The sequence below is a fragment of the Condylostylus longicornis genome, unplaced genomic scaffold (assembly GCF_029603195.1).
Source record: "Condylostylus longicornis isolate FDR11 unplaced genomic scaffold, ASM2960319v2 ptg000030l, whole genome shotgun sequence".
In the NCBI taxonomy this organism is placed as follows: Eukaryota; Metazoa; Arthropoda; class Insecta; order Diptera; family Dolichopodidae; genus Condylostylus; species Condylostylus longicornis.
This window is the reverse complement of record NW_026577999.1, coordinates 7,593,457-7,737,635: the sequence shown is the minus strand read 5'-3', so window position 1 is coordinate 7,737,635 and position 144,179 is coordinate 7,593,457. Positions and strand designations below refer to the sequence as shown.

General features: G+C 25.7%; 1 protein-coding gene across 1 annotated transcript; it reads left to right on the top strand.

Annotated features, from left to right (window-relative positions):
* Positions 1–26,605: 26,605 nt before the first annotated feature.
* On the top strand, positions 26,606–143,908 carry LOC129607955 (dipeptidase 1). The gene is made up of 11 exons (XM_055519231.1): positions 26,606–26,796; positions 71,983–72,139; positions 85,198–85,330; positions 85,413–85,563; positions 100,178–100,247; positions 100,360–100,416; positions 100,554–100,673; positions 132,001–132,085; positions 132,311–132,386; positions 132,694–132,832; positions 143,572–143,908. Exons 1-11 carry the CDS (start codon positions 26,636–26,638, stop codon positions 143,677–143,679), a joined length of 1,257 nt encoding a protein of 418 aa, XP_055375206.1. The 5' UTR covers positions 26,606–26,635; the 3' UTR covers positions 143,680–143,908.
* The last annotated feature ends 271 nt before the right edge of the window (positions 143,909–144,179 follow it).

The window sequence follows — 144,179 nt, the reverse complement described above, 5'->3', positions numbered from 1 at the left end:
TTCTTACAATTTAAAACTTGAAAATTGTTTATGTTTCAGATCTGCGATATTAAGATGCATATAAGCGCTCCTGGAGCTACGTTAATGCTAAAATGCCATAAATAGTGAATTTTCATTTCGGGAAAATTTCTTGAGAGTTCTTATAGGGTTTCGTCAACATGCAATAAACACCATTCACAATATGACTACAACACTTAAATGTTTAAAATTTTAAAAGTAGTTGTGAGTTGACTGTCATTGTTAGCACTATTGCTTTATTTATGGTACTTTAAGCACATATTGTCAAACTACTGATCAATTAAAGTAACAGTAGTTTCTATTATAATATTGGAGTTTATTCCGACAGTCACTCAAAATATCACAAAAAAACTCACTTGAATGCCACTTAATGCTTATGTCGAGTTAGCTGACTGCCATTTTATTAAATTTGGTACTAATTTGTATATACTCAGCTCAATAATTGGCTATTCTTTAAAATGTAATGAGTGACTTTAATTCGTAATATATGACATTTTTTGTCACAATGTTTTACAAGCGGTGTTAAGAGCATTAGGTTTATATTAAGATAGTTCCCAAATACTGTTTGAGTTTTGGCTAGAATAGGTACAAGTTTAGTTCTAATAACATATAGCATTATTTGTGCTATTTATGGTGTAACTACTAGAATAAGACGACTAATATGTCACTCAGTGGCACAACTCTTGGAATAAGAACTATTATCTATGTCTTACAATCAGTGATTTTGTACCAAAACTATTCACTTTCATTTTAATTTTTAATTTCATAATCAAATTTTCATTTTAATTTTTAATTTCATTTTAATTTTTAATTTCATATTTCCGTAATCAGTACAATGACAATTTACTATGATTTCATTTACTATGATTTCATTTTGTGGAACAAAAAAAAAGAACAAACAAAAATTTACGTCATCATCCACGTCACCATCATGTAATATTTCGATCGGTCATGATCTTACTCAATTTACGATTAATGAAGTAAGAATATGGTAAAAGAAAACTTTGAGCCACATGAATAACAAAATCTTTTCAAATCGTTTCAGTTAAAATATTTTTTTATATAAATTTGTAGTAGATTTAAAGAGAATCGCAGTTACAAGGATAATATAATATAGAAAACTATAGAAATGAAAAAGATAGAAAAATTCAATTCTCAAAAGTAAAGTAAATGGAAATTAGATTTTTTTTTTAAAGAAAAAAAAAATAAATTAAGACAGAAACATGCAATAGAGCTATCAACAAAACATTGCTTAGTTGCCATATCAAGTGAATACAATGTGTATATACTTGTTTGTATACATTTACTGCTCATCAACAACAACAATAACGCTGAAACACAGAATGAACTTTAAAAATACTTTTTACCACTCTTTTTTTTGTTACCATCTATACTACTTGTAAAAACCAGGCAATAAAGAATATAACACGAACTATTTATTTAGGTATGCAAGAATATAAAGTGTTCCAGTGACTTAAAAAGACATGGTCTATCAATTTCTAGCACTACTCCCGATTTTCACTAACTCCACTACCGTATATTAGAATAAATTTTTACAGAGCATCGCAATATTATCAGCTTGGTTGCTCTGGATATCTGACTCTCATATCGGTTGTAATCTACAAAATTCCGCTTTTACAGTTTTGGTCTTGTGGCTTTCAGGTGTTATTATACTGCCCAAATACTAGAAATTTAGAAATATTAGGCATTACTTTATAATCATATTATTGAGAATTCCTCCAAAGTACTTTTCTAATATTGGGATACCCCCTATATATTTCATGGTTTTTCTTTATAAAATACAAATAAAAAATAATATAGAAAAGGATTCATAAAATGAAAAAAAAGAATAAACACGCAAAAAAGATTTTAATACTTTAAGGTTGTTACACTTGAATGAAGAATATTTATGTACGAATTAATACACAGAGTTAGTTTATACCTATATTTACATTCAGATACATATAGAGCTAACTCTATATGCATACATATTGTACAAGTTTATCTTACTTACGTTGTGATGTATGGGGTTAAATTTCATATTATTATCTTATACATTTGTTTAGAGGTTATTATGGGAACATTAGACTTATTTTACTAAATTTAACATTATTATGGTCTCATTAGAAAAATTTTTTTTCCCTTTATTATTTTTTCTTATTTATTTTCTCCCATTGTATTCAAGATATTCTGCAAGTTTCTACATATAAATATCAAAATAGAACGTGTGTTTATATGTGTACCCTAAGATGGTCCTTCAAATGGAGTACAAAATTAGAGACTTTTTAGTACAATAATACCCTAAAGTATGAATAAAATTTATGTATGTGTATATGTGCATTTGGTAGATTAAGCACAATATTCAAATTGTTTAATTCAAAAAAAAAAAGGGAATCCTAAAAGGAAAAGAATAAAAGGATTTTTTAAGTTTTTATTTTATTTTTATTTTTTGATTTTCGTTGGAAATTAATTTCTGTTTTTTCAATTTGGTTTTCCATATTTGTTATTATACGACTGTCAGGAATGGTCAAGAACGAATAAAAGTTTTCAAGTATAATTTATTGACACTTAATAAAGTTATAAATGGAAAAGAAAGAAAACAAGAAAATATTTTTATACACGTACGAACGTATGTTCGAGGAATCTCATAAGTCAACAATTCCGTTTATAACGCTGAGCAATAACAGTCACATGAAGACATCTACATATACTATTGCTAAATTTTGAATTCTGAGTTAATATAGCCATGTCTGCCTTCGGGGTTCGGTCAAGCTATACCTACAGAAATAATTAAGTTAAATAGACAAAAATTTTTACAAGTGACTAATAATGAAAATACCACCCTACTGAATTTGGCTGTAATCTGACCAATAATTTAGGTAAAGCGACCAAGATTTTTATTAAAAGAAATTGGGATTGCACAAACCGTATCATCATCAGTCGTACAGTTTCAATGGGAAGAGTTATGTCATTAAAAAATATTTTTGCGAATTTCTGGCATATACTCAGAATTATTTTATTCGTACGGATGGCACAGGGTTGACAAGCTCAACTATAACTTTTCATGTTTTTATTGGAAATTGTTAGAAAAAGTTTTTTTTTTTTTTTTAAATTTAAAATTCTTCCCTTTTGTTTTTTTTTTTTGGGATGCGGACGGGATTTGTGAAAACTTTGTGATTTATGATTTAATTATTAACAGAAAAGTCATTGTAATCTCTTTGTTGTTAAATAGGAATTTTGCTTATTTCACGTTTAGTGATAGTATATACATAGGTTCATTGGATTTTAAGATATAAGTTCGGATTTTAAGATCGAAGTTGCTATTAAACTACACTTTGATTAAATTTGTTGATTTTCTATTCCTATGTCCTATTAACGTGTATAAGCTAAAATTTGTTAAATATATGAGTGGAAATTCCTGGAGTTACTTTTTTTATTAATAAATTTCGCCGACCATTCATACTTGAATTGCGAACATTCAGTCATACTACACAATTATTATGAAAATAATTTAATTTAATTCTATTTGAAATCACTGAATTTAAAATAAATGGCGGTCGGGTCTCATAAAACGCTAACAAATATGAAACTTAATTAATTTAAAAAAAAAGCTTTTCTACTAATGATTTCATTGGAAATAACAATCAGTCACAACAGCGTATATATACTCGTAGTTCCAATAAAATTTTATAAATTAAATTATTAAATTTTTTCATTCTTTTTTTAAATTAAAGCAAAATTTTCTATTCATAACATCAACAAATTTCATTTCATATACAATCAACATACATGTGTCCTTTACCAAATTATATGAGCACGATATTAGGAACTGTGTGTACATACATACGTATTTAATATTATATAACTTATATTGTACTGTGAGCAATTAAAAAATCGTAAGGACAATGCGAAATTGTGATGTGATGCTTTTTATATGTATACTTATATTTTTGCCGCATTTAAACTGTTCTATATAAATATATTAGATTGGACTATGTCGTATAAACATAGCTATACGAGTATTGTATACACTACTTCCAAGAATTTCCAGAAAAACAAATTTTAATGATTTTATAGCCTTTTCACTTTACGTATAAATATTGTTTAAGGACTAAGTAATTATTGCGTATGCCCTACAACTGAGAATAAAAATTAAATTGAATTAAAGTGTAAAATCGATTAAAATTTTAATTTTTCATTAAGGAATAAACTTCGTCTAAAAATTTTTTTTTCCTGTTTTTTTTTTTTTAATTAACTGTGGAATAATTGAAAAGATTTTCTGACTGGTTTTTTACAAGTTTTTATTATGTCACATAAATTCAATTAATATAGCGAAGTTCAATTAGTTTGAATAGGATTGTTTTTTCAAATTTTATTGATTTATTAACTTTTTCAACGAAATTATCAAGAATTTCTGGGTTTTTCTGGTTCGAACGAAATTTTATTATAAAATCCCTCTGGAGTTGCGAAAATTTTACAAAAAAAAAAATAGGAAGATAATTAAAATCCTTATTCTCTTTTCTCTCTAAATCGATCAACTTTTAATGAGTTTTCTTTCTGATTTAATTTTTTGTTTTATTTTTACAGCATAAGGAATTCAAAACCTCCACTTTTTAAAGTTTTTAATTAAAACTCGAAATAGTTTTGTAATTTACTTGAATTTATTTTGTTTATTGCAAACAATTTTCATGATGAAATTTCAGTTTTTCACCAAGTTTTGTGAAGTGTACTTTCACCCAAAAGTTTCGTAAAAAGTGCCTATGCCAAATTTTAAAAATTTATATTTTTTTTGTTTTTTTGAGGAAGATTGCCATTTGAACAATTAAGAGGAAATCCATGACAAATTTTTCTTTGAGCTTTTTTATTAAAAATTGCGCCAGTCTAGTGATATTCTAAAAATAATTAGATAAAATATGATGTGGTCAGCAAATAACCGACCACGAAGTGTTTCGATTTTCTGGTTGAGTGACAGTATTGTGCAAGCGAGCTGTTTCAAATTTCAAGTAAGACACTAGAAAGATACTAGTTAACATGCCTAGAAAAATGGCAACTAGATTCTTAGCAGAGGTTTACTTTATGCCATCTGGATTTCCTGAAAAAAATTGCTAGTTTGTTGCTGGCTAAATAAAATTCATATATTGAGTTTCAAGAAAATCCGTCAATTATAGTTCCTTAGATATTCGAAATAAAAGTAAATTCGACCCACAAAAAGGTCCAGTCTGCGAGGCCTGATATATTCCAAAAGTTGAATAATCAAGGCAAAATAAACTCAGATGTTAATTTTCATCAAAATCAGTTCAGACGGAATTGAGAATCATTAGTCCACACAAAGGTCGACTAACAGACACTTCGCCAAAAATGATTTTATTTAAACTTCCTTACCATGGAGAATAACATCAATGTCCAGTTCCTTAACATAGAGAATAACATCAACGCTAATATAAAAACTCAACATATGAAAATTATTACATAACGTCCATAAATTATTCATAACGTCCCTTATTGTACGCAGTGCAGTGATCGGTAAAAATATTTTCCTATTCAATGACTAAACTATTAAACTTTACATGAAAATATTATTTGTTTGTATTATTATAATTTGGTGGAATCATTCAGTTCCAAAATTTTAATAATTTGTTGTTTTTTAAAATCACAACTGTACTCTAAGTATTCGGAGGGAAATAAATTTTCTCCAAAATTTAAAATATTTTTAAAACTGCTCAAAGTCGCTCAAAATCGCTCAAAATATCATTAAAAATTGTTGCTTTTCAAATATTCTATGTTATATATAGAATATGATTTAGTAACAACGTTTTGTATTACATAATCACGTCATTGCATCTAGAATGAATTCAAAAACTTACAATGCATTCATGCTTAAAGAACCGAAAATCGGAAAAGAAAAATTCATTTGATTTTTTTCTCATATTAATGCCTTAGGTATTTTTTGTTATATTTTATTTTCCAGTAAATTTATTTTCTAGCCAAATTAATATTTTCAACTCATAGTTGTACACATTACTGTAATAATATGTACATACACACGTACATCTAAACATAAGAAATAAAATAAATTGAATTGCAAACCGTAAAATTATTTTTAAGGCAAAAAATCAAACTATACTCGAAAACTGTGCAACAAGGAAAAAATAGCATAGAATTTACATAGAAATGAGAAAAAGATAATAAGTGGAAAATTTTTTTTTTTTCAAATTGATGACAAAGGAGTAGAAACTAGAAATAAGAAAATGCTATCGAGAACAAAAAAAAAGGAGAAAAACATTTTTTTCTGACCTGTTTTCAATAAACGTTCATAATATCAACAGTGAAGCCAACAGCAACAATAATAATAACCAACTTGCGAAAATAATCTTTAAGTGAACACTGCAATAAAAGTTCCGTAAATATCGTACATGTTGTTTTCTTTTCAGATATTTTCTCTTTTTCTCTAAAAAAAAGGACTAAAAATTCTTTTGAAAAGGAAAATATTTTTTTTTCCAATAAAATAAGATGACGTTGCATTGAGTACTTTTAAAAGGTTGCGCTGATGTCGATTTAATAATATCAATATATGAAAAATAGAAAATAGAAATTTTATGGAAACAAAATATTACGTAAAAGTATTGAGTTCCTACATAGCAATGTCGCAAAAGTAGTTAAAAAACGAAAAAAAAAATCTTTCTAGCTTTCATTTGAAATCTAGAAAAGTGGAAATCTTTAACAATAATGGATGCAATACACAAAAATATGCAGAAAAATAAATACACTTTCAAGATGAAGAGCAATATTTTAAAATTTAAATGATTCATTATTAGAAAGTTGAAGAAATTTCAAAATGTAAGAAGGAGAAATGCAATTTACACTTAACGAGCGCGAAGATTTTCTGAACTTATCATCACTGCAGTGAATAATTTTATTTAACATTTGCAATATTGAATCCAAAAATCTTTGTAATGTCAAAGAATCTAATTGAACATAACGACTCAGCTTAAAATTATGCAATTTTTAATAATGCTGTAGTAATTATTCATGTTTATCTAGAGGTTACTACAAGTACTGACGTTGTTACAACTTTATTTGAAATGGGATCTTGCACGATATAGGAAGAGAATATTTTTTTAAGGTAATAATCTTTGTTGTGTTGAAAAAAAAAATTTCTGGAAAATCACATTATTCGCTCTATTCGGGAGGCAAGGTCCAAAGGATGGCATTGATGTGCATTGGAGGAGCGTTGCGCTCAACTCTTCTCAACAGGCCCTTGAGGTACTTTTTCATCTTCTTACATTTGACATTCTGGGGAAGCAAATTGTAGCAGGATCGGCTGTGCGCCTAAGAGCTGCATCACATTTGTTCGCCAACCCTGTGGGGCACACTGTCATACTGGAGACTGGTGGGGTTGTGACGCAGAAGGTTGACTATGTTTCTCCTGTGCTTGTTTTCACGAGGAATTTCAGCACTTTTCTCCCATCAAGGAAAACCTGGGGGAGCGAAAGCAACATTTGGGGCGGTTTTATTCACTTCTATATGGGTTGATCCAAGCTAAGCGAAAGAGTTTGTGGGGGGAGTGAGTCTAATCCAAAGAACTTAGGGTGAAGATCTTTTTTCGTCTTCCGGACCACTGCAGGGTGTTTTATTTCATGGTGGTTATTATAAGCGAGGCTATCAGGTGGCTGGCGTGCAATGTTATATCATCCAGGTGCATCAGCATTTTCCCGGACAGTCAGGGTGCCATAAGGGCGTTGGAAGTGGAAACGTCCACTTCAAGAACGGTCCGGATTGTAGGTCACTTCTTAACGAGATGGCGCAATCGTTTAAACTGGTCAGGTTCCGGGCCATAGCGGAATCCAGATTAACTGCAGGGTGGATGAACTCGCAAGACATGGCTCATGAGGCTCTACCTGAAAAGGAGAACTTGAGGATGCCTCTGAGTACGTCCAAGCTGTTGGTAGTGGGAGGATTGAGCGGATCTGTTGTCCCTCCCTCGGCTCGCCATTGTCGCTGTGATAGAAGTTATAACTGGGCGCTGTCTGATTGACGAACACGCCAGAGAATGAGATGCCTCCCTAACGACCTTTGCAGGGGCTGCTGTGACGAGGAGGAGGAGAAAACTGTGGCTAATTTTCTGTGCTCGTGGCCGGTTCTGGCACAGGGAAGGCGGAGGTTCCTTGGGTTTCATTATTTTCTGCGAGTTACGGACCTGGCACATGTAAATTCCAGGGACCTAACCTAACCTAACCTAAACTACAATTTTCCCTCAGTTTCAGTGACTAATGAGAGTTAGAACTATTTAAAACTAATGAGAATGTACTCTTTCATTATTAGAATTAAATTTTTATAATAATAGAGGACGAAGTCTTAAGTAACACTTTTAGACTCAATTTCCTCTTCATAATATTATAATACGTATAAATGAAGTCTCTTCAATGTTGACTCATTTTAAATTAAAATTCTGAATTAATTGCAATTTATTTTTTATAATTTAATTTTCACAATATAAAAAAAAAAAATGAATCTTAAACTTTTAAATAGGATTTGCTTCGAAAAGCATTGCATTATATTGATTATTAGCAAACAATATTATTATTATCCTTTTCTTAACATTTTATTGCTGGCTATCCTTTTTGTTTTTTGTAAGTCATTTTTTTACGGTTGTTGCGTTTATCTTTATAATTTTGAATTAATTAAAAATCTATAATTGCTTTTAATCTTAAATTTGTTTTTTTTTTTTTTGTTTGTATTGCAATACTGCATATTTTATATGTTTAAGCACTGCACAATATTATAAAGTTGATATGGTCCATTAAGATTGAAACACAAAAAACTCTATAAATTGTAAATTATTAAAATAAATGACTAAAATCTTGAGTTGGACAGTTACTACCCTTTATTATAATGGGCCACCGTTTAGTTGGACAAGTTTTACCTATATTCTTTTTCCAATAATTTTGATGGTTCCTTGATTCCAAAGTGTCAATTTTTATTAAACATTATAATTACATACAAGTAAAATTTCGGGATTTACTACGATTAATAAATTAATACGATTACATTAATTTAGGATTAATGTCGGAACTTAAAACATTTTGGTAATAACTTTGTAAAATTGCAAATATCCGCCCTATTGCTACAAATTTATCTCTTGTTGTTGTTAATTTTCAATCCCATGACTTTCATCCTATAGTTTAATAATCAAAAGTTGAAATAATGCAAAAGTATAACTTACATTATTCCTTTCTTTTTTCGCTACATTCCAACTTCTTGGGAATTTTAAGTAGGATTCTTGATTTTCATTAGTTTACTCTCTATTTTGATTGTTGCAATTAAGAAAAATTGAAAGTAAATTTTTCTAATTATATTTTTTACCTTCTACGTTCTATTTCTTCTTGTATACTTTTTAGCACTTTTCCAAAAAATTTTTTGAAAAAAGTGCTTATTAGTTTCACTCTGTCCGTCCGTCCGTCCGTCCGTCCGTCCGTCCGTCCGTCCGTCCGTCCGTCCGTCCGTGGACACTTTTTTTGTTTACAAAACTTCTACACCCTTGAAGATAGAAAGCTGAAATTTTATATGTACATAGATCTTTACTAGAAACTTACTTCCGTAGAACAAAATTTTTACCTATCTCCCCTCCTCTAGAAGTTATACCCCCCCAAAACCTTAAAAATGGCCTTTTTTAACTTTTTGTTGCAATGAAACCATAAGCATTTTTGAAATTTTGCAAACGCAGAAAGGCAGCGGCTTGCTTTCCCTAGCGCGGTATACTACAGCTAAACTTCAGAAAAACAAAATGGCCGTTCAAATTTAACGTTATCTAAAGTCTTTTTTTTCCAAATTTTTGATGTCGTTTTTCTTCTAGACCCCAGCTTGTAGAAGCTTGAAATTTTAGAGACTTTTAGACATTAACAAATAGTTCATTTCGTTAGAAGAAAATTTTTTTCCATCTCCACCCCCTTTCAAGTTATCGCCCCTTGAAATTTGTAAAATTTGAATTTTTGACACCTTATATTTCCGAAATCGTACGTTTTTTCAAATTTCTATAAACGCAAAAAGCTAACGGTAAATTCCATGACATTAAAAAATATAATTATTTTCCTTAACTCACACAATTAACCCTTAAAATCGAGCATTATGTTAACCCCTTTTTATATTAATTTTTGCTTTATTTCAGACTGCATAAATCGTTCATCCTAAATATATGCAATCCTAGAAAGAGTTTTGTATATGAATGAAAATAATTTTAATAGTGTGATAGGTATACATAGACTGTATTTAAAAGCAGAATTTTCACTTGTTGAAGGGAAAAGTGCTACAATACAAACCATTGGTTTGACCCAACTTTATCATTTTAATCCTTAGAATGCAAATTAATGTAAAGCAAAAAAAAAAAAATACTAGAAATGAGAAAAGATTAAAAATTAAATCAAAAAATCATGAATCGACAATAAATTAATGAAGTTTACTACAATCCGATATTGTAATATTATATAAGGTTTATTTTAAAAAACAAATTGAACGCATCAACAAATTGAGTTGAAATAAATCAGCAGAATGAAAGAAGTTAAGAAGTAATAAGTAGATTTGAATAGAAAATGAAGGAGAATGCAAATTTTTTAATATTGGTAATTAAAATATTGCTTTATTTATTGAAGAAATTTTTTTTATTTCTTGCTCCATTAACGATTTATCATCGTATATATTGGATTATAAAAGAAAGAAAATTGGAAAATCTTGTAATAACACTCAACTTGAAATTAAAATTATTATCTAGGAAATTTTAATACTATTATGGGACTTAATTTATTATGGAATTTTATGAAAAAAATTTAGTTTTAAAATAATCGCTAAGTATATGAAAAATTTATTTGAGTAATTGATTTCAGTATAGAGATTATGTTTAATTAGATTAGGTATATAAAATGTTAACAGGATAATAATCAATTAATTATCTTATAACGTCGTACTAGCAGAGTATTTATTTTAATTGTATATAAGATTATGTCGAAAAATTCAGATTTAAAACAATAGAATTGCTTTGAGTTGTATTTAATTTTTAATTTAGTTTTCTGTATTAGAAGACGGAATTATAGTCTTGCAGATTCTTTGAACCTCGTAACACCCAAAATTCTATTATTAGGAAATCAATCACAAGAAGATACATTTATAAATGTACTGGTCAAAATTATAAATTGCAGTTATATTTGAATGAAATAAGCTAAAGCATAGTAGCATCCTTAATAATTAATTCGTCATTTAATGCATGTGTTCCGACAGTAGCAGGCAACGGCCAAATTCTCTTTCTCACTTTGCCTCCCACAATAGTTCAAATTTAATCATCATCAGTATGACTCTGCCGTCGTCAATACATAGATTGTAGATTTGTAGATTTGTGCAAAGGGGGCAACAATGCACCGCGACCACGTATAAGGATCTATTTTGCGCCCCCACCCGAGTGCGGGGCATGCCCTACAACACATGCACGAGACCCACCCTTCTGATGAACTCAAACAATTTGTGAGGACCAGAACACCGTAACTCCGCCACCGTTAGAGCAAAGCCTCCCAGCACCTCCCCCCTCCTACGAGCAAGAGCATCACACTCCCACAGGAGGTGCACTGAGGTCTTTCCATACTCCCAACAGAATCTGCAAGCATCCTCACCTACCAGGCCCAGCCGACCGAGGTGTCCCCTAAGCCTGCAGTGACCCGTCAAAATGCCGGTGAGGACTCTCGCCTGACTCTTACAAATAATATGTGGTCCGATCCCGCAGAAGGGCTCCGGCCCAAGAAGAGGTGTGTTTGCCCCCTTCCTCGCAAGCGCATCAGCGGCCTCATTTCCTTCCACGCCCACATGGCCCGGCACCCAACTCAGTGTGACCCGGTTGCATCTGCCTAACTCATTGAGCTTCTCAAGACAGCCCCATACTGCCGCGGAGGATACTGAAAACGAGTTCAGCGTTCCGATCGCAGTCCGGCTATCCGACATAATCATTATTTCCTTTCCCCGGTACCCCCTTTCTAGGCTGAACCGCACGCACATTTCAATGGCGTGCAACTCAGCCCGAAACACACTCGGAAAAGTTCCCATAGGTTCGCAGAATTTGGTCCTTGGCCCAAATACCCCCGCACCCGGTCTTTGACGCATCTGCGTACCATCTAATAACGTGTGTTCCAACTGGGAGGCCCGGAAAGTCATGCTACCAGTCTCTTCTGTTACTCAGCAACGAGGCAAAATTTTTCTCGAAGCTGTATTTCCTTACCATGTCGTCCCTAGGCATCGATAGGAGCGGAACCTCCCCGACAAAACGACCCCGATCTCTCACACCGATTATTCCGGCTCCATTTCTCCCCAACCTGAAAATGGCAGCCTTCGCTGCCATCTCCACAACAAGGTGCAAGGGGGTTAGTCCCAAAATCACCTCCATTGCCGCCGTTGGACAAGTTCTCATAACCCCTGTGATGCAGACGCATTCGAGTCTCTGCAATCGTTCCAGGTTCCTTCTAGCTGTACTAAGAGCCACCCTTCTTGCCCATGCCACTGCTCCATAAGTTAGGAGCGGCACGACCATCATGGTATACATCCACCACATGACAGACGGGGAGCAGCCCTGTTTAATACTTCAGCCCCTTCACCACGGCAAGGTGGAATCCCATCGAAGGCTGTCAATACATAAACGCACATATTTAATTTTCCAAAGTTTTTTGCAATTTCCGGTCATTTTTCACTCGCATTCAATAAGTTTTTTATCCATTTTCCATCTTAAATTTATAGACAACTAATTTTATTGCAAACTTTTACAACAAAACTTGTGTTACCTAAAAATTTTATTGATTACCGAAAATTGAATATAAATTTTGTTTTGGTTATTTCAAAAATATTGAAATTGTTTCCAGAAATTGTAAGTCGAAATCAAAATATTTATTTTCTAAATTTAGAATTATTTTACAATTTTATTTATTTTTGCGGTAAAATAAGTAAATAAAAGATGAAAACAATTTTTTTTCTACCTTTTAATTTATTTTCGTTACCGTATGTCGAATTTTTAACTTACGTTTATTTCTAGTTCTTTATTTCTCTATATAAAAACTGGGTGTAGTAACCTGACTGATTCACCAACACTTTCATTTCAATTTCTTTGAATCTCATATTTTCTTCATCCTTTTCTAGGTAGAAATGTAAAATTTAGATACATTGAAGAATATCTTATGGCTATAGATGAACATTTTTTGGTTAGTTAGTTAGTTATTTCCCTGTTATCCATATTGTTGTGTTAAAAAGACAAACTTATGGAATATTGAATTTCTTCCGAGAATTTTGTTTTTTATCTTTTTTTGTTACGAAAATTTCAAAATTGAGTAAAAGAAATATGTGTTTCTTTTTTTATTGTTATTATTTCATGAAATTCTGACACTATCAAACATACCTACTTCTCTCTCAGGAAAGAGTGTTAGTAATTTTGTAAGCTAAAAATTTTTTTTCAAAAAATCATGGCTATAGTCAGTTTACTGTTAGAACGACCACTAAAATAGATAATATTTTGATGCAAGATTTTGCGTATTATTATTCCTAGTATGATGTAGGGCCGATTGCTTGATATTATAGAGATTCATACCCAATTTTGGGTTAGTAAGTTATGGCCCAAAAGTTCTGATTAAATTAGCATATTTAAAATTTTCAAGCATATTTAAAATTTTAAATATTAAAGTAGCCTTGGTTATTCAACATGATTACAATTAGAGACCTCAAATACTCGTATTTCATATGCATTCGAAAATGATAAATGTGTGGAAAAAATTCATTTTAATGTTTTTGAAAAATTAAATTCTTTCAATCAACAAGAGTTGATGACAGACGAAATAATTTTAGTCCGAAATAATTGAAGGTCATTAATATTAAGTGTAATCCAGGATATATGTTTCTATATTCTATTTTATGCGTTCTTTAAAATTGCTAAGAATCGTGTGCGTAATATCAAATTTCAAAATAAAAATAAAGTTCTTTAAATTTTTCTTTATTTCTTTTCTTTTCTTTTGCATATATACACACACACATTTTATATTTATTTATCACTTTAGTTAAGGTGTGTTAAATTATTTCGAAGGTGTGGATATATTATAGTAGCCATCATTCATTTATGAATATTACAGAAGATCATGTAACAATATAAAAATAATGTTAAAGTTTATCGTACATGTTAAGCCTACAAAAGTAGAACATAATAAAAAAATAATTTTTTTTTTTTGCTTTCTGTGTATGTGAAGGTGATATAGGATTGGATAAGTCAGGAAAGGAAACAAAAAGAAAATAAAAGTTAGATTTTTATCTTTAATTTGTTTTTCTTATATTTAATTTTTAGGTAAATATTTATTAATTTGGAACATAAACGAAATAAAAGTCAAAACTGGTGTGTTCTTAATTGTTTTTTATGTAACTTTCTTATTTAACTTTTATAAGTTTCTTTTTTTTTTGATGATGATGTAGGGTATTAAGTGGATATTATGAAAAGTTTTATGAACGGAGAGATTATTATAGCTAATACGAGTAATGGTGTAGGGCTTAATTATTAATTTTTAAAGATCAAAATTATTACAAGAAATATCACAACATTTTTTTATTGTAATTTAAATAACTAAAATGTGTGTATCATATGTGGATATACATACATAACATACAGCAATCACTTACATAAAATCACCACGATTTTTCTCTTCAAATTCAATAAATTCATCCAAATCGACTGAATTGTACACTACATCACAGCAATCTGATCATAAAACTATACCTTTTGGAATATGTTGATTTGACTATTAGGTTTACATCGCAAACTTCACACTAAACTGAAAGCAAAATATGTCACATTCACGAACACAAATTAACCGCCTATTACAACTTCGATCGCACTAAAGGGAACTGACATTCAACAGGTTAATAGCTAACAGCATTTGGGGGTTATCATCGATATGTTGATATTGCCCCTGAAATTGTTCCACTTATTGAGGTTCCCAGGCGTGAAACATAATACAGTGAAAATACTTTTACATGTCCACGTAATCAGCTATATCAAATACAATATCATTAACTGGTCTAACTACCCCAACGCTGTATTATGATAGATATACAACACTATGAATATACTATGATAGATTATACAACACCATGAATATATTTAAAGAGCAATAATAATTATTCCACACTTATTGTAATCGATGAAATACTGTTGTATACAATATCATCGCAATGACAATTGCAAAAACAACTTTCTACTAGCGACAAGAACTTACTTTTCACTACCAACCGATCTACTAGATTTGCTGCTCAACTTACCATTCTAAGAAACAGAATGCATAAACATATACATATCAATAATCTTATATCGTCGACAATTAAACTATACAATTTATTACTTAGTAGTATACATCAAATAAATAGTCCTACTTTGTTCAAGACTTAAATAATAGAATATATATTAGGAATATTACTGCTATACTAATAAACGACAACACTTATGATAACCGAATACGTCAATTAGATTGATTATTGAATACCAAGAAGTTGACATATCGCAATAAATTAGTATTTTTTCATGTAGGTACCAGCATTGCAGAAAGGGGTAACATCGGCTTTTGTCAAAATTTTTGATTATAAAACATGAATAATAATATAGTACAGTGAACTCTAGAAATAAATAAATAAATAAAAGTGTAGGTATGCGAGATGAGAATAAGAAGCAGATTTGTCTCATGGATTCGGTGCTATTGCGGTTTGGCTACTGTATTTGAGGAGAATTAACTGAAGTATATATTGGGGACGATAGATCTTTCTTTTTGTATTCAGTTGATTGTGTTCTTAAAATCAAATAATGAACGTAATCCACAAGAAGAGAAAAACTTAGGTAAATATTTTTCAAATTTATAAATTTTTTTTTCATCGCTGTAAACTCTATTTAAAAAACACATTAAAACATACATTTTATATTTTTCCTAATGCGGTCTTAACATTTTACTTAATTTTTTTTTTAAATTTAAAATTTTTAAATCCATTTACATATAACAAACAATCAAAGTATACAAAGGACCAACGTATAATGGAAATGCAATCTTCAAATATTATTCGTAATGTACGTACTTTGTATGTATTTATTTAGTGGTTTAAATTTTACATGTAAATATGTATATACCAAAAAAGGAAAAGGAAAAAAATCTTTATTTTTTTAAAAACGTCCTTTTGAAAAAGTATAAAATTTAATAATGTATACAACGTCGCTCAACCGCACATCGTAGTTTTGTATGTGACTATACTCTTGAATGTGTGTGCTTTAATTCTCGTATATCATAAAATTTTTTCAACAAAACAAAGAGAAAAAAAAACATATTTTTCTTTTTGTCCATAGCTTAAAGAACTTACAAAGTAAACTTTATATTTGTAATGAAAATTCTTAAAATTCAATGTACACTCCTACACACGTGTTTATAATAGGGTTTATATTCTGCGAAAAGAATAGTATTGTAGAGCTTAAAAAACTTGTCAAATTTTTTTTTTTGTTTTTTCTAGAAAAAAAAAAGTTTTATCAAAATACAAAAGTTTAAAATATGTGGGTTTGTTTACGTTTCCATATTTTACTTTTTTTTTATACATTTGAAATTAAATAAAATTATTTCCGCTTCTCAGAAAGAATAACTTTGGTACAACAAGTTTACCAATAATAATAATAAAAAAAAAACTATTTTTCTTGAATATGAAAAACAAAGACAAAAAGAAAAGTTGGTAAGTTTTCGGATGAACAATAATAATATGAGGTTGTTTAGGTTGGCATCGCCGAATCTAAAAATTTTTATAGAATTTTTTTGTTAAGACTATACCAACTACTGTTATACAACTATTACTAACCTGGACGAAGTTAAGGAGTGATTGAGGCGAGGCGGTGAACTGTTTTTAATGTTATCAAATAAATTTGGTTAAAATTGTCCGATTTTAAAAAATAGACAAGTAATGCAGAACAATGCGTAACACAAGGAAAGTGCACATTATTGGATAAGTACTTTGAATTTCAAATAAAAATTTATAAATTTTAATAATTTTACAAAAAAAAAAAATTTCATATGCCAAAAATGATATGCTGTCCAGTTCTGATGGAAAGAAAAAAAAATGAAATTACAAAATAAATACAGAGAAAACTTGTTGCTCCTAGGTCGTGGGTCTGGATTGTCAACATATAATAAGGTGTTGATATATAACCAAATAATGAAGTCTATATACACTTATGGCTTTCAGCTATGGGGTTGTGTCAAGCAAACGCACATCAAACAAATATAAACTTTCCAAAACAAGATCCTTCGTAATATGATGGGTGCTCACTGGTATGTGCTAAATAGTAATATTCGTAGGGATCTTGGTGACGCTCAAGTAAGTGAGAAGATAAGGAACAGTGCCATGAAACATAAGGCGTGTTTGGAACAGCAAGTAAATGTCGAGTTTTCCCAACTTACAGGAAAGAGGAAAGAGTGTTTGGACAAAAAGACTAAAGCGAATGAGACTTCGTGAAATAGCCTAAAGTGCTATGACAGCACTTCCATGCCTTCCTTCACGGAATATAGACACAAAAACACGATGAAGCAAAACTAATGGTTAGTCAGTATGACTAGTTTTATTAGTTTATGAACATCCAGGTGCGTTTTAGATTGGCTTAAGGTGCCCTAAAATTGATAGATCTGATGACATATTGGGTCCGCCTATTTTTGTATTAAAAAAAAAAATGCCAAAATTTTTTTGTAATTTTTTGTCATCTAGTTAGAAAAAGTCTTTATTTTTGTTTTCCTGGAGGAAAATTTTTTTTCGAATAGATAACACTATATTTATGAAACTGTTTGTAATAAACTTTAACTGCTCAACTTCTGTATATTATGTTTCAAGTTTTTACTAAAATTTTTTGTCATATGAAGGGTGCCACTGCCGCACTAAATTAAATAAAATTGTGAATTTTATTAATATTAATTATTTGTGAAAAATTTTCGGTACACTTGTGGAAATTAACTGGACCACACAGTTTTCAATTAGTCAATTCACAAATTCAACCTTGTTGAGTATGAGTAATATAATATTATATTGGCCAATATTCTTGGAATTTATATAACTAAGTTCACATGGGAAAAACTATATTATTAATAAGGCGCAATTTTTTCACTTAAATAATTTAATAAAAACAATGAACTTTAATTACTTGCCACATGTTCAAAATGAATTTTGATTTCACATGATAAATTTTTCTTTTCCCCAACATCTCCTAGATTAAACAAAGTCATAAAATTTTCTTTAAAATCCTTAACATTATAAAATTATCCTTAAAATACTTTTTCTTCTAATTATCCTTAAAATACTTTTATTTAAAAAAATTTTGAGAAAAATCTATTTAAATTTCTTAAAAATCATAAATATTGAACATTTTAAGACAATCATTAATTTTCTTTTTGTCTATTTCTAATAATAGCATAAAATTCTCTTGAAAATAAAAGGATTCCGCAGACTAAATTTTTCAAAGAAAGAAGTCACAAAAATGTATACACGACTACTTATATCTACTTATAACTGAATATAGTAAAATGTCCTTTTAATTTCATAAATATTTAAAAGTAATTCAATGGAATAACTATATCAGACGACAAAGATTTTTTTTTATATTTTATGATTGTAGCCAAAAATTTTTTCAAGAAAATATTAAAACCCATTCAATATAAAATACAAAATTTTTATAAGAATTGTTTTCTCTTTTTTTGGGATTCCTTTTGGTTTTTTCATAAAATATATTGTGTCGTCGAACAATATTATTTTACTATATCCATAGATGTACATATATGTCCTATACTTAATTTTCAATAAAATAAAATCCTTTCAAAATGAATCCTTAAATTATTATACTATAATAAACTCTGGTATAAAGGAGACACAACAGCTCATAAAATGTTATAAAGAGTAGACTCATTGTTCAATATTTTTGAGAAAAATTTAATTTTTTTTTCTCCATTTTGTCTCTTCAATTCTTAAATATATACATAATATATAATTAGATGAATGTATTCACATTGTACAATATTAATTTAATCATATATATTCATTGTAAAAATTAATTAAATTAAAAATAATCATCGAATTTAATCAACATACATGACTTTACGAAAAAAACAAAAAAAGAAAGAGAAAAAGGACAAGGAACTCATTATAGAATATCACATAATATGAAAATGAAAAGGAAATGGTAAAACAATTAAAAATTGAAGAGGGTTTTTCAATTAATAAATTTTTTAGCCTTAACAATTTGAGGCTAATGAATGGACATGTTCTTACAACACAATAATCTTGAATAATAATAATAAAAATTATATTTGTGGTACAATTTATAAGGTAAAAAGGCTGTTATTGTGCAGCTTATATAATGGCACTTTTAATGAAAATATTGATTTTAATGAAAATATTGAAATTGAGAGCAGTTCAAAATATTTTTTAAAATAAATATTAAATAAAAAATTCCTTAAATACGCAAATTTTTTAAATAGACGCTTGCACTATGCAATTTACTATTAACAGGACGAATTTAATTCTAACATTTCCTATAAACAAGATTATGCAATACAGTTTTTTTCAACTTTTTAATACCATCAACTTTAGTGACATCAAACATTAATATTTTGTGAAGATATTTGATCAATGTTGTATATTTAATGAGCTAAATCTACTTTTCAATATAAATTATTTCTGAAAAATTAACTAATCCGATATAATAATAACAATTTGAATTGATTTTTAATTAAATTGAAAATTTTGCGAAAAATAATTAATGCTCAAAACCGAATGAGTACGTAACAATAACATCCTACCTTATTTTACACAAATTGTTTTCTACATATGTAAAATAAAGTAATATTTGTTTTTATGTTTGTTTCTATAGATTTAGGATGGGCATATCATCCTAACTAATTGATGATTATGCAAAAATATAAAAGGATTCATATAATGTTAAAGAGGATATTTTGTATGTAAGCCATTCATAATGAACTAGCATATAAATATATGTTTGTGTGTAAGTATGTATCATGTGAGTATTCTTGAAACCATTAATGGATTATTGTTAAATATTGTTGTTGAATTTAAAATTTAGGCAAAACACAATAGACTTGAAAATTTTGGTAAATAACATTTGAATATGGAAGATTGATGAAAATTATTTGGAATTTTTTATGTTTATGTTTCAAGAAATTATTGGTCTAAGGTTTTTATATGAAACTTATTTATTTTATTATTTTCACTCAATTCATCTGTCCCTCTGTCAGCCCAATCGTCTGTTCACCTATCTTTCCATATATTTGTTTACAAGACTTCTACACCCTTTAAAGTAGAAAGTTGGAATTGTAATAGATTTTCTACCAGAAATTTACATCTCTACAAGATTACTATTTATTGTATCGAGACGACTAAAGTTTTTTAAATTCTGCAAATGAAAAACAGTAGTGATTGGCTTCTCCTACCCTAATCAAACATTAAAACAATAAACTTAGAAGTCCGTAAACTGAAGTTTAGTAGCTTGTTGAAACTAATAAAAAGTTTATTAAGTTAGAAGAAAATTTAGTTCCATCTCCTTCCCCAGTTATCGCCTCAGGAAATTCATAAAATTTTCTTGAGTATTTCCCAATTTAGGTGTTGGTAAACGACATCCGATCAAAAAATATAATTATTTATTTTAAATCACCCGAATAACCCTTCATTTCGGTCGTTATATATTAAGGCCTCTTTAAATTTTTTTGCCTATTCTAAATGTATGCAATGAATTGAAATAATTTTGTATTTTAATAAATGAAAATAATTTAAAGAATGCAATAGAAATTTCAAAAAATTCTGATGCATTGCGGCTACTTTTTCGAATCTTTCATCTTCAAATAATTTTAAGATTGTATTAATTGTTATTTGTGCATCTTTTACCTTTAAATCTTCTAGAAATAATCGAATTTAATGTATAAAAATGTTTAGCTCAGTTGGCAGTATAGGTTACTGGTCCGAGTCCAGTTCGAGGTAAAATTTTCTAATTTTTCTCTTAATAATGTTACTGAGTTAATGCTGTTTATTCAAATTTTTTCGAGAAAATATTTTTAGTTTAACTTTTTAGTGCATTCACTAATCTACTACACTATAAATAAATTTATATTTCAAGTATAGCTGCAATACATTTAATGAAAATTAACAATAAAACGTACTATAATAATTATTGTGTTTTCAAATAATTAATTCAAAAATTTCATATTTTTTTTTTTTTGAGGAAAACATTGTAATACAAGTTTTACCCTTCTTTAATAATTAAATTTTATATTGAAACATTCAAATAAATTATTAAAATTATTTGAATAAATGTGAACTATTTTTTAATTCATATTACAAAAAAAAAATACAAAGTACAAAAGAACAGAATTACCATATTTGAACAATTATTTCATTCAAATTGTAAATAATAAATCACCACTTCTATATATATATATATATATATATCTGGTAACGAGTATTTGACGTGATATTTAACTATTTTTATATCGTTAGATATTGTAATCTCTATAATTATATTTTTATACCCGTACGAACGTATGTTCGAAGGGTATACTAAATTTGCCTTACCGTTTGTAATGCTAAGAAATAACGGTGTTAGATACAGACTCAAGTGTATGTTTTTGATCAGCGTCAAATTCTGAGTTGATTTAGCTTTGTCTGTCCGTCCGTCCGTCCGTCCGTCCGAACGAAAACTCAAAAACTAATTGAGCTAAGTTCACTAAATTTTCACAAATGATTTACTGTAGTAAGTGCCAGAACCCTATTTAAATTGGACGTGATCAGGGTACCGGTTCGGGTAGCTGCCATACAACTTCAAAATTTATTTGGCTATATCTCAGAAACTATAAAAGTTGTGGTATTGAAATTTCACACAAACGAATATATTAGTAAGGCCAATGTGTCTCATAAAAATCGTTGAAATTACTTGGCTCCTTCTGGTAGCTGCCATACAACTTCAAAAGTTATTTGGCTATATCTCAGAAACTATAAAAGCTGTGATATTGAGATTTCACACAAGTGAATATATTAGTAGGGCCGATGTTCTTGATTCAATTTGCTAAAAATTTCTTGGCTCTTTCTGGTAGCTGCCATACAACTTCAATAGTATTTTGGCACAACCAATAGTAGTTTGGCACATTTTGAAAAACACATAGTACTGAAATTTTGCATAAATTAATATGGTAATACGGCAACTTAAAGTTATAGTCTGCCCCATAGTTAGTTATGGCACATTAGTTATTCGCACATAGGATAAAGAATTCGTACGGGTATCACAGAGTTGACAAGGTCAACTCTATTTTTTTTCTCGTTTTAATGCTATTATACAAAATAATTATGTAAATCTCTAGTACATTATGTACAATTTTACTTGTAAAAAAAATTTTTTTAGTTTTATGCAATCAGAATAGATAATTTCCTTTATATACAAACATTAAATGCAAAAAAAAAAAAAAATCATAGTTACTGCCATCATTAAAATAATAAAAAAAAAATAAAAAAAAAAAAAATGAAAATGGTCGATGTAAAGTTTTTTAATTAGATTTTTTTTTTTCGTTTTTTTTTGGCTTATCATTTTCCCTCTTAACTTTTCTATTTTTTCAAGAATTTTAAATACGATAAAGTAAAAAAAAAACCAGAATTAATGTTAAAAATTAGTAACCTACATTTAAAGTTTTCGTATGGTACATAACATTAATTTTATCCTCTCATATTTTAAATATACAATGTAATTATAGAAAAAGAAAAAAAAAACTAAAATAACACTGTAAAACTAGAGTGTTAAATTCTTTTTTAATCAGCTATTCGTGTCGACAATAATCCTTTTTTTTTCCATGTTTCTGTTCATTATTTTTTAACTCTATATAGATAAAAACAAGAGAATTAAAATAAAAATGAGAGTAAAAGAAAATCTAATGAACCAAAATTGACCTAGTTTTCTTATATACTATACTCTTGATTTATATATTATATATATATATATATATATATATATACTTATTAAAATAATAATAATAACGATAATTATAAAAGCAACTAGACTATAAAATTCTAATGATTTTCACTTTTTTTTATTGGTTTTTCTTATATACGTATAAAACTCTAACATTTTTATAATATAAATTGCCATTTTAACTTATTAAAACAAAAAAAAAGAAAGCAAGAAATCTACCCAATATGAATTAAAAAAAAAAAAATTTTTTTTTTTGTGCAGGATTCCTACAATGCTTTCCACAATAATTCTACATTCAACAATTTTTTTTTTTTAATTTTCTAATTCTTGATTATTTTTTTTTTGCCTTTTTGCATTTTTTATTAAGGGACTATCTCATGTCAAAAGATTTGTCTCAGAGATTCTCAATGCAATAATGTTGGAAGGAATATTATTTGAAATAATATTAAAGGAGTTGTGTTTTCCTTCGTTTTGTTTGGAAAAGCAATAAAAAATGCACACATTTTTCAAGAAGAAAAACTCAAGCTGTTGAGAATGTAAAAAAGAACAAGGAGGCGGAGGAGAGAGGGGCACTTTTTGTGTCCAATACTTATTATGCTGTTCTTATTCCTTTTTAAATTAAAATATATGTATGTTTGCCAAAGTTGATGGTTTTAGCACAAATTAAGTAGCAAAATTTTTATTTAATGAAATTTCATTTTTATTTTTTAAAAATTTTTTTATAGATTCTAATTATAAAGTATTCTTGACTTCAAAAATATAAGAATACAAAATTCAGGTATTACGACTTACATGCTAAATTACATTTTACTACAGGATTACTGGAATTTTGAAGTCAGGCTATACTATTTTTAACTTGCAAATTTTACTCCAATTTTTACTACTTGAGAGCATTTTGTGAACAAAGTAATAACTTGGATAGCAGTCATGCATTTATCATAAATAAAAATTATAGTTTCCAGAGCTAGAAACAATTTTCTTTTTTAAAAATTTAATATCGTAGCATATTTAACGAAAATGCCTTTTCTGAATTTTATAATGAATTTGAAATATTTTATGATATTTCAAAACTCCTAATTTAAATAACGACGACACTCACTACATGTTCAAACTACATACTCACTCTCGATTTTAATTATGGCACTTATATAATATAATTATAAATGTCATTCTTAATTCCTAAATACTCACTCTCTCTATTGTTATGCAAAACAAAACTCTTTCTTCTATGTTTTTTTTTATCATTGCCATTTTCAATTCAAAGTCCTATCACATTACGTTTTTCACCATAAACATTGGGAACTTAGTGATGTGCCACACAAAATATGATAAAAGTTACTTTAGTAAAACTTTTTTTTTTAATTTCGAACAAAATACCTAGATATTATGTTCTTATTATTATAGCGTGATTATAATATAAAAGTTTTCATGATTATTCAATTAAAACATGGCTTGAGTGCTCTAGCAATTCAATGCTTTCAAAACTTTTTAGAAAACTTATTTCAAAATTTATCGCGTTTCAGTAAAGTTGAAAATTTTTGAAAATGATTTAAGATTATAATTATTTTGTTTTCATAATATTAAGGACAGTTTTCATACAATAATCTGAATTTAAGGGGGAAGATAATCATTGCACAAAAAAGAAAATTTTTCATAAAGTCAAATATGAATGCAATAAGTTGGATAACAGCTATCAATCATAAGAATATTTAGAAAGAGAATAAAAACAGAAATTATGTAACCAAAGAAAAGTTGTTTTCTAATTGCAAACTGTATAAAGTTTGGGTTGGTGTGATTTGCAACCTAAATGCATAAATTAGTTTTCCTTGACTGAACATTTTTTTATTAAAACAAATGAAAATGTCAAAATAAGTTATCAAATCAACTTGTCTTGAGAATTTTTATTCATTTTTTCTTTGAATATTATAAATAGGATTAACCTTTTAAGTTATTTTCAAGAAGTAGTTTTAATTTAGCATAAGGATTCACCACTTAAATTTCTTTGTTCTCTTTCATTCTATTGTTGCATTCATTTAACATTAATGCGATATCAAAATTAAAAGTTTTTCTTTGTTTTTTTTTCTTTCTTATAATTTCCTTTATTTGACATTTCAAATGTCATCCAAATAGCTGTATAGAAATTACTTATACTTATACACTTTGTTTTTATCTTCCATTTTTAAAATTTTAATACAAGAGCTTAAAATATTCTTGGCAAGAATTTCCAGAATGAAAATGTTTGTTGTTTTACTTTTTTTTAAAGAAAACAAATTTATTGTTGAGTGGTTGTATGCCACCAAATCGAAATATAATACATACTTAATTATAAATGTTTGTTATTATGACTATAGAATGAATAATAGTTATGAATATAATTTAAGACTACAAAGTTTATTTAAATAGAAATCACTCAAATGAAAAGATATTATTTTCAAAGAATTTTTATTTCCCCGGAAAATATTTGATATACTCGTATTAATAATGGGAATAAATTAACGATAACTTAGAGTGCAGTATTTGTACATTGACTAACTGATTTTAAAAAGTCGCGGTATCTCTGAGAATAATATTAAGAATGTGTTTATGAAGTTTAATTTCTCTTTGTACAATTGTAAAGCAATTATTGTTATTGTAAGGAAAATTAGCTGCCTTGCACGAACAAATTAAAAAGGAAAGATTTTACAAATAAGAAAAGGAGGCGAAAATAATTTCCAGAAAGCGATAGTATATATATAAATAATATTTCAACAATATAGTCATTTCAAAAAGAAAATTTTTATACCCGTTTCAATTTAAAATCTTTATACCCGTACGAACGTATGTTCGAAGGGTATAATAAATTTGCCTTACCGTTTGTAACGCTAAGAAATAATAGTCTGAGATATAGACTCCAGTGTATGTTTTTGATCAGCGTCGAATTCTGAGCCCATTCTAGCTTTCTCTGTCCGTCCGTCCGTCCATCCCAATGATAACTCAAAAACAGATTGAGCTAAGTTCACCAAATTTTCACAAATGATTTATTGTAGTAAGTGTCAGAACCCTATTTAAATTGGATATGATCGGGGTACTGGTTCTGGTAGCTGCCATACAAATTTTGTAAGTTATTTGGCCATATCTTAGAAATTATTGAAAACACAGTACTGAAATTTTGTATAAATTAATATGTTAATATGGCAACTTAAGTCATAGTCAGTCCCGCAGTCAGCTATGGGATATTGTTTCGCACATAAGATAACAAATTCGTACGGCTATCACATGGTCAGCTCGATTTTTTCTCGTTTTTACATGAAAATACCATACATTGATAATTTTAAATTTGTGAAGTAAATTCGTGAATTTGTTAAAAAAAAGTTCGAAATCTTCTTTAAAGAATTAGATATAAATAGACTTTTACGTAGACAACAACCATAACTAGCTTATTGGTAAATCTTTGTTTGTTTATTATTATTAGTTTGCTTTAAAAACAGAAGAGCATACAAATCTTATTCACTTATTTTTAAAATTTAAATTTTTACATTTTCATTCATAATTAAATACATTTTTTTTTTATTTCAGATATTAATGTAACAAATTCGCATTTGGAAGGAAATGAAATCACGGGAATACCACAAAAGCTACTCGCTTTGTGGCTTTACTTGGATTATTGTACTATTATATTTCCCATATTTGACATTAAGTACTGCAAACGATTTTGATTATCGTATGCAAAGAGTTAAAAAAGTTTTAACTGAAGTGCCTTTAATAGACGGGTAAGTATATAAATTATATAAAATTTACTAAAATATTTTACAAGAATAATTAATTGCCCCGATTGCATATGATAATAGGTTGTAGCAAAAATATTTTTGGAGATATTTAAAAAAATCTTTGGGAAAACTTTAAGCGTTTTTTGGCTAAACTAGAAGAGATAGAGCAATTCTAAGTGTTTTTTGTTCTCTCTGGAAATTCACAGATTCTGCCAATATTATTTCTGTCATCATTATAAAAAAAACTTTGTAAGTCAAACGAACGCTTTTTTTTCGATATTGGCAGCACTTTTTAAAAATTATCAAATATATCAATATAACAATTGCAATTTGGTTATTTATGCAAGTTTAAATAATTATTGAAATTTGAAAATACCAAAGAATTCTTGCAAGTACGTTTAGTTTTAAAAGTCAAGCGATTAAAGTAACATAATGACAGAGTTAATATTGCAAACGGCGATCACTTGCAAATATTGATTGATCGTCATGTGATATTTTCTAAAAGGGCATTATTATCTAGATAGTTGAATTGATACAAAACAAGCAAGTGATGTATTTGAATTAGTTAAAATGCGAATGTGCTTGTACGATATTTTATTTGCTGTCATGTGCTCTCTTGTATCATTAAGTTTAATATTTTAAACAGTTCCGTGTCATTTCTCTTCAATATTATTATTTGTTCACAATTTTGTAGAAAGCGACATTACAATGTAGTTGTAGTTAATAGAATTCACATTTAAAGAAAAATGTTCATATGAGATTGTAGAGTGTAGATTATTATTTATCGTTTATTGTATTCCATGACATTTAAGACATTTTCATGTAATTCAATTGTAAGTAAATTGTAAGAAATTTCAAGTATGAGTAATATTTTGTTGTTTTTTTGTTTTTTTTTTTGCTGTTCAAGTTATTGTCAAAATATAATATGAAAAGCGATGAAAATTTTATAAAAAGCAATGAAAATTTTTTTAATGCTCGAGTAATTTTTTATTTTTTTCATTTTTATGTTTCTTTAAATATAAAAATGAATAAAAATTTTTCCATAAAAAAAATTTTATATTAAAAAAAAATTCATTGTAGAAATAATACAAGTTTATATTTTGACATTTTGACTGATATACTAAAAAAAAAATGCTGTATGAGTGTATGTGTTGTCTTTTATATTTATGTACACTCATATTAAATTTTCAATTGTTATTAAACTTATGATTTTTCTCAATAAAATTGTTAAAAAAATTTTTATGTAGCTACACACACACATACATAATATAAAAATGAAAATTTATGAATAAAATTGTTTAAACCATAAACTAATTGAAGATGAAGATGAAGACATACTTTTTACTACACCTATTACTGTTATTATTATTAACTAAATAGTGTTAAAATAACCATATATGTATTATGTGAATATACTCGTATATACATGTATAGAGTAGTAGCAAAATTAAATCAATTTAATGGTAACAATTTTGTGACACATAAAATTTTTATGTCACTTTCTATATGGCACATATAAGTTGAAATATAATTGAATTAAAACAGTTGTGAATGAAAAATTCTAAAGGACGAAGAAAAATTTCAAATTTACTCCCCATGACCCTGTAATTTTGGTGAATATGAGAAGATTTGTATTCTATAAGTATGTTTTTAAAAATATAGTTAAAAAAATTAATACTTTAGATAGTAGATTGTACAACTGGAGTAACAATGCACCACACGTATAAGGATTTATTATGTGCTCGGGCACCTTGTGAGGCTCAGAAGACCACAACTCCGCCGCCCTGAGAGCCAGATCTCCTACTACTTTCCCTCTCCTATGACCGAGATCATCACACTCCCTCTGGTCAAATACCTAGAAGTGGTATTTGATTCCAAGCTTCTTTGGCGAAGTCACGAGGAAGCTGTGTGTACATGGGCAACCCGGGCACTTATGGTTTGCAAGGCCATCTCGGGCAGGTCGTGGGATTGCTCCCCGTCTGTCATGTTGTGGATGTATACCATGATGGTCGTGCCGCTCCTGACTTATGGAGCAGTGGCATGTTCAAGAAGGGTGGCTCTTGGTACGGGTAGAAAGAACCTGGAACGATTGCAAAGACTCGCATGCGTTTGCATCACAGGAGCTATGAAAACTTGTCCAACGGCGGCAATGATAGTGATTTTCGGACTAACCCCTTCGCACCTCGTTGTGTAAATGGCAGTAAAAGCCATGTGGAAATGAGGCGATGCCTCGGGACGACATGGTAAGGAGGTACAGCTTCGAGAAAAATTTTGCCTCGTTGCTGAGTAACAGAAGGAACTGGGAGCGTGACTTTTCAGGTCGCCCAGTGGGAACACACGATATCAGATGGTACGCAGATGGGTCAAAGACCAGTGTTGGGGCGGGTATGGAGGTATTTGGGCCAAGAACCCTATTCTCCTAACCTATGGGAACTTTTACGAATGTGTTTCGGGCTGAGTTGCACGCCATTGAAATGTGCGTGTGGTTCAGCCTGGAAAGGAGTATCGAGGACAGGAGATAATGATTATGTCGGATAGCCGGGCTGCGATCGGGTCGGATAGCCTCCGTGGCAGTATGGGGCTGTCTTGAGAAGCTCAATGAGTTAGGCAGCCTTTCTGCGGAATCGGAAAACATACTATTCGTGGGGAATTAAGGAAGGAATCAGAAAGAAGGCGGTCGGAGCGCTGGAGAAGTCTTCGGTGGCTGCGGCAAGCCAAGGAACTCCTGGGAGATTATAACCAGAAACGATTTAAGAAAATTATAGGGATGGCCAAGAATCAGGTAAGAGTCTTCACCGGCATTTTGACGGGTCACTGCAGGCTTAGGGGACACCTCAATCGGCTGGGCCTGGAAAATGAGGATACTTTGCCGATTCTGTGGGGAATATGGGGAAACCTCGGAGCACCTCCTGGGGGAGTGTGATGCCCTTGCTCATAGGAGGGGGGAGGTGCTAGGGCTCTTACGGTGGCTGAGTTACGGTCTTCTGGTCCTTACAAGTTGCTTGAGTTCATCAGAAGGGTGGGTCTCGATCGTGTGTTGTAGGGCATGCCCCGCACTCGGATGGGGACGCACAATAGATCCTTATACGTGGTCGCGGTGCACCGTTGCCCCCGTCGTACAAATCTACAATCTACAATCACACTCCCTCAAAAGCTGTACTGAAGTTTCTTCCATTGTCCCCACAGAACCTGCAAGTGTTTCAGCTTTTCCAGGGGCAGCCATCTAAGTTGCCCCACAAATTTCTAGCGAACCGACAAGAACCCGGTTAGAATTCTCACCTGATTCTTACCCAAATATGTAATCTTCCTAAATCGCTTCTGATCATGTTCAAATTGGATATGAAACAGTGAGTTCACTTATGTAACTAGATTGATAATCATAGCTTTAAAATTTCGATCCGTCTTCTCTACGTCAAATTCTATATTACACTTTTGACAAAAAAAACTGCTGCAGCTACTGTCTTTGTGTACATGTGAGCATTTTGCCTCTACTTATCTCATAAAATAAAGAAATTCATTTAATTGGTTTCTATATAGAAATACGCATAACTTGTTTATTAGTATCAAGTTGCCTAATTAACAATATTATAATTTTTACAGTTAATAGATATATTTACATAGTATCTTTGATTTTTGATGCTGCCCTATTGTCTACATAATATTTTTATATTAATGACGAGTTTTAAGTGTAAATTTTCTATTCTCGTTTGCTTTTCATTAATTTTGTTTTTTTTTGTTAATTTAAATAAAATTTCTATGAATAAAACAAAAATTAAGAAAATAAATGTTTAGAATTCTTGGACTATAAAAGTTTAGTGAAAAGAAAAAAAACAAAAATATAAAAAAGAAAATTCGTTTCTTTAACTTTTAATGTCCTGCTATATTTTAATATATTAAACTTTGTAATTTCTCGATTTAGAGTAGAAATCAAATTAAAAATTAGAGTAGAAAACAAAAGAATACAAAATTTTCAAGACAATCTCTGCAATGGTCGTGGACTTTCGATCTTTAAAATTTATTCGAAATATTAATATGTTTTATTAAACAATAATTAATATGTTGTATTAAACAATAATTAAATTTTGTTTCTATATAATATTCCAAAACTACATCCATTAAGGAGCTTACTCAACAAAATGGAATTTATGTACCAACAAAATAATAATATGGAGCTTGAGTAAAATGGACGTTCATTTATAAAAATTCAAAATCTTATTCGGTATATTTTATATAACCTTCCATATAAGCAAAACAACGACTATGTGCAACTTATGTTTAACCAAACGGGAAATTAAATTCTTTATTTTTACTTTAAAAATTCTCTGAATAAAATTTAAGCTATACTAAATTTAACAAAAGTTTTCCTTTCAAGTCCTTTTAATGTTTTTTTTTTATTTTTAGAAAATTTCAAAAACTTAATAGAATTTTTTATACACATTTCGTTGAGTTTTTATTATTATAACTTTTAATTTATTTATTTAATATTTTCCAATTTTAATAATTTTTGGATAATTTTCGGGATGAATGACTTGATAAAAAGTAATTGTAATTCTTATGAGAGTTTAACGAATCTACGAATTAATTTTAGTAATGGGAATAGCCAAAATATTTGATGAAGAAATTGAAAAATTAAAAAATACAAAATAAATAAGACGATATTTAAGAATTTAGTAAAACATTTTATGTTATTGTTATTGTATACTTGTACAAATAATGTTATTTAAAAAACGAACCTATATATTCACATAAAAAAACAAAGAATATTAAGGGGAGAAATTTTATTATCAGAATGCCAATCAGGAAATTATTTGCAGAAAAGAACGCCGCGAGCATAAAATTAAAATTGAAGTTGGTCTATTCAAAATTTTGTTTTTTTTTTTGTTTTTGTTTCTTGTTCTTTTTTGAAATAAGTGTGTCAAAGTAAAATATTTTGTAGGGGGAATAATTTTGAATAATCTTGATTTTAATGTTTGGGGGGTTACAAAATCTCATTATAATTTAGACGTGATTATTATACAGACTAACATTTTTTAATAATTTAATGATGAAAATTTAAAGATAAAGGTTAAATAAGGTCAAAATAGAAATCATTATACAAAAACAAAAAATTTATTAAAACGAATTCTAATTTTTGATTGACAGTATTTTGAAACTATTTTTTAATTTTTGTAATCTTTGGAAAACTTAATTGCTTAATACTTCTCAGAAAGCATTCATCCTAAATATTTATAGTTTAAAAATTTTTCAAAGCAGTGTTATAACGTAGAAACTAGATTAACATGGTAACGTCTTGAAACCGGCAAGCTATGAATGGAATTTCAAAAATTCTATTTAAATTTCGAAAATTATATTGGTTATTGAGTGGGAAAATTTATGGAAAACCTATTTTAAAATAAGAATTAAACGCAAAATGCTAATTAGGAATAACTACTTTCTGTGAACAACCAAATAATTTTTGATAATTAGTAAATAGCCCAATTACATTAGAAATTCTCGAATTAATTATTTCTCTGAACTAAATCAAAATATTGCATTAAACCAATTAAATACTGAACAGGAAATTTATTAAAATCTGAATTAAAATTTTTTTTTGTATTTCTACTTGTAAATTAAACCAAAATTTATTCTCTTATATTCTTCATACAAAAATCGAAAATTTTTGGCTATTTAACTACATATAACTCTTACACTACGTGCCGCCACAAAACTTTCATTTTCAAAATTTATATGATTTTTTTTTTAAATCTCATTTATTAATAATATTTTATTTCTTCTTTAAACTCTTGTTAATTCTTTTAAATTTTTAACACAACTTTGTGGTGCATTCCTTTGCTCCGACATTAAATTTTTTAATATTTTAGCTCTAATTTCATCCATATTGTAAATGAATAAAAAAAAATTCAATTTCTTATATAGCGTTATCGAGGTTCTGGTTTCTATTTTATCATAAAATCGTGTTATTGTATTTAATTTTTTATATTCTATAGTAAACTCTAAATGTGATGACTACATATAGTTGCTACTAGAACTTATAAAAGCCACATAGAAAAATGTATACTCTCTTACGTATTGAACATTATTAAAATAGCAGATTTTATATTTTTAGAATTAAAATTTATTTACTCATTTTCGATATTAATCTTACAAATACTGAAATATAAGAATGTCACGTTTTTTCTAAAAAAAAAATAGTTGAAATTTACACTTAAATAAACACTCTTGTATTATTGTGGTGTAATTTTCTAGATATTAATAACGTCATTTTCACTCCCCCCCTCTCCACCCCGCTTTTATGGTATTAGAAAATTTTTATTTACCTGAATATTTTATAAAATATCACTATGCCAATGATTCTATATAATGTTTACCAAAAAAACAAAATGCTTACCATACTCAATTGTATTAAATATTTTAACGTTCCTTTGTATCATCTTCTGATCACCTTGTATAAACCACGTACAACCGTGTCGTGTTCATCCATATAGCATAATTGAAAAAACTTTGTATTAGTTGCACAATAAACGTAAGCATTAGATGTTCTTCTCGAAAAATATTAAGGTACCTAAAAATATGCAATATTTATTAACTTTGATCAAATTTGCACAAATGAAATCGGATTTAGTTGAGTTTTGAGAGTTAATATGTGAAATATTTGATCGTTGATTCAAAATCATGAAGGTTACTTTAGCAAGAAATTAGTCGCGTTTGTTTAAACTAGTGTGAAACTAGATTTATTTAATTCTCAAAATTGAAATTTAGCACTAATTTCATAAAAAATCTCGTTTGTCTTTAAAGAAATTACTCATCCTAACTTAATGCAGTGTATAGTCGAAGTCAGACAGACCAAAGAACAGAGAATTTACAAAAAGAATTTTTTTTTTCAAAATTATTTTTAAGGGGATATTAGGGTTTTGATTATATAGAAAATTTATAACCCAACAGATAGCGTTATTTTTCCTTTGATTTCTTTCATATTTTAGAACTTAAGTGCTTTGAAAGAGTTTTTCGCATTGTATCTGAAAGAATATGTACGGTTAGGCCGACTAATCTTAAATGATGACTTTATATTAAAGAGAATTCAACTCGTCCCAGAAAAATATCTCATTCTGATTTAATCAGAAAAATATCTCAAAATTTTATTTTGACATAAATCTATTGCAGTTTATAAAGAAATATTTCAAAGCTAAATACGGATAACCTATTATTTATAGGTTTCAGATTCATAATTTTAGTGTCTATATTCTGAAATTTAAGGAGGTTTTGGAGTTTAGCTTCCAAAAATTGGACATTATTTTTGATTAAGAAAAAGTGTTATCGTACTTGCCAAAATTTAATATTTCCGAGACAATAATTTTAAGATTCGTCGATTTTGTGATTTGTACGGCAAAATCGATACTGAATGTCTCTGAAACGAATGCAGCAGCTATTGAAATTTCCTTATTACACAATTCGATAAAGCATGAAAATTTTTTGCTTAATTTCTTAATAGAACTATTTCTTAATATTAGACTTATTCAATAATTATATGTTCAAAAGAATTCAAATAACCCTAATATAAGTTTGATAACATTAATTTATTTTTACAATCACTAATATGTACAATTCTATAAAATTTTATTTCTAAATCAATAAATATCTGTCCAATAATAGTTCTATGTTATAGTAGTGCATTAATAATAGTATAATAATAAAATGGTTGGAATGGTAAACAAATTATATTTTTTTACTATACCTACACACATACACACATACATATAAGGAAAATAAAGATTTACTAAGCTGTTTTATGGAGTCTGTACTCTTTTTTTATTATCATTGTTATTATTTTATTTATATCATATCCTTTCATTTGTGCAATTTTTGTTTTTACTATCATTGTTGGATAGAAAAAAAATGGAAAAATGCATTTCTATTGTTAATGTTACAATCAAATATACTAAGATATTAAAAGGATTTGCAGAATTATAAATAATATTGTGCAACCGGTAACAAATTTTTTGTTTTTTTGGTTTTTTTTTTGGTTTTATGTCCTTTTATTTATTTTTTACATAATAGTTTCAATTTATTGTACTAGCATATCAATATATATTGTACTCATATAATCACATTTATATCATATATAATATTATGTGAGACGTGGTTTATATGTAAGTTAAAAAAAAATATGCACATGAAAGGAAATATATTCATTTTATGGAAAATAACTAGGATATTATCTTTTTTGTGTTTTTCCTTATAAAATTGTTGTTTGAATATTAAGTTTTGTTGAATATTCTTTTATTCAAATGTTAAACGAACAGATTAGAATATTATAGTTTAAGGAATGAAATTGAATAGGAGAAAAAAAGGTTATACATATAACAGTTGTTATATTATAAACTTATATCCAAATATAACAGTCAGGTGATTATAACTTGGAAATCACATTGAAATGGAGTTGATAAGGGTCTTTTTTTAAACAATAATTTAAAATTGTTTTTTCGAAGAAAATTTAATATATTGAGAGATAAAAAACATACTCATATGTATAAGTATTTTGTATAAATATGTGTGTTAAAATTTTAAGGTTGAGATTGCTATGTCTATATATTGTTATACTAAATAATTATTATTGTTAGGTTTTATTTATTTTTGTACTGGTATCAATGAAATTTGTGTATAATTTAAAAAGTATTGATTATGTTCTTAAATAGCTTATAATATAATAGTTTTTGTATAACAGTTTTTAAATATCAAATACTTCATGAAAAAACAATTGATAAGTCGGTGTGAAGTATTAAGAGCTTTAAACTTTTCTAGTGTTCGTAACCCAAAGATAATTGTTCTAAAAACCTACTCACAATATACAAAAAAATTTATTTAAATTTTTAATTAAAACTATACAAGATTTAAAATTGTTCGTTTAACAAAGGCACAATAATGAAAATGAAAATCTATTGATATTTCAAGACGAAAATTTCCATTGCACATGAAAAGAAAGGAAAACGTTTTTAAATTCCACTTTATTTAAAGTTATTTATATTATGATTATTTAGTCCTATATTATTTTTAATTTATTAAATCAAAACTGCAGGAATATTATATAGTGCTTGTATAATATTTTTATAATTACAAAATCTCGTGTCAATTTATGAAATGTATGAAGTGTATACTATAACTTGCCACTCAGACGTACTTAAAAAAAGAAGATATTATTTAAATGCATAAAGGCATTCCTAAATAAAATGATAAAGTCATATTTCTTACAAGATGGCTCTTCTATTTATAAATAAGTGTCAATGTACTTAAAATTACCATGTTCATATAAAAATACTTTGTAAGGATAGCAGTCTTTATATTATTTGAACTAAAAATATTACGTAATGTTAATTTAGTTATCTTTTCAATTGGGTTTACAATTAAAGAATTTAAATTTATTTTTTATAGTTCAAAAATTTAATTAGAAATTACTATAAAATTTAAGATTTTCCGAAGCTTTTAAAAAATTTTGCATATAAATGATTGTACTTGTTCATGTTAAATTTAAGATAGTATAGATTTTCCTTTTCGTATTCTATAGAAGACGTGAATTTACTTAATACACAGGTTATTTCAATTTACGAAAAATTTTGAATAACACTTGTCGAATCTCTTATGCAACATTAATGAGACTACGGAAGCTTAATTTTTATAATATGTCGTAAATGGTATAAGATTGATATTTTAAATACCCTATAAAAGTCATTCCACAGATTATAAAAATGATTTTGAATCAATTGAGGGAAAATGCACTGGAAAATAATAATAGCCTAATTTCTTTAATAACATATGTTTGTTGTAGCATTGTAATACTGTGTGTACTTAAATTATACATTAACTCTTCTTATGAATGAATGTGTGTCTGCGAAATTTATGGACTACCATACCATATTTATCTGATCGTCAAGAAATTTTTAAGAAAAAGGAAGTTGTTTAGAAAAATCATACCACAATTTCTAAAATAATGCCGTATTTTAGAAGTAGGAAAACAGGTTTTATCCAACAACTGTGACCAACTTGCATTTTCAAATTGCATAACCAACATGCGCGATCTGCTTAGATCACCAATTTTTATGACGAACTTGCATAACCAACAGGCTTGGCCAAATTGCATAACCAACATGTATGACCAATTTGCATGACCAAATTGCATGACCCACATGCATGACCAACATGTATGACCAACTTGTATGACCAACATGCATGACTACATTTTACCGTAATTTCGGGAGAATGTGTTCGAGAACTTTTTTACAGCACTAAAATAAATAATTAGAAAAAATACCATTGCCTTTTCTGCTGTTCGGGGATCGCAGCAGCAAGCAACTGGTTACCCTGTATAGGTTATACGCTCAGGAACAAAATTTAAATTTGCTTAATAAGTCAAATTGGCGTTAAAGCTGCTTTTTTATATTTGCGCTTGTATTTTTTTCCTCAGTTGTACAAAAACAAAAAATAATAAAGATTTTATTTCTTTTAATTAATATTTAAAATGTTTTCTGTAGCATTTTAATATAAAATTCAAGTATCGTTATGTTTTCATTATTATTCATCCTTCTTACAAAAATAAATTCCAATAATATTTTAAAACGGGGAAAAAAATGCTAATTAATATTATATATATGCAGGCGCGGTTCTGATGTATTCGTCGCCCTAAGCGGTTCCTAAAAAGTGCGCCCCCCCCCCCCCCTTCAACCTTTTCACCTATTTTATTACTGTGAACAAAATTTAATAGGCATTGCACATTGTGCATCATAAGGCAGTTTCTTGTAACCTTATTGTGCTGAATTATAGAATTAAAGTCTGGAACTAAACTTTCAATTTTTTGTTTTATAAACTCAAAGACAAGGTAATTTATTTAACAGTATGTTTTTTTATGAAGTTATGATCAGATTTATATCAATCAATTAAACTTGATTTTTTGATTTTAACAACCAAAAAATTTACTTTTTGACGTAAGTGAAACTTATTGTAAAAGGTTCTATGAAAATTATATCAAATGAACTTTTTCAAAGCTTATTTGAATATGAAAAAAAGTAAAAAATTATTTTTATTTTTATTCGTAATTTTATTTTTATAATTATTTTTATTTTTATTCGTAAAATTTGGCTTTTTATTTCACAAATCGCCAGAGAAATGAAGCAGCGTATAAAAAAAGTTTCGACTTGCATTCAAAAATTTAAGGAAAATCAAAGTTTCGTTCTAAAATTTGTGACTTAAAAACTAAGCTTTTCATGTACATAGCTATAAGCTTTTATACTGTTCATTATATTTTTTAGATTTTATTAAAATAAATGCATTTACTGGTATTTATAGGCTCGTGGTTTTGAAATTTCAGAATGTCGTTTTGCTTAACTGTTTTAATTTTGGAGATAAATGTGTGAAGCAAATTATGCGCCATTTCATTTTACTCTTATTTTTTGGATGACTTACACTACATCAATTCAGCATAAAAATTCTTAACATTCACTTGATTATTAAACAACATTTTTCAATTCAATATAAGTAGTAGATTTTATCAATTAAAATTTAATTCTGTGATTGATAACAGTTTTTTCAAAAACGAAAGCAAAACATAGTAGTAGAAATTCATAACGATCATGTAATTTTAAAATTCATTCAAAATTTTTTGTTGTTAAACAAAAACAAAATATTGGTATACACAATCTCAATATCAAGCTATGCTTTCCATCATTTAGGAATATTGCTCTCATTCTCTTTTTCTAATTTCTTTCTATTCTCATTCTTAATTTGTATTTTTTTTGTTTTGTTCTTGTTGTTTACTAATGCAATAGTATACAGAAAAGTAATACATTATAATAATGTGTTTGTTTGTTTGGTGAGTGGGCGCCAACTAAGCAAAAATAAAATTTTGCATGTATGAAACAATTTAAATATAATGTGTACGAACGAGTGTAGCCACTAAGCATAATAAAAACATTGCTTTGTGATATAATTATATGTGTACGAGCGAGTGTTGATAGGGAGCAATCTCAGCAATATAAAAATTTTGCTTTATGAGATAATTATATGTGTACGCATGAGTGTTGATCTTATTCATATTAGACAATATAAATTATGTGTACATGTGTATTTTTGAATATTTTTATTTGTTGCGTACATTGCTTCTATATATGTATGTATATTATATGAGACGATTTCACTTATATATATGAACGATTGAATGTATATAGCTGTGTGAAATAATATTCTGTGTTTATAGGCATATACAGTACATAAAAAATAAGAATGAAAGAGTAGTGTAGAGTAAAGAAATGTATGAGTAATTTTAATTCTATGAACATTTTTTGTTATATGGTGCAAATAGAAAATATGTGTAGGAACAAAATATTATGTTTGCATGTAGGTAGATTTTATTAAGTTAATTTCGCTATAAATTGATGTATAAAAAAAAACTTGGAATCCTTTTTTTTGGGTGAAAATTTTTTTTTTTTAAATTTAGGGGTTTTTTAAGTTTTCAATGGCGCCCCTATTTTTTATCGCCCATTGCAAATGCATACTTTGCATGTATGATAAATCCGGGGCTGTATATATGTTAACTTGTTGATGAATATTGAATGTTAAACAAAAGATTCGTATATAAATAAAAAATGGAAATATTTCTACATTGTTGAAAAGCAACCACCTACTCATCTCATGCATTTCATCTATACTGCAACAAATAAATGGGAAAATTTTCTTTTTAACAAACGTCAGTGAAAAATTTGATTAACTTTTTTCGAATAAGCAATCAAATGTTAAGTTGCAGGATAAATGCATTACTCATGCAAAATGAATATTCAATAATTGAAAATTTAATTCCCTTTTACTATAACGTTTTTCCTTTTTGATTCCTTTTAACGCTCTTAAAGCAAAAAAATTTTTTTCTTGTTTTTGAAAAATTTTATTTCCATTTGCAATTCTTATTTATTATTGCCTCTTGTGTTCCTTCTTTTTTTTCCTCTGTTTTTACCTATTAACTTTTACAATCATAAATTTTCATTAACAACAATTTTATTAAAGATTACAAGTACATTTTATGAATAAGCCAATGCATAAGTAGGGTAATAATAACATACAAATATTAACTTGTACAATATATCAAATTTTTCTCTTTTTTTTTTAAATTATTTATTAAGATTAATTGAAATATATAAAAGTAGTATGACAACATAATATTGTTGTAGGTTAACATATTAAAATGTTAAACATAAAATATTGTTATTGATTTTGAAAATTAATTTTAAAAATCTGTGCTGGTAGTGTTTATGCGCCGAAACTCCGTCTCTTAAGTCTCCTATACCTTCTATATTGAGATAATTCTCATTTTTACGATTACGCTATTTGATCTAATTGATTTTCTTTAAATTAAATATTAAAATAATAAAATTGCATATTTTAATTAGAATATTCACTTAATCGATTTGAATTAGCATAAATAAAATATAAGAGTTGAATTCAAAAAAATTGCATATCACTAGGCGAATATTTGAAAAATTGTGTAAATTCAAGTAATTTATTGCGCATTTACAATGAAAAATAAAGTAATTTTTCGAAATATGCAACATTTTGAACTTTTGTCTGCTTTCATTTCATTCTGCTTTAACTTTAATTAAGTAGAACGAATGATATGCTATAAAAAAAAGTATTAAAAATTAATATATAAAATCTAATTTAAACAAATTATTTAATTTAAATTCGATACACAAACACACATGCTTACAATAAAATATTCTTGTATATGTGACAACATAAACAAGGAAAAATTTTATGAATTTATATTTGAATGCATTCTCACTTTTACTTATGGAAGCTGTGTAACTTCTGTGAACTTTATTAAAAAACAAAATTTCCTTTTTTTTGTTTTTATTTCCCTTTTTACCTCCCCATAATTCAGTTTTTTTTATTTTTCCTTTTTTACGCTTTTTAATAATTTCAAAATGGAAATTTTCTGTCTAAACATTTTTTTATTACCATGTCATGTTATTATGCTTCTTCGCTCTTGTTTTCTTTTTTGTGTTTTTGCTCCTTACCTTTAACAGATTGTAAACTTTCTTTTTATTATCCTTTATTTTTACTTTTTGTTTTCGTTATTTGTAATAAATCCACTATGCATGAGTACTTCACCATACACTGAAGTGAATATGTACATATGGTTTTTTTTTTTTTTTGTGTTTTCCTTTTTCGTTTCTGATGAATAAATTCATAAGAATTTCAATAAATTTACAGAAAATAAAAAAAAACGATAAAATAATAATAAAATATGTAAGTATGTATATGGTACATTGTTTTCTTTTTTCTCCAATCCGCTTTATTCATTCTAAACTATAAAAAAAAAGGAAAAACAAAATAAATCCGATTCCGATAGGATCAAAAAGTATTCATATACAGTTTTGGATTCTACTCCATTTTTTTCTTTTGCTTCTTTATCGACTTTAAAAACTGTGATGATTCAAAAGACGGGGTAAAAGTGTAGAGTAATTGTGATGTACATTAAATAAAACGTGCAATTTTCTTTTCCCTTTAAGCACACAAAAAAAAGAACGAACCGAAGAAAATATTGTGTATATGTAACAACAAAATTAAAATTGCAAGATTGCTAATACTATTGTACAAGATTGGTGAATAGCATCATAATAAAGTGAAAGCATAGATGAAGTTATGCAGAAATATTTAACATATATGTATATATACAAGTATGATATTCTTTTACTTGTAAATATTTCGATACCTACTTATATCACGAAAAAAAAAATCCTTAAGCACTGATATTGCCATAAAAATTGTAAAAAAAATTTAAAACTTGTACAAAATTTCAAATAATAAAAATCAATTTTTTTGTATGCTTCTATGCACAAATACAATATGACGTAGGTATATACATTAATATTGTGAATACGTGAATACTTTATAGGTATTGAAATGAAATTTTAAAGAAGAACTTCAATATAAAATTTTTTGTTTTGATTTCATCAGTAATAAAACAAGCTATTTTAGATATTAAAACGAATTTAGAGGCGATGAAAACTGTAAGCAATTTGTAAATGTGCATTATTATTAATAAATAAAAAAAAAATACTTGGAATTGAAATAAGTAATGAATTGCTTCACATTACTGTTGCTCAATTTTAGATTACATAGATTTCACATTAAATTCTAACTATAAACATATTGATACCATATACACATATAGTTTATAAATAAATTTCAAAGAAAATTTTCGATACCAATTCAGTTTTAGAGTTTGTAAACGTATGTAAGCTCAAACTGATTGCAACATTCTTAATATATTATAATTCGTGAGAAGGAATGGACAATGCAATTAGCTCTTATCGGGTATTGTATATTGTACTCACTAAAACTATTGCTAGGCACAGAAATTCAAACATTTTCTAAACTATATCATTAACTAAATTATCATTATTAGCAAACTGTTCCATGTTTCGTTTGAATTAAATTCTGTGGCAACAAAATTTGATTTTATAATTTTATTTTACAAAAACTTTCAACTATTTTTATAAATTATATTTTTTTAATATTCATCCTATAATGTACCTATACACATACACAACTCCATAATAAATATGGCATGTGAATCAAATCTTAAACGAGTTTTCTTTTTCTTTTCTACAATTGAAATTGCAATAAAGTTAAATTGATAGAGGCTCCTTAAGCAAAAATCAAAATAAAAAATCCTTTAGCTTTAACTTGCTATATACTGCTTCAACATATACATATAATATTTGTGTCAATAAAAATGATTATTTTAGTAGTTTTAAGCATAAAAATTGAAGTGAAATTCAATTTTTAGTATTTTTAACTTAAATGCATTTTGAAAATCAATGCACGATTTCTATACCAATACATTTAGCACACTTATGTATGTATATACATATAAATAAACAGAAGATATATAAGATGAAGAAGCAATAATATACTTCCACATGTTAAGATGTTAAGATGTTTAGAGTATAACAGGTATACATTTTAGCGTTTTATAATTTTCTTCTTCATACTGAAAATTTACTAGGATTTTTCAATAAATCTTGCTTTAAAGTACACGTATAAGAAAGATGTTTTAAATTCATTTTTACTCTTTGAATTTTTTTTAACTACAATTTTATTGGTAAAATTTGTTCCCTAGAAAATTTCTCAAAATAATGTGCAAGTATGAATGAAATTTCTCAAATTCTTCGTTTTCAACTTAGCAATTAACTGATTTTTTATGTACAAATTTTTAATTTCATGTAAGGTTGATAAAAATTTTTTAAAAATGTTATTTAATTTAATCAAGTCAGAAAATAATATTAAAAAAATTAATTATAAATTTAATATTCTCGGCAATTTTTCTGAAATATTTTGATATTTTCTATTAACAATAACACTAAAATGCACGACAAGCTTTCAGTAAAAATTTCAATTAGCTTTCGTTCGAAAAAAATTTTTTATTTTTATTTTGATGGTTTGGAAATCGCTCTCTAATACTTAAGCTTCTCTGCATTTTAAATTTTTTAAAAAAATAATTAAAAACAGCTTAATTGCTTAATGTTCTAGAAAATCACTCAAGCCAGGGCCCAAACCTCAAAATATATCCTAAGAAAGGTCTAAAAATTTATCAAAATAATCGCGTAACATACCATCAGAAAGCCTTGAAAGGCTCTACTAGTCTTGTTTAATCATTTTTTTTTGAAAAAGAACCTTTTTTCCTAAAAAATTATAAAAATTCCGACGATGCCTTGAAACTTTAGTTACATGGGGTTTAGGAACATGCTACCCAGCTGTGGAGCTAAGTAGGAACAGGTTCTAAAAAATTGTGTACCAAATTTAAGAAGTAGCGTTCATTTGCTTTTGAGTAATGAACAATATAAAAAAATGTCTACGAATATAGGTAGACATACGTTAAAACTGAAATTGATTTTGATTCAGAAATAAAAATGCTAAAGAAGAAGAAAACGATACTGTAGAGAAAAAATGAAAATAAAAACAATCAACAAAATAAAAAGTTAAACGTATTGAACTTCAAATATGAGTAAATCAAATTTTCTTCAAGGGATCAATATTAAATCTGAAACTTATATAGATTTAGCGATTTCTGATATACCTACAATGTGTACATACACAAGCGTAGTACAGAACAAAGCTAAAGTTTATTTACTTAAGAAATTATATTGAAAAAACAACAACAAGAAAAAAATTCTACTGGGATATAAAAAATAATAAGGTAAAAATGGTAGCAGTACCTAACAAAAAAAAAAAAAACAACAACAAAATTATAAAGGTATAAAGTTAAACAAGTCGAATAACATTGAACCAAGTAAAAACCTTAAAGCATCAATGTACCATTAATTTTATAAAAAAAAAAAAATTGTATAAGTGATGCACTTTACGTAGAAAATTTTTCATGACATTTACGATGATTTGTGTTTTTTACTCCTCTTTTTTTTTTTTGTTTAAGGTAAAAATGAAAAATAAATAAAAAAAAAAATTACTCCCCAGGTTTTCTTCACTTAACGTACGATAAAGGAAATCACGATTTTACAGCAAAAAAAAAAAAAAAATCAAATTTTTTTTTTTCTGATCCTGATTTTTAGAAATTTTTTTTTTTTTCGTGAAAAATTTAATAATCGAAAGTAGTGTTTTTTTTTTGTTTTGTATAGAGAGAAAGAAAGCAAAATATTAAATTGCAAACATGTAACGTTCTTGGGGAGTAATCAAAATAATGACATATTGATGAAAATTATTTTTATCAGCGATATGGTTGCGTTTTTTTTTTTCTACCCATCCATAACACGTCGGATTAGATACTATCGTTTATTAAAATACACGGGTAAGAAATTAAAAAAAAAATGCTTAGATGCTTTCAAATATAAATTTAAAATTAAAAAATTTTACTTTTATAATTTTGGGGTATTACACGGGTAATATTTACAAGGTATAGGTGGCAAATTTAGTTTTTGAACTGCAACAAATTTTCATTTATTAACAAACTGGTGCTAATTATTATAATGATTTAATGTGACTTACCAAAAAATTTTGGGGTCCTTCAATCCAATATGATATTGTATTGTGGCAATAACAAGTTTATCAAGATTTTCCGAATTCATCAATGGTATTGTAAGGGGCTGATCGTCTTTTTCGCTATTTTATTCACCAAGTGAGAAGAAAATGATTAACTATTATATATTTGTATACTGTAATTTTCGAATGAAAAGAAATATAATATATTACGTACCTAGTTTTTTTTTCCTAAAATGTATACAAAACATATTCACTTTGTCTTTGATGGTAAGACTTTCTGTTGACCATTTGAGAAAAAATGCAAGAATAAATTGAAAAAATGGTTGATCTTATTGAAAAAAAAGAAAAATATCGATTAGAAAAACGGAGAATTCTGAATTGAAAGTGAATAAAAAGTGTGATGGAAAAAGTGAGATGGCCGATTAGGCTGTAAATTTCGCCATTTTTATTTTTTCACATATAATTTAATTGGAATTAAATAACGAAGATCAAATTTTTGAAAAATTCTCAAATTATTCAGAAATATTTCACTGGAATTACATACACACACCATTACCCCAAATAACAATTTTTTTTGTAGATATTTGAACACTTGCATTGAAGTATAAAATAATTTTTTTTTTCTAATTTCAATTTAAAAATTTACGAAATTTTTTTTAAAATAAAAATTTTTCCCCCAAAATTTTTTTTATTGAAAAATATCAAAATTCTTATCAAATATTTCATGTTTACCCTTATACCATTAAATTTATATTTTACCTTTTTTAGGTATACCAGCTACATAATATAAAAAATTCTTTTTTTCTTAATAATTTTTCTTGCACATCTTCTAATTGTATTACAATAAATGACGCAAGCCACTGCATTTTTATCCATTAACTTTATCCTTACTTGTGAGTATTATTTTTATAAATTTTAAATAAAGGGAAAAGAATTACTACCATAATATTGGTATACATGTATATATATTATCGAAATAATTGTTTATTACATAGAGACATCCCTTCAATACATTTGGGATAATTATTTATTTTATTAACATTAAAAACACGTCCTGTATAATAATATAGAAAATTAAAATGTGAATGTATAAGGTTTGTTTAAAAGAAGAAATTAACAAAAGTGTATCAAGGATAACATAAAAAAGAAACTACATAATGTAGATATGAGAAGGGAAAATATAGTCTCTTACATTAATTGGAATTTATAATATTTTCTCTTGTTCGTTATTTATGAACACATACAAATCAACTCTTAATTATTTACAAAAATAAAACTGTATAAATTCATAAATTTATGGTTGTCAAACAGATAAAGGTAAAGTTAAAAAATTAAAATTGATATTTTGCAAGAAATTATTAAACCTACTTGTATAACAAGATTTAGCCAGCCTTGAACCACATTTTCAATCTCTCTTAAATGAATGTAGCTTGCGAAAAAATAAAAGAAATTTAAAAGAAAATCAATTTAATTTAAAATATTATTGATGTGTACGAGTATTATTACTAAAACAAAATGGTGGAAAATATAATTTATAAACAAGGATTTTTAAATATTTATGCAATAATGATAATTGAAATTTCAATTTAATACAAATAAAATTTTCAATTTTGTTTTATAAATATGAGAAAAATTAAAAAAAAAACATTGCCCCTGAGGTTATGCAATTTCAACGTACTTTGATGAATGTAAATTTACTACATAAGCTCCAGTGTAATTGTGTTAGAATATTGCAGATAAATGATCACATTATTTATAGGGTGTTGTTTGAATTTCTGTTTTCATAAAATTTAAAACACGTATTAGTTGCATGTCCATTTCACTACATTAATGTGATTAAATATTTTGTATGTTAATTTAAATTGTATTTCAATTTCCATTACCTTTTTTACTTACATTCTAATCGGAAGTTTTGTTTTATAATAATTAAACCACTATATTTTCCTATTCGGGTGACTAATTTTTTTATAGATACTGAATACAGAAACAATTCTTCCCACTTGAAAGTTGCATTTTAAGATCATATAATTTGAGAACTCATTTTTCTCTCACTCAGTAAAATGGTGGCGCACATGGTGATAAGCCAAAAATTTTCAAAAACTTATTAGTAGAACGGCAGTTGCAGAATTTGTAGATTATCAAAACAACATTTTTAGAAGTGAGATTATACTAAGCACACGTTAGACATAGCCAACACATAGCAAAATATTAACAAAAACACAATAGCAAATATTAAGTATTCTGAGGTAATTGTTAATTCTGAGGCTAAGTTAATTGAAACAAAATTAAAATTATAGTATACATATATGCTACACAAATATTAATCCAATCGGTGAGTATTGTAATAAAAACAAGCACTTACGCAATTATAATTAATCCTGTCCTTAATCTAATTGTTAATTACCTCCGCATTTCAATTCAATTTTCTAAATTTTCTAAAAATTACTCAAACTAAGAAACCTTTTATGAACTATTCATAGCTGTTTTCATGAATTTAATTTAATTATATTCCTCAAGTCATTTGAATACCATGTATCATCTACGAATATTGTACTTGTTCTTTAAGGAGTTTCAAAAAAATTTTCCATTCCCGTTTTTTTAATAAAATTTTACATTAATTTTACATTTTTTCATATAATACTTTAAATTTTCATAATCACATCAATAATATTTTTAACATTTTATAATTATAATGCAAAAATTTTGATGAATGATTGATGAAAATGAAATTCAATATTTAACCTTAAAAAAAATTAAAGAAAAATTATATGAAAAATTACCCACCTACTCCTTATACATTTTTATGATGGATTACATAAAATGTTGATGATTAATTTTTCATAATATTTTCTTAAATTTAATTTTGATAAACATTTTAACATTTATTAAAATTTTTCTTTTTTCATTTTAATATTTAATTTTAAAAATTTAAGACGATTTTGAAATATCAAATTGAAATTTTAATGAAATTACGACCAACTAGAATTTTTGTTAGTCAGTATTTTCAGGCCAACTTTAAATTTATTTTAAATGGTGCTGTAAGCAAAATATAAGAGCTCTCCAAGATATTTTCTAATGCCAGTAATTGTCACTTAGTTGCATTAATTTTTACCGACATCTCGTATTTTCCATTTCAAATTGTACTTGTCCTTCCAAGTAATTGAATCATTTATTTTGAAAATGACCAGATTCCATTCTTATTGCCTAAGATAATATATTGTAAAATTTTCATTGAAAATTTAAAAATTTAGTTAAATGATAAAATTTTGGACATGTATACTTACTGTTTCCCTTAAAAATTACATAATTTTCAATTGCATGAACTATTTGCATTATTAATCTGACAAAATGAATTTATTTTGAGATTCACAACTAGTTTTTAAATCAAAAGAATTGCTATTTTGCATAATTAGGTAATGATTCCAACATATGCCACTTATTTTCTAACAACAACTGAAAAAGATCTAATAATTTCCTTTGAAAAATTTGAAATTATAAATGTTATAAAATTTATCCTTTCTTAAGATTCGACATACATACATATATTCCGATTAATTAATCAATATCACATTTACAAATTTAATTTTAAGCCATAGTTGAAATTTCTAATTACTTAACAAATACAATTGTAAAAATCCTAATTGTTATACAATCAATGAAAATAAAAAGAATTTTAAATGAGATACTGTTATCCTTATAACGTTGATAATATTGACGTATGTAATTATATTACATTATTTTTTTTTTTTCTTTTCTACATTCACAATTTTCTCTCATGTGTGCTGTTAATAAAATACTTTAAATTTTGTTTTTGTTTTTATTATAGAAAATACTTAATTCTCAGAAGAAGATTTTTTCTTAAAGGATTTTTCTTTCTTTTTGCTATACCATCTGTTAAAAATAGAAAATTGTGTATAGGTACATACACATACATAAATAGTATAATAGGAAAAATCCATCAAAATACCAATTTGTTTTACAAGCAAATAAAGTACTTTTCATTGAAACTTTTTTGATATTTTTCGATCAGGAAAAACGAAAACCAATAAGGAAAAAATAACAGAAAAACAAAAATATATACAAAAAAGTATTTACTAATTTTCTAAGGACGAGAAAAAGAAAATTGGTATTATCGGAAAACGTTACACATTATGTACATATTTTGTTTATTTTTCTATAATAAAGATGTAAGAATGTTTTGTGTATTATACATTTCGGTATTTGGTATGGTTTTTAAAGATGAATGCTTTAATTTTTGAAAAGAAAAAAAGGAAAATATTTTTGTTCATATATTGTTGTTTCTCTTATTACATCCGTATGATTTTAGGTCCTATACAATAATAAATACAAGCTACATGAATCTATGAGGGTATCGTAGATCTATTGTTCCATCTGCAATGCTACGTCGTCTTGTAAAATTTTCGAATATGTGCTCTCTTTTCTCTAAATCAATTAAGCAGTCTGTTACATTTAAATTATTTTTTCGAATAATTTAATTACCTCAAATTACTCCAAAACTTGTCTTATTCCAAAAGATTGTGTCTTATTATTCAATAAATTTTTTTCGGAAAAATTTTATTTTATTATCGAGCCTACTATTGAGCCGACAAATCTCTTAATATTTTTGTTTTTTAATTAAAAATGCAATGAAACAACAAAAAAATTCTAATACGGCAGCTATATACACAAATCCCCTAAAATTAATCTCTAACTTTCTGGGATGTTTGTAAAAAGAAAAATATAATGTAAAAGTTATATAAGTATAGGAATACTTTTAATCAGTATTGGTGAAAAATAAATTAAAAGAATGTTTATTTTACCTTTTTTTTTTGCGTTTTTTTCTCGATAAAAGTGTAAAAGAGAAATTAGTTTATTCAACAGATATATATATATATATATATATATATATATATGTGAACAAACAAGTACAAAAATATAAATAGATATTATATGAGATTAATTTTTTATATATTGCACGTTGGACCTATACGTGTAAGTCACATACATTAAAATTTAGTTCTATTTTTAACTTCAATGATGAAAAAAATTATTAAAATTCAAGGGTAAAAATTAAAATATTCTTTAAAAATGGTCGTAATATGGGTAAAATATAAATTTTTGGAAAACCTAAGCATATTAGTATTTAACATACTAGTAGATATTAATATACAAATAAATGATTCTTGTATTTAATTCTGAAAGTGAATGAAGCGAACTTCTGAGATCCACTATTATATGGGAATTAGAATGTGAATATTAAATGCAATCGCCTACAATAATTTTATGGAAATTTTCTATTCTAATGAAATCAAGTTTAAGACCTTCGAATCAATTAATTCATATGTATTTGATTGAAATCTTCCAAGCGTTTTAGTATAACAAAAAACAACTGATTTGAGTTCTCGAAGACATGGGTCTCCTTCATTGCCCTTCAACACAACGTGTCGCAACTGCCGGGAAATGAGCAAAAAGGAGACCAGTTTTCACTATTTCTGGTAGTGTGCGGGTTTTGGTGGGGCCAGACTGGTCAAGTGGGGCAGAGCATGGTGAACGAGGTTGGACGAGATATTGAAGATTAGTATCGGGGATTCAGATAGATTACTCAAGAGAACCGGGTTGCTAAGATAGGCCACCTGTAATTGGCACCACCTCAATAACAGTCTGGTGGTCATTTAGTAGTGGTAGGAAAACGGCAAATTTATGCTAACTGGGGTACGGTGAACATACTGCACTTGCCACGTCAAACAAACCAACCAACCATGGATCTTCTACAAATCTACATTAAAATTTATTGAAATTATTTGTTAGATTTTCAGTTATTAAAATAATACCTAAATTTAATTTGAAGACAACGTGTCTGGTTCAAATATTTATTCACAAAAGTTGAGAGTTTAAAAATATGAAAACTTATCCCTGAATAAACGTGCCTTATTTATTTATAATTATTATTTTTTTTTTGTCAATTTACTAAAGCCTTGCTGCAGTTGTTGAATTCATAATGTTTGATATACATATTGGGTATATTTACATATTTACAAATCTGTACGATGTATACTAATAAGTTATTTCTGTAAAATTTCTGTAGCAGATGGTACACAACATTCAATATTTTATAATAAAATATTAGTTCAAAATTTACTATTCTATTTTTAGTTTTTAATATAAGAATATATAATTTCCACAAAATTTCCCTAACCCCAATTACGAAAGACTATGGTATGATTTCAAACCTCAGAAATATTACATGAAAGAAAATATTACTTTTTAAATAACAGAGAAAATTCTACGTATACTTAACAAATTATAGAAATGGTATAGGTAATTATTAAAAGAAATTTAATGAAAAATTTAATGAGGTTTTTCCTTCAGGCAATCTTTTGACGACTTCTTGAAAATTTTAATAAATTAGGTATTTATTAGGAAAAAATTAATGTTTTCTTGAGAACTGTTACATTACTTATTTTTAAGGAACTTCGGCTAGTTCGAATGATGGGCGAAAAAGGAGAGATCCAGCGGTGCTATATGGTATTCGATTTGTTCGTTCAGCGTCTATTTCGTTGACCACTGCTAATAAAACTAAAACATTGTGCACGTTTTTGTTATTTAATTATAATTGTCCAATTAATTCAGGTAATGACAATTCTAATTATCAAGAAAATTAATTAAAATTTTTTTCGAACTTGAATCCTTGAAAAAATTTTCATTAATTTTTAATAGAAAATTTAATGTTTTTGACATTGCTATTAGTCTTATTACGAGTATATCACCTAGTTAAATTAGCATTTTGTATTTTTTATTTAATTATAAGAAAATTGTTGTCATGTCCGTCGATCAATAACAATAACTTTTTATCTTTTTCGAATAATATTAAAATAAGACTCTATTAATTTATGATAAAATTCAAAACTGTTATATTATATGTAGATATAATAAATACATTGTAAATATGGCAGCATTAAATTCGATTAAAAGTTTAAACATAGTTATTTCCTGTTTATAATATTATGCTATTCTTAAAACAAATTTCAAACTTTATCTTGCTTATAATAGAGGCAGGAATTTAAGTTCATTTAAAAAACTTAATTAGAATAAAAGAAATTTTCATTAAATTTTTATTAAAAAATAGTATTTTATAAGGATTATAAGCTTTACTTTATAATTATTATAATATGTATGTATAGATTTTATGGGAAATTATAACAAAATTTATTACAATTACATAAGATTATTAACAATACTATAAAATTGGCATAACTAGAGAAAATACTTAACTTAGAGAAAGTACTTAAATGGTTCAAATTTCAGTAATTCAATGATTTCTAATTGGTTAAATGGTTTAAAAAATAACTTAATTAATGGAAAATTACCTAGGTACTAAGGTGTTGAGAAATATAGAAAATTTACATAGATTGCTATTTAAAAAAATGTTTGTTCCAGCAGCTTTTATTACGTAAACATGCATAGTTAACAGAAATTTTGAAGTTGCAGTCGATTTTGTATTTAATAAAACTGAAACTGTGTAGTGAATAAACTAATATTTTGGTTCTTGATTTTACATCGGTGTAAATGAGTCATTCTACTGTATATTTAATAATTATATTATACGATAAGATGAAAATTGAAAAAATGAAAAGCACAATACTTCAATTCAGACTGTTCACACAAATATCCAATTTTCAAATCACAAAATTCAAAAGTGTGGATTACATAAAATTCAAAAACCATGCAAAATGTATTGCAGAAAGAAATTGCAGGTATTATGAATTAAAATTGAAATTTATAACTATAATTTTACAATTTTTAAAATAAAGGGTAATTTTTTAACAAAGAAGAAGAAGAATGTATAGGTTTTAGGAAAATATAACATTAGTTTAAGTGAGAGAAATCTAAAAAAAAATTTAATTATAAAAGAGGAAAAATTGAAAAAATTATAAATTACTTTGTAAATTCATACATTGCACTTGTTTGTATGTATGTATGCTTGTATGAATGAGTGTAATTATTTTGCTTTTTTAAATTATTTTTAAATTTCTATCATTCATCACTTAACTTAATATAAATACAACAAAACTGTATTATACTAATTTATTCAAAACGTGTGTAAGTACATACAATTTGTATAAATGTATATGTGTGTACATTTATGCTTAAATATGCAAAATTAAGAATGACATTTTCTTTTCATTTTTGATTTTTCCTGCTCCTACATAATATATTAAATGTTTGTTGTATGTATTTAAAAACCCAGAGAAAAATTGTACATGTTACCATTTTTATACATTCTGAGTGACACATATTATTAAATTTAAACTGGGTTTCAATTTATAACATTCTTATACACAAACATACATACGTACGTACAGTTTTTCCTTTAATTTTTATTTTTTTTACTTTAAGTTTTTTTGAGAGAGAATTTTTTTTTAATGAAATCCATACTTATAATGACAAATACATGCATCCATTTATTATGTATGCTTCTTTTGTCATACTATCTGTAAATATCTTTATTATTATGTTTGTGTTAGGGTTGGCAAGTATTTATTTTGAAAAAATGTACTGAGATCTAGAATTTAGTATGATGTCGGTTCTGAAATAAGAATGGTCATTACGCTCCCAACAGTCGAGATTCAATATTATAATTCTTCATATTTTTCATATGAGTTTGTGTTGTTGGTTTTAAAATACTAAAAATTTAATTGTAAATGTTTTCAGCTCAACATTTTTGTTATATACATGGAGAAGTTTCCTTATAATGACAAATACATGCATCCATTTATTATGTATGCTTCTTTTGTCATACTATCTGTAAATATCTTTATTATTATGTTTGTGTTAGGGTTGGCAAGTATTTATTTTGAAAAAATGTACTGAGATCTAGAATTAGTATGATGTCGGTTCTGAAATAAGAATGGTCATTACGCTCCCAACAGTCGAGATTCAATATTATAATTCTTCATATTTTTCATATGAGTTTGTGTTGTTGGTTTTAAAATACTAAAAATTTAATTGTAAATGTTTTCAGCTCAACATTTTTGTTATATACATGGAGAAGTTTCCAATTTTTCGGAATTTCTAATAAAAAAGTCGAAATTTTAACTGGAATTGAAATTAGACTAAAACTAAGCTTTATAATTTGTAAAATTTAGTATATTATCAGTTTTGGCCGTTTTTACTCAAAATTTGACATCCTTTTTTTGAATAATTGGATAAATTTTCACGGATGACAACCCTATCTAATTTTAGATTAGAATAACCGGGTGTTGTAGTTGTAAGCCGAAATAAGCATAATACTAATAATCATTTACCTAATAATCATTTACATAAAGCAAGCGAAAACAAGCTTTAAACTTAACAGAAACCCCCATCGATTATAGAAGATGGTAAGCCTAATATTTGTACAAATTATTTTAGAAATGTATGACAGGGTGTATATAATAATTGTATTTAATTTTTATGACTTTACATTTTCTCTTTTTTTTCTTAATTTTTTTTTTCTTTGTTACATTATTTTGTTCTCGTACTTTATTTAAAATGAAGAACTTCAAGAAGAAACAAACAAGAAAACAAAAAACGAATATGTTGACATTTTCGTAATATAAATTTCAATCGTTTAAAGCATACGTGACTTTTGTGTTTTGAATTGTAAATTAAAATATCTATATAGTATAGTTGTATAGCATAAAAGAGGGTAAGGAAAAAAAAACACCAAGTTAAATAGTATTAAACAAAGTAATCCATGATAATTTTAAGAAATTAGAAAGTAGAATAAGCAAAAAAAAAAAGAAGGATATGAGCAGAAGATTTTTTTCTTCTTTTGTTGTTAAACGAATGTGTAACAATTTAAACATGTTATTGGCATAATAATGCGGTATAATCATCATAAAAATGTCCTGAATTTACGTCATATTGTAAAAGACAAAAAACAAAAATTTTATTTTTTTTTTTGTTCTTTTAATTACAAAGCATAAAAAACGTGCGCTCCTTTTTTAGCAGCAATTGAATTCATTTTTTTTTTTTTACATATTTAAATATTTAATAAAATTATTAACCTTTTTCTTTCGCTTGTTAAATTCGTACGTTGAGAATTTATAAATAACGATGCGCGTACATATACTCAAATTTTTATTCCATTTACAATTCTGAACAGGATTGTTTTTCTTTGAATGTATGTTTGCATGTGATTATTGTTCTAATAATTAGATATTCAAGTACTGAACGAATAATTACTAAGAAAAAGTTCAAATAATATTCTAGTACACTTCTATTGAGTACAATAGGAAGATAACATTGAAATACAATTGACTTTAAATTTTATTATTGAATTGCAGTAAAGCCTTTAAATATCCTGTTTTACTTTCTAACTTTTTGAAAAACTTCAGCAAAAATAATAATTTATTTTTTGAATTTCATTGCCAGATTGTCTTAAAAATATACTATTTGGCATAATGTGCAAAACTGAGCACGTATTACCTGTTATGCAAAAATATACTGAAAACTATGAAATACAGTACGTTCACGCTTGTATGAACAGTGTCTAATGTGGGTACTCTACTAACATGAATACGTAATTTTTATCTATCATTGACACCTCTATACAGTTTAAACAACATTTATACGTGTATATTTATGTTGTACTCCTTCAAAATATTCGAGAAAAAGCCGGTCCTAAAACTAAGTCCAGTCTTAAGTTATTACATCTTTTTTTTTTTAAAAAAAAGTAAACTGATGCTTTAATATACCTGTTTATTTCATCAAAATAGAAATATCTGACATTATAACAAAATGGTTAATATGAACAGGCCCGGAATTATTTTGTTCACAATATCGCGAGTGTCTTAATTAATCCTTTAATATTGTATTACTAGGTGTGTAACAAATAATTGTCACAGCTTTTGAATATAAATTCCTTTTCGAAAAAGATATACGGTTCAAATACAAACTGTTTTTGAAAGCTCTAGTAAAGGGTTAGAAAGCAACATATTACAAGAATGAAGTCCTCATTATTATAAGTTCCATATAATACTTTTAAACACATACAAACGTAGTATAAATTATTGGGTTAAGTTAAAAATGATTATATCTGTTCTAAATATTGAATATCGCAACTTTTTACAGTACGTTATGTTTTCCTTCTATTCAGTAATGTTAAATTTATTAAAAAATGGCATTACAATTTTAAAACAATGGTTTGCATCAAAAAATTTATAAAAATTAAGATTACAATGGGTCAACCATTTGATTATTGAAAGGTGTACATTATTGAAATTGTTATCAGATAAACTGTTATACTGTTATACTGATAATAAACTGTTATACTGATAATAAACTGTTATACTGTTCAATATACTTATCTAAATAAAACATGAAAGCATTACATGCATAATTATGTAAGTTGGAATTAATATTTAATTTCAAATTAAATAAATAATATACGAGTACGTTATGTATGTATATAATTTTTGATATTAGATAAATATTATATTAAATAAACGTTTGTCAAATATATTTACAATGCAAACATCAAAAAAAAAAAACGTTAAGTAAGCAAAAATGATTTATTGAATAAAAAAATGTCAAAAAATATTAAATTTATTATAATTTGCATATGAGCTTTGGTCTTGGTATATACACTAATGAAAATTTATTAAATAAATAAATAAATAAAATAAAATAAGAAATAATTTATAAACCTTTATGCTAATAAACTGTCGATAAGTTGAATGATTTGTCAAAGTCATTTCAATTTTCATGTTTCCTTATTTTATTTTCTTTTCTTTCTTGTATATTTTGTATTTCATCAACATTGACTTGCAATTTATTAACGTAAATAAGAACTTAAATTTTATATGTATATTGAAAATAAAAAATTTTACATATCTAACTTCTTACATAAATTTATAAAAATTATTTACACCTTAAATCTTATATTGTTAAGGGTAACCATTCAATCAAGTTTATAATGTCGACCCTACAGTAATGTCAAAAAAATTTCCAAAACCGGTTATCCAAAAATGGGGTTCAAATAACTCCTTTACTGTTCTAAATTTACATATTATATACATACATACATACTTAAACTCGAGTAGAAAATTTCAAAAATTTCGAGTTGCTTGAAAAGCTTTAGTAATAGTAGATTTTTTACACATATTTTTTATATTGTGATTCGTTCATGTTTTTTGTTTTATCTGGCAATGCTTTATACTGTAGCATAGCAGAATTTAGAACTGGTGTAAGCCAGTTTAAATTAAGATCACAAATTATTTGCTCCTCGGGTTTGGTATATGTGTCGTATAAGGTTGGATGCAAAATAGATGGTATAACGTTCTTACATCCTCTAGCTTTAAAATTTTTATTTGCTTAAGGATTTCGTTCGTAAAGGTTCTGTGATGGCATACCAATAAGTTTAACGTTTTGTTTTGAATTTTTTGAATATGATACGTTATTGTGCTGTGAAATAAACTATAATACGTTGGGATTTTGGTTTCAGTAGGAATTCTGGTATAAATTTTTTTAACACTCCTGCTAATATTTTTTGGTTTTTATTCAATCTCATTTGTTTGTTCATTTCAGTGTTAAGGTTTATGACAAAATAAGATTTTCCTCTCTTTGACCGGACGTTTTAGATCGATTTCTTAAAATATGAAGAACATGTAACACGTTTTTGAAAGATTTACAATGAGTGTGTGCATGTCCATCCAACGCTCTATACAACAGAGATAGTTGAGACTGTAATTTAGCAATGTTATCCTCTGCTCATACAGCAAGAGAATAAAGCTGGACCGAGACAACTGCTCGTGATTTGAAAAGTATTTGGATTCATATCCAATATCATTAGATTATATGTGCACGTAAACTTACTACAAAACCTGGCCAAAAATTCTATTTTGCTTCTTAAACTGTTTGCAAAGATTGTTAAAATATTTTGTAGAATTTGTCTTTTAATTTTTATAATTTGGCAATCCTAAAAAATTTTATATCTAATATTATATTTGGCCTTGTGGTACACCTTTATCAGGTTTTTTCCTTGGTTTTTTCTTCCTTATTCAAAGGAAAAAAATTTCTTTCTATATTTTATTGAATAAAACTGAAAACTGGCTTGTAATAGAGCAATTTATATTGACAAGTTATTTTTTTTTTTCTATTCAAATTTTTGTCCTTTGAATTTAATTTCTTTTTTCTTTTTTGTTTTTCCTATTTTCCTGGTTCTTTTATTTTATCCCTTTGAAAATAAATCAAAAATTTTGTACATATAATTGTAATTGTGTGCGTTTTTATGTCTATATTTGCGTATTATATTTGTAGGCAAACATACGTGTGTATGTGTGCCTATTTTTGAAAAATCACAAAAATACCAGGAATAAATTATGTAAATCCTTTTTTTCTTTCTTACTCTTCATTTTTATATTTCATTCTATTTTTTTTTTATAAGGAGATTTTATATGTCATGTTGGTGATAGGTGATTGACAAATTTAAAACTGTAAAACTAAGAATAAAAGTAAAAAGAAAAAAAAAACATTTTATATTTAAATAAAAACAATAAATAAGAAAAGAAAAATATATTTTCGATTAGAAAGGGATGGATGAATGAGGGTTAGTAGGTACGTTTAAAATTTATTCGATTTGATAATGGAAAAATATTCTTTTTTGGTTGATTTCCTTCTTTTAATTTAATTCAATAAAAATCCTTGAACAGTTGTGGTTTAAATTGTATATGTAATTTTTTTTTTGTTTTTGTGCTTGTATAGGTACCTATTGGTTATATAGGTGATTTTATATTCCAAAAAAAAAAAGAAATTTAATTTTAAATTTTAAATTGATTTAGAATTTATTTAATAAAATTTCCAAAAAAAAAAATTTTTTTGGAATCGAAATAAAATTAAGAAACTCTGTAACACTTTTCATTTTTATTTTATTTTTCTTTGTTCTTCAAAAAGAAATATAAGAAATTTAAAAAAATTAAATAATTTCCGATAATACTCAAAAATATAAATAAAATGGCTTCTTCAGGCACTTATTATTGTATTTTTATAGCATTATTGCAACACTGTTGTTAACCTGTGGTCCTGTTACACAATAAACAACATTAAATTGATATTACTAATTATCAAAAGACGTGAAGTTGTTTATATTTCATTATTAATTCTTATAATTTCCCAATAATTTTTTGATATATCTGTAGCTCAGTTGGTAGAGCGTTCGGCTCCAAAAGTTATTTGGCACTATCTCAGAAGTTATTGAAACTATAATATAGAAATATTGTGAAAACAAGGGTATTATTAGGGCTATTATGTGTGATAAAAATCATTGACATTTCTTGACTCTTTTCATATAGAAAATATTGAAAATACAGTACTGAAATTTTGCATTTATTAATAATGGTAATACGGCAACTTAAAGTCATAGTCTGTCCCATAATCAGCTATACCATATTTATTCGCACATTAATTAAATTAGTACAAAAGAAGTGCACATATTATGAAATAAAAGTTCAAGGTGTCAACATTTTTTTTTTTCTAAATTTAATTATTATGAATTTTATTAAATTTATGATGACATTGGACGAAGTTAATATTTCACAAAGGCTTCACATTCACACACATTATAATAACCATAAATTTAGATTTTTATTATAAAAATTAAAAATAAAGCAAGGTATGTAATAAATTTTTTTATTATACAGCAGTAATTAATTATATTTTTTACATAAAGGGTTTTGTCTGCATCCATCATTCAATATATAGGGTTAACCTTGACTTGTGTTTATTTAATGTGTTTTATTAAAATTTCTGTAAAAAAGATGAAAACTAAAAATATTAAAATCAAATCTGTTTTAGTGAAATAATCTTATCTACAATTTCCTATTGATTTTAAAGCATACGAAAAGTTTGGTCATCAGCTTAATCAGGTTAAAATAGGGCAGCCCAATCATCTATATAAAGTTTGAAATGGTTTGCTAATTTCAAACGCAATTTTTTTTTGCAAGTAACTGATACCCACAGTCACAACCTTGGACACCCTTCTAACTTAAGGATGATTAAGACAGGATCAAGAAATATTTATAATAAAGCAATATTTGAGTTCAACAAGTTATCGTCATGGCTTCATATCATAAGCTCTTCGTTTATATTTATAAGATAATTATAAGATTAAGATTATTTATAAGATTATTAACTTCTTTTGTATTTGCACGAAAATTTGCAAAATTTGCTACTGAATTAAATGTCAGCTTTGTGGTTATTTATTGAATGGTAATTGCCATAATTTTAAAATCCTTTTAATTTAAATTGATGAATATGTGGTTTTATGAACATTTCATATATGTACCTGTGTTTAATGAAAATTAATTTCTCATTCTCATTGATTTTTCGTTCTTAATGTATATATGAACATTAGTAAATATGGGATTTTCTCTATTTAATTTTTGTTATAAATTGAGAGAATATAAAAAAAGAATTTAGTGTGAAATAAAATTAACTAGTGTCGCCTACATAGGTCAAATTTTAGAACCCACTCCCTGGATCGGTTTTAGAACTTACTTAAAGTAAAAGTAAATCGATATTATGATGATTTCCTCAAATTCAGCAATTAATTTGGTAGAATCTAACTCAAATCATAGTAAATGTATTATACTATAATCTACTAGTAAGAAACAAAACTGGTTATAGTACTGCGGCCTTTCCAAAATCTCCCCGCAAAGTAGATTTCCACTGGTTGAAATTTATTTGTCCCACATAATAAGAACGAAATCTGTGCATTTATGTCGCATATTTGACCAACTCTTTCTTTATCAATAATTTATTACATTCAAAATTATACTGAAATTATTGCTGAGATCTAGATGTACCAAAAATTATATAGATGTATTTGACAATGCTTTAGTGATAATGCTTTAACTTTCTTTTTGTCATACAATTTATAGTAACAACTCAAGTACGATAATGATTATAGCTGCTTCTTAAAACTTAATCTGGAAAAATTCTCATTATTTGGCTATTTTATCATCCTGTTTAGTTTTTATTTATTGAAAACTATGAAGAATTTAAAAGTCGTTAAAGAAATTCAGTTTTTTTTCTCCTGGTTAAATATAAAAGAATTATATTTCATTTTCATTTTTTATACTTTCATTTTGTTTTTTATTTAATCATTTTTGTTTTTGTTTTTTTTTCAAATCGCTATTAAGGATTATTATGTCCTGTTGGAAAATTTATCACACAATTGTTATCTAAAACAAATGTAAAGCAAAATTATAAGGGTTAAATCATGGTATGACAAAGTAAAATAAAATATTCTATATAGAATAAACACATATACACGAATAATAAAGTGTATATGAACACAAAAGTATAAGCAAGTACTACATAAAGGATAACAAAAACACCAACAACAGGCAATATCAAGTTATTAACCTACTTTTAAGTTGAAATTTTAGAATTGATGGTATAATAAATAAAGAAGCAAAAGTACGAGTTTATATAGAGAGAGGGAATGAGAAGAGAAAAACATTGAGAGCATTGAGTTAAAAGTGGTAGTATAGAGTAGAAAAGTTAGAGAAAATAAAAAAAATGTCAAATAAAGGGGATTTGCGGTTTTTTTTTATTTTTTACAAAAAAAAAAAATGAAAGAAGGAAAAATTTATTACTCATAGTTAGATCAGTGATTAACTTTGTCCATAATATCATCACATATATACAAATAATAAGCAAACAGATTGTGCACTATAATATTTACAAGAATTTTAATTAGGGACATTATAAAATTTAAGGATTTTTTTTTAGTTTTTTATTAAAATTCAATATTTTTGTAAGCTCAATTGAATGAATAATATTTGCCGACCCTGTTTAGAAAGCTAATGATTGGTCATCTGTAATACAAACACATGGCACTCGGCTTATAGCCTGAAAGCTTTTAGAAGTGGCATTTTCACACTCTTGAATGTTGTCTCTACTAGAGTAATTCAAATAACTGGAGACAGAAAGTATTTAATGCCATAATTAAAAGTAGTTCAGATCAAAATATGTGCACAATAAGACAAGAAATTTTTCTTGAATTCAAATATTTAATATTAAATGTAAGACCTTTTAAATTGCCTTCACTTCAAGGCACAGTCATCTTAAATTTATTAAATTGTGAGTTTCACCAATGTTCCTTAATTATAAAATATTTGAATCCAGTATTTAATATTGCATTAGGTATTTTTTATGTTCTTCTCATAATATTGTTCCGAAAGTTTTATCGGCCCTCGGCACTATTCAATTATTTCAAAAATAATAAAGATCTAGAAGTTGAACGGCTACTTATATTGCGTTCTTGCAAGCTTAGATTTATTTTTATCAAATATGGTTGATATCCCATTTAAAATGGAATGCGTGATCTAGTTGATAGACCCGGTATAATATAAGAATGCAGAAATTGATACAGATATAATAAACACACATATGTACCTAAATATTTATTTGTAGGTTGATAATGATGGTTGGATTGTTATTTTTCTGTTATCCGAGTAAATTAATGTTCGTTATTTTATACTTTATTTTTTTACTTCTTTTTATTTGTGGAATTTTATTTTCAACATTTTTTATCTGTTGTCATTTTTTATTTCTATTTTTTTACTTGAAAAAAATATATGAAGAAGAAATAATCACAAAGAACAAAAAAAAATGGAAGAGTAATGAAGGTTCGACGCCAATGATGGTAAAATTATTTTTTCATTACTTTTGGTTTTTCGTTTTTTTTTTCATTAGAACAGAGTTGTATTTCGTAGAGCCATTTAATTTGAATCTTGTTCTTCTCTACCAGAGATAAGCTGATACATAGTTGTATTATTGTTTAAAATATTGGCGATAGCAAAATTTAAGTATGTAACCATTTCAGAATTAGATTGAGCTTCATTTGAATGTTAAATTTAAATTGCATATTGTTTTAAAATTCATCATAAGTTACAAATTATTGAAATCACAGGGAACATTCCAATTAAAATATTGTTTTTTTTTTATAACTTCGGACCACTATCACTGATTATGTTCGGAGCTCATAAAAGAAAATTTTTACATAATTTAAAATTATATTCTGAGTGCTTTTTCTGAACACCCTTTGACTTAATAGTGTTCAACAGGATCAAATCAATGATAGGGTAGGCAAAAATAAAACTTTAACTTTCTATAAGACTTCTAAATTATTAACTGTCGTTAAATGATTTCACTGTCGGTTTTAGACTTATAAATTTGCAATTACACATTTTTGGGATCACAATTTATTACAAAATATAATAATAAATTATATTCTATTTATAATTATTCAAATTAATAAAAAAATCCGACCCCATCTTACTAATCACGTTCTTTAGCTTCAAAACTCTGATATTAGTATCAACCAATAATGTACAAGGATATGTTATACATGAACTAATATTTAGATAAAAAAAAATAAAATTTGTTTATTTTATTTTTTAGATAGCTAGCGTTGTGTTGAAAAAAAAATATATACATATATATAAAAAATAAAAATCAAAGTTATCCTTGCAAAATAAAATATGAAAAAAATGAAAAAAAATATGGTTTTAGAATATATAGAAGTCAATTTAAATTAAATGATTAGTGTATACATATATGAGGAGAAAAAGAAGGAATTCTGATATGGTTTGGACACTGGAATTATATTCAACTTTACATTGAATATAAAATAATGGAATAATACATAGAATACAACAATCGAAATTATTAAAATGAAATTAGGGATATTGCAGCAAAAAATTTTTGAAAAAATGAATGAATGAAACAATATTCAAAATGAGCCACAACAAATAGGATAATGAAATTTTGAAATAATTGAATATGTAAATGCAAAGTTAGACAATAGTTTTTGCTCAACTCATTGAAATAATTAAAATTTAGAAGATTATGAAATTTGAAAATTTGTGGGGGAATCTTGGCTTAATTTGGATTTGACATTCTCAAGAAGGTACACTTTTGTTAAAAAAAAATATTTATATTATGTATTTTAAGTTTCCTGACATCAATATGATTTTTTAGTTTAATGAACCATAAAAGAAACTGTAACACATTAAAATAATTGAATATCAAACGATTTATACCACAACGAGTGTATCCCACTTAAAATTTACCACACAACATAATACAATATGTAAGTGTTCCTAAATACTCATAATACATTAAGAACTTGTAGAACTCTAAATAACCTTTTTTTTTTGTAATTTAGAATTTATGCCCCATTGACTCTCAATAATATTGTATAGCACAACAACAATAACAATTAATCAGGCAAAAAGCTTCTCACATTTCGTAAATTAAAATATCAAAGGATAACCAATAACTATTTCAAATTTAAGAATACCGTATACATACGTATACATGCATACATACATACACAGACTTGGCACATACATAATATGTAAACTTATTAGGTATTCTACTTATATATAATATATTGAATCCTTTATGGTTGTTTTATTGTTCATTTTCTCATTTTTGATTGTATTCGGTATTCTTTGTCCTTCTAAAACTTTTATTTTTCAAAAAAAAAAAATTTATATTCCTTTTTTTTCTTTATTCAAAAATTTATTTTTCATTTTGTTTTAATTTTAAATTTTTTTATAAATTGCTCTTTTCTTTTATTCGAATATCGACCATTCTCCCAAATCGTTAAGTCAAAGTGGAAAAAAAAATATTGAACTCTTAAAATAAATTTTTAGCTCTAGCTTTTTTCTTATATATGCATGTATATGCTTTAAATTGCAAGAAGTTGAATTAAGGATATTCTGTAAGACAAATAAAAATGAAAAATTAAAATAAGGATTCAAGTATTTTATAAATATAAAAAAACAAAGAGAAGAGCACAAAAAATGCTAGAAAATTGTGAACACTAAAATAAAAAATTAAATAGAAAAATTATTTGATATTGTAAGATTTGTTGCTCGAAAAATAGGACAAAAAGAGAAGATGAATCGGATGAATTTGGAATGTGTAGCATTTTCCATTATGATATCTCAGAAACAGAAAGCCAAATTTCTCTAACTTGAGCGTTCTTAATTTATTTCGAATATATTCATTAATAGTAATTTAGTTTTCCTAGCAAAATTTATCACAGGACACTCAAAATTATTGAGCTATTCTTGATTATCTCAGTATTTAAACAAAAACAAATAAATTTCAAATGGACATAGAACTTCATAAGGCATAAGACTTCATTTTTTTTTCATAATGCAATGAGTGATCTTCAAATTCCACAGAACAGAAAAGTAAAAAAACTTGATTAAGTTTTATGACTTTTGAGAATATTTTATAGAAATTAAAATCATTTCAAGACGTTTATGAGAGCAATAAATAGTGCAAAAAAAACAAAAAGCAAACCTTTTTGACCCATTTATTTTTAAAATTAGTTCGGATTTTATACAAAAGTATAAAAACAAAAGAAATTTTATATGGGCAAATAAAAATTTTCTTCACTCATTTTTTATTGCAATCGAACGTGAATAATTTAATAAAATATTTACATATACATACATACGTATAAAATATTGAATAATGAGCTTTGATTTTTAATCCTTCTATTATTTTAACAATCCTATAAATTTGAAGCTTATTTAAAAACAAAACTCTTAATTCTTTTAATTACTTTAAATGAAATTTTTTAATTTATTCCTAAAATTTTTAATACTAAAACACTAGTTTAATAATGAATCTTGTATAATATAATAGTGTATTGCTTTGTTATATATATAACAGATTCAAAAATGGAAAATATTATATAAAATATTTTCAAATTGTTCATTAGAGCATTATTTTTTGTTTTTTTTGAAAAAATCAGAAACTTTTCATTTATTTTTCTTTTTATATGAAATTTTCTGCTTGGATCATAAAATATAAAAGCTGCACCACCTGAAAATGCCTATATATATGTATGTATAATTATTGCAGTTCTAATAAGAAATCTTAAAAATTTTTGAATTTCTGTTGTTCCGGAAAATTTAAACAATTTGATTGAAAGTACAGAACTTGGAATTATTTTCTCAAAAAAATCAAAATATTTTTAAAGACCACCAAGTTTTCCAAAAGAATTTTGATTAAACTGAAGCCTTATTTGCGGAATAACGCATGTACAGTGCCAGGATTTTGAATTTTTCGCTCATTTTTCAATTTCAATAAATTATAGCTTCTAAACTTAAAATTTTTGAAAATAGTCAAGTCCAATATTTATGATTAAAAATATTCACTAAATGAATTTATTTCTTCTCTCTTACTAAATACACTTCTTGTGGTTTCGATAATTAAAGTCCTTTAAAAACGGAAATTTTACGTGCGGTTATTGTCATCAATTTTATACATCTATATATCTGCATATTTGTAACAAAACAGATAGAAATAAGCACAAAATACAAAATAAATTGTAAAATAGTTTTATATTTTTCTACAAGCATTTTGAATATTTTGAAATCACGAAAATCTTAAATTTTTTGTTTCTGTTTCGATCATAAAAACCCACATCCATTATAATAATAACAATGAATGACAGTATATAAGTAGTATATATACATACACTTATACCATAAATACTCGTAAATATATTATGATAAGTATATGAAAATATAATATGAATAGAATAATAAAATGGTTTGATCAAAATCAAAATGATGAAACAATATTCAAAATGAGCCACAGCAATTGACAGTAAAATTTCATATCATTTTAAGAGTAATTTATTATGTGAAATTAAACCTACTATATTATATATACATACATACTTATACTTGTATATTGTGTATTTGAACATAATATGATACGCGTGATATGATACTCATAATGTATATAATCGTATATACTTAAGTATACTATAAATATGATATAAAACCAGAGCAGTCTTTAGTTAATTAATCTGACTGAAGAACATGGTTTTCAATCTCATGATTCTCATGTATACCGTAAATATAAAATTACGGTATTAAAATAGTTTTCAATCAAGCAATCTCTAACTGATATAACACTGATCGAACCGATAAACTCTGAAAGAAAAAATACTGAAAATGTAAGAACGATGTATAGGGTAAAGGACAATCTTTTTAAATAAATTGTTATAGCTCAGATTGTATGAACTTACGAATTTAAGTTTGGACAACTAAAACGTATGATAAGAGCTAGTCTTCTGAAGTTCAAATTTCAAAATAATTAAGTTATATTTCAGAAACTGTGAAGTCTGTGTTCGTGATAACAATATTTTTGAAAATTCAAAATATTTTACTGAAATTTCATACGAGCAACATGTATTCCAAATTATAAAAAATTTATTAGCGGCAGTACGAATGCAGGCAATGTACAATTATTGTCACATGATTTTTGAAAAATATTCTTACGGCGGTCACATCACACACTTGAAACGAGCAATTCTGTTGTTCTCTCATTTTTAAACGGGCAATTATTGTTCTCTCTTCTGTGTACCAAAAGTAAATCATTGATTTTTCAAATCCACAAGACTCCTCTGTTAAAAATTGGCATCACATGCATACAATGGTACCATTATTAACAAAAAAAAAAATTTTTTTTTTGGTGTTTTTGGTGATGTTTTTAAGATTTTGGCTTAAAATTTATGTAGTTAAAATATTGAGTCATTTTTATACTACATTATAGGCTTTTCTCATATAACAATATCACTCTATTCTATTATATATAGTTTATAATAAAATACATAATGTATTATAGAATGTATATAAATGATTTGTTGAATCATTTTTATCATCTCAATGCAGGCCAGTCGACATTTCAATAAAAATAATAATATTCTTAATAATATACATACATATACACAAACATTGTTCATTATTATAATAATGTATTAAAAGTATACGTGGGTAATTTTGTGCAATCATTTTAATGAGAAAAAATATTATAATAGTTGTTGTGTACCAGTATATATAAATGAGTAAGTGCCACTCTACACAATAAATTCTTATATATAAAATATTAAAACAATATTGTGTGAGTGCTTTTTATTCATTTATATTAATACATATATATTAAGTTTATATTACATAATAAGTTGTATTTATATGTTACTGCATTATTATAATGATAAAGGATAATTTTTGATGTGAAGAAAGAAAGAGAAAAATTTATAATAAAAAATTATTAAACTAATTTAGTTTTCTGTTAAAGGAGATATCCTTTTGTTCCAGTATTTTTTGTCATCATTGTTCTGGGGGTTGGATTTTTTTTTTTCAATTTAACAATCATTGTTAAAATGATGATATAATACGGATATTTTATCGGTAATTTCTTCTGCGGTTTGATTATTACAAAAATTTTATTTTATTGTATTCTTTTTGATTATTAATAATACGAGTACTTTTGTAAAATTGAGTTAATAAGATTAAATTTACTATAATTAATTATTAGAGATTTACTATACAATAATGAAGAATATTGAATAAAATTTTTCTGATGTTAGTTTGGAAATTTGGTACGTAAATGCGAGTATGCGTTTTGTATATGCCATTAATATAAAATGAGCCGATTATTTTTGTCAAAAAAAAAATTTTTTTTTTTGAATAAATTTTCCCATACCTAATAACTTTGAAACTAGTAAATTTTCTCTTGAAAATTTTTGTATTTGAGGTGTGATTTCTTATGATTTATGTATAACATTTTTACACTTTGAATATTATGAAAAATTAATATGTGATGCGTTAGTGATTTCAGTTTTCTATAGTGTAGACCAAAATAATCAATAATTTTCTGTAACCTTATTTCGTTAAAATTTGATCTTAATAAATAACTTCAACATTAATATTGATCCAACTATAATTAATATTCTTAAAAACTTAAAGTAATAATGTAATATGCCTGTACGTAAATTATATAAGTAGTCGGTTTCTATTAAATGCATCTCATACAGAAAGTATGCAATAAATCTTGAAATATTTTTATTATGAGCAATATCTCCTTAAAGTTCCTTAAAATTTCACTTTACTTGTAACACAACATACGACAATAAAAGCTCTGTATGTAGACACTATTATAAGAAGCTGCAGTACAATACAAAATTATAAAATTCTTAAACTTCTAATTATCCTCTTTCTTTTAAAATCTTTCGAAATACTGAATGAATCTTAAAAATTTTGTAACAAAGTTTCTCTATTAATTATGCGTTTATCTTAAAAATATTTTTTTTAAATACACCATATTATTTGACATTTAAATTAAAAGATTTTGAGTAGCACAGCACAACTTTACAAAATTTCTAAGTATTACAGTTAAATTACTATTTAAAAGCTTTAAAATTAATAAAGTAAATTTTTCATTTGTCTACAAAAATTAACATATATAATTAATATAATTAAAATTTTTTACTCCTTAAAAAGTCAAAATTCATTTAACTTCAAAAAATTTTTCTTTTACCTTCCATTTTTTTTGCCTTGCTCGTATACGTCATCTCAAAACAGTGCACTAATTTTAACTACCATGACTAACTGCATTAATCGTTTTTTGAGCAACATGCTAAAAAGGAAAATAATTATTCATATAAAATTTAATTAATAAGTTTTCTACTTAAAAGGATGTTAATTTTATAACTGTTATGTGAACACATGAGCATGTATTCAAGCATTATAAAAAGTAAAAAATTTATTAAAATAACTGAAAATATTAAAAATGAAAAAAAAATTTTTTTTCTTTACCTTTTAAAGTATTAAGTATAGAGAAAAGAAAGATAATCTTTTCTATAAAAAAAAATAATATTGTAAAAAAAAAACCTAAAGAAAATGAAACGAGACAAGAAGAAAAGTTTGTGCTTGTTCAAAGAAAGTGCAAAGTTCCGTTATATGTTTTTATAATTTGTTGCATAAAGAAAAGTAAGAAAATTTTACAATTAATTCAGGAAAACTCCAGGATAATACAACATAGAAAATGTCATTGTGTCGCAAAATACAAGATTCTTTCCGGATATTTTTATTTGTCTATTGCAATAAAATGAGAAAATTCTCATTGCATCAGTTTAAATTGTGAAAAACAGATGCGAATATTACCCTAGAATATAAAGTAAGTAGAAGGATATTTCATTCTTCTATATGCAGTTCCTTATAAAGATATGATAAATTATATTAAAAAATTTTTGGAAAAATATATTCAAGACTTACGGTTTATCTTAAATTAGTTTTCGTTTTGGAAAAACCAGTTTGGAAATTAATTTGTCTGTTTCAAATAGTGTGAAAAAATTCATAGATAACAACGTACGTTCTAATTCCATCGGTGACTATTAACCCTTTGCAATCGTATGTCACACTGTAGGTGACAATACTAATTTACTCTACAATTCGTATGTCACACTGGTGGTGACAATACTAATTTACTACTCTACAATTCGTATGTTACACTGGAGTTGGCAATACTAGTGTATATCTATAGACAATAGCGCTAAATAACTGTAAAATTCATTTCCGTTATTCGAGATCTTATGCAGTAATAATTTTTTAAATTTTGTTAGTCGAATGCAAGCCATGCACGGAATTAGTTCTCTTTATACAATTCCGTACACATATTATATTCCCCCTTAAAAATGGACTTCGAAGACTGAGAGGTTGATGATAGTGAATTAGAATTTGCTAATATTGACATGTGAGATGACAATATAAATTTTAGTCCGGGAAAAAAACGTAATGATTGTATGGTATGTTCCAAAAGAAAGTTGTAAGGCCGAAAGCAATACAATTCTGCGAAACATGCGAAAGACGTCCTTTTCTGCATGTTCGGAATTGTTTTAAAAAGTATCACACTGTAAAAGATTACAAAAAATAAAATATTGTATATTAATAATTAATGAAATAAATATAATATGTTGAATTCAATCACTGTAAATTACTTTAATTCATTTTGCTAAAAAAAATTACACGTTGACAACAATCTTGAAAATCAATCGAGGGCAAAGGGTTAATTTATTATTAACTATTAATTTTCTGTTAATTACAACACAAATAAATTCCAAAACATTATAAACTTATACACAGAATTAGAGTTCCGTTGAAATTAAATTTTGGGCTCCTTATAGAAAACTTGAGTGTTAAAGGATTTTAAAATATTTTATTGCAAAAGATTTCTAGTTTTCTTCTTTTTCCTTTTATTTGCACTTCATGTACACAAAGTTTTCTTGATCTCGCTATTTTAATTTTTTGTTGTATCATATGTGCATTAAGATGCGGTAACTGCGGAAATAAAGGAAATTGAATAAAAAGTAAATACAAAAAAAAAAACATTCGCTTTATGCGATGCGGTTTTTTTTCTGTATTTCTTTTGCGTTCTCCGTGTTTAAATAGAAGAAACGGCTGATAGTTTTAGTTATTTTTTCTATATATTATGTACGACGTGAATCCTTATTATTGCAGCTGTTAAAAGAAGGATTTAGTGTGCATCATCAACATGAAAAACTCAAAAATGAAACTTTTTAAGCTATGCAAGTTTTTTTTCTTACTATAACCAAAATTATATTTTTCTATCAAAAAGAAAATATTAAAAAAAAAATAAACTCTAAAGAGAAGCTTGGGAAAAAAAATTAAAACTCAGGAATTTATTTTTGAAAGTGAAACAAAAATTTTTACCAAAATGAAAAGTAGAATTTTAATAACAAAGAGTTACGGATTTTCTTACGTGTATGAGCCAAAAAAAAAACAAAGGCATGAGCACCTCATGTGTGAAATATTTGCGCTTCACATTATTTTGTGATATAAGAAAAATTTAGTTACTTCCCAAAAAATTTTACATATAACTAATATTTTCCACTTGATACTAAAGTCTTGTATTGTTTGTCTTAAGTTTAATTCTATACTTTTCCGTTATTGCCAAATGAATTTTAAATTTGAAACTTTTGGTAGAAGTTACGCTTTATTTTATTAAAAATTCACATTTAATGTGAAAATTAACTACTTATTAATTGTTAAAATGTGTAGGTTTTTATAAATTGGAGCAATGAAAAAGAAATAAAAATAGAGTGAAAGCCGCATGCCAAAAATTAATTAGCACAACTGAACCTCGTCCCCATGAAAAATATAATTCTACAATTTCAAATAAGAAAATGAATTATTAAAGCTCTTATATTATAATCTTTGAAAATTTTAACATTCAAAATTACATTAAAATTTTTTTTATTAATTTCAGACATAACGATTTACCTTGGAACATCAGAAAATTTGTAAAAAATCAACTAAGAGATTTTCGTTTTGGTGCTGATTTACGTGAAATATCTCCTTGGTCATCAAGTGCATGGAGTCATACCGATTTAAGACGATTAAAAGAAGGGATGGTTTCAGCACAGGTTTGTCACAATGTCAATTACATATGATAATTTTTTAGAGTTCGACTTATAAACATATTTATATATAGATAAATCTACAAATACATTTTATTTTAATTGGAATGAACTTTAAAATATAAAATTTTTTAGATTTTTCTTTATGATTCATAAATTTAAAGTGAAAATTGGACAATGAATTTTCCTAAATATCCTTAATTTCATTCAAAAATTTCATACAAAAATTTTTTATACTATAGAATTATAAAAATTAGAAAATATTATCCAATTTTGTTAGAATAGTTTATTTATTTAACAAAATTGATTCCGATATTCAAAATATAGTGTTTCCCTATAACCTAAAATTGGATTTTCCTATAATTTAACATCTCTTAAAACATCTGAATGTGACCCAATAAATATTAACCTTATTAGAATTTTAAATTATATTCCTTTTACTATGTTGTTGACCCCTCTTTTGGGTAAATTTTTAAATCATGTATTTTAATAGGAATTTATCCTGAAAATATAAGCATGTTAATCAAATTCTGTGTGAGGAAACAGAAAAACAAAAAAAAAAATAAATAATGAATAATTCATCATTTTACGAAATATTTGTTAAGATTTTCTAGTTACATAACTATGGTCAATATGGGCCCGTTTATTTGTATAACATTTTTTTGCCCCTTTTTTATAGGAATTTTTGAGTGATTTTAAGTATACTTAATGTCTACTTTTTTATATGTATAACATGATGATAAAATTTCGCACGACCCCCTACCTAGGCAAAAAGTTAAAAATTTTTAAAGTTTTGAACGACGCCCTAACTTTGGCAAAAAATTAAAAATTTTTTAAAATTTGGCACGACTCCCTACCTTGGCAAAAAATTAAGAATTTTTTAAAATTTTGCACGATCCCCTACCTTGGCAAAAAATTGAGAATTTTTTAAAATTTTGCACGACCCCCTTCATTGGCAAAAAATTAAAAATTTTTTAAAATTTTGCACCACCCCCTACCTAAGCAAAAAATTTAAAATTTTTTAAAATTTTGCACGACCCCTTACCTAGGCAAAAAATTAAAATTTTTTTAAAATTTTGCACGACCCCTTACCTAGGCAAAAAATTAAAATTTTTTTAAAATTTTGCACGACCCCCTACCGTGGCAAAAATTAAAAATATTTTAAAATTTTGCACGACCCCCTACCACGGCAAAAAATTGAAAATTTTTTAATATTTTGTGCGAACCCCTACCTTGGCAAAAAAATAAAAATTTTTGGAAATTTTGCACGACCCCCTACCAAGGCAAAAAATTAAAAATTTTTTAAAATTTTGCACGACCCCCTACATTGGCAAAAAATTAAAAATTTCTTTGAAATTTTGCACGACCCTCTACCTAAGCAAAAAATTTAAAATTTTTTAAAGTTTTGAACGACGCCCTAACTTTGGCAAAAAATTGAAAATTTTTTAAAATTTTGCACGACCCCCTACATTGGCAAAAAATTAAAAATTTCTTTGAAATTTTGCACGACCCTCTACCTAAGCAAAAAATTTAAAATTTTTTAAAGTTTTGAACGACGCCCTAACTTTGGCAAAAAATTGAAAATTTTTTAAAATTTTGCACGATCCCCTACCTTGGCAAAAAATTGAGAATTTTTTAAAATTTTGCACGACCCCCTTCATTGGCAAAAAATTAAAAATTTTTTAAAATTTTGCACCACCCCCTACCTAAGCAAAAAATTTAAAATTTTTTAAAATTTTGCACGACCCCTTACCTAGGCAAAAAATTAAAATTTTTTTAAAATTTTGCACGACCCCTTACCTAGGCAAAAAATTAAAATTTTTTTAAAATTTTGCACGACCCCCTACCGTGGCAAAAATTAAAAATATTTTAAAATTTTGCACGACCCCCTACCACGGCAAAAAATTGAAAATTTTTTAATATTTTGTGCGAACCCCTACCTTGGCAAAAAAATAAAAATTTTTGGAAATTTTGCACGACCCCTTACCTAGGCAAAAAATTAAAATTTTTTTAAAATTTTGCACGACCCCCTACCGTGGCAAAAATTAAAAATATTTTAAAATTTTGCACGACCCCCTACCACGGCAAAAAATTGAAAATTTTTTAATATTTTGTGCGAACCCCTACCTTGGCAAAAAAATAAAAATTTTTGGAAATTTTGCACGACCCCCTACCAAGGCAAAAAATTAAAAATTTTTTAAAATTTTGCACGACCCCCTACATTGGCAAAAAATTAAAAATTTTTTTGAAATTTTGCACGACCCTCTACCTAAGCAAAAAATTTAAAATTTTTTAAAGTTTTGAACGACGCCCTAACTTTGGCAAAAAATTGAAAATTTTTTAAAATTTTGCACGACCCCTTACCTAGGCAAAAAATTAAAATTTTTTTAAAATTTTGCACGACCCCTTACCTAGGCAAAAAATTAAAATTTTTTTAAAATTTTGCACGACCCCCTACCGTGGCAAAAATTAAAAATATTTTAAAATTTTGCACGACCCCCTACCACGGCAAAAAATTGAAAATTTTTTAATATTTTGTGCGAACCCCTACCTTGGCAAAAAAATAAAAATTTTTGGAAATTTTGCACGACCCCCTACCAAGGCAAAAAATTAAAAATTTTTTAAAATTTTGCACGACCCCCTACATTGGCAAAAAATTAAAAATTTCTTTGAAATTTTGCACGACCCTCTACCTAAGCAAAAAATTTAAAATTTTTTAAAGTTTTGAACGACGCCCTAACTTTGGCAAAAAATTGAAAATTTTTTAAAATTTTGCACGATCCCCTACCTTGGCAAAAAATTGAGAATTTTTTAAAATTTTGCACGACCCCCTTCATTGGCAAAAAATTAAAAATTTTTTAAAATTTTGCACCACCCCCTACCTAAGCAAAAAATTTAAAATTTTTTAAAATTTTGCACGACCCCTTACCTAGGCAAAAAATTAAAATTTTTTTAAAATTTTGCACGACCCCTTACCTAGGCAAAAAATTAAAATTTTTTTAAAATTTTGCACGACCCCCTACCGTGGCAAAAATTAAAAATATTTTAAAATTTTGCACGACCCCCTACCACGGCAAAAAATTGAAAATTTTTTAATATTTTGTGCGAACCCCTACCTTGGCAAAAAAATAAAAATTTTTGGAAATTTTGCACGACCCCTTACCTAGGCAAAAAATTAAAATTTTTTTAAAATTTTGCACGACCCCCTACCGTGGCAAAAATTAAAAATATTTTAAAATTTTGCACGACCCCCTACCACGGCAAAAAATTGAAAATTTTTTAATATTTTGTGCGAACCCCTACCTTGGCAAAAAAATAAAAATTTTTGGAAATTTTGCACGACCCCCTACCAAGGCAAAAAATTAAAAATTTTTTAAAATTTTGCACGACCCCCTACATTGGCAAAAAATTAAAAATTTTTTTGAAATTTTGCACGACCCTCTACCTAAGCAAAAAATTTAAAATTTTTTAAAGTTTTGAACGACGCCCTAACTTTGGCAAAAAATTGAAAATTTTTTAAAATTTTGCACGACCCCTTACCTAGGCAAAAAATTAAAATTTTTTTAAAATTTTGCACGACCCCTTACCTAGGCAAAAAATTAAAATTTTTTTAAAATTTTGCACGACCCCCTACCGTGGCAAAAATTAAAAATATTTTAAAATTTTGCACGACCCCCTACCACGGCAAAAAATTGAGAATTTTTTAAAATTTTTCACGACCCCCTACCTTGGCAAAAAATTAAAAATTTCTTAAAATTTTACACGACCCCCTACTTTGGCAAAAAATTGAGAATTTCTTAAAATTTTACACGACCCCCTACCTTGGCAAAAAATTGAAATTTTTTTAAAATTTTGCACGACCCTCTACCTAAGCAAAAAATTTAAAATTTTTTAAAGTTTTGAACGACGCCCTAACTTTGGCAAAAAATTAAAAATTTTTTGAAATTTTTCACGACCCCCTACCTTGGCAAAAAATTAAAAATTTTTTTGAAATTTTGCACGACCCTCTACCTAAGCAAAAAATTTAAAATTTTTTAAAGTTTTGAACGACGCCCTAACTTTGGCAAAAAATTGAAAATTTTTTAAAATTTTGCACGACCCCCTACCTTGGCATAAAATTGAGAATTTTTTTAATATTTCACGATCCCCTACCTTGGCAAAAAATTGAGAATTTTTTAAAATTTTTCACGACCCCCTACCTTGGCAAAAAATTAAAAATTTTTTGAAATTTTGCACGACCCCCTACTTTGGCAAAAAATTGAGAATTTCTTAAAATTTTACACGACCCCCTACCTTGGCAAAAAATTGAAATTTTTTTAAAATTTTGCACGACCCCCTTGGCAAAAAATTAAAATTTTTTTAAAATTTTGCACGACCCCCTACCTTGGCAAAAAATTTAAATTTTTGAAATTTTGCACGACCCCCGATGGATCGTGCTAGGTAAATGATATGATGACTGCTAAGACCGCAGCACAGCCCAAGAAGTAAAATCCAAAAAATTTCTGCCTGTAGTTCGCCAGCGGCAGACGTGAACATAGAAGGTGGGTCACCGCTGCTTTTATCTTTTCAGCAACTTCTACAAAAATCGTTTGCGAAGCAATCGATCTTCGTTGCACTTATCAGACAATGTCCCGTCAGAACGGATATTACAGCAACAATATCCTCTCGTCGGAAATGTATAACGTCCGTTGTGCGATACAAGTCTAGCTTTGGCCACAGCTTCCTAGTCGCGTTACATGTTATTCCATTTGGCCATTGGAGGTTGGTGACCTCCACAAATGCATTGCGTATCAGCATGGGTGTTTAGAGGCACGACCAGGTTTTCCTTTCCAAGTAGAATCCTGAGGATTGTTCCATGTCTCGCATGTTCGTCTGTCTTACTGTTCCTTTGGGGTCTGTTTAATGAAGTTTAAGTCCTAATAAATTAAAAATGGAACTAAAATTGCAAATATTAAATTTTCTGCTTATATGATCATATTTTATTAACTTATACAAATTATTAAGTCCTGTTCTATTATAAAAATGTTTTTCAATAGCACATTTTCTATAATACTAAAAAATAATTTTTTTTTAAATCAATATGGAAATTCTAATATTTTCAATTGAAAATGATCTTGTTTCACTTAGAATTCTTTTAAAAATTTAATATTCGCTGATAAAATCAAATTCATTTTTCTACGTAATATGCAATTTATATTTTAAATAAAAATATTGTAACAATCTAGGTGTAGTAATAAAATTAAAGTGTAAATATTTTATGGGTGTTTACAAATAATAAAATTTCAAGTTAGGCTTTCTAAGCTTATCGTTATATAATTATTACTAAAATATTCTGTAAATTTATTGAAAAACATTATATTCAAAATTAATAGTATGTAACAAGTAATTTATGTCAGAAAATGGTGCTTTAAATTAATTAATTAAAAAGATGTCTTAATTTTTATAATCGGAACATTTTAGAAATAATCGAAAAATAATGAATTTAAGGAATGAGTGAAAATTATTGCATATGCCTGTTCGATTAATTCCAAAAATTAAAAAACTTCATTTAATTATTATTTTTAGGAATTATAATATTTTAATAACATACTATATGCCTGTTTATGATTTATTCATTCTCTCTTAGGGCATGTTATCAGCGCCGTATCTGCTATTTATGCAAAGTAAGCATTTACAATGGGCGCCGTAAGACAGGGGCGCAAATGCAAAAAAGTAATTAAATTTTAAAAAATTAAAATTTCCTATATTTTCTATAATTGTGTTTTCCAGAAATTTTTTTCTACCTGTTTACATTGCAATAACTTGATAACATGTACCTATATGCAAACAATTGCAAAACGAAAAGCTGTAAATTATTGCCAGTTTTTAGTTTTATGACCAATCTTGTATTCAATATGATAAAGTTACACGAAAATGATTTTTAATTCGTATTTTACTATGACTGGTTGGTGTACCGTAGTGCGCCAAACAAGTCAAAACTGGGGCTGCATGTTATTATTGAACCGGGTTTGTTTTACATATTTTTTTTTAAATAATATTTGAATGTAAATATAATATGCAATAATTTTTATCAATTGGACCAATCTATCGATTTACTGAATTTGCTTGCTGAAAAGGTCAAAGTTAAATTTTACAAAATGTTTTTTTTAAGGACTTTACATAAATATAGAAACATAATTAAAAATTGTAATAACGATCAAAACCTGTTAAAGTATAACAATAATAGTTAGATTTAGTAACTGAATTTCTTATTGAAATTAACATTAATAAAAAAGTATGTTCAAAAAAACTTGAGTAAATAGCATGCTCTAATTATGTGAATGCTCTTATCTGCACCTATAATTTTTGTAATACACGTAATTCGACAGCATGCCATATAACTTCATATTATCCTGATTGATATTAAAAGCTAATTTAAAATGATTTTCTTAAATTATATAATCAAATATTTTAATTAAATCTCCATCATATTTCAATCTTAAAACTTTATTATAATAAAAAGCCAATTGCAATTACGATATCTTAATAAACTCCTTTCAATATATTATCTTATACTTATACATACTCGTACATAATACCTAATTCTAAAATATTATTATTATTATTCGAGTATGTATAAACATATTAAAAATTTTTTTAAATAACTCATTAAAAAATATTATTAAATATTTATTAAAATATAATGGAAAATTAAATTTATTATCATTTCTCAAATGACATTAATTACATTTAATGTCAATAAATTATTGATTATATTATTAATGCTCAGGACCCATATTATACATAATATATACATAAGTAATAATATATAAGTACATAATAATGCATACAATATGTTTTTATTATCGGACATATAACAAACTGAGATGACTTGTATAATTATAATATTAGCAACTTATGCATAATACATAGTTGAACCCATACATATAAGAAAACACAGAATAAACTAATAAACTATAAAATTCTTATAATTCTGTAGGTACTTAAATTCATAAATATTAATAATTAAGTAAGAAAATTTTAAATTATCAATTAGTTATTTATTATTTACTGGTTCATTTACTTTATTTTTTTGTTTGACAAAATTTTAATGAATATTTTTAATAAGTTTTACTCATTTCTACATTAATTTTTATATAGTTAGTATAATTTTATTTCATGCAAAAAATTCATAAAATATTCAAAGTCTAAAGATTTACTATATACATACATACACATACATATTTTAATTTCCTGTCTTTTTATTTGTCCTTTTCTGTTCAGAAGTGAAATAAATATCTATTTGATAGTGTCAATTATTATTAATACGAGTAATATTATTAAAATATTGTTAATATACATAGTAATATACTTATGAATATGATATACTTATGTACTTCAAACCATAAAAGTGTCCTTTCAATTTTGATATCTTATGATTTTATCAAAATTAATAAAATTATGAAAAGGACAAAGACATCAGGTAAATTTTGATGATCATTATCATAATGTTATCGAATTATTTTTGTCCTTTTCTTATTACACTTACATGGTATGTATATATCATATATATATACAATTTTATGTACGTATATATGTATGTAATAATAATAATTGCTATTTCATTTTAATTTTGAATGTATGTACATTATAGTTATTTAGGTCATGAAAAATAATTACGTACATAATATATAATAAAATTATTATTATATAAATTGTATGTATACAGGTATTATAATAAATGGTTTTTTTTTTTTTTTTGTAATTATATACGTGAATGATGACAAGTACTATTATACATAATTATTTAATATGTAATATTATAAATGATTACACATTTTTATATATAACATTAAGGTTTTGTAAATTGTTCAATATTAAAGTTTCTTTTCATCTAACATGTTTGATTTTTATCTTTTTAATGAAAATTTTTATTTTTTATGTTTTATATTTGTACACCCACTGTTCCTATCTCACTACGCCTAAATGATATACATTATTTAGAGAGTTTTCCGTGTGTTCCGATAGTAATATATTTTATATAAGGGAAACATTTTATATGTACAATGTACCCATAAAATTGTATTTAAATACGCAGTTTGAAAAGTTATTCAAGGTTTTGATAAGTTTGAAAATTTTTTTTAGTTCTAAATAATTTTATTAATTAATTTTTAAAAATTAACAGACTGAAATATTTTTTGTATTGATTTTAATTGATTTTGAAGACTAAAATGTCGAAGCAACTTTTTAACATGGTTAGCTTTGCTGGGATACGAAAATTTTGCTCAAGTACTGCGATGCTCACAAATATTTGTTCAATGCTTTAAATTATTGTGAATATTTTGGGGCAATTAAATTTCTTTTTTCGGTTCAGGTGTACCTCTTTGTATAAACGGCGAATTTATTAGTTCATGTCGAATTCAGGAGAATTTTTATTTTTTTAATTTTTATGTCCTGCGGAAATGGACAGGTCGCACCATCTGTCCTTAGGGGATTTGAAGAACACTATAAATGTAGAAACTAGAAGGAAATGTGGAAAAAAATGTGGAAAGGAAACTTGCTTTGGTATGTCAGGCGGATTTGTGCAGCGACAAAGGCCCCGTTGGCGGAAAGAAGCGATGCAAAAACGAGAGAACTGCTGGCTTTGAGCAGGGCGGATCTCAGTATTGCAGTAGGTATTTTGACGGGAAGCTGTTTATTGGGAACTATATAGCTAAGAAACGGAGCATTTCATCGGATATTTGTCGATGGTGTCAAGACATCGGGGTGGCGGGGGATGTGTATCACGTGCTATATGAATTCCCCGCGCTAACGCGGGGGAGAGAACACTTTTTGAGAGAATATCGGTTAAACAGATTGGAAGAGTTCTCGGGGGCGCCTGTGGGTGATCTGCTGAGCTTTTTCAAGAGATTTGAATGGATTTGGGTAGATGGGCGTTCTGTGGAGGGATGTCGATAGGTCTTCTGCTGACCCAGCGCTGGGTGGCAACATTTGGGCGGCCGCTTTCTCTATCTAACCAACAACTACAACAAATTAAATTTTTTAAGCTTGTTAATGCTTTTAACAACATTTTAATCGTTAATTTATTATTTTTATAGCTAACAAGAATACCAAAAATTAAACGTAACGTAAATTTCTTATATTAGCTGCACTAAAATTGACACGTTTTCAATCTCTCTCTTATACCTCCTATTACTGTTATACCCCCTATTTATTAAATAATTTAATACCGAATATATAAACCCTTAATTATATTTAATCAATTTTTACGATATTGTGTACCAAATTGACCATAAACAAAAAAGCAAACTTTAACTCTATGCATTTAAATTTTTTAAACATAAGCAATTTTTATAAACCAATTTAATATTGTACAACAACAATAACAAACTGATAAAAGTTAAAATATCAAAAAATTTAATAGTATTCCAACATTTTATAATCATAAAATTATGATTTGTTTAAATAATTCTCACTATCTCAATTGTAAACTATATAACCTAATTAACTAATTTCAAAAGTGCTTGTTACGAGATAATTTCTAAAAAATACTACCACAGTATACTTAACAATTTATTCTATACTATATTTTTAGAATTAAAATACGAATATATTTTTGTAATGCAAATATACAATGAAATGAACTCTTAATTTCTAACACGAGTAAACTAACAGCAATAATAATATTGATAATGATTATACAATATACGATATAGTAATGATTATTCTTTTATGTAATTACATTGAACCCTTTGTATATTTACTCGCGTTTACATAAAATATATTGTATACATTTTATGTAGATAATAGAATAGTCTAATTTGCATATAATTCACATTAAAATTTTCCATTTATAACGTAAAAAAGGATACAAAATAATAACATTGAGAGGCAACAAAAACTCTATATTGAATACAACAATCAAAAGCAAAACAAAAACAAAAAAGAAAAGTAAGAGAAAATAGTTGTGTTTTTTTCATTTGATTGTGCAAACTGCAAATACATTTTCCGAGAATAAAGAAAATAAATTTCGTGCATACCGTCGTATATTGTAATAAAAATGTTAAAATCTGAAAATATAGAAAAAAGAAAATTTTGGTATTATACATGTGAATAATCGGATCAATTACGATTAAATGATATTGTAGTGCGAGAAATGTTGTAAAATGTCTATATATATATTTTATAGATCTTACACACGTTTCCATAATAAAAGTTCGTAGTTTTAAATCTAGAATGCAGAAATCATTCCAATATTCTTCCTCTTCTTTTATGATTTAATTGAATGTACCTTCATACTCTTCAGATTGAAAATTTGTTGTGTATCCTGCAAGATATAGAAAAAAAAAACCGTGATGAGATTCACATACACATTTATTCACAACTTGAAGGAAGCAATATAAATACCATAAACGAATAATGACATTAGCTTGCAAAATTTCGCACAAGAGAAAAAATTCACCACATCAAACGAATGAAATTATTTTCTCCATTAAATTATGGAAGAAAACAAGTAATTTTCTTCATTTTCCACATTATTATATTGAATTACAAACAATTTCTATATTACAGGTGATTATAAACGAAAAGTGTGAAAAATATCACTTACAATATAAGCTAATTTACATAAGCATGATAAAAAGAAATAAGCGAAATAAGAAATGTTTTTCCGTTTTAAAATAATAATAAAAAATGGGGAACAAAAAATTGTCACAATTTTTCCTGAAAAATATGTTGCCAAACAAGTGAATTTTTTTTTTTTTTAATTTGAGGAGGAACCATGTTTTGTTTTCTTTCTTTTCTTTTCATTTAATTTTATAATGTTATACGAAAATGGAAAAAAAAGAATTAAATTGTACGAAACGTTTCCTCCCGCATTATCAAATGAAGATTTTTTTTATATGTTTTTACTCTGTACACTTTTAAATATTTGAATAACTGTAATGAATTCTTCGAAAAGGATACAATAGTGACCGCAATATCAAGATATTATTATACTTAATATATTCGTTATATTCATATACATTCTTATATACTATTAAAAATCAAAAGAAGTGGACATTTATTTAAAGTACTCGTAATGAGAAAATGAAAGTATGTTAAAAGAAAAGGGGCAATTTAATTTTAATTTCAAAAATGGAAGGTTTACCGCACTCGATTTCAACTTCTTTGAGCGCTTCATTCCGAGAAGTATTTAAGTTGTTTAATAAGTAATGCAAAAATACGTTTCAAACAGCTATGTTGCTAATAACATTAGCCCTCAACACTCCTATAACACTTTTTTTTATCACTTTTGAAAAAAAAAAAAACAAGAAAAGAATGTACGAAATTGGCCGACGGTTGTGGTGACCCGAAGTTTTTGACATTCTCTTAAATATTTAGCCATATCCGCTTCTTATATTTTTAATATTAACAATTGTATTTTGAATGTGCACGGAAACCTATGCCATCATTTCTATTCTGATTCAATAATGAAAATTTTACCACATCTTTTCAGTTCCGATCGCGTTTCTTCGTGTAATAAATATTGTGAGAATTCATTGACATTTTTGGAGGGGTTATTTTTCTTTAATTTTGTGCAAAAGGTCTTTCTTTTGGACTGTTGGATACACAAAACTTGATAATAAATATGTGCGTATATAAAAAGGATAAATTTTTAAATAAAGAGAATAAAATTGAATGAAGGGCAACAAAAATATTCATTAATGCGAAAAATCACAACAAAATGAATGGTTGCTTCCTACTGCGTGTTCGTCAACGCAAACAAATTATGTACGTTTTAAATTTTTTTTCATTTTATTTTTTGTTGAATAACGACAGCATTTTATATTCATGGAGTAAAATGTTTTCCAACTATATAAGTTTTTTTTTTTTTTTTGAAAAGAACTCATTTTTGTTTTCGTTTAAACGGTTTACTACCTATTAAATATTTTGTTGTCTCTGTACACAAAAAAAAAGAGTGCAAAGTATGAATGTCACATTTAATGCATGGACGAAACACAATAAGCAATTCTTTTGTTCGCAAATCTTGTTTTTTTCTCTTTAATAATTAAATTTTTTTTTTTGATTTTGCTGAAAATAAAATGTCATATTTTATACACCTTCACTTAATATGTAAATATTTTTATTTTTTATAGGTAAGAAAAAATGTTTTCTCTTTTGCTCTTTAATAAAAACTATGGGAGACTTGATGGGGACTGTTCTACTGTAAAAATTATTTTCTCCTTAGCAGCTATTTTATTTTTGCTTGCTTTTCATTCAAAGTTTACCTTAAAAAAATTATTTAATTTTTAATTTAATTTATAATTGCTTCTTGGCTTTAAAATCTCTAGTTATTTGTTTTCATTTTTAAATTTAAGAGTGAAAGCAAACTCGTAGTTTCAACTTAACAATTACATATATTTAAATTAGACTATACAAGCTATATATGCAAATTCTAAATGAAATGAACGCAGCTAAGGATTAAGTATTGTTATACAAGCATACACAATACAAAAATTGCTGGGTCGCGACTCACCCTGTGATATTCACTTGAATTATATTATGGTGTTTGTTCACAAATTTATTAACATTTTGCAAATATTAAACCCTTTGATACGATATTGTGTATGAGGTGCTATTCTTGATAAATTTACGAAAATTGTAAGATAATTTAAAGAAAAAATAATTGCTAAAACACTTGAGTTGTGGGAAGAAAAACAATGTTATTAAATTTGACAAATTAAAAACAAAACAAAAGGTTGAATATATTCATATGAAATTCACTTTTGTTAACCTCATGAATGATAACATCAATGGATTCACTTAAATGACTGTTTTGTGAACCAAGAACTTATTGAATTTTTGGGACAGATTTAAAATAATTTTTCAATTGTGAGTATGTTAATGTAAGCTTTTGAGTTGAACTGGACTAAAAGGAACTTATGTTTATTGAATTAATCCTTCTTAATCTAATATATATAAAATTTTGTTCATAATGAAAATAAGTCTTATATCATACCTTAATATAAAAAAATATTTAACAAATTTTGATAAATATAAAAGAAAATTAAATTATAAAATAATTTTATTTAATTTTATTACAGTTTTGGTCAGCTTATGCGCCATGTTCATCACAGCATTTAGATGCAGTTCAATTAACTTTAGAACAAATAGATTTAATTCGCCGTTTAGTGAGTCAATATCCAAAACATATGTCACTGGTGACAAGTGCATCAGGTAAATTCATTTTTGTTTTCACAACCATAGAACTGTGCCCCTAATAATTCAAACAAATTTTTGATATTTATATAATATATAGGAATAGAAGAAACGCACAAAGAAGGAAAAATTGCCAGCCTAATTGGTGTAGAAGGTGGACATGCTATAGGGACAAGTTTAAGTGTATTAAGAATGTTTTATCAATTAGGTGCTCGATATTTAACATTAACTCATACGTGCAATACACCTTGGTAAGTAAACATTTTATAAAACTTTTACTAATATTTTAGTTACGCTAAATATAAAATTGTTATCATTTCATAAATTTTCTAAGCGTACTTACTTGTTAAACCAAAAATCTTGAAAATATACACAATTTATGTGTGATCTTGTAAAATGTTGCGAAAAAAATTTGTTATTCTGTGGGTTTGTTCTTTCATTTTTAATATCATTTAATCCAAATTTTTTGACATTTTTGTAATAAAACTTATAAAAGTTTCTTTTGAATTTCGTGATTATATTAAAAGTTAATCTTTTAATTCGTTGTGTGTTAATCGTTATGATATATATACTTTATTACACACAGATATACCAATATATTTTATATTTTATGTGATGTTTAACATGGAAATTCTATATAGCACCTGTGATATTATTAGCTGTATACTCGTAATATAGTAAATAATACCACAGGTGTTAGTAAGATTAAAAGTATGTAATAATATAGTTTGAAACTGTGTAATGAAAAGTGTACATATATAGTTTGAATACAATGTGCTTATACATAAATGAACATATAAACATATGTGGGTTATAAAATATGCACAGGTTAGTTGAAATAAAATTAATTGTCAGTGCGTATTGCACTATAAAATAATAAACGAATTAACACCTAGATACATATAAAATAATTTAACTGTTATAAATTTTAAAGTTCTAGAAATCTAATTATTCTGTTTAGCCCATTGGGTTGGGTATTTTTGCATAATTAAGTAATACAAATTCTCTCCATTAAAAGTCGAGGGAAAATATTTTTAACCTCAACGATTAAAGATTAAGAAATGTATTGTTTTTTAGATCCAAATTAAGAATCTTTGGCTTAACAATTCTGAATATATCCAAAAAATTTATCTAAAAATACCAATTTTCTTTGTATTTGTTTCAATTTTTTTTTTTTGTGAAAGTCGAATTCATACTTTATTCGTTCTTATACAGAAACCAAGAATTTACTTGATGAAATGGCCCTTCTATATTAAAAAAAATGTAGTTCAAGTTGATAAACTTGTATTTTTAATAAATCTTTGGTTAGGATTTTAACTTTTACTTTATATTATAAGCTTCACCACATTAAAAAAAAACTACATCCTTATTGGTTTTTTTGCAAAATTATACCCGATTTATTTATTATAAAAAAGCAAGAACTTTTTCCCTCTGTTCAAAGTTTCATATTGCACCCCACCTGAACCCTATTTTCCTAATCACCTATAGGTACGTCATTTGTTTCTTTTAATTCTTGCCTTCTTCTTGATTATATTTTTCGATTTAAAAGCAATATTATTTTTTTATTATTTTATTTTTTAAATAATAATATTATTATTTTGTTCATAATACATACATACATATCTATTTTTTAATTTCACCATATTATTATCCTTTTTCTATATTTGATCAAATTTCTGCTCTAAATGCAAAATGAATTTATGTTGAAGATTTGTTCTGGTCGTTAACTTAACTGAACTTTAACAGTTACAATTTTACTTTTATTTCTTTCATTTTCATTTTTTTTCTTCTTTAATTCGACTGAAAAAAATAATATGTTAAGGTATGTGTACATACATGTACACATGCAGACACATATACAGTGACCATATTATGTAATATTGATTGTTATACAAATGTATATTTGTATACATCTTAACGAAAATTTTCCATTACGAAGAAAATCATTTTTTATATAGAGAAGAAAATATTTCAAGTAGTGCAATAAAACAATAATTTTATTGTTTTTTTTTTCTCTCCCTTAATGAGAATGAAAAGAAAATGGAAACAAAATGGAATTGAAATAACAGTTATAGTATAGTACTTTTTAAATGGAAATTTTATAGTAGTTATATTTGAAAATTTTACATTTAGACCCTTGAAACTTGGAGTACGAAGAGTATAACAATTATTATCAATCAATCATATACTGATCACGCTTGTTAATTGTTGCTCTTAGATATAAAATCATTTAAATATCTTAATCTTATTTTCATTGAAGCTCATTTTACTCTTCAATATATAGGCACTCTTGGTAAATTTAATTTCGGAAAATTTCAATTAATTAAATTTTAATAAATATCAAGAGTGTAATTTTATTTTAATAAACAACAATAGATTGTATACTTTTGTTAATTACGCACTTAATTGAATTTAAAATTTAAAAAATTTTAGAAAAATATTCAGAAATTGGTGTGAATTGAAAATTATTACTTTGAATTAAATTAAAATTAATAATCATTTTTTAGGTTGATTTTTGTGAGAAAAACTTAGTGAATTTTGTTGTGAACCGGATTATTTATATTTACCGGTATTTAGGTTCTATTGAATTTTTTTTAAAAACAGAACTGGCTTCCATACAGAATTAATTTCATTATTATAGAACCAGTCCAGATTCAACAAAAATTTAACCAGATTTTCTGCAAAATCTAAGAGTCTCCTATTCTGTAACATGAACTTATTAAAAGCTGTAAAAATATTTCGTAAGCATAAAATATGGTAAAAATAAAAAAAAATTCTTAAAATTTAAAATATTTTCAAAAGTTGCAATTAAAAACCTATAAATTGTATGTTGCAACTTTCTCAATTTAAAATAGATTATTAAATTCTTTGAAATTGTACAAATTTTTTTTTCCAGCAGCAATTCTCAGTTATATAGGCAATATTATTTTCAATTCTCATCATTTAAATATAAAATTTATGGTAATTTTTACTACAAAACCTTTATGAAAGTGAGCAAGTAGTTATACAAGTTCTAATTTATTATAATTTTTTCACTTTAAATTTTAAAGAGTTCAGCAATATACTAATAAATATGTCAGTATCCTACCCACATAATACTATGATTTTACATTTTGTTATACATTGAAAATATTCACATATATACAACATTTTCATTACATTATCATTTGGTTGAAAGATTCAGTTCATCCTTTTTTAACAAAAAAAAATCTTGATGTATTCAAAAAAGCAAAAATATTTTAATATACCTTTTTTTTTTGTTAATATTGGACATAATAATATCCTTTTTGACGTCCAAATATACAAAATTATAAAAAAGGAAAATTCAAAAAAAAATTTTTCTGCTTAATCATTTCTTTTGTACACACATTATAATACACAAGCATTATTTCGAATAAAATGAGTACCTATATGTTGAATATACGGTTATTTACCTGGTGGGTTAATAATGATTAAGCAGTTACAATAGTGATAGCTAGAAAATAATATTTAACACTTTGTTAACAGAAATTATCTGTGTTGCAAAATTTTTTTTTTGAAATCATGTTCTTTATAGTGTCGAATAAAACAACAATTAAGAAAATTAATATTGCAATTTAAAATTTGTGGTATATGAGTTATTTAAGTAGTATAAAAAATTTTCTATTCAAGAAGGTATTAAATTTATGAATGGTGTTCTATTAGAATTTTTTTAGTAATTTAAAAGTAAAATTTTATTTTATTATCAATCGAAAGATTTTACTTGAAATTGAGTTTTAATTTTTCAAATTTTTCTTTGAAAAAAATCTGCTAACCCCAATTTCTCCAAAATATTTTTCAAATATTTTCACTATAAAGGCAGAATCCAAAAGCTGCGAATAAGAAGTTGGATTATATTTAATTTTAATTATTTAGTACCGTAATTTTAGTGGTGTGACAGACAATGTTAACTAAACTCAAAGAAATTTCAGTGAAACTAAATTAATTTTTTTTTCATTTTCAATATAATTCAACAATTTAGTCAAACAATCAAAATTTTAATATTAATTTTAAAATATTGTTACCGCATCATAAATAAATCACTATTATATTTTAAACAAACTGATATACACACTCAAAATTATAATTGGTCACAAGAGAATTCAAGAGAAGCAATTTCTGTGTATAGGTAAAATTTATTGAATAAAACCGATCATCAATGCTTTGCCGGCTTATTATAGGATTACGGGATTTATACGAAAAATTTTATTTTATTATAGTCTTTTGAATTATTTTTGAAAACAACAATCATATAAAGCTCATATTTTTATAAATTTTTATTATTGTCTTATTTCAAGCTAAACGGAATAGAACCTTAAAAGAAAATAATTTTTTATTTCTGTAAATTAGAAGTTATTTTCAAGTGTTCAGTTAATAAAATAATGAAATTCATTGAAATCGAAAAATTACAGCTATAATTATTAATATTAATAAGTTAACTGTTATACATTATATAATAAACTTTGCAAAATACAATATTTAGATTTTGAATAAACCCTGCATTTATAGCACAGATTTTTTCAATTTTGCATTTAACATCAATAATAACGCTTTCATACTAGATAGTTAAAATTTTTGTTAATTTATTGTTGCAAATTTATTGTTAGTTCATAAATATTTACTTGATTAATATACACTTACAATTAAAATTATAAATTTCTAATAAATAAAAATTTCAATAACTCAAAACCCATTAAACCTTAAAATATTTATTTTATCTTAATTTAAAATAATTTTCTTCACAAAATTTACTTTTATTTTATATAGAAACTTTAAATTGTATGTCCATAAATTATGTACAGTTTCTTTTAAGAAAATAAAAATTTCCATATCATAAATATTCGTCTAATCTTAATTATAATTAACATGATAACAATTAAAATATTGGCTAGGTCAATAACAAAAAAATCGATTTTTATTCTATATAATAATAAGATTATATACAGAAATTTTATGTTTCTGAATATTCTATATAAATATTAATAATATCCTGGAATTACATAAATTTAATGTTGCAATGTATGTATCTGTATGATATTTACATAAGCAATTTAGATAAATATATAATTTATTGCCAATTCAATTATTAATTTATTGTCCAATAAGGATTTCTGGTAAAATACCATATAGAAACAAAAATGTAAAAGGTAAACAAATAATAATTTAATATTAGACCGATGGTCCATATGAAAACTAAATTAAAATATAAACGATGTATGGGTAAGAGTATGGGTAAGAAACTGCTAATTATATTTTATTATCACGTACATAAATTAAAATGCTAAAGTAATAATGCTCGAATTTCCATATTTTGTGTCAAAATAGAGTTGAACAATAATATTTTGGATTTTTATGAAAATTTTTATTAGCAAAATATACTATCCAACATTTTCTTCCTTATTGAAGTCTTATACGGAAAATATTTCATAATTCTATACACGACAACAATACACAAGTATAGTTAAGGGTAAACAAAATTTTACTTAAAAATTTTAAATTACTCATTAAATTAATTTATTGTTGCAATTAAACAATTAAATGCATGTCTCATGAAAAATCTCAAGGATTTTGTTTCATTTTTTAAAGGGTTTTCTTTTGTTGTTATAATAACAAAACAATCCTTGAATAGAAACCAAAATTATTTTATTATTTTATAATGAATACCCTTTAGTAAAATGTCATACATAATGTATATATATTTATATATAACTATTACGTGTACTATAAATTTTCTATTGTAAATAGAATGCCCCTAATAATATTCTGGTCTTCAGGAGAAAATAAAACAAAAAAAAACGAATCCTTGTTAATTTTACTTATAACAATAGTAAAATTAGAATATCTTTTGTATTTACGTAAACACAGTTACAAGATAAAGTATACATTTATAAAAACGGGGAAACCTTAATAACATAGTAAAAAATTTTCAAGCAAATTTTCATGTTTTTCCCATCAAATCTATTATACTACATGTTATATGTAAAAACAGGTAAAATATATTATAATTCAAAGTGATGTGAATGCTGTATACAAACACTCTATTTCTCGCATACTTCAGATTCATAAAAAATTCATTTCTCAATGCAGAGGTTATAAGTTTTCACTAGACCGAATAATATAGTACAGTTATGCATAATAATATGAATTTTCCCTTATATTGTTATTCTATTTTGCTTTTCACCCAAAAAATATGTCATTGCCAACATAAAATACCCTTATGAAAATAAAACTCTAACACACAGCACCACGATTTCGTTTATTCTTTTTGAGAAAATTATTTAAAGTTTATATAAGAAAATTTTGGAATATACAAAGTGCTACTATTATACATAAACACATTCTATTATTAAAATTTATTAAATAAAATTAATGAAGCTGGAAAATTTTAATTAAGAACAAAAAAAAAATAGAAAACATCAAGTTGACTTGTATTGACTTAAAAAGAGGTAGAGAGAAAGAGCACTTGCCAGCACATACCTCTAAATATTCTCATATAATATAATTTATAATACGAAGGGGTGGAATTTTTCTAATAAATTAAGCAGTTATGTCGAATCCTTGTCAAAAAAAAATTTTTGTTTTTACGAATTAATTTTTAAAAGGGGTTTTTCAATTAAAATTTCAAAATAAAGGAAAACCAACTCTTTGGAAAACTTTTAGAAAAAGTCTTATATAGAAACTAAAATATTTTAGTACATTGAATTTAATATTTCAAAATCTTATACAAGATATGAAAATCTCAATATTTTTAATCAACAAAATCAAATTTAAATATCCAAGAAGATTTATTCATTGTTTGTGTTCGATTTCGGCTACAAGTGATTACAATTGCTCACTCAGATACTAACTGCAATAAATAAATTGTCGAATTAATTTTCAATGGGCATTTTATGAAATTAATAATAAAAAAATTTTGAAAAGTCTAGGCAAACTGTTCGTTCGTCCATTTACAAAATTTCTACACCCTTGGAGATAGAAATTACATATGTAATTTCATATAAATATATTTTGTGTTACAATTTACCGTTATCTAAAATCCGTTTTTCCAAATTTTTGACATTGTTTTTCTTCTAGACGTCAGGTTGTAGAAGTCTGAAATTTTAAAAGTTCTTAGGTACTAATAAATAGTTCGTTCTGTTGAAAGAAAATTTCTTCCAACCACCACTCCCTCTCAGGTTTTCGTCTCTGGGAATTTCTTAAATTACAATTTTTGGGACCGTATATTTCGGAAACTGCAAGTTTTCCCAAATTTCTATAAATACAGGATGCTAACGGTAATTTCCGTGCCATTAAAATATGTATTTTTTTTTTTCTTAAAAGGGCAATTAACCCTTAAATTCGAGCATTATGTTAACCCTCGATTATGTCAATCCTCCTAATAATGTTTATCCTAGAGATATGCAATTTTTGAAATGAGGTTGTGTATGAATGAAAGTAATTTTCATAAAGGAGTAAATAACTAGATTGTTTTTAAAAGCAGTTTTTTTCACATGCTGAAGGCAAAATTGCTACATTACAATCCATCAGTTTCACCTAACTTTATTATTCAGCTTCATTGTAGCGTCACTATATGAACTACACATATATTTTATTAATAAACAATTTTTATCCAAATATATACAGTTGCGTCAGTTTAAATTATGTAATAAATTAGGTTTGTATGTGTAACAACTTTTACAAACCTACCATGATCATATTATTCGTATTAAAGATACCACCTTATAACTGGTACTACTCTCAATAAAACATAAATCTTTACATTTCTATACAAAAATATTTTTACAACTCATGGACAAAAAATTGACTTTAATCATTAAAAATAACAATTATAAACAGTTAAAATATTTGCAAAATTTCAAGGAGCTATATATATTATATACAAACTTTTTTATGGCCAAATACAATGTATAATAAATTCTATACAATGAATAATAATTATTAATAATTTGTGTACAATTCTTGTACAGACGACACTATCTATATTATGTATTCAAAAAAAAAAATATATTCTTACTTCTTTCTCTATGTACACTATTAAACACGAGTAACACTTTTATTTCATTACCGGTCTAAAAATTAGTCTCTAGACAGTATAAGATTTTAAAGAATGAACAGAATATAAACGAGATATTTAGATAATAGAAAATGTCATTCATTGTGACATTCTGTTGTTTTTCTTTTTTTTTTTTTTCATTTTATTTACTTTGATTATACAATGTTGCTTTGCTGTGGCTTCAGTTTAATTTAAATGCGAGTGGGAGTTAAAAAAAAGATTTCAGGCACGAAATTATTATACAAAAGAACTTATAATTTACTTAAATATTATGTGATATTAAATTTATATGTTCAACTGTTATACACAACTATATACATATAATATAAGAGCAGATACTTGGTGCCATAAAATAAATTTGTATAATAACAACAACAGCTATATATAATGATATATTTTATGACTTAATATACAAAATATTTTGTTCGCTCTAAAGATGAGAACTTCAAAACTTTAATTATTTAATTTGTAATATACAAATTTACAATTTATTTTTTATTCTTCTCTTTATTTTATACTTATTCTATATACACATACATATTAGATATACAGTGGATTACAATAACACTTATTTCAAAATTATATAAAAAGGATTTAAAAATGATAATTTAAGATTGCTACCATAGTGAAATTGTTATAGCATAATAAATGAAAACTGTTATACGATTCAATACAATAATAGCTAACTGTTATATAAGACTGTTAAAATATTTTTGAATTTTTGGTATTGTCACACCAGGAATATGTGTATGGCCAAATTTCGAATTATTTTTTGTCGGAATAAAGATTTTATGATGATTATCAAGTGTTTGCGTCATATTGAGAGAAAAATTTTGCATTTTGTCATACTATTCATTTTTAGTTGTATTGAATTTTTAGAAAAAAAAAAAGTACCATAACAATTTTTTCTAGCTTGTTGTTGATATTACTCAAAGTTGGCCTATAATTGAACACATTCATTTTCATAGTGCTCAAATATTTTCCTTTTTTAATATTTTAACATCTGGTAACCTTAAGTAATATAATACTTATAATATAAAATATAATAGTGTAATAGTACTTATTTTATTCTATTTTAGGTAACAAAAATTTTATGCCTAATGATTTTTAATTGCGGTATTTTATGCACGAAGATGTCAAGGATCCACATAATAAAATTTTCCTCTTTTGTTTTCGTTATTTCAACAAAATAGAGAATGAAAATTCTTAACTTTTCTATTGTTTTGTGGGTATTTTTTTTTCTTAAAGCAAAATAGAAAACAATCTAGTAGGAGACAACCAGCCGCAATATTAAAATTTTCTATAGAAATTTTTGTTTTGTTTTATGTATTTCTTTCTAGATGTAGTTATAAAACATAATATTTGCTGATTGAATTTTTCTTCTAAGGATAATATTGTACATTATAAAGGCATTTTTTAGAATAAGAATGCTACTTACAATATATAAATCGTAAAGCAAATGCATTTGTTTGGTTGAGCGATTAAAATGAAGAGCAAAAATTCATTCTACCATTAAGACAGCGTTAGTAACTCAAATTAGTTTGCAGGATTCTCTATACCGATAAACTCAATAAGTTCGTTTTCATGAATGAAACAATTCCAAATTTCAATATTATGCCGTCCTCGTTCAGAAATCATAAATTTGTTAAAGCTTTGTGATAAATGAAATATTTAACTTTGATAATATACTGGACACGTAACTTGAAACCTCTGTGCCTGTCCGTTTCTGATGTGGAAGAGAAGGCGTGTCTTGGGGCCTTATTTTTACGATGACCTGGGGGATCTTTCCGAAATGTCTCTTGCGCGGCTTTTGGGATTAGCCAGAGACATCTCGGAACCGCATGGGGGTTGCCGATGGGCCATTTTCTGTTGGCCTAGTGCATGGGTTTTGCGCGGAAGTACGGGTGGAACCACCTCTCTTACTTACTTACTTACTTACTTAACTTTGATAATTAATAAAATTTATGGCTGGTGATCACCTTTATTTAATATAGGATCAGCATAACTATAAAATTCTTGTTTAAGTGAAATCGCTTTTCAAACGATTAGAGACTAGTCTCAATAGTGATCTTTTTAAAATTTCAATAGCTAAATCACTATTGAGCTTAAGTTTCTATAAGTTATTTAGTATTAAAACTTTAATATTATTATTATTAATTGTGAATTGAATAAGAAGAAACCAACAAGAAAACAGAACGTATCTATATACATACATACATACAGAACGTATTTACCTATAAAATTATACAAACTCAGTTTCTTCACAAGAAAAAAATATTTATTATATGAAGATGTGAAAAAATTCACGCCATAAAATGCTGTCATAATAACTGTTATATTAAGCGTAAATATTATTAGTCTCTTTCCTTGAAGCGTTTTCACATCTAAAAATAAAAGTATCATTAAAAATTATTAAATTTTCATTTGATATTTTAATTTTAGAATGACAAAAAATACAAATGATTTAAATAAAATATGATACTCCAATTTATTCTGATATTTATGTAGGTATTTTAGTCATTTTCAAGTCCCATGTACTCTATATCTCGTAATTATTTAATTCATCTGATTCCCTAAAATAATATCAATGATCATTAGCAATTAAAGGCTATTGTACTCACACTTAACAATAAAAAGATGTGATTTATAAATTTAATTTTTAATTCTTACAGAATTTAAATCGAAGCATTTATTTTATTAAAAATATCATTTAAAAATTTCAATTACACCGAGAATAATCTTAAATTATATTAAAAATAATAATAATTTAAAAAAATTTAATAAATAATAAAGAAATTAAATTGAAAATTCTTTATAATTTTTTTTTTATAAAATTTAATATTTTTAATGTAAATTATTATTATTGCTTTTAAAAAAAAAAATTTACAATTTTCTTACATAAATAATACCAATATAATATTTAAGTTATTAATTTTTTTCAACTTATTACACATTGATTTTGTAGGACTCTTATATGAAAAAACAATACAGAAAAACAAACCAGGAAAATTCACAAAATATCCTTGAACATAATATAGCATTTCGTTATACAACACACATGTTTAAATTTAATGAAGAGTCTATATGTTTAAACTTATTTATATGCTAATACACTTAATACTATGTAGACATGTAGATATAATAACATTATTAAAAACGTGTATATTGAGTATATTGTGAGTGAATATTATATTAATTTCCCTAGAGTAATTTATTGAATTATCATGTAATAATGTTTAACATTTTGAATAAAATATCATAAATTAGGGGGAATAATAAAGTAAAATAAATTAAATTTAATACATTATTTTAATTTAATACATTATCCTAGAGAATATAATATTATAACAGTATATATAACATAAATGTATATTATATTATTATATACACATGTGCATAATATTTAAAATGCATATTATTTCAAAATATTAAATTTAATATTTCAATATAGAAAAAAATGTTAAAAATAATAAAAACCATATTTTATACGCCAATGAATTCTATATTAATTTTAACGTGTGTCTTTTATTAAATCGAACAACTATATTAGATATATTATATAATTATTAATATGTCATATGAAATTATTTGTTTATGAAATATTTTATTAATAATTATTATTTAGCATGCGGTTATAGTAATTTACTATGGTAGTGGCAGGCATATTTCATTATGTTTCACAGTAAAATACAATTATTTTTCTTGCCATTGATAGTTTTAAAATTTCGAATACTTTTCGAAATTGATTATTTAATTAGGAAAATCATTTATCAATGAATTCCTTGTTAGCATACTTCCTATAGTTTCATTTTATATGTTTTATGGCTGCAACAGAGTGTTGAATGAATTTTAAGAATTTATTTAAAAGAAAATCATGAAAATAATAGAATATATGGCATAATATTACCACAATATTACAATAATACTCTTTTATGTAAATTAAATAATTATAGTAGTAACATTCAATAAAAATTCTACACAATTTTATAGCACAAAATATTCTTACTTGTTAAATTAGTTCAAATTTTAATAAATTTTGTTTTTAATAAATATTGTGCATTCTACTACATATTCTACTGGACAAATAGCTTCATATTTGCAAATATCATTTTCGTAAAAATTTTTCTATCATCATTCCATTTAAATCTAATCAAACTAAAATGAAATTTTAACTTAAACCATTAAATGAAGCAAATGTCATTATCCTCATACAATAAACCATAAATATAATGATTTCCTATATAGAAACATAAAATGAAATGAAGAATAATAGACTTGCCAAATCAAATTATTAACCTAATTCTAATTTTTGAATGTATATATGTAGGTAATTATAGAAGAATAAATCCCAAAAAAATTAAAATTACATAAAAAATTGGAAAATAATCCTTTTGTTTATCCTTTCCTATTAAATTCAAATTAAATAATGAAAATATATTTTGGAATTATATGCACATATTATTATAGATAATCGGAAACTTTCAAAAATTTTCACCCCTCTATACTCAAGGATTAATGCTTTTTTTCATTTATACTATACTACATTAATATGTACACGTATATATCATGTAAGTATTACTCGTAGATTGCAAAATTTTGTGTACTCTTTAAAAATTATTCTTACACAATTTGTAGTTTATAGCAGCAATATCCGAAATTAATATTACCAGAAATATTTCGAAAAGATTATTTTCAGAAATTTCATAAACATTTACAAGTACACTTCTATGATATACATAATTATATATATATATTTATTCATCTGCATACTTTCTAATTTTCAATTCAAATTATATATTTTTTCCATGCTCTTTCTTTTCGTCACCATTTTACTATAGTGTATGCTTTAATATCCAAATTAATATCGTACATACAATCTTTTCAGTCACCCTATTTTATCATATTCAAAATTCAAATTAAATGTTAAGAAATGCATACGAGTATTAGTAAATATAACAGTTTTTGAAATGATTCGATCTTCTATAGAATATGATGTAAAGGTAAAATATGTCAATTGTCAGGTTACAGGTACCTTAAATTATAATATGGGTATTCACTACAATTTTCTTATAATTATTTCTATATGTAAAAATTTCATACAGGTAATAAAAGTTAATGTATATATCTACTGCACTTCGATATATGTGGATATACACAAAGCATAAGTGTATGCAAGATGTCTCCTCCGGAGAAATTTTTACTTGATGAGAATTTTTGATTTTATTTACTTCTAAACGAGTAGATTTTTCTAGGACTTAGGAATTTATAATATTAAATGATAAAATATTAGGCTATGCAATAAAACTTCAAATTGTTAAGATTTTCGAGTTCTGCTCTTGGCATAAAATTTGAAAAATCGGTTCTGTAAAAAATACCAATGTATCGCCACATAAACCTTTTATTGTATTATGTATAGACCCCTAGAAGTTAATTTGAATTTGTGAATTTTGTACAAAATTTTTTGAGATTTAATATTTATGGCACCAGATGCAAGTTATGAATATAAGATCCTTACTACATTTCCGAACAAACATATCGGTAATCCGATGTACTTTATAACACAAGAATGATCGCATTAACAAAGATCTTCTCTTTTAAATGAGACACGCTATGAATGAGATACGGTCGTTTTTCCAGTAAATATTTAAGGAAACTTTCTATCAAAAGTTATCTTTTATAGACTGATATTGTACGTGAAGGTCCTACATTATTTCGTTTAAATGTATACATACATACATCCGACATATTATTGACATTTGAAAATCAAAATATGCTAAAAGAGAAGCAAATAAAAAAAAAATTGGAACATTTTCATTTCGTATGAAAAATAATTTTTTATTTGAAAATCGAACCCAACATTTTCATTCTTCTTTACCAGTATGAATCTGTTTCGGTCTCCTTTCCTATAAGATTTTTTTTTTCATAATTGTTGTGTAGTAACTACCCTTTATGTATATTTTTACGTGTGTGTTGGTTTTTATGTCATTTTATTAATTTAAAAATAAAAGTTTTTTGGTAAATATTGCAGATATTTTTTTCTTTGGAATACTGCTATGTAGATACAGTGCTGTTGAGAGAATGTCACTTTTAGTACAATATTTATTCAAATAAGTTTGTATGAGACTTATTATTTTGGAAATCAGAAAAAAATAGGAAAACGGAACAAATTGTAATTTAAAAACTTCAGTTGTCATGCAACTACATAATAAAATTAATATAAAATTGTGTATGAATGTATGTGTTCATCTGAATTTATAATTTTTATTCCTATTTAAATGTGTTGGAAGGATTGATTTGATATCCAAGTTAAATCCACGAATTGTCTTCACGAATTGTATACCAATCTGAAGGACATCAACCTTGTCATAACTATGTATACATGGTATTAAAAATGATGATATAATTAGCGGTTTTTGAAAAATTTTCAGTTTTTCAATTTAAAATTTTGTGTACTTGAAAACGGTAAATTTAACACCAATTATCAGCATACTATTATGTAGGACTATCAATTCACAAAGAACACAACTTTGCTTTAGCTTCATATGCGTTAGAAAGAATTTTTTCAATCTGATTTTTTAACCTTCAAAACTACTCCCAGATGTTCGTGTCTCCCTCCCCCTCACCTCCCCTCGTACGGGTTTGTTTCAAAAAAACTCAAACGAATCGACCGGACCATCCTGCATAAAAATAATTCTATGTTTTTATCATAGTATTTTTTAAAATTAAAATTATTGCATAGCATACATAAATACGAGTATAACAATTATAATGAAATTCATATTATTTTATTACAGGGCAGACTGTTGCAAAGTAGATGAACCTGGAAAAGTTCCTCATATTGGGGGACTATCGCACTTTGGCACAGTAAGTACATATTATTTGACAAAATACATATGACACGTTGTCATAGGTTCCTTATTTTAACAATATTAAATTTGACAATAATTTAATTTTGTGTTTTTATTTCAATTTACAGCTAGTTGTATCAGAAATGAATCGTTTAGGAATGATTGTCGATTTATCACATGTATCGGTAAGAAATCACAAAAAAAAAATTTATTGCATTGTAATGGTACAATGTTTGAAAAAAATTTTCAAATTCGATCCCAAATTGTCATATAAAGAAATTTAAGCGTATCTGATATAAAAATCTAACTTCTTAATTTACAGGTTCCAACAATGCTTGATGCTATAGCATCATCGAAAGCGCCCGTTATATTTTCACATTCTTCAGCACATGCGATATGCAACAGTTCAAGGAATGTACCAGATCATGTACTAAAAAAAATCGTAAGTATTAATATTAAATATTTATAAAAATATAATATTGAAGTGTACAACAATGTTCCCAACATATATTTAAAATATTTTGAAAATTTACATGAAAATATTACTTGTCTTGACCGTGGCCAGCATAAAACAGAAAATGTATTTTAAAATTATCATAAAACGATTTATAAGTTGGCTTGCAGCAATTATTGTAAATTACAATTTGTAGTGGGTGAAGATTTTTGAAAAAAAAAATCAATAATTTTAGGTAGGTGGATGCTTACCATTCAGAAAAAAATTTTTACTTTGTAGGTGTTTAAGTGCTTTACACTTAAACTATTTGATTTATAAGCATTCAAGTCATTAAAATTATTATTAAATCGGAAAAAATTACAATATTCGAATAGTAAACCTTAAATACAATGCAATATTGTCAATTGTTATAGGTTATAATAAATGCCAACCACAAAAATTTAAAAATTTTTGATATTATCTTTAAGCCTTTAAAATGATTTATTGAGAATCAATACAGAAATGAATGTGGGTGGTGTTGTGATCTTTTAGTGATTATTATCAGGATATAAAATTTTTTGACAAAAAATATTCTTTGACATTGAAAATTTTTGAGTGGGTAGCTTGAAATATTGAAAAATTTTTAATATAAATTTTCCTTCTTCTATAAATGAAGTTGAATACAAGCAAAATCGACTTTTTTCTTCCATTATTTTACACCATTATTTTTATAATATTGCATTGATGAACGAAAAGTAGAAAAACTCTATATTTATTCCCTATATCCTTTAAGAAATTATGAAATTCATTTCTTATTCATAGTTAAGTTTTTTGCAAGCAAATTGGAATAAACTAATTTTTCATTAAAATTATACGGAATCCTAAAAGTATGCAAATTTTCATATTTTATTTTACAATATTAATATTGAAAAACAATAAAATTCAGAATATATGAAATTTACAATAAAAAGTTAAGAAAGTTTTTCATGCACTTAATTTGTAAATAATTTAAATATGATATTTTCCCCAAATATTTATCAACATTACTTTGGAAGTCACAAAATTTATTGTTAATTAAGCCACAGGTTCTTATAGAATTACTAGTTTTATCACAAAAAATGTTGATTTTAATTGGCAAACCGCTAACAAACAGTTTCTCTTTTGTAAGATTTTTCTCTTTTTAAAATTTTTAATTGGATGCTTTCACATAAACACGTATACATATGTATTTCTGTATACACATACATATTTTTATTTACTTAGAAAATTTTACTTTAATATTAATATTCTTATTAACAAAATTACAACCATAGAAAGGGTTAACCATAATAATTTCTAACATCAATGTACTTGGACCTGATTAAAGTATAAATTTTATCTATATGTAAAGGTTAAATATAAATGTACGTATGTATATTCTACTGCAAAATCAAAGTAAATTATTTTTCTTGACTGATTTTAAATATTGCATACTTAATTTTTCTTTTTATTATTTTTTTTTTATTTATAATTTATTTCACTACATCCATTATGAATTTTATTTTGATTAATTTGTTCTTAACTATGCAGATTACGTCATATAATTTTAAATTGGAGCCAAAAATAATCTTCTATTCTAGATCATTATGCATATTTATTATTTAACTCAAAAAAAAAATGAATAAAATAATTAAGATTTTTCTTCTATAAGTAGCTGAAGAGTAAGAAAGAGTTCATGAAAAATAAAAGGAAAACTAGTTATTTGCAATTTATAATTTTCATTTTAAATATTCTTGGAGAATTTTTTAAATATTACGTAGAAAATAAATAACGAAATAAATTTCGAAAATAAAATGGAAAATGCAGCAAATAAATTTAATTTTTATTTGTTTAAAATAACCCGTTCGTTCCCTGTTAGTCTATATTTTTGGAATATGAGCAAAATTTTATTAAACTCAAAATTGTGGGAAAGAAATCTTCATTGTAATGAATTCAGGAAAGTCTCTCGATGGTAATTATTAAACATTTTTCAATTGATTATGACTAGAGTAATTTTTACACACCTATCTAATGTTATTTTAAAAATTTTTCCATGAAAAAATTAATCTTCCCCATAATTTTTCAATAATTTGTTAAATTTTTAAAGTTATTTCAAATTTACAAATAAAGAATTTAAACCTCATCTTTTTCAAATCAATTTTATTAACAAAATCAATATTCTTTCCAGATATACTTAAAAAAGATTTTGCTCTTTATACATACTAAGTTCAAAAAATTCAATTTTAATTTGACCTCTATAAAATTATGACTAGATTTTATCCCATATTACAAGTATTGCATAACGTATCGATTGAAAAAATTGTAATAAACTAAAAAATAAATTTTATAAAAGAAAATTTAAAATAATTGAGAATATTTTCTAATATTCACTATACTTGCAGTATTACAAAAATCCAAAAGAACAACAAAAAAAATTTAAGAAAAAAAAAGAATCAACAAAGTTGAAAAGGATATACACTTCACTTAAATAATTAAGGTCTTATTTTGCTATTAAAATTAATTTTTTATTTGAGATTCTTACAAAAAAACCCCCATTAAATTTTTAAATTCACTTAAGATTTCTTATTCTTATATTTTATGTATACAACCATTCTTGACCAAGATTCTTTAAGCAATTAAATCAACATCTTTCCTTATTTTTATCCCACAACCAAATAAAGAAAAGGAATAAGTAAGTGTAGGTAATAAAAAATTTATAAAACTTTATTTTATAGACTGCGGTATTAATGAATATTCTATTATACAAATAAATTGTATGCTTGACTATTATGTAAATTGTATCAAACATATACATACATACATGTATACAATTGTATTTTATGTTGGGGCCGTAAAATTTAATGCCTTATAAAGTCTTAAAAAAAATTTAAGTGTCTTAAAAATCTTAGATTAAGAAGTTTATATTAATACTAAATAAAAATTGTAATTTACATTACAGCAAGAACACATTGTATTTTTTATCATACTCAAGTTATCTACATTATATTTTACATTAGAGGCACTTTATAAGTTTACAAAAATTTCACAATCATTACATTTTTATTAAATATTCAAAGAAACATACTATTTTTCAACAAATATGGTTTGTTATAAGGTTAGTAATAAACTTGTTCTGTTATATTCAGAGTACTTTTTTAATTGAATACTGGAGTCGGTGTTTGTTTTGGAGTCTCTGGAATTGGAGTCTCTTTTAATTTTAATTGAATATTGGAGTCGGTATTTGTACATATCAATAACCCAATTAGAAATATTTTACCAATTATGAACAATTTATAGTATAACAAACTACATATATTATATAAGATCTTAATAATCCGAATTTATTTATATGAAATAAAAATCAACAATAGTTCTAAACCAGTGATTTTTCATCTGCTTTCAGATCAGGAGACGCATAGTTAACTATTCCTCTAATTTGCGACTTTTTGTTGATAAAATAGAATCTACTTCATTTTATCCATTAGACCCGTAATCTCCTTAATGTACCACACCCTTTGCTAATGTGAAAATGCACTCTCGCACCCCAATGAAAATTCGATTCTTTTTTTTCTACATAGAAAACAAAAATTATTTCAAAATTCAGAATTTATACATATATATGACATAAACAGAACATACATACATTTGTTTATATTTTTCTATTTTTGTGTCTTATTCAAGTCAATTGAATGTAGAGTTGTTGTTTGAATCTTATTTAAAACGCTTTACGTTAGTTTTTACTGAAAATTTAAAAAAACTTCTCGCACCCCTGAAATTGTCTTCTCGTATCCCGGGCGAGATTATTTTCTCGTATCCCCGGCAAGGTTGCCTTCTCGTATGTACACCCCCGGTTAAAAATTACTGTACTAGAGATTAAAAAACAGAGTAATTCAGTAAGACTGTGACGGTTGCGTAATAAAATTTTTATTACAAAATGTTTTTATACTTAAAAAATCTTGCATTACAAACTTTTATTAGCATATTAACAAAAAAAAAGAATGTTGTATAACAAAATGAAATTTTTGAAACATCTTTGAATTTAAGAAATTTACGCCAAAATTTTTTTAACCCTCATCGTTTTCTTCAATATTTTCTATATTTTTCCTTATATGCGCGGCAGTTATGGCTGGTTTTTTTTGACTCAACTTATCCCATTATTAGTTTTCCATTTCCATTTCTGCCTGTGATCAAAAGCACTTAAAAACTAATAAAATTTCAAAACAATCAAAACCCTTTGATTTTTATGGCTTCCAATATTAATTTTTGAGTTGTAAATCAATTGAAATAGAAATTTTGATAAAAGAAGAACGGAAACTCTAAGAACCATAAAAATAAGATTTAATTATAATTGTTTTTTTTTCTTTTTTCAAATTGTTGCACTTCTACTTCTAATAAGTACTGCAATTTATCTAATTGAACTCATAATTTTCAACAAATTGCCATTTCCTAAAATATTTTATAACATTTCCCTTTAATTTTATGACAATTGTTGACGACAATTCAAGAAAAAAATCCAATTAAATTTTTATTTTAATTCGATTTTAAATTTTGTAATTGAATTCAACTTAGAATGGTTAAACTTCGATGTTTGTAACAATATAATAAAGTTTTAAAGAAAAATTTCATGCTTATTTAAAGATTAATTTCAAAGATCCTAGATTATTTCTGATCAAGAAGAAATTTATAAAATTTTCAACGAAGTCTTCAACTTTTTTTCTCCCATTAATAAATTTTTATTATACGAGTAAATACAAGGTCCTATGTGCTGTAATGAATCCGTACTGTGTTCATTTTGATTTTTACTGCATTTAAAAATTCTTATATACTAAAATATTTTTGAAAAAGAAAAAATGAACTTTTTAAAAACAAAATTTTAAGTTTTAAAACTTTCATTGCATTGTTTTGTGCATTTTTTTGCTATAAATTTTTCATTAGACATTATTGACTTCGTTTTGAAAATTGTTATGATCGTTTTTATATAAGTACCTTAGTTTTATATAAGCAGTTTCAAAAAAATTTTTTTAATATTTTGTTTCAATTGTACACAGACTGTGTAGGTTCATACTTACCTTCCTATATGTATACAGTGTTATTTTATAATATGAAGGTAAAAAATATGAGAAAAACTTAACAAGAGAATTTAAACTTTAAATAAAATAAAGAAGGAAAAACAACAACAAAAAAAAAACTTTGATTGGCTTTACAAAGAAACTCAAAAAATTTTAAAGTTTTAGCCATCATCTTAAAAAATAAGAAAGAAATTTTGAAATGCAATCTTTTTACTTTTATTTTTAAAAGTTGATAGGAACTTTTATTTTACACACCTACCACAATTGCAATTTTACTGCAGAAGATATGAAGGAAAAGATGAAATTTTTTTTGAAACAAAATAATTTTTGCAAAAAATTTATTGTTATTTATGCACTCTTCATCCTATACACTTTTCTTATGTAATATACGTAGCTACTAAATTTCCATAATGGCTCAATTTTAGTAACTTTTCAAGTAAAAGATTTTCGTGAGAATCCTTTGACGCTTGACAACAAAATAAAAAGTTGAACAATTAAAAATCGACTTTCAGAACAAATTTGTTATACATAGTATTATAATTATGAAATTAAATACAAGTTTTCAATATCTTGATGGAGGATATTGTGGACATATCTGAAGCGAACATTTTTAATATACGTGCAAAAAGAATATTCCTCTAACATGTTGATATTGCACCCGCATATTGAGAGCACATTGCGTGAACAAAATTTGTTCCACAATAATTTTTTCTGAAGCAAATCATTATTCATTCATTAAATGAGTTCTTAATGCATACATACATATTTTACGTACATTTTTATACTGTTACTGCACGTGATACTTTTGAAACAAACTGAAAAATATTTATAATTAATAATTTATGATAAGAAAATAAAATATTAATTAAATTATTGCTAAAAAACAATTATGAATACCATTGTTGTCAAGCTCATACTTGGTGTTATGGTAATATTTCCTTGTTATATCCAATGGGGTGCAGCGTATCGCGTGTGTTTGGATGACTGGTGCATTGTGTCCTACTACTACTTTGGGTTTGGAGGTTATTCTCGTCTGGGATACGGTAAGTGAGCAGGTAAAAGCAGTGGCTGCGAGGAGTGCCTTGAGGCTACAAGCGATAGGTATACTCAAAAACAGGGAATACACACACAGTAGGATTCTGGGAGAATATGGAATGCGGCCTATGTACATTAGTTCTGGTTGATGAGCTGATCTCATCATACTGGTAAAGGTGCTGACGACGCATTGCCTTTTAGGAAAAATGGCCAGGTGGATTGGGATCGCTACGACGAATGTATGTTAGGAAGTGGCGGAGATGGAGGATGTGGAGCATGTTCTCTGTGCCTTTTTTTGTTTTAAATGTGAAAGAAAAAACATGTTTCGGGGGCTTATTTTTATGATGGCTTGGGAGACCTGTACCTGATTTTTATGATGGCCTGGGGTGTCTGTCGCGTGACTTTTGGGCTTCGTCAAGCAGGCTGGCTGGTTTGGATAGGAGGCCTGGTGGGTCAGATTGCATAGGGGTTGTTGGGTGTTAGTTTTAGAGGTTGCCGATGGGCCTTTCTGTTGGAATAGTGCATGGAATTCGCACGGGTGTACGGGTGGGGACCTCCTCTATTACTACTATGCTACTATAATTCAGCCGATTTAAATCAACTGAAACGTTTCTACTTGTTATCTCATTATATAAGCTCTTATATAAGATTTGTAGGTCCAAAAATCCAAGAAGAAAATATATTTTATATAAGTGTTGGTGTTCTTAAAACAAAAAATTAATTTGAGCAAATCCTAAACAATCCTATAAAAATTTTTCTTATGAATACACAAATAATTATTCATTGTCGTTTTATTCAAAAAAAAAAAAATTCTCAAAAACGCTATTAAAAAATAAAAGGAAATTTCCTGATGCAAAACATTTTATTATTTAATTTAAGTACATGTATATGTCGATTTTTTTTCCATTTTGATCATAGAAAAACTATTATAAGAAATCATTGAAGTTTACATAATCATATGAAAAAAGTAATTTCAAACAGGATATTAGAAAAAAACTATTCAAGCGTTAAGTGATTGTTAATATTGATAAAAAAAAAAATTATTAAATTTTTATAAATGATTTATAAAGGACAAAACAATTATATTACTAAATATCAGAAATTAAATCCAGGTTGGTTTTCGAGCAAATCTTTAATCAGGTATACCTATACAAACTAATAATCCAATTTCATCTTAATAACAATGAAATGTTTAAATTTGTGCTAATGAATAACGACCATTTTGAACCTCGATCATATACGTTATTCGGTCATACTTTTTAGACAAAAATCAGAGTACCATCTACTATTTCAAAAATCATAAATAAATTATTTAAAATTCCCAAAATTATTTCCATGAGAATTTCAATAATAACAAGCCAGCATACCTCAATTTTCTCTTCGATTTTGATAATTTAATGTCACAATTGGAAATCTATTTATTTTGTAAACTCAAATGTTAGAAGTATTGCAATGGATGCAATCATTCTTAATTCAATGAATAGTGTGAATATTAAAATCCTTGCAGTTTATTATAATTTCAAGCATGTGTAAGCTCAATTGCAATAAAAGGCAACTTGTGCGTAACATCTTCATATAAGCTCTCACACACTTACTCTCATAGAAACCCCATTAATTATAATTAAACTGGATTTTGTTTCAAAACTTATAATTTCTGATAATAATATTGATGTGACTAAAAAATTTTTTAAATAAAAAGAAAATTTAAATAAATTTTTTTTTTTATTAAATTTCTCACAAACCATTAAAAACCATTATTAAATTCACACTGGAAACATTGAAATACAAAATTCTTCTTTTATAGTATTTTCTTTGTTCATTGTCTTTTTATTCCAATACAATTATTTCACATTTTCGGTACCTAAAGCTCTTTAGACAGACGCCCTTTTGGCAAAGAATAAACGAAATAAAAATGCTTTCCCATTTTTTCTTACACAAAATTTTTAACTGATTAAATATTAAATACAATTATACTCTTAACTAAAATAATAAAAAGAAAACCAAAAATAATAATGAAACAAAGGATAAAGAAAAAAAAAAAATTAGAGAAATAAAAAATACTTATTTAGTCCTTCCGAAAAAAAAAAAACGAAAAAAAAGCAAATGCAAAACATCAATTGAAAGGACCATTAAGGAAATACGCGCAAAGAGTAAAACGAAATAAATAAAATTGTTACAGTAAAGGACATAATGAGAAAAAGAGAGAAACAGAAATTTGGATAAATAGCAAAAAAAAAAAAAAAATACATAAAATGCATAGTAATGTAAATTGACAATGTATTGTGCAATAATTCTGTTTTCATTTTTTTTTCTCACATATCCTAGCTATATACACATAGAAGAGCTATTATACATTTACAATGTAAATTTAAATTGTAATGTAATAATAGTAAAATAATAACAGTATACAATTTTCTTCTCATACCCGTAAGTTATACAAACCATATATTTTAAATGCAATACATTAAGCAGCACATACATGCTCACATATATTGTCTATTTGTACATTTACAGAACATATGAAATTTTATAAGTACAATTTGCCATATGTTACGTTTTCCATACTAAAATTTTTAAAAGGACATTATTGAATAATATGTTTCATATGTGTATATACGTAATCAAATTTTATTATATAAAACGGTTGAATACTTTAAAAAATAAATTATTTAAAATATTTTAACGAAAAAAATAAAAAATAAAATTCTCATAAAAAAATCTGTAAAGAAAACAAAAAAAATTTTAAGGATTAATACAATTTTGGGATATCTGGAATAACTTGAAGACGAATGGAAAAAATAGGATGAGTCCGAGTAATGTAACTCGAAGGTATTCATACCAAGAAGTAGCACAAACATTTCTCTTAAACAATAATAATTGTGACTGTTTAAAAGAAAAAATATGCTATTATTAATGTTGCATACTTTTAGGATAACATACAATATTGAAAAAAAATATTACAAATTAATGTAATGCATGAATTTGATAGCAAATTAAAAAATTCTAAACGTTTTCGAAAGGAATTCAAAATATTTATATATTTTCTAAGAAATAATTTCGAAAAAATTAAAATTTTATCAATTTTTAAGAAGTGATAACTTCGAAGTAGAAAGATGTATAGAAATTTTTTTTTTCTACAAATAAAAATTTCAGACGAAACAAAAGATTCTAAAGAATTAATTTGTCAAACTAGGCAAATTAATACTCAATACTTATACAACTTCTGCAGAGCAGTTTCACTAGGTAGCTTAATTTGTGGGCGGCCACCCATACTCCCCACAGAGTTCCCAATTTCCAGGCCCAGCCGACTGAGATATCCCCTAAATCTGCAGGACCCGACAAGGTTCCGATGAGAATTCTCACATGGTTCTTGCTTACTCCTATAATTTTCTTAGATCGCTTCTAGTTATAATCCCCTAGGAACTCCATGGCCTGGCGTAGCCACGGAAGACTTCTGCAGCGCTCTGACCGCCTCTTCTCTGAATCACTTCCTTAATTCCTAACAAACTGTATGCAGTCCGGCAGAAGGGCTCCGGCCGAAAAAGATGTGGATTTTCTCCCCTCCTCTCCAGCGAATCAGCTGCCTCATTTCCTTCCACGCCCACATCTCCAGGCACCCAGCACAAAGTAAACTGGTTACGCCTGCCCAATTCATTGAGCATCTCAAGTCAGCGTCTTACTGCCATGAAGGTTACCAAAAACGAGTTCAGCGCTACGATGGCATCTCGGCTATCTGACATAATAATTATCTCATTAATATGTTTTATTGTCTCAGTATGCATGTTTTTCATTAAATTTATCAGGTTTCAGAGGACACATTTCAGCAACAATTAACTCATATTCCGACAATTTAATCAAATATTTTGACTATACTATCAACTAATATGAATTCCACTTTTTCCAATGATTACAAACGTTCAACAGATTTCATATTAACTTATAATTCGTATTGAAATTAATAACATTACGATAAGTACAATGAATTATAATAAATTTCAAAAAGAAACATCGAAAAAAAAACAAAACAACAACAAAATGAAGTAATTGAGAGAAAGAAGAGAAATACAAAAAAAAATCTCTAAACGAGAAAAAAAACATCCGTTACGAAAAAATATGTACGTATGCAATGAAAATAAAAATTTACAGTTGTATAATGCGCAATTAAACACACATACATTTATACTACTATGCAAGAAGATCTTATAAAGTATATCGTAATGTTAAAAAGCAATTTATTTGAGAGCCAATTTTAAAATCGATTTTCCATTCTTTTTCGTTTATTTTTTTTTTTTTGTTGTTGTTCCAATATGAAAATGAACTTTTTTTTTTGTTTTGAACCAAAAGAAAAACAAAAAAAAAATTTTTAATCTAATGGGACCCATAAAGGAAATTTAACTTCAATGTGGAAATTTCGGTCTTGTATATAGAAAAACAATTCATTAAAAATTTACAATTTGCCTCATTTTGTTTTATTTTGACACAAAAACCTTAATATTATATTGTTGTTTTGTTTTTTTTTACGAGTACTTATCTTAGAGGTGGGCATATCCTATTAGCATGACATAAATCTATCAAACTTTAAATATAAAATTTAAATATACTTGTAAGTCTACATGGAAGTACCTATGTATTGGAAGAGTTTTTTTCAGTAATTTATAATCGGAATGTAAGTGTAGCACATTTATTTTCCACAACTTGTGTATATCGTAAAATTATATTTTATCATTGCACAAAACCAACGCATTATTATGCCACTTCAGCTTGTTTTAGAGGCTCAAAATAGTTGCAAAGATAATGTGAGAGTCCTTTTTGTATGTTTTAAGAAAATAAAATAAATTTGTATTATATTAGGTATTTATTGAAAAAAGGAAGAAAATAAAGTCCTTAAGAACCGCAAAAATCATTAAAAAATCTTGAAAACACCTAGTAATTCTCTTGATTATTTTACAAAAACTTTATCGATTACTATCTTCTCTTAAATATTCATAATTAAAAACTTTTTTTACTCGAATACTTCTATAATTTTCATATGTATTTGAAAATTCTGAACATAACAGAAGACCTGTAATTTATTATTATTATTTTATTAATTAAGTATATAACCAGTAAATAATATTTTAATATGTCAATCCCAAAAACAAAAATTTAATAAACAACTTTTATTTTTAACAACATAAATAAAATCAACTAAATTTTATATCCTTTTTCAATAAAAATTTATAAAATATTACAACAGCCCCAGTACCTATATACATACATAATATAGTAGTAGTGATTCAATACCAAAATGTAATTAAAACTTTTCATTTTTCATAAATAATTATTTACATTGTACGAGTATGTTGTCCTTTTTGAAAACAATTTTTCCAACTTTTTTTCATAAATCTTTTTTATTGTTTTTATTCTTCTGTTTTTTTTTCTGGGATCTTGAAATCAAATAAAATTTTATATATTTATGGTATATCATTAATGCCATATGTAATAAATTTTAATAGCGGTGATAATCCTTTCGAATCCTTTTTCAGAATAATTTTTTAATATTTTAATTTTAATATTATAAAACGGAACAGTGAAAAACAAAAACAAAAATTAAACTATTGTCCTTAATGTAAAATAATAAACATTTTTAGTAAATTTCACTAAAACTGTATATATATATTATACAAATATATATGTATGTATATAAATGCAACAAAAATTTTCATGTTGATATGAAAACTTAATAACATGAACAAAAATTTAATTATTTATAGCTGATAATAAATTATAGAGAATTCTCAAATAACTAATATAATTTGTAGAGTTTATATAATATTTTATATACTTATATAGTTAGTTGCAGTTTTATATTGTTTTAGGACAGTGTTTCTCAATTTACATAATACGAATTTTTAAAAAATTTCATAGATTTTAAAATTAGATTACAAAGTTATAATATATTAAATTTTTCTGTATAGCATCCTGTAGCGAGCAATACGGAAGCAATATGAATTTTAACTGAATGCTGACTGCAAAAAGGCTACTGGTATGTTTGATAACTATCCGTACAAGATAGTTGGGCATAAAAAGTAATCTTGTTTTGAGCATAAATGTTACTTTGTATCAAATTCAATTCCTATCTGGCTCAATGGATTTATTTTGTATTTCTATTTGCAATTTTAATTTTTATTCCAGAATACTTTCTATTTCGCTTCCAGGATTAAAATTTTTGATTTGCTGGTCGTGGTATATTTGACTATCTGAGGCATTACTAACCGTACTATAAAATTTTGAAGAAATTTGCGACGGCTTTCAATTTTTCATTTATTATTATGAATTGATTCTGTTTCTTTGAAAAAAAAATTATGAAATAAACCTTACATTACCATCTTAAACTTCTTCTATAGCCAGTTGTCTGATCCAAACTATTCCAAGTTGTTCTTCTGATAGCTTTTTCCATTTCGGCTTAGAAATTATTTTATTCTTTGGGTCTGAACAGTAAAATTAACCCGGGTGTCTATAGCAATTTTTACAATTAGTAAATTAATGTTCAGAAGTTCAACACTCGAGATTACAAGTAAGAATAATTATTTACTCTGTTTGTTTGTCTCTGTTTCTCTGTTTGTTTTTTACAAAACAAAGGATTTTTTCAAAAAAAATGGCATTAGAAATTTTTTAATTTATAGCCTGTTTAGTACAAATTTTTAATATTTTACAATTTTGGTCGTAAATCCTTCACCTTTAAAATTACAGTTTGAGAATCATTTATTATTTTCAATTACAATATGTTTTGAAAATTTTCTAATTAATAATTTCATCATGGCACTTAGTATTTGATTTTACAATAAATAATTTTTCATCTTGTACAGCAAAAAGTTATAAATTTTCTCATACATAAAAAAACAGATTATTTATTTTCAACAATTGCGATCAACTTTCGAAGTTCATATATAACATTACCATCGACAAAAAAAAAATATTTTTTATACTAGAATTTCCTTTCAACAACAACAACAACAAGCATGAATTAAAAGAAAAACAACATTTTTTTTTTCAGTGTATAAAATTTATATATGGTCGTTACCGCGAATTTTTTTTAACTTTTATATTATTTTTTTGTATGTGCAGTATAATATGAGCATTATAATAGATACATGAAAACCACAACCGGTAAGCGGATAACCATATGGAAAATTTCTAAATTTTAATTCATTTTATGTTTTCTATTTGCATTAACAATTTTTCCATTCAAAAATGGAAAATATTTTATAATTTTTACTTGGAACAAATCACTGTTTGTCACCAAATTAATTAAAATTTTGAATTCTAATAAGATTACAGAGAGAATAAAATTTTTTTGAACAATCCAAAATAAAAATGATTTGTAGAGTAACATTTTGATATTTTTGAATAAGAATTTTAACAAAAAAATGTTTGGATTTATTTTTTATGTAGTTTAAATCATGCAGGTATTTTAGTTAATCTTTAAATTTTTGGCATACACATTAAAATAATGCCCTTGAGTATAAGATTAGAAATTATTACAAATTTGAAAAAAATCTTATGAGTATAAAAATTATGCAATACACATATTTTCATTTTCAAGGTAAAATTTACAAATTCACAATTTTAAAATATTCATTATAATATTTATAATATTTATAATAAGACAAAATCCATGTACATATACATATATTATACACAGTCCCGGTTCTAAATTGTGGGGCGACATACACGGTTTTAAAATAGTGCACCGTCTCTGCTTTCTTGTGTAATTTTATCATACTGACTGCAATTTAAGTTAAAAATTAAGAGTGAAATTAAAATTTCAGCTTCGGGTTTTTAAAATTTTTGAATGGCGCTCCTGCTTTTCGGCCCTGAACAATTGATTACTTTGAATATTTTGTAGATCCGGTGCTGATTATACATAATATGTTCATATATGAAGATTGTACAAATAATATACGAATTTATAATATTTTCATATGAATTTTTTGGCATTATAATCTTAGAATTTTTACGGTAATATACGTACTTATACATATACATACATTATATTATTATATACATTTATATATAAAATATCCATAGAGTGTTTCGGATTGAATACAACGAAATAAAAAAACAGAATATGCTTTTCAAAAGAATTCAGAAAAAAAACGAGATTTTTTAAAGCTTTAATAAAACGAAAAGCAAAAAAACAACTGAGAATATTTAAAATGAGGAAAAAAAAAATTCAACAAATGTAGTGAGTTTATATAGAAATTTGACCCAATTTTTCGACTAACTGTGGTTAACATTTTTTTTTAGGGAATATTTTTTTTTTTTTTTGAAAACCACAAAAAATTTTTTACATTCATGCACCGACTCATATGAATGTATGTACTTTCCTAAGATATTAACATAAGTGAGGTGGTTATGTGATGAGGTGGATATTTATAATATGAGTTTTAACTTTTCTTGGAAGTATCTTTACATAAAATGTGTGTTATAAAAAAAAAAAGATATTAAAGAGATAATTCGGTGTATACCTACTCAAATTCGAAGTTATGACTGAAAAAATTTAAAAATGTTCTTAAATATAAAATATTTTCCTATTTTTTTTTGCCTCTGAATTCCTCTGAAAGGAAAACATCAATGTATTTAAAATATTTGGGAAACAAAAACTGTACATATATAATTAAGAAATTTTAATCACACAATAAATTGTGAAACGCAAAAATAATTATTGATAAATGAATTTACTTGAAAAACCGGCATACCAATTGGCAAACAAAATTCTAAAAGAATCTTTAAAATCAAGATAAATAAATTCGAATTAAACTAATGGTTTGCAAAGCAACAATCTAAGCAATACAACGCTGCTTATAATAACTTTCAGTAAAATACCGAAATACTTTAAATTATTGCATACATTTAGGATAATCATAAGAAAAAACTTGGAACAGGTGTTAACATAACGGTTGAATCCGGTGGTTAAGTAATTTAAGATACATAATTATATTTTTTATGGCATGGTACCTAGTTTCCGTTAACTCCTTACAATTATAGAAATTTTGAAAAAACATGCAGTTTCGGAAATGTATATGTTCCTGAACGGCTGCCGAAATTTATATGTTGCCAATATCGAGAACCGAGACGGGGTGAATACTAAGAAAAAATTGCTTCTACCGGAAGAAATTATTTAAAATACCTAAAATCATCTGAGATTTGAAACTTACTACAAATTCGCGATAAAAGAATTTTAAAAGTGTTTGTAGTTTCGATACAATTCGAAGTCAAAATATATGTTTCTTAGGACTTCGATGGGTTATAAATTTTTAAAGGGTGGGGAGGGCCGGGGGCAGATAGCTGAAAATTTTTTTTTCAATAACAAGTTTCTAGTAAAGACCTATTTGTCTATAAAATTATTTTTGTAACCCGACATGGGCGAGCCGGCGCGTATGGTGAAATTTCTATCCTTTTTTCCCAATTTTATTTTAAAAAGGCGCTTTAAAAAGTAAACAAAAAATTATATTTAAATTAAAAGGGAAAAAAAAGCTCAGCAAAGAATAAGAAAAAAAAATTCGTAACATCAGAGCAAAAAACAGAGAAACAAAGGAATATTTTGCGTGACAAAAATTAAACCGTAAGTACATTTTTGTTATATGTATACAATTTATGTACATATCTCCTTTATACCGTACTCAATAAAAGTATAATCTTTATAATATAAACTAAGAGAGTTGTGCACATTAATATCAAAGTATAAAATTGCCTTAAAAATGCTACATGAATAGATAATACCAAAATACTAAGGAAGACTGAGCGAGAACAAAAAAAGGAAACAGAATTAAATTGAAAATCACTGCTTGCCTTAAATTTTACGAACATTATTTGCATTTTAAAACCTGTTTTATGTCAAAAAAAAATTTTTTCTCTTCCTTTTTTATTTTGGGTTAAAATTATGTGGCTGTGTATAAAAAGACCTTATAAAAAAATAATCTTGTGTATATAAAGGATTTATAGGAATAAAATTCGTAAAGTGACTCACTCAATTACGAATATTTTTTGAAATTTTTTTTTTTAAATAGGTAATACTGGAAAACTTACAGTAACTGTACCTATTTCTTAGAATCTTTTCAATTGTTTAGAATAAAATTTCATAAAATTCAAATGAATTTCAAAAAATATTCATTAGAACCTTAATTGGAAATAAATATTTCAAGGTCTAATGAATTTACTAAATTGTTATCCGATTCCAAACAGAATTTTTGTTTTCAGCTTGAAAAAAATTGAAGACAGTAAAAATTTATAATTCAAATAATTTACATGCTTATTATTAGAGAATTGTTATGGCTTCACTTAAATCTAAAATTTAAGAACCAAAAACATATTCTTGGCGGGCATTTTGCTACCACAATTATACAATAAAATCATGAAAAAAATTTTCTTTTTTTTCAAATATTCTGCTTCATACTCGTACCTCGAAATTTTCAATTTGTCCCCTACATTACCCCATAAACACGAAAAAAATTAAATACAAAAAGTAACCAAAATATTTTTATATCGCTTATTATAATGGTTGTCGTGTAAATTGCAAAATGTTCAATTATTTTTTAAAAATAAAAAAAAGGATACTACAATATTATCGGATAATACTGAAAAGGATTTTTAAATATTAATAAATTTATTAAAATTATTATGTAGGTACTTAAAATTCAAAATATGAATTTTAAATTAAATTGTACAATATTATAAAAAGGATATTGCAAATAAATTCATAATATATGCAAATATTATAAAATTTATATTGAAAATTAAAAATTCAGAATTAATATAGGAAAAATTCGAATAATATTTTTATTTTATGTACCTTGGTATTCCTTATCCAAATTTATTCAAAAAAACAAAGCAATTACTTTAATCAATTTAACAAAAATATTGAAAGTAAAACAATTTGAATATTAAGGGATATAATATAGGTCTATTTGGTCTATTTTTCAAAAAAAAAAAAAAAAATATTAGACTTGTTAATTAATTGGTGTATATGGAAATTATTTTAACAGCTACAGCATGCTTATGTTGACGCATTACGAGTACCTTGCAGTAGCAACAAAATCTCTTATTCTGAAGATTCTGCAAAAAAAAATTATAAATTTTTTCCAAAAATCATCATTTAAAAATCAATTTTTTTCACATGAGAAACTATTCAGTTCGAGTCTAATTAAACAAAGAACTTTTATTATAAATTCAAAATGTGCTAATTTTCTGAAATTTTAAAAAAAATTTATGATTTTTCTTAAAGATTAAAGTACATATTCATTTTGTGTGGTTCAAAATTGCGTTAATGATAAGTTCCATAATTAGCATTTAATTTCTTGTATAAATTTTAGGAAATTCTAAGGTCTTAATCAGTTATACCTCTGATCAAAACTGAAATTTCACAAATTTTCAATTAAAATTTCCCATTTTGAAATTCATTAATAGAATCCAAGGCTATATTGGGGAATTCCGAAACCTAATTGCTTATATTGCGTAAATTGAAATAACTTTGAGTTTTAAATTGAAAAATTTAAGAAAATTCAAGAGAATAAAATAAGCGTTTGTATATTACTTGTAGATAATTTCATCTCCATATAGTATGATGACTTTTTGCCTTCATATTTTTTTTTTTGGAAGGAAATAATAGGGGAAAAAGGATATACGGAAAATATATTACTTTAAGAGAGTGTAATAAAATGATTTTTTTATTTTCTCTTCGTTTTTTTTTTTTCATTTGAGGAAAATATGTGACCGTAACCTTTATATTATATTGTCCTGTCATAAATAATATTTACATATTATGCATAAATAAATAACGTAAATATTTTTAATACATATATATTTCATGTAAATAACGTACGTGTATGAATGTGTATATTGTTTTTCTCAAGGGTAATTTTTGGAAAAAAATTTTTAATATTCGGAAAAAAATTATTACCAAACATATTAATTCTTATACATACGATACGAGTATAAAGGAATATGAATAAAAATTATTTCACAAAAATACAAAACGAATATAGAACAAAAAAAAAACAAAATGAAGAAATAAAAATTTATAAAAAAAAGAATTGCAGTTAAAGAATTTTATCTGATTATTTTATCTGTATATTTATTCGAAAAGAGATCATACAGACTCGTACATTAAAATAAAAATTAATAAAAATTCAATAAATTAAATTTAAGAGAAAATATTTAATGATCTCAGAATCATATTGGGTTTGAGCGTCCCCCTAATGACTATAGGGGTAGTTTTTTTTTTCATTTTTTTCATCAAAGGAAAACATACTAGGCATACGCTCCTGTTATTGCCCAGCCATTCACTGTTAGTTATATATTTTGCCACCAAATCCTTCTACTTTATATTCTGATACTATAATAGTTTACTCTTACTTCTAGTCAACGACCATACCACGATTAATGCTGAAAAACTTTTTGTATATAACAATTGTATTTCAATGTTATTTTAATTTCTCCCTAGATCAGTATATTTTCTAAAATTTAACATAAAAAAAAATGGAAATTTTCCCACTAAAAACATGAAGACAAATAGAACCTTTTCGATAGTTTTCTATACCAGAACTATTCGAGTACTAGCTATATAAACTTAAGCAAATTATATTTGATTTCTGATATTTTAAAAATTAAATCCAATTGCGATCTATACATGTATACGTAGGTACGTTTGTATTATTATTAACAGCATAAATTTATTGTTTTTCTTTAGGCATAATTTTAGGCTTTAAATTTTTAAATACCATTATTTAAAAGGCACTCATACAATCTTCAAAAACAAAAATTCTCAAAAAATTCTGGTAAAATGTTTATGAAACAAAAAAAAAAAAATTAATTGTAATTTTCCACAAAAAATTTCAGACCCATATGATAATGAGTAAAAAAACTAAAAAAACGTTACCCATTTTTCATTTTTTATCTCTTTTTGTTTTCATCTCGTTTTTCCACTCTTTCTTTTGTTTCTTTTCCATTTTTTCAATTACAGAAAATACAACGGAAAGTTTTTGCAATAAAATTTTATCCTCCTTACTTATACATTTAAACATACAAATTTACATAATCTGATAACAAAATATACGTATAGGCTTGCATAATTACAGGGCAATAATCCGAGAATAAAAAAAAAAATAGAATAACATAAAAAAAGAAGTCATACCATCAATTCATTTTTTATGAATGAAAATAATAATTTTTAATGTCCTTGAAAAAAGAAAAAACAAAACAAGACCAAAACAGTAACTTGAAAATGACCTTATTTTACATTGAAAATTGCGATTACGGACGCATTAACCACAATATCAAGAACTGATCTATGGTACACAATTTAAAAATTTATTATACTTTGTCTTATTAATTCTGTACGAAATTTCTTTGTGACTTTATCTTAATGTATAAGTCAGGAATTATAATTAATAATTCACTGAAATAAAATTTTCTCTGAAAAAAAAAAAAAAATAATTAACAGAATGCATTCATTTGCAAATTACATTTTGGACTTTTAAATACACCCACACTTATTAATATTATTTAATTGAATCAAAACTGGAATCAACACTATTCATGAACAACTCTATATTGCTTACCATGCGCAAATCGTAAAAATTTAAAACTTGTTTGTAGTAACTTGCAATGCCTTTTCTATCTCCTAATTTCTCTTGTTATTATTGACAAAGAGCTCATAGCATAGTTTCCAATTCGAAATTCAAACAATATTTTTTTTGTCCGATTACTTTTAATAATTTATTACTTGTTATCATCATTACCGTCCAAGAAGTCTTCTAGGCTGTCGAAACTCTTTAAAACAAAAATTTTATCACCTTAAAAATCTTTATTACTCACTGGTCTTTTTATTCCTTATTCCGTGTCAAAACTTTCCTCCTTCAAAACTGTCGTTTTCATTCTTGACAATGGTTTTTTTTATTCTTATTCTTCCTAAATTTTGTTTGCTGTATTTTTCCATTTATACATGTACAATTGTAATATATAGTATTTGTTATACTAGATATACTAGTATAACAAATATTGCATAAAACATTAAACCTCTTGCTAAAGTAGAGTAACAATATAGTTTCCGTCGACTCGGCAAAACTTTTTTAATTATTCCAGCGGTCAAAAATTAAAAAGAAGAAAAAAACGAAATAAAAATTGTTCATTATTACATTTAAACTCTTGATGTTGTAGGGACGAAATGGAATAAAGCGGAAACCTAAAACTCAGGAAGAATATAATAAAAAAAAAATTTTTTTTTAGTTTTTTTTCAGTTTCTTATTTTTTTTTTTTTTGGTTTTTTGGGGAAAAGAGTTGTAACATATTTTATGATTTCAAAGTTCAAAATCGTAAAGGCAAAAAAAAAAAACAAAAATTTCATTTAAATTTTCTTCTTCTTTTTCCGCTAACCAACATAATTACAACTTTTTTTTTATCCAAAAATGTCCTGACTAGAAAAAAACAATTTTGAAAATTTTTGAAAATTTTTAATTAGTCTTGTAAACTAGCTATATAGTATAAGACAATCGAAATTAATTATTCTATAAAAAACTAAAATGAATAGCTTGCATTTCAATGAAGAATAACATAACTGAATGGCAGATTAATGAGAAATCTACAATCGAATTGAATTTTAATACAATCCCGAAATGTTTAATTTTCGAAATTCATTTATTACGATTTCAAGTTTATATGAGCACATAATTGTAGGAGAAAAATAATAGAAATAAGCTGTACAAATTATTAACATATTTTTTTCTCACGCAGATGCTTAATATTTTGAGTAAGAATTAAAATTTAATATAATTAAATTGAATAAATTTGAAGTATCTCATGATTTGGACCTGCTTTCCTCCTGATTTATTTTATATTAAACACTAAATTTTTAATATTGCAGCTACCGAATTAAGTAATTATTCTTTACCGATAATTACAAAATTATTGTATACTACTAAAAAATTGCCTGCTTTTAGGGGCAATCAAACAATAATAAATTCTTATAATCTGTTCATACTGGAAACGCTTAGAAATTTTAAAACATTAAATGAAAAAAAAAAAATTTAAATTGAAAAAAAAAAAAACAATTATTTTTTCATTTTGAAGGTATCCACGATTAAATCGACTGAAAAAAAAAACACTATACCAATATTAACAGAAAAAAAAAAATTACATTGAAATGCTAAAGGACTACAATAAAGATAATTTACTGCAAAATAAAGAAAATGGCAAATTAAGCTGTCAAATGAAAATTCCATTTTTCTGTCAGTAAAAAGAATTGAGAGAAATTATTTGGAAAACAATTTAAAAAAATAAATAAAAACATTTTACTTTGCCCCCACTATACTTTTTTTAGTCTCAGTTTTACAATATTGTTTTTTTTTTTTTTTTTGGAAAGGTTTCACTCTGTGTAGCTGTTTGGAAAAAATAAAGTTCAATGTAATGGAAGTAAAATAGAAACATTATTCGATCAATTTGAATTCAAAATGAAAAGAAGAAATTTACGATGGCAAAAGCTAATGAAAATTTTAAAAATTTAAGGATTTTGTGAGTGACCCACACATTAAATTAAAAATATTTAATATAAAATAAATTACTCTATTATTTAAAAATTTTTTATATTGTTTGAGAGTAAATAAGAAAAATGTTATCAAGATCCTAACCATTATGCCATCAGTATTAGTTTTAAATTGTTTGAATGTCTTAAATGAATTTTAAATTGAACTTCTCCTCCTAAGTTGAACTTCTCTTCCTTTTAGTAGAAAAAAATGATTTTGATTTTTATTTCGAAAAATATCAATAATTTTAAGGAAATATACACGAGTTTTCTAATTATTGCATAAAATTTTATTACTCATAACATTGTCAAATTTTAATAACAATTTCTAAGCGCAATCTTGTTTATATGAAAAAAATTTAAGAATTTTTCATGAAAATAATCTGAAAATTTAAAATAGAGACTAAAAAAATTCAACAAAATTTGGTTTTAGATTTATTTATAAATCATATACAAAAAAATTTTGAATAATTCATAAACCTCTTTTTGCATAAAAAACCAAAACAAAATGAAAAAGAAAAGGAATGACAAGGATTTAGGTTTTTACTTTTTTTTTTGAGGGAATTGTAACCTTAGTATATGGAATTTAAAAATTTATTTAAAATAATGCATAATTTTAAGGTCTTTATGTTTTCCAGGTATAGAAAAACAACAAAAAAAAACATATTTTTTTAAATTCTTTTAACATGGCAAAAATATTTTATGTCAATTTTTGCAAAACATATTCTTGCTTTTATTGTACAAGTTACTCCCGAACAAAAAAAAAAATTAAAAAAGGATTATGTTTTCATTATTTGCAACATTTTCCTTATTTTATTCTTCTTGCTTATAGTTCAAATATTTTAATATTCTTGTATATTGTGAGGAAAATTTTTCAAAAATCTTATAGTATTGTAAGTACCTAAGTAACAAATCAATAGCATAACTTGTACAGCATTTGATTTAATTAAGATATCCTATATACGAAAGGTTTAGAATGTATTGTGCTGTAACATCATTGGAATGTATAGGTGCTGGTAGCAGTAAAGGCTGTGATTGCATTGTAACAGTATAACAATTTTAGTACTCATTGGAATATATCGGAACCAGTAATAGGTCGACCAGTGCGATGTTCATCTTCACAGCTCGTACGGCCACGTTTAAACTGTGCTACCCAATTTTTAATCATTGCATATGAGGGAGCAGACTCCCCTAGTGTAAAATCTAGTTCACTTTTGATACCGGCTGGACTAAGACCTTTCAAATAAAAATATTGAATGACATAACGATGACCAATTTTATCCATATTAAAAAATTTACTGAAAAGCTTTACTATTAATAGTCGGTAATCTGAAAAGAAAAAAAAAAAAAATAAATGTGTGACAGTTAATCCTTAAAATGATAGGGCTTTCTGCCAGGCTCAATTTTTTTTTCAAAATTTTTGTGTTTTCTTGGTTAGGCTACTTAATTCTGGGACAGCTCTCGTACATAAAGCTCAATTTAACATGAGTAATTTTATAATAAGTATTAAAAATATTTTCGGATTGTCACCACAAAATACTTAAAAAGAATTTCAAAATGAAAATCAAAATGAAAAACCAATTATAAAAATTTCAATTAATGTAAAATAAATAAATTGTAATTAACTGGAAAGAAAAAATTTAATTAGTATAAATTTATTGACCATTAAATAAAAAAAAATACACAAAAATTTTTCTTAACCTAGGTATATGTGCATTTGTGTTAATATTATATGCAGGTTCATAAATTACCAGCTATTGGAAATTACAGTTCATTTTCAATCCAATTAAAAAGTAATTAAAAAAAAAATTTAAAAATAAGGTAAAAATTACTAAATTCAGGCAAAGACTACTAAAAATTCAATACACACATACATATACAACACAAGTGCATACACTATTGTATGCGAAATGGGAGCATAGACCGGTGTTATTGTGTTGATTATGAGATTGTATAAATAATTAGCGAATTAATTCAAATATTTTAAAAATTTTCTTAAATTTTTTAAAAGTTTTAGTTATCCAGTCAATTTGTTTTGCATTATTAATTTAAAAATTGTTTGAGTGTTACCACTTGCAATTTAACAAACCCTATTCATTTAATGATTTTAATGGTGATTCTTCACATCACGAAACTGACTAAAGAAATAATTTAATACTCCCGCAGTAATTGTATGACATTAAATATGAACATTCAAATAGTCAGTGTGCAACTTACATTTGCAACTTTGCAATTTCCAAAGCATAATTTCGAAGATAACCATAATTTATACGATTCATTGTATAAATGTAACATTCAAGTTACCATACTGCCATAAATGAAAATTATAAAAAAAAACTTTCTCTTGATCAGACGAATTGCTTAGGCCAAGCAGAAATTATCATGTAAATTAATATTGCACGAAAAACCTAAGACAATCATCATAGACGCACAAAAATGCAGATTGCCTAGCAAAATCGTCATCATTTGATGAAACCGGAAAAGGAAAAGAAATGATGGAGGGTTAGAACGGGTTAGAGTTCATTAGTACGAGATCGAAAAAAAAATCGATCGCAATTGTTTCGGTTTTTTTTACATTTTAGAAAATTTTATTCAATATTTTCTTATTTCTGTTCAAATTATACACCCAAAAAAAATTTTTATTTTAGAATATTTCGAGCATATTTTAATCCAAAATCCAAAAAAAAAAAAAAGAGTAAAAGAATTCAGGATAATAACAAAGTTATAAAATCAACAAAAGAAAACAGAAAATAAAAATAAAAAAAAAAAAATTCAGGTTCCACTTGAATGGTTTTCCACTTTTCTTCATTTTCTCGTATACGTTCCGATTTCTTTAAGCGAAAATATAGAATGTAAGAATGTAATTTAGAATGTAAAGTGTATGTAATTTCATTTTTTTATTGATATTGCTATCATTTCTGTCTTTATATTTTATTGAAAATGATTATTATTTTGTTGCTTTTTTTTTTGGAATATCCTTAAATTGAGATAGTATTTAAAATATATACACAACACTCACTTATGTGTGTGCATATTTAAATGTTTAATAAATTTTAAGATGATGGCATTTAAATATTCATTTTTAATATTTTTTCGTATTTTCTTTTTAAAAAATATAAATACAATTTTTTTCTTGGTTAAATTTAAATTTTTAAAATTCTTTGAGTGAAAATTTCAATATGAAAACAATTGAGCATAACGTTACATTTGGGAATATTTAAAGAACTCTTATTGCAGATAAAGATAAAAGATAATATTTTTTTTTCCATATTTAAGTAAATTACGATATAATTACAAATAATCATTCAGTTTCAAAGTGTAAGAAATAATTTTATAAGCTTCTGAATCATTTCTGAGCGGATACGATTTAAATGCAAAATTTTTCTATTATGGTATCCAAAAATTTTGAAATACATAATGAAATAGTCATTCCTTGTTTTCTGCTCTTACCTAAAACAAAACAGCTGATTCAACTGCTTATTACACTTACTAAATAAAACGCAGTGTCCATTTAAAAGGTCTATTTGAAATATCACATAAACGTATTCGCAAAAATTCATTTACTAATTGATTATAAAAATGTAAGCTTGTTTTAAATGCAGCCCACTACATTTAAATATGGCGGCACTTCTGATTCTGATAAGCAATATTTCTACGTCGGGTATGCAATTTATATGAAAAATGTGTAAAATACAAAAAATGTGTCCGTCTGGGATGCAACTTCAATGGAAAATTTAAAAAGTATGAGAAAAAAAAGAATTATTTTTATCATATAGTAAAAAAATCCAAATTAAAACACAATATGGAATAATAAAAAGTTCAAACAGCTCCCAATTTTAAATTTGAAGCTATTAATTTTGATTTTTTAGCTCGTTTACATTTGAAACGTTCAAAATATGAAATATGAATTAAATAAATCTTGACAAATTGAATAATATTAAATACCAATTTGAAATCTAATTAAATGAAAACTCGTTGGCATCATTTGCCTTCAAAAAAAATAAATAAATAAATAAAAAATTCAAAACCATAAATGTAAATGTACTTTTAGTAACCAACTAAATCAAATCATTTATCTACATCCTATATATGGTGGAATTATAATTACAATATTCAATGGGTACTTTTCACATAAATTTTCGTATTTTATTCGAGATAAAAGTGTTATGTTCAAATTAAATCAAAAAATACTTTTGGATTTTTTGGTTAACCAAAAAACAAAAATATTTTTATAAAAATTTATAATGCTAGTACAATTAAACAAATCACTAAACAAAATGACCAAATACAAATATAATCCGTATTGAGTACAATTCCACAAAAAAAAAAAAACATTAGCAATTTGACAAATTCATTGAATTTATGTAAACTATTTGGGTTATTTACAATATACTGTCAACCCATATTATTTGTTTTTGTTTTCCAATAAAACAAATTCAAATTATTATAACTTAATCCTTTGAATTGAAAGCAATGTATAATTTAATTTTAAATTTTTTTGAATAATATCTACTATTCACAGATGTTCTCAAAAATATTTTCAATACAAAATAGGATACAAAAAATCAGCTTAATTTTTCTGTATACCTAAGCTACTTTCCCATACAAAACATGTTAGTTTACTTAAATTTTTGGAACACACTTAGACAATCAACAATTGAAGCGGTAAGTGGACAAAGGGGTTAACTTACATTTGCATCTTAACACATTTTTTCAATAACAAATTTTAAAACTATTATTTTTTTTTGTTAGTTAACTCCTTCTTGTTTTGTCAATCTCGTCTTCTATTAGGTTTCTAGCTATATGAGTAATCACAGTTGAAAATAATTATATAAAATTTAATGATGTTCTATCCGAAAAGCTCGATTTTCGTCAAAATGTTAGTTAACCCCTTTGTTCATTTACCTCTTTATTAATATCGTATATCAGTTCATTTTAGAAAGATTAGTCTAAGGAAACAAATACCATTGATACCGGATCAGAAACCCTCTTAGATATTTGGTCAATGCTATTCCGTCCTTATTCAATATAGATTACATTTTTAATATTCAATCACATATTGTTATACTCGTTCAGGTTTGAAAATAACTATTATTTAGGTAACTCGTATTCATTATTAAATAAAAATGAAAATTTTCTTAACTCTATTATATGAAAAGTTTTCCATTATCATAAAAAATGTCAACATATCCTTTCGTTTAATCTTATTAAAGTGTCATGAGTTTTTCATTTTTTTTTGAATTCATATTGCAGATATTGCGATAATAAGTTTTTTTATTGCCTTAAGATTTTCAGAATTTCATTCAAATCTTTTTAAAAATTTCACATATTTCTATATCATATACACACATACCATTTTTGCAGGTATAACAAGTTTCTAAAGTGTAGATATTTCACCTATGACTTACCTACATAATATTCTTTAACCAGTTTCTTTAATTTGTGTAAGTTAAATTTATGTACGAGTATACGTAAGTATATTAAGAAATACAGTGAAATTCACATTTGCTATCCTTGAAACTTGGAAATTCAGTAAAAATTTTTTATCATAAACAGAATAGTTTCTTGAATTTTTTTGTATGTATTCTTATTTTCAGAGTCTTCCGACATAATTTTTGATATTGTTGCCAAATATCACTTTTAGGTATACTGTTCAATGAGTAGAACCCTCCAAACATTATATGAAACAATACTCAATCTGCCAAAAAAGTTTTTCACTCGTAAGTTCTTTGTACTGCATGCTAATCTTTTGCTGATTTTAACAGGGTTAAGACTAAATTTGTTACTGCTTAAATAAACAACTGGAGAGTTCAAATTAGGGATTTTCAACTGTTGATTAATTTTTTTTTTTTGTCTTTTAATTTCAAAAAGTTCATTTATTTGAAAATAGTTTTTTTTTTGCTAATACCGTATACGGTATTACCTATATTATGTAGGTATTCTTATCTTTAATGTAGGATCTAAACAATATACAATTTTATCAAAAATTCAGGAAATAAAGTGTTGTCTGAAATATGCAATATGACGTCTTCTAAAACCCCGAAATTACATATTTTGTTTAGAAACAATTTCATTTTTTTCTTTTTCTTTTGAAACTTGCAATGATTTTTGAAAGTTTAAGTTTTTTCGTCTTTTTTTTGCTGTTTCTTTTTTACTGTTCAACTTTGTCATATATGAGATATTTTTTTGTCATAGTTATTAAACATTAGAAAAATACCAGACAAAAAATTAAACTGAAACGGTAAATGATTGAGAAAGACGGGTATGTATTGACAAGTGTTGCCGTTTTGCAATAATTTACCGTAAAATTTATTTAATTTTTAGTGGTGTCATTGAATTTTGCTCGACAATGTTTATTAATTATTCTCGAAATTAATTTGAAAAATATTTAACAAAAAGAAAGAAAAACTACTTTGCAAGAACCTCATCAATCTGACGTCCATGTCAATCACGTCAATCACTTTTATTTACAAATAACAATCATATGTGATTAAAGCACACATTTTTAGAAATTGCTTTTTTTCAATGTAGTAGCACATAAAATAATGCAAAAACAAAAAGGACAGCTTTTGGTTATAATTGTTTGTAAGTTACGTTCTTGGAGTGTACTAAACTTTTAATCCAATTATTTTAGTAAGAGTGGGGAGTCTCTCAACTTCTTGCACAAGTAAAAATTCTTGAAGCAATCTTGAAGTAGTTTTGGTGAAATTTAACGATTTCTTTTTCAAAATTTAAAATTACCGGTTCTAGTTTTTATTCCTATAATTACGTACGATTACGTATGGAACACTTTGGCAAATTAACACACAGCACTCAAAATCATTCATTCGTCCGAGTATCTATTACTACCTAATCTCGTTTTGTAATAGCTTCCCAAGTTGTAATGGTTATAATATCTTCAAAATACTTGTTCTCCAATTTTGTGAAATTTGTATTTCTGCTTTGTAGATTGTTGCATAACCGGGGTAACAGTGCACTGCTATCACGTCGTAGTTTTAGTTTTGGTTCATTTAAAATTTTAATCATTCCAATCGATAGCCACCAAATTAAATCACCTTAAATAAGTAAAGTGTGCTGGCAACTTTTATCCTTAGTTTTTTTTTCTTTAACGTTAGGTGTCCTTACTAGAGTTTCTTATATTTATAATATGTATATGTGTATGTTTCTACATAATAATATAATGTAAATGCACTTGAATGAATTTTCATCTCATCTTGTGGTGCATTCTAATGTTGTTAATTAAGAAATTTTGTAAAGTTTGATAACAATGTTCCGTTTTTAAATGCAATTTCCTTTAATTTTTTATTTTGTTTGTTTTTATTGTGTTTTCTCTCTGCTTTTTTCTTTTTCTTCTTATTTTCTTATATAAAGAAAGAATGATTTTTTTTTTGTTTCATTTAATTTCTTTGTATTATTTTTATTGCTGGTTTTACTACTTGTGCCACTGCTCTTGTTATGACTTGTGCTTTGTATTGTACATGCTACGGTTTTATTTTTCTTTCTTGCAAGTATAGAAAAACTTCTACGTTTTCTTTTATTGTGTTTTGGTTTCTCGTAAATTCGTTTTTGTGTTTATATAAGTGTATGTAGTTGCAGTTGTTTTCATTTTATTTCTTTATTTAATTTTTGTAATTTATTTTGTGTATGAAGGCGTGTTTTTGGTAGTTAAGTTTCTTGTAACAAAACTTCAAAGTTGAGATTATCTGAAAAAACAAAAAAAAAAAAAAATAGAACAAAAACGCAAAAAAAGTAGAGAAAACAATGAAAATGAAAACAAAGGAACTTAATGCAGGGGTGGATAAAAAAATTTTAAAGAAAGAGAAAACTTAAAAAAGTGAGAGAAATATTAAAAATATAAAAAAAAAATTTTTTGTTTTTATTTTTCTTGATGATAATTTTATCAAAATTATTATAGAAAATATTTTTTTTTTGTTCTCACGCTTACATAGCATAAGTTCGAAATCAATCAATTAAATAGGAGATTCTGTGAGATAGAATTTCATAGAAGAAAAAGTTTTCGAGAAAATTTATAGATTCCTCATTTATATTTTTAGTTAATTGTATTGTATAACAGATAAATTAGTGATTCTCTCAATGCATTCATTAAACTTATTGTCCCACGCAAAACTTTCTTGTAAAACATAATAGTTTGAGGTACAAAGGGAAAATCAATAGATTCGTTCAATGAATGACAAAATAATAAAAAGAGTGTCATGTCAAGATTTATTTAATTGAAAAACTAATAGATAACCGACTAGTTAATATAGTTTAATAACAAAATTCTAACCAGAAGACATATAAAACTATAAGAATATTAATTGTTAAATCTCGAACCAGCAATTGTAGTTTTATATTGTACTTGTTATTAAAAATACACTTCATTTAACACTGAAATACACGTGGACCGGATCTGAATTTTCAATTCAACTTAAAATTAAAAAATTTAAAAAACAACTCAGGAAACAATCAAATCAAATCCTTGCGAATTTTGAAAAGGAATAATCAAAAAGAATAACAAAAATTTGGTTATTTCATTCCAAAATTGTTCCAAAATCATTAATTTCGTACAGGGCCTCTGTACCTACATGTATATAACAAACAAGATATGCAAAATAACAAACAAATCCTTCATAATCCATCACATATGTTGAAATTTTTAAAAATCAAATACAGCCTTTTTCTCCACATATTTTCTTATTTTTTCTTCTTTCCATATATAAGAAAAATTTCCTAAATAAAATTAAATTTTAAGAAAAAAATTACATGGAATATGAAAAAAAAGCACTTGTATTCAAAACTTCGTATATGTGTGCTACTTGCATTCAAAATTTAGAACATCCACTGGTTTAAAACTGTTTATGTTTAAAACTAGTTCAAATTTTTTTTACTCTACCCGTATAATGTCCTTTCTGTTCTTTCTTTTTTTTTTCTCTCAAAAATATAATAAAAATTCATTTAAAATGTGATGATCTTTGTAATATAAGAGCAGTCTGCCGCTCTTAAAACTTAATATTGTATATCCCTATTTAATGTTTAACAAATAAGAGAAAAAAAAAATAGAGGGATTTTTTTTTTCTCTATACTCAAGAAAACTGCCCAAGAACTTTTCTTAAAAAAAAACTGTTGGAAAAATAAATAAATAAATTTTCTTGAAAAGTTTATTATTTAAAAATAAAGTTTATGTTCGAAAAAAAAAAAACATAAGTACATTGTATTAGGGCTACCATCCGTACATAAATTTTCAATTACAGTTTTGCATTATCATTAGAGAGTTATGAAAATTTTTTTTGCTAAATATAATTTTGTGAAATAAAATTTTAAAATCAAATATTTCAAGTCGACTGCCGCAAAATCTTCACTAATTTCTAGACTATATAATTATCAAATAACTCACGGTTCTGACATAGGTCGAAACATAAGATTTGAATTACTGAAATCTGACAATGAAATCCGATTTTTTGTTCTTAATTTCTTATTTATTTTCTTTTGTAATTTTGATCGAATTTTGACTAATATTTCGAATACAAAAACACAATACCCTCTTCGAATAGAATAAAATTCTGCAAGTTCTTTTAATATCAAGCCATATAACCTTATTTTGTATATTTGGCAAGTCAACAAAAATATTTAATAACAATTTTTCTTAATTTTACAGGCTATAAATGGAGGTTTAGTTATGGTAGCATTTTATCCACATTTCGTAAGCTGCTCTGAAAATGCCAATTTGGAGGATGTTATCGGTAAGAATTTTTTTTTATTTTCCCATATTTTTAGTTTTATTTTTTTTTTTTCATTATTATTGGATAAACATGGAAAAATTTTAAAATTAATGAAAAATTTTCTTTTCTGTCTTACATAATATTTTTCTCTTAAAATTTCAACTTACCCTCAAAAAATTGGGGAAAAAAAAATTGGAACATATTTGTAAACTAATAAAAAACAACAAAACCAACAAATTAAAATAGCACACATCAACCATATAAGAGACGTGGCTGGTATAGATCATGTTGGTATCGGTGCTGGATACGATGGTGTTAATTTGTAAGTTTATATATAATTTTTTGTTTTTGTTTTTCTTGTTTTTTAATTAAGCTGTCTTGAAAATAAATACAAAACTGAATAAAATTTTGTAGAAAAGAAAAAAAAAAAACTTTTGTAATTAATTTTTATTTATGGTGCTAATATTTTTTTTTCTCTCCCTCTCTCTCTCTTTTTATTTTCTCTGATTTCTTTTTCTCCATTACTCTATTATTGTTTTTGTTTTTTTTGATTTTCTTTTTGTTTATTTGTTGTGGTCATACTTTTACTTTGTTTTTATTTTTTTTTTTAATTGAAAACTTAAACACAGAGTGCCAAAAGGCTTAGAAGACGTATCAAAATATCCGCATTTATTCGCAACTCTACTTAAATCGGAGAAATGGTCAGAAAAAGATATAGGAAAATTAGCTGGGAAAAATTTAATACGAGTTTTTAAGGAAGTAGAAACGGTAAGTTCACATATATTTTCAATTATATTTGTTTTAAAAAAATATAAGGATATCTGATTTATATATAAGATTTTTTACTATTGATTGTTGACCTAGGCTAAAGTAAAACAAAGCAAATTTTTATGAGATTAAAAATATGTTGATGAAATCAATGGTATTTAATTTGTGTCATTGTTTTCGTTTCCTGAATTTGATATTAATTTTGAAAACCTATGGAGCTTTACATAATTTGTTCATTGTTGCATAATTCACTACAATTTAATATTAGCTTCCATATGAACCTACATATTATATGTGAAGTCAGCAATAATTAATGAAATTTTTCAACCATTTACGGGCTACATAACAACTTTGATCAAATAAGGTCACATGTTAATTATTGTACAAAAAATTGGAATACCAAAAAAAAATCCTGCTAAATTTTGTTCTCTATCACTTTTTTCTATACAACACATTATTATACACGTAAAAAAGAAAACCAAGCAAAAATCAACCTGAAAAGTGACTTATTATCCCTTTTGTTTATCACTCATGAAGGTGTAAAATAATATTTTATTAGACATAATTTGATTTTAATAACATGAAAGCAAAACGCGAACAAGGAGATTATTTCTAGTTAATATAAAAATGGTGGTTGTGTGGCATACATACATATAGAGTCAATCATGCGAGTGAATCAATACAACGTTACTTAAAGCTACAAGTACACTTTATTATGGTTTTATCTTTCATCTTATATAACGTTACATACAAAATACATTTTATAAGCTCTTAAAATGTATAATGTGAACTTCAAGGTGAATATAATATGTATGTGTGTAACACACATACGTTTTGTGGAAATTTATGTGAAAATACATAAAAAAAAAAAAAAGTAATAATAAATTAGAAGTTATGTTGGAAGGAAAGTGATTTATGGCAAACGATGGTTTTTTGGAAAAAAAAAAAAGATTTTTTATTTTAGTTTTATTTTTATTTTTTTTTTTTGCTTTTTTTCAAAACTATATGTATATATACATGTACATATATATGTCTTTTACGTTCTTGTAAAACTTTTAAATATTCCCACTCGTAATTCAATGAAAATGAGAGCAAAAATTAAAGAGATTTCTGAATAACTTGTTAGAAAACTCCCATTTGTTTTTCTTCAATTTTCTTTTGCGATAGCATTGGTTTCTTTCTTATTCAACTTTAATTTTGTTTTTGCTATTATTATTGTTGTTGGTCAGTATATATATAGTGTTTAACATAATCGCTTTAAATTAATTTTTTTTCTCTCAAACTACCGCGTGAATCTTGTTGATTCATCAGTTTTATTGAATACGATATCAAAGTTTATATATTAAAAGTTTACGATATTGAATGGTGTGTTGAAGATTGAAATGTTTTCAAGATAAAATCATGTATTGAAGTTGTCTTTAATTTTAAGAAAATAGTATAATTAAAGCTAAAAATTTTGAAAATTTAAAAGTTGTTGATGGAATTATATAAGTTTTTAAATTTTTTTTTCATGAATTTTTAGGTGAAACGAGAAAATATTCGGCCTAAAAGTCAATTATCAAATATAAAATCAATTTTACATTGATTAGCAAAATAAGATTTTCAATTTTAATTTTATATTAATTATTCTAAAATAAAATTTAATTTTAGTTTGTTTCTGGTCACATAATTCAATGAAACAATCCAGAAAACAAATGTGCAGCATAATATGTTGTCTTAATAATTGAGGTATTTTCTCGAATTGATTCCAAATTTATGTATAGTCATTCCTTCATTTCCCATTTGTGCTTTATACCCATAGAATAAGTATACAAACCAATTATATTATAAGTTCTACATTTGAATCTTTGGGATCTTAACATTCACCCTTATGCTGTTAGCATTGATTCAACCAAATATTTAGTAATAAAAATATTACCTAATATGCATACAAAGTATTGCCATAGTAAAAAATGCTATCTGTATGGATAATTAAACTAAATACTTAATTTTCAATATAATCAATAAAAAAATACTTACATGCCAACTGTATTAAGTATGTAAATACATAAAGTAGACATTCTCATAAACAAAAGTTCAATAGATCAAAAACAAATTCATATGCAAAAGAATCTATTTGATCACACCTATATATGCTAAATGCATATGGAAAGAAAACACATATACTTACATAAGGTGTAGTGCATTTTGTACAAAGTTTGCTTGTAAAAAAAATATCTAAAATGGATTCTGTAATTCAAGGCAGCATTGAAATTTCCAATTTATTTATATTTCTTTACAAAATGAAATGATAACAAAAATTTTCAATTACTCACACAAAATAAATTTAAAAAAGTGCAACAATTTTGCACATACACATTTCCTACATAAACAGAACCCATTCCATATTGTAAATAATTTAAATGAATATATATGTACATATATAAATAACTTACACACATACAATATTTACGGATAAAGAATCAATAGTGGAAATTTATGCAAAGAACTTTTCAATCAAATATATTGGATGCTTTGGGGTACACACTGAAACTAATCAGGGTAAATAATTTCATTTTAATAAAAAAAAAAATTCTTGTTTTTTTTTCTTGTTGTTTTTTCAATTTAAATTTTATTTAATTTAAGGAAAGTTTTCATATATCTCATTTTCTTTTTTATATTTAAACGAGAAAAAATAGAGTTGACCGTGTCAACTCTGTGATACCCGTACGAATTTGTTATCCTATGTGCGCGAATAAAGATGAAATAACTGACTATGGGACAGACTATGACTTTAAGTTGCCGTATTACCATATTAATTTATGCAAAATTTCATTACTATGTTTTTCACAATACTGTGTGTGCAAAACTACTATTGAAGTTGTATGGCAGCTACCAAAAAGAGCTTAGCAATTTCAACGACTTTTATCAAACACATTCGCCTTACTAATATATTCGCTTGTTTGAAATTTCAATACCATGGCTTTCATAGTTTCTGAGATATAGCCAAATAAATTTTGAAGTTGTATGGCAACTACCAGAACCAATACCCCGATCATGTCGAATTTGAATAGGGTTCTGACACTTACTACAATAAATCAATTGTGAAAATTTGGTAAACTTAGCTCAATTAGTTTTTGAGTTATAGCTGGGACGAACGGACAGACAGACAAAACTAAATCAACTGAGAATTCGACGTTGATCAAAAACATACACTTGAGTCTATATTTCAGATGATTATTTTTTAGCGTTACGTACTTTTGTAATTTAGAATAATTCAATCGAACCCACAAAAAACCTTACTTAAATTCAATTAAATGTTTTTATTTTTTTTAGTACTTACAATAATACTTTTGTTTCTTCACCTTTTATGTTCCATGTTCCTAAAAAACAGTCCAACATAAGTTGTTTTTAATTTTATTTCCACCTTTACAAAGAATAAATGTTAGAAACGTGCTTAATTCTTTTTCTATTTTTTATTCCCTTTTCTTTTTACCGACCGTATTGTGTAAACAATAGGTAGGTTATGTGATGGCAACAAATTTTGCATATCGAGTTTTCGGTGGGAACGTACTTCTCCATAGTAGGGAAGTGTAAATAAACTATTTTTAGCAACCTGTCGGTCTGTCGGTCTGTCGGTCTGTCGGTCTGTCGGTCTGTCGGTCTGTCCGTCTGTCGGTCTGTGTGTGCACGCGTGTATCTCAAGTTCGGCTGAACCGATTTTGATGAAATTTTATATGTAAGTTTGTTTCCACCATGGCACGGATCGATCAACTTTTGGTATATATCAGGCCTCGGGAACTGCACTTTTTAGCGGGCCTGTTTTACATTTTTGAACATTTTGGAGAAAATATTCAACCGATTTACTTGAAATTTTATATATAAGCTCAGCTCGACCGTCCGCAAAAATTCGTATGTTTTGGAAGAAATCAGGCATCGGCAACTAGACGTTTACTACGGGCCAAATATACATTTTTGTGTATATAAAGAGAAATAATCAACCGATTTTATTGAAATTTAATATATGAATTCCTCATATTAAAGCAATGAACATATAACTTTTTTGGAAAGATCAGGGGTCGAGAACTGATTTGTGGGCCGATTTTACACTTTTCACCATATCCACAGAACAAATTGATGGAATTTCTTGAAATTTGATATTTGAGTTCTGGTTGTTACCGAAACTAACTGGCGAGCATTTCAGGGAATTCGGGTAGCACAAAGCGAAACTCTACTAAGAGCCAAATTTACATTTTTCTAAGTATGTTAACTATAAGCTTACTAATGTCCTAAAAATTGGAAAGAAGTATTTAACAGACATTTTTATAATATTCTGTAACACTTTCATTTAACTAGACAATACACAATGCGGTCGGTTATGTGCTGGCCACATCAGATTTTTTTTTTTGTTTTTGCATAGTTGTTCGGGTCTATTGTTATTTTCATTGCTGCCGTTTTTGTTTCATACTAAATTAAAACCAAACAAAAATGGTAGTGCACTAGAGGATAAGGTTTTTACTTTTAATGCTTTTCTTTTTGTGTTTTTATGCAAAAACAAAAATTAAATAATTTTCTACCCTTCTTTGAAATATTTCAAAATCGTTTAATGGAAAATTGAAATTAAAAATTTTAATTTTTATTTTACATTATTTTTGAACTCTTTATTTGCATGTGAAACGATTCCAATTAGTTTTCAATTAAATAAACAAAAAAAAACACATTAAAACTAAACTATTATTGAAATTATTACAGCAAAAGTTAGAAAATTTTCTCATTAAAAAAAAAGAGAAAGGTTAATTTGTTAGTTCAAACCAGTGATTCCCAAAGTGGTTTATATAGGCCCCAGGAGTCCATGAAGACCTGCTAGGGGTCTACAAAAAATATGAATTTGATTAAATAACTATTAAGGGGGTTTATCAAAAATCCAAAAACACGTCAAGGGGTCTAAGAGGGAAAAAGTTTGGGAACCTCTGATCTAAACATATTGGAATACCAACCATATAGAATAAAATGCTTTTAAAATAAAATTCACTTTTATATAAAATTATTTAAAAATTGATAAAATTTCACAAATTTTTTTTTTTTTTTAAATTTTCCAAATTTAGATGGTATTTTAGCAAGAACAAACAAAATTATTCTAGGTTACATGTTTAAAATAATTACTGAATTTAATCAGAGATCCTTTATGGTATTTTTTTTTTTTCAAAAACCAAATAGAATCAATAAAAAATTTTTTTGTACAATTTTAAATATTTTTAAAATAATTAAAAATTTTACGTGATTCTCTATAATAATATTGTAATTGATTTAAATTTTTATATAGAAATTTTCTATAAAGAAATTTATTACAAAATTATTTTAATTATTTAGTTTTTAATTAAAAATAAAGTTTAAACATAAGGTCGGTCATACCATTAAAGTGTAATTTTTATATTCAGTTCATGGTAACTGTAACAGAGTTTTGAATATATTGTTGAATTCAGTAGCATAATACTTTTAATTACGTTTGCTTCTTATAGCATATTGTACAATACCTGCTTGTGGGTGTTCAATTTAATTAAATTTAAATGATTTTATTAATAACTAAATTGTAATCGCAGTATTATTAAAAAAAATTATTTTACAGTACTTATAACAAATCTAAGAGGGCGAGTGAATTATATTTTATAGAATAGGTGCGCTAAAAAATACTAAAACTAAGAATAACACAGTTCTTGCTGAAATATTCATTTTATTCTAATTACCGATCGGTAACGTAAAAAAAAAACCTAAAGCAGCTTTTAATTGTTTCTCAGCCGTAAAATTGTTTGGTAAATATTTTAAAAATTTCTGATATCATCAACGCATTATAACATTTAGGAGATTTGGCTCTTAGTGAATATTTGTCTTCCGAGCCCTGATATTCTCAAAAATTTTACAAATTTAGTGTTATAATGCATTATGCTGAAATACAGAATTTTAAAAAAAATGGGTTAATTATTTTTTTATAAATGTACGCACACAAATATATTAATTCGAACTAGACTAAAAGTTCAATTGCTGGCAACTATAACTTTCTCGAAAAGCTAAGTGTGAATAATCGTATTGTCAAACGATACTTGTACATACTATATATAAAATTTCAAGTTAATCTTTTAATTAAATTTTTAAGTTAGTAAAAGTTTAGTTCCTTGAACCGAACATAATTCCTAAATTTGATTAATCCTAAGTCAGAAAAATATTTTCATCAAAATCGGTTCAACCAAAATTGACAAAATTGACATACATGAATGCGCACAATGGTAGGCACAAAGACTAACATCTCGTCAAAAATATTTTTTTACGTTTTCTCCAAAATTTATACCCAATGAAATTAAATAAAGTCAAGTATATTTTTCCACTTATTTTATTGTTTTTCACACATAAAGGAGTCATGGTTTGTAAGAAAAAAAAAGTAAATATTTTTCATAATAAGTATTTATAGATCTTACCAAAACATGAAGAGGGGGAGCGGAGTGGGCGGTATATCATAAATTAGTTGTTTACTGTATGGGTAAACAAAAATATTAAATATTAGTTTTTATGGTAAATTAACTTTTATTATCATTATAATTTGCATTAAAATTGACTTGATAAATTGATTTCGAAATGACATCCTCTTTTTGTTATTTTCATACACAATTTTTTTCTTTGTAGTTTTCAATTCTTGTCTTCTTCTTTAAGGGCTCTCTGAATATTTAAAATGGAAGCATAAATCTAAAAACAATCATTTTTCCATTTATAGATGAAATTTTTTTCTCTTCCTTCTCATACTATATTCATTATTTTTTCTTAAAGGGATGCTATGTAGCTTTAGTTTTATTTCATATCAAACCATCCAATGAATCCTTCTTTCGTTTCCATTCAAATTTTGATTCTATTTCCTTGTGGTATTTTCTGTTTTTCTATATTTTATTTCGATTATTACTTTTCATGTTTATCATTTTCTATTTCATCATAATTTTAATAATATTTTAGTATCTTTGCCTATATTATATTATGACACTGATATGAATATTTTTTATGGTTATAAATTACACTTAAATTCAAAATAAATAATATTTACCGAAAATAAAAACATAAAATCACTATCAAAATATTAGTAATCCTTGAATAGATAAAAAACAAAAAACAATGAACAACTCACTTTGCTTAATAGGTTTATGTCATCATAAAACATAAGTTATCACAGATTACTTTCCTTTTCTACTTCATATATGCATAAGATTAATTTATTACTCGTACAAATTACAAAGGAAATAATAAATAATATGATGGTTCTTATTATGTAACAAGAAATTTTAAATACAAACATTATTTTATAGAAGAATGGTTTCAGGAAATTTTTGAAAAAACACGCCACTTTTCGAAAAAATTTTAAAACACAAAGTTTAGTCTCCAGTATTACTTATAGTTCTTTTTGTACGTAATCAAACCCTGAATCAAATAATTTTCAAGTAATAAAAATATTTGAGGAAAATGAATTTGTAAAAAGAGGGAGTCGTTAAACAAAATTCGATGTATTCACTACGTATAAGCTTTCTTCGAAAAATTTCGCATAAGCTTGATTGAGTAATTTAAAACAGCTGTCATTCATATCCACTATTACTAAATTTTTACTCTTTTAAACTGATTTTATGCAAAAGGATTACATCTTATAAGACTGTAATCTTGATTTCATTCTCTTAAGTTCACTTAATAAAATTTGTATAATATTGAAGAAAAAGGGATAGTATTTTTAACCACATATTTTTAAAATTAACAAATAATAATTCGAAAATTGGGTTCAAATACCCTTAGGCCTAGACATAAATTTTCAAAATTTATTTACATCAAAACACCCTAAACTATTAGGAAGTCAATTTTAACTTTGATCCTTTATTTTTCATCCCAAAATAGTTAATATACAATAAGGTTCATGTTCTTTGTTCTATCTTTAGTTTGAAAAGGAAATAGGTTATTATATTCAGGATATTTAAAGTTGTTTTACATATTTATACAATATATTAGAACAAATTCCCCGTATCTTATATGTTATAATAATTTATTGCTTTACGCTTATATACACACCTATAAGCATAAATTTTATACAAGAATAACTCAATATTGTTGGACACATAAAATTATTAAAGAATGTAATACACAGTATTAGAATTGTATGGATTTCGTCTTAACCAATTCAGGTGAAATTCTCTGATGTATTATTCTGTAGAAGTCACCAAATTAGATAAAGGGCTTCAAATATACCATCATCATTTTTGCTTAAATTCAATAATTACAATATTTTAAATAAATAAATTTTTAATAAAATATTTTCAAATTATAGATTTATAAAGCAAAATTTTCAATAAATTTCGTTGACATGGATAGTTAATCCTGATTAGAAATATCAAACCAAATAACAGTTAATAACAACTGAATACTAAAATCACAAAAAACAAAAATCTTTTCTTCGCTATATTATTTTTCAACGTCTGATATGAAAGCTACGAGTATGTATATAAAAAGGAAATAAATTTAATATTTTGTGAAATGAGGTGAAAATTTTCCTGATGGTTCCTAAGAATTTGTTGTCACGGTAAAAAGAAAGCATTTGTTATTTTTTTGAACCTAATCCTTTTCCATTTTATACAAGATAATTGATATAAACAAAATTTAATTTATTAATTAATTTAGATACTTGATTTTGCTTGACTTTTCAAAAGCAAGTCTAATTCTTTTATTTTGAAATTTGCCAAAAGTTTGACTATATAGAAAATATAAAGACTACCTATGGGAGTATTGGCAGTGTTGAATTTTGCAATTACTTCTAACACTTAGAAATACTGTAAGCTCTTGAAAGAAAACAAAACACTTAAGGAAAATTATATTTCTATATTTAAAAGAGAAAAATAAATAATTTTCAATTTTTTATCGTATTTCAAAAATTCCTTATAAAAATTTCCTCATCCAATTTAAAATTTGAATAATTTTCTATGTTAATGAAGTTCATTAGCAATCAATTTGATTTTATAAGATGAACAATATTTTTATTTTCAATTTTTTAATCTTTTGAAATTGTTTTCATTTTATACAATTTTAACTAGAGAGCTATTATATACAAATTAGCTTGTTTTTCCCCTAAAAATTATCATTACGTCACTTTTAATATTGTTAATTGGTTATTTAAAACATCATCAAATTTTGAATTACTATACTTAGAATTCTTTATTCATGCACATCATGTTGCTAAATATAATCGAATTAATTATTTTGAATAATCAAATTACAAAAAAAAAAAAAAAATTATCTTCCCTTGAATTATTTGATAAATAAAAATTAAAAAATTTTTATTAAGTTCTAAAATTACAAAAAGAGCGAACAATTCAAGGATAAAATTCTGTTTTCTATTTTTTTTTTGTTCTTGTGAAAAATGAGGAAAACAAAATGCTTAATAAATTTCTAAGAAATATCAAAAAATAAACCTGTTTAAATAGATGTATATATATATTTGCAAGTAGAATCTATGTAGCTACCATAGTAGAAGGAAGCAAATTTTCAATAATTGTAAAGAATAAAGTTTATTAAAAATTCCAGTTAATTTTATAATTTTCCTCATATTTCGATACTTCAAATGTAATATTTTAATTTACAAAAAAAAAGAGCGTTTTTAAAGATAATTTAAATTTGTTTTTCAAAATAATTATTTTTTTAAGAAAATTCGGCATAAGTTATTTTGTTAGTTTTTTTTTGCATAATGTTTATATTTAGAAAGTTCGTAGCCCTGTTAAATTTAAAAAATATTGAGTTTTTTATGTTTCAAATGAAAAAAGATGAATTTTAAATGTTTAACTTAAACAATATTGGGTTATTTACGTATTACATGAAAATTTTAAATGTTTTACACGCTAAGTAATCAATATCGGGTTTTTTACGTTTTTATGTAAACAATACCGAGTTTTTTACGTTTTTACGTAAACAATATTAAGTTATTTACGGTTTCTATAAATATGTTTGATTTGTTAAATTTTAAATGAAAAATATTGAATTCTTTAATAATATCAGGTTATTTACGTTTTTATATAAAAACATAGAGTTTCTCAAATTTTAAATCAAAAATATTGAGCATTTGATTAAAAAAAAAAATTGGGTTATTTACATTTTTATGTAAACAATTTCGAATTATTTACGTTTTTATGTAAACAATATCGATTCTTCAACGATTTAAGTATACAATAACAGGTTAGATATGAAAACATTGAGGTTTTTATCTTTTAAAAGAAAAATGATGAATTTTGAATGTTTTAGGTAAACAATACCGAGTTGTTTACGTTTTTACGTAAACAATATTAAGCTATTTACGTTTTTTATAAATATATTTGATTTGTTAAATTTTAAATAAAAAATACTGAATCCTTTACATTTAACTTAATTAATATCAGGTTATTTACGTTTTTATATAAAAACAATGAGTTTTTTCCGTTTCATTAAAATGGGACCTTAAAATACACTAGTGATTTCATATATCAAGTCTATTCTAATTTTAAAACATTCCAAAGCAATCAGCAAATGATTCTGTTCAACTAAATTGTGTAAAATTTAAACTTAATTAAATAACTTAACAAGAATAATTAATTGAAAGATTAATTGTAGTTACTCTAAATTCGAACTTACTCCAAAATTTACTTTATTGTATAATTTATCAAATTTTCTTCAAATAAACAAAATCTCTTTACTAATTTCATATAAATTTCTATTTACAGGTACGCGATGAATTAGAAATAAAAGGCGTTTTACCTATAGATCAATCAATTCCACCGCAAGATATTCTAGGAAGATCATATTGTCGTTATGCTGGACCAAGAACGTAGTCTTTAATTAAATTCATACAAAAACAAACAAATTTTTTTTAATCATATGAATATCAAAAATAAAAACAAGAATACAAAAAACGATATAAATTTAAAAATTAAATAAAATAAAATTTATGTAGATTATTATATAAAAACAAAAAAAATATAAATAACTTAATTATAATAATTAAATTTGAGATAAGAAATTTGTAAGTTAAAACCAAAAACTAATTTAATTATTACAAAGAAAAAGACACAAAACTAAACTAAAATTTAAAATAAAAATTATTGTATAAATTTAATTCTGTAAATATTAAAAATATTGTAATTAATTTAAATAAAAAATAAAAAATTTAAAATATTAAAATATAAAATAATTAAAATAAATTTAATATTAAGAATGAAAAAAAAAATTTACTCGCGAATAATGCATTTTCATATTAAATGAAATTTAAAAAGCATTACAAAGACTATAAAGCTAAAATTAAAATTAATTTAATGTTAGTAAAATAAAAGGA

Coding starts and splice junctions, on each gene's coding strand:
- LOC129607955 (XM_055519231.1), top strand. CDS start 26,636: ATGAAATCACGGGAATACCACAAAAGCTACTCGCTTTGTGGCTTTACT. Junction 100,248..100,359: donor GACTATCGCACTTTGGCACA/GTAAGTACATAT, acceptor TTCAATTTACAG/CTAGTTGTATCAGAAATGAA. Junction 132,387..132,693: donor GGATACGATGGTGTTAATTT/GTAAGTTTATAT, acceptor ACTTAAACACAG/AGTGCCAAAAGGCTTAGAAG.